Source organism: Triturus cristatus, chromosome 1_1, assembly GCF_964204655.1.
Source record: "Triturus cristatus chromosome 1_1, aTriCri1.1, whole genome shotgun sequence".
Lineage (NCBI taxonomy): Eukaryota > Metazoa > Chordata > Amphibia > Caudata > Salamandridae > Triturus > Triturus cristatus.
The window spans coordinates 1,249,582,841-1,249,727,019 of record NC_140579.1 but is presented as its reverse complement, the minus strand read 5'-3'; positions in this window follow the sequence as shown (position 1 = coordinate 1,249,727,019).

Genomic DNA, 144,179 nt, shown 5'->3' with positions numbered 1-144,179 from the left:
TGGCAACCATCAGCACCAACATCGTGCACCTTGTTCGTGAAATGCGAGCCATGACTGCCGCAGTAACGGCCATGGGCACGGCGGTCAGGGACATGAGCACTGTGGTGGCAGAGGGCAATGCTCACCTCAGGGAAGATATACAAGAGCTCACCAGTGCCATCAGGGAGGGTCATGAGTGCCAGAAGAGGAGGCACCAACAGCAATTGTTGCGTTCCGCTGCCGCTACTAAGGCTATCACGCGCCACAGCAACAGTACCGCAGTGTTGGCACGCCGCACTGTGTCCTTGCAGGTCGACCTTGGGCACATCTGCGGGGATGTGGCAAAGGCACTGGGGCAGTTGACCACTGCTGTGGAACACTTCCAGAGCAGCACATGCAGTGCTGCAGCTTTTGGCGGGATGACGCTAGTGAGGCTGCCTCCAGTGTCAGCAGCGTGTCACTGGCAGAGGCCAGCACCAGGCGCCGCAGTTCGCGGGCATCCACGGGGACAGGCCGTGGTGAGGCATTGGAGACACCTGAGCGGAGGCTTGGGGTACGTGGCAAGCACCACTAGACAGTTGAACATGCATACAGGACCATGTTGGGGCAACCATGGACATCCACTTTCTGAGTATGCACAGGCGTGACTTTAAGGCACATTTGATTTTCCTTTATGCAAGTGGAGCATGATTTACATAGCTAGTTTTGTTGCACAAACCTCAGTGCTACTGTGCATTAAACAGTTGCACCCCAAACAAACTTGTAATGTTTCATTCTCACCTGTTTCAAAAATGATGTTGCATGATGTATGTCCGCCTCCTATGGCCCTCTGCTGTGTTAGGGACGTGTGCCTGTCGGTGTTGGGCGGGTGGTTGGTCATCCCGGTGGTCGTCATTCCTGTCCACCTCTATGGGTATCCCCCTTCTAGTTGCAATGTTGTGCAGCATTGCACATACAGCAATTATCCGGCAGCATGTTTCAGGTTTGTATAGCAAGGCGCCGCCAGTCTTATGTAGGATTCTGAAGCGACTCTTCAGAATCCCAAATGTCCTCTCTATGGCATTCCTAGTGCTTATGTGTGCAGCGTTGTAGCGATGTTCCTGTGGGGTTGCTGGATTGATGTATGGGGTGAGTATGTATTCACGCAGGGCGTAAGCACTGTCACCTAGAAGATAGAAGCAAAGACTTAGCATTGGTGATGTACATACATGTGTGGTGTTGGTGTGGGGAAGCGTAATTTTTACGTACCAAGCAGGAGTCCCTCTCCAAATTCTCCGTTGATTAGATGCCTGTGGATTCCACTGTGGCGGAAGATGTAGGAGTCGTGTGTGCTCCCCGGGAATTGTGCCACTAGGTCCGTTATGATGTGATTGGCATCGCACACAACCTGCACGTTGATTGAGTGGTATGACTTGCGGTTCCAGAATATGTACTCATTTGCTGCGGGTGGACATATGGGGATATGGGTACAGTCGATGCATCCAATTACATGTGGGAATTGTGCCACCTGGTAGAATGCCTGTTTGGTGCGGTCCAACTGCTGTGGGGTTGTGGGGAAGCTGATGTGTGTGTGTAGCATTGTCAGCATGGCATCTAGGAATTTCTTGAAGAAGCATGACAGTGCGCTTTGTGATACGCCTCCGGCCACCGCAATTACCCCCTGGAAACTCCCTGAGGCCAGTAGGTGCAGGCTGCATAGGACCTGAACATGCGCAGGGATTGCATTGGTCCGGTGTGTCTGGTGCTGCAGTAATGGTTCCAGGTCTGCAATCAGGCGCATGATCATTGCGTGATTGAGGCGATACTTCTCGTACACCTCGTCCTCATTCTGCCCGAGCAAGGTTATGCGCAGTCTGAAAACTCGCTCCTGGACCCTTCTCCTGCGCTGTCCTGCTGAATTGATACGCATCCTCCTTGCAAGCACGTAGAGGGCAGCCATTTTGTGGGAGCCAACAGGGTCTCCTGGGCCACATTTAAGGGTTTTGTGATTGCCTCAATCAGTTGCACATGTTGATTTTTTTTGGGGGGGATTCGCATTTTTTTTTTTTTTACTGTACCTCCAGGTTTTGATTCCCCTTATTTAGCTCTGGCAAAATAGCGATTTTTGGGATTTTCGTTATTAGCGACTGTTGTTGCATTGGGGTGCGATTCGTTATTAGCTATTGGCACTTTCCGGGAGCTAATAGTGATTTCGGTATCTGCTAATTCTGTATTTAGCGATTCGGTAATTTTGCATTTTGGTGATTAGCGATTCTGTATTTTGGCGGATTTATTTTTTGCGATTCGTTATTTGCTCACATTTTGGGTTCATGCATTTGAAGTAGGTATTTTTTCATCGCTAACGGGTGATTTTTGCGATTCGGTATTTTACCGACTGGATTTTGGCTTGATGCATGAGGCTGTATGTTCTATATAACACTGCGTACACCTACCATTTTCACGGGCATTACATTTTGCGATGGGGGGTGGAGGGTCAGGGGGTGTATCTGCCAAGTGAGCCCGGAGTCACAGTCACAAACGTCCTCTTCTTCCTGAATAAAAGTGAGATCATGCTGCATACTTGTTCATATTTTAAGTAGTTCTCACAGACACACATTTTAAAAACAATGAAGTTCCTAATACCCACCTTTTCTGAACTGTTAGCCTGCTGCCCCATCCACCTCCTCCCTATCCTCTGTTGTCTGAATCCATGGACTAGCCTCCTCCCTCCTGCCATGCATGGTCTGATGTGCTGCCACTGCCCTCCATTTAGCATGATGTACCAGTCCACTCCTCCTGCCCTCCATTGCCCAATTCTATGGCCCATCATTGACCTCCTGCTTTGCCTCTTTGCTTAGCTTGCTGCCCCTATTCTCCTTCCCCCTGCCCTCCGATGTCTTTGTGCATGCCCCTGCTCCATCCTTTTTGACCACCATGTTCCATGGACCTGCCACTCCTATATTCTCTGAGTGTTCTGTTGAGCTGCCACTCCCCTCCCACCTGCCTAGCATTGTCAGATGACTGTAACCTGTCCCTGCCACCTCCACACTGCCTGTCCACAGGGCATGCCCCTATCCCCTTCCTCCTGTCCTCCATGGTCCATTTTACTGCCACACCCTTCTGCCCTCCCTGGTCTGTTGTGCTGCAACTGCTCCTCCTGCCTGCCCCGCGCGGTCTGTTGTGAGGCCCCTTCCCCTGAACTCTCTTGTCTGTGCCCTGGTCCTGACCCTCCCTTCTATCCTCCATGGTCCTTTGTGCATGCCCCTGCACCCTCCTTCTTGCCCATCATAGCCATTGTGCTGCCACTAACCCTCCCGCTTGCCATGCATGGTTTTCTGTGCTGCCATGGCCCCTCCCACCTTCCCAGTGTGGTCAGCTAGCTGCCCCTGACCCCCTCCCACCTTCCCTCCATGGTCTGTGTGTATGCCATCATCGTCTCAATGTTGCTCTCCATGGTGTGTCTTGTTTCTAGTGCCCATTCTGCCTGACCTCTATGGTCATTTTGCTGCTCCTGCGCTGCCCCCTTGCCCCCAGCCCTCTGTTTCCATGTGCAGACCCCTATTCCCTCCCTCCTGGCTTGTCTGTTCCATTGTAATGCCCCTGATCCGTCCCTCCTGCCCTTTATGGTCTGTTATGCTGCAGCTTTCTCTCCTGTCTGTCCATTATGGTCAGCTAGCTACCATTGCCTCTTTCCCCTCTGTTCTCTGTTGTCCATGTGCATGGTCCTGTCCCCTCCCTATTGCTTTCTATTACATCATAAATCATTTGTTGATGGTACCATACTCATTTTAGGAATTGTGGTGTGTTCTAAGGTGATTTTACCATGTGAAAAAGCCTTCTGCTGAGATAGAATGAATCATGTTTGAGGGAAAACTATTTTCTCATGCTTTTCCCACAGAGGTTTGGAAGGTGATCTATAAGCTAAACTGAGAGCATATTTTCTGTAAATTCACATTTCTCAGTCATGTGAGAATGAAGTCTGACATTCTCAGTAAAACATGTACATCCAACAAGGGCAGAGACTGTCAGTTGATTCCTTTGTGTGCTACCGCAGCTTCCCAAAGTGTTCTAAAGAACAACTAGAGCACTAACAGTCCTACTTATGACAAACGTATTGCACACCTGAAGCCATCTTGATTGGAATAAAGTGGTAACTCTTAAAACATTTAATTTAAAAAGGAACACAATGAGGGGGTTCATTTTGCCATAGAAAGTATGATTAGTGCTGCAGAAAGAAAAATGAGGGCACCTTTTGAGTCACTTCTCAAATCCTCTTCTATTTCATTAAAAATGTTGACATGCAGACTGAAACATGCACTTTCAATACCAGCAGCAGACTTCCCTGGTGAGCAGAAGCTTTACTACAGTGATCTAATAAGCAACTAGAGTGCTAACATTCTGAATTTATGGCAAATGTGTGACACATCTGAATGCCTTCTTGATGGAATCAAAGTAAAAAACTGAAAGCATTTCCTACTGAGGAGACCGCAGTAATTGAGGAAATTAGGAAACTTCATAACAAATAAATCTAGCAAGATGGCCGCCAGAGACAAAAGAGCCCAAATGCAGCACAAATGTCACCCAGATGTAGCCCACATGTAGCCCAATGACAGAAGTGTGCAAAACACTTATTTTTTGTGTATTTGCAATTTTATATAGTGCAGACTTGTCAGGTATTGGAGTGCTTTACATGAGCATTGGTTACATCACACAAGATCAAATTCATTTTGGTTGTAGACATAGGGGGATTAAGTGATTTGAACAAAATCACAGAATGTTGAGCTGAAGCAGACACTCCAACCTGGTTCCCCAGTTGCAATGTCTGCAGCTCTGGAAGTAACACCACATCCTCTCCCCTAAGTGCAACATTTAATCAAGTGGTCAACTGGATAAAAAAACATAAAGATTACAAATAATTTAAAAGTTCTTTGTCGCTATTTGAAGACTCAGAAAATATGTCCTCATTTTAGTTTTTTAGAGCACTAACCATAATTTTGATGCAAATAAGACCCTCTCATATATGTAATTTCTAAAGGTAATGCACTAGGTATTACAGTTTTGATTACATCAAGATGACGTCAGGCGTTCCACACTTTTGTAATAAATATAGAATGTTAGCAATCTAGTTGTACATTGGGATACTGTTGAGAGGCAGAGGCCAGGGGCACGCAGTCTGAAAATTGAGTGCAGAGGCAACAATTTGACCACACTGGGCAGGCAGAAAGGGCAGTGACAGCACGACAGACTATGGAGGGCAGTGGAAAGGGGAGCAGGGGCAACAAACCAACAATACAGGACTGGCAAGAGAGGCTGTGGCAATATAATAGACCATTGTGGGCAGAAGGAAGAGGCAGCGGTAGTACAACCATACATGCCAACAGACCCGTTTCAGCCAGGAAACGTCCAATGATTTTAAGCTCAAATGGGGTTTATTTGATCTGTCTCCTGTCTACAATCTCCTCTTTTTCAATGTAACTCAAAGGGGAAAATCAATACCCCAGTGTTTTTTCAAAATCTCCCTCTTACCAAGTTCAAAATGTTCGCAAGTATGGTACATTGGATCATGGTAGGCAGGAGGAATTGGGGTAGGGACATGGACTCGGATAACAGAGGACAGGAGGGATATGGAGAGGTGCACCAAACTGACCCTACAGGGCAGTCATCAGGGTTTGCAGCAGTACAATACACCACACACGGCATGCGGGACGGGAGTGCAGCACAACAATCCATAGAAAGCAATAGGGAGGGGACAGGACCATGCACATGGACAACAGAGAACAGAGGGTAAAGAGGCAATGGTATCTAGATGACCATAATGGACAGACAGGAGAGAAAGCTGCAGCATAACAGACCATAAAGGAAAGGAGGGACGGATCAGGGGCATTACAATGGAACAGACAAGCCAGGAGGGAGGGAATAGGGGTCTCCACATGAAAACAGAGGGCTGGGGGCAAGGGGGCAGGAGCAGCAAGATGACCATGGAGGTCAGGCAGGATGTGCACTAGAAACAAGACACACCATGGAGAGCAACAGTGAGACTATGATGGCATACACACAGACCATGGAGGGAAGGTGAGAGGGGGTCAGGGGCAGCTAGCTGACCACACAGGGAAGGTGGGAGGGGCATGGCAGCACAGAAGACCATGCATGGCAAGCGGGAGGGTTAGTGGCAGCACAATGGCTATGATGGGCAAGAAGGAGGGTGCAGGAGCATGCACAAAGGACCATGGAGGATAGAAGGGAGGGTCAGGACCTGGGCACAGACAAGAGAGTTCAGGGGAAGGGGCACTCACAACAGACCGCGTGGGGCAGGCAGGAGGAGCAGTTGCAGCACAACAGACCAGGGAGGGCAGAAGGGTGTGACAGTAAAATGGACCATGGAGGACAGGATGAAGGGTATAGGGGCATGGCATATGGACAGGCAGGGAGGCGGTGGCAGGGACAGGTTACAGTCATCTGACAATGCTAGGCAGGTGGGAGGGGAGTGGCAGCTCAACAGAACACTCATAGTAGATAGGAGTGGCAGGTCCATGGAACATGTTGGGCAAAATGGATGGAGCAGGGGCATGCACAAAGACATCGGAGGGCAGGGGGAAGGAGAATAGGGGCAGCAAGATAAGCACAGAGGCTAAGCAGGAGGCCAATGATGGGCCATAGAATTGGGCAATGGAGGGCAGGAGGAGTGGACTGGTACATCCTGCTAAATGGAGGGCAGTGGCAGCACATCAGACCATGCATGGCAGGAGGGAGGAGGCTAGTCCATGGGTTCAGACAACAGAGGATAGGGAGGAAATGGATGGGGCAGCAAGCTAACTGTTCAGAGAAGGTGGGTATTAGGAACTTTATTGTTTTTAAAATGTGTGTGTGCGAATTACTTAAAATATGAACAAGTATGCAGCATAATCTCACTTTTATTCAGGAAGAAGAGGATGTTTTTGACTGTGACTCCGTGCTCACTTGGCAGAAATACCCCTGACCCTCCACCCCCCCATCGCAAAATGTAATGCCCGTGAAAAGGGTAGGTGGACGCAGTGTTATATAGAACATAGTCCTGAGAGCACGATTGAAAATTAAAACTAGATATAGTATATGGTATAAACTATGCACCAAAAAGTGTGATATAAGATGAACCGGGGCATGAAATATAATATGCAATACATTGTGCGCAATGACAGATTCATTGGAGAGCGCGAGATAGCACAGGCACTAGAGCGTGCTATGCGAAATGCTCCTTGGAGTGTAATATGCACAGGGCAGTGTTGTGTAACCTAACTAGTCTCTAAAGTTGTAATATAAAATATGTGCTGGGGAGTATAACATTGCATATGCACTGTGACAAAGATATGGATCCCAGATTGTAATATGTATGGGATAGCGCTGTGCGTTATAACATACACATCGAGGAAGGCACGTTAGATGGGGCAATATAACCCGTGCGAAGGCAAGTGTGGCATGACATATTCACGGGGTGGTGTTACAGTGCACATGGGCTAGAGAGTGTCAAAGCATACGCACTAGTTGGTGGAATACAACACAGAGGTGTGAGGTAATCGGCAGGCACTGGTGGGTGTAACACAGCATTGGGCTCAGCCAGGAGCACGCTGTGACTCTCAAGTGAGGTTCGTCTCCTTTCCACAGAGTAAAATAAAAAGTATTACACATTCGGCGGTGGATGTGTGTTTTATTAACCGTGAGGGGGGTTTCTTGCATAGTTGGGTCGAATTTAATACACACGCACACCCCTTTGAATGGCTTGGTGTGCATGTGTATTAAATGTGCCCGTCAATAGCTACCCATATTTGTATAAATAAACGACAAGGGTGTCTACTTGGAGAGTACCCACCGGCGGGGGCACCGGGATTAGGCACGTTAGGACGTCAGACACGTCAGAGCTTCTCTAGCTGTGTAAATACATTCCACGCGGATTCATTGTATGCATAGTCGCCTTTTAATGAATTTCATGCAAATCGTCATGGTGATAGGTACATACGGGTTGTCCAGCATGTCCTAGGTTTTTCTATAAATATATATATTTTTTAAATAATAAAAAACAAAGGCCGCCCCCGGGGGATGGGTTCCCCGGGGCCATAAGTGGCCTGAGGAGGGGGGCAGCGGCAAAAAAACGGCAAAATGCACGCATGGTGTGCGCATCCTATCGCGTTGGATGCACGGATCCTCTCGCAGTGGGTTCGCGGATCCAAGGGAAAAAAAATGAAATTGTTGGGAGATAAAGATTAAGCTTAAGTGTTTTGTTCTTGAGTGGCTCTAAAAAGAGCCATTGTGTTCATTGAGAGTTTTTGGTACTGATAAGTTAGTACCTATACAGAGTCTAACGCTGTTGAGGAAGACTCTGTTTCCTTCATCAGTAAAGTGTACTCCATCTCTCCTATACATCTCTTTCGTATGAAAGCGCAGATTGTTATTGTAACTGGACCCCATTCTTTAGTCTTGGAGAAAAGCAGAAACAGATTTATTCACATGTTTCCTAGCTTTCTCAATCTGTGGACAAAAATGATCGGACCAGTTCCATTTCTGCCTTTGGCATATGTTAGAATACACAAAGGCAGTTTTAGGGAAAAGTGAAATCAGTTCTGCAAAGGTGTCCTTCATAAGCAATTCCAGACCTACCCCAGTCAAAGTGCCTAGGTCATTGCCACCACAGTGCACTATTATGAGGTCAGGGTGTTGGATTTGCATGAAGGATTTCACCAATGGCATCAATTGGTGCCACTTTAACCCTCTCTGTCCAATAAATGTAATGTCTATATTTGGCAAACCTAGGTCTTTGTGAATGCCTTTGTTTTCTGCAAACCTTTGGCTCCAGAAAATGTAGCTGTGTCCCACAATCCACACTGTAAGCATCTTGTAAGGAGGTCTGGATGAACTCAGATGGACTCTGTAAATGAAATGGCAGTTTGGAAAGTAAGATGTTTCTAAAATGGTGGCTAAGATGCAATTTTGAAAAAAGACAAGAAATCATTGGTTGTTTAACAACCTTCTACACTGAAATGTAGGGTGCATTTTTCTGTTTTTTAAATGCATGAGTCTTATTGTTTAACAAAAACTGATTGTAAGGAACACTATATATGATAAGCTGATATATTGAGAAGTGAAGCACACTTGCTGTTTTGATTAGCAACATTGTGTGTGCTGAACTTGTGACCTGTGTGCTCAGTACAGTGTTCCATGGCCTGTTTCTATGGTAACTGGCAGGAGGCAGATTGGGGGAAGGGTTGAAGTTTATGTCATTTGGAAAGGGTTGAAATGTTTAACCAATAGAAATGTGTGTTTGCTTTTGAATTTATGTGGGAAGGAATGTGATTTGATGTTTACCTGTATATGTGTGGAAAATGAGAGGGAAACTTTGCCATTCTTTGGTTCTGCTGACAGGTGCACAGTGCAGAGATTCCGTATAAGAAAATCTGGTGTGTGACTGATATCTGGTGTGTGACTGATATACTTCTTAATCTACAAAACATCTTGAAAGGTGAGTTATTTAATTGTGAGGGGATGTATGTAGACTATTTTTATTTTAATCAGAGTAATGTATTTCTTCTGCTAAAGTGTAGGGAGTACTTTTTTTTCTCTACAATCTTATTGACAGTGTGTGAGCATGTAGAAACCATTTTGTGATAAGGATTTGTTTTTTTCATGTGTTTGTAGAGAGATAACTATGCAGTTTTTATATTTTGGTAGAATTAGAAATCAGTCATTGTTTATGAATTTGTGAAATGAGTTATGTTTCTGCAGTAAAATGTAGTACTCCTTGTAGATGAAGAAATGTGTTTTGGTATAGTTCAAGGGATAGTGTTGTTTGTCTAGAATCATACAGAGAGCCTGTGTGCATTTGGGAACCATTGTGAGAGAAGCATTTAGTAATATCTTGTATTTGCTGACAGATAACTCTTTTAAAACCTGTCATGTTGTCAAGTTTTAGTAGCATTAGAAGCCAGTCTTTGCTTATGCGTTGATTAAATGAGCCGGCTTTGATACAAAAGTGCACTTTTGAAATATGCACATTGTGTGCAGTTCCCTTACCACTTCCATAGTAGTAAATAAGGTTTGGTAAACTCGTAGGGATAGTGTTGTCTAGAATCACACTGTGCATTTGGGAACCAATGTGAGAGAAGCATATGGTAACATTGTGTATTTGCTGACAGATAACTATTTTAAATCCTGTCATGTTGTCAAGTTTTAGTAGCATTAGAATCCAGTCATTGCTTATGCGTTGATTAAATGAGTCAGGCATTGACACTAAAGTGCAGTCGTGAAATATGTAGATTGTGAGCAGTTCCCTTACCTCTTCCACTGTAGTGAATGAGTTTTGGTAAACTCCTAAGGATAGTGGTGCTGGTCTAGAATCACACTGAGTCTGTGTACATTTGGGAACCACTGTGAGAGAAGCGTTTGGTAACATCGTCTATTTGCTGACAGATACGTGTTTTAAAACATGTCATGTTGTGAAGTTTTAGTAGCATTAGAAGACAGTTATGGCTTATGCTTCCATTAAATGAGTTAGGTATTGACAGTAAAGTGTAGTCGTGAAATATGTAGATTGTGTGCAGTTCCCTTTCCACTTCCAGTGTAGTGAATGAGTTTTGGTAAACTCCTAGGGAGAGTGGTGCTTGTCTAGAATCACACTGTGAGTCTGTGTGCATTTGGGAACCACTGTGAGAGAAGCGTTTGGTAACATTGTGTATTTGCTGACAGATAACTGTTATAGAACCTGTCATGTTGTCAAGTTTTAGTAGCATTAGAAGCCAGTGTTTGCTTATGTGTTGATTAAATGAGTCAGGCATTGACACTAAAGTGCAGTCGTGAAATATGTAGATTGTGTGCAGTTCCCTTACCTCTTCCACTATAGTGAATGAGTTTTGGTAAACTCCTAGGGATAGTGGTGCTTGTCTAGAATCACAGTGTGAGTCTGTGTACATTTGGGAACCACTCTGAGAGAAGCATTTGGTAACATCGTGTATTTGCTGGCAGATAACTGTTTTAAAACAGGTCATGATGTCAAGTTTTAGTAGCATTAGAAGACAGTTATGGCTTATGCTTTCATTAAATGAGTCAAGCATTGACAGTAAAGTGCAGTTGTGAAATATGTAGATTGTGTGCAGTTCCCTTACCACTTCCACTGTAGTGAATGAGTTTTGGTGAACTCCTAGGGATAGTGGTGCTTGTCTAGAATCACATGGTGAGTCTGTGTGCATTTGGGAACCACTGTGAGAGAAGCGTTTGGTAACATTGTGTATTTGCTGACAGATAACTGTTTTAAAACATGTCATGTTGTCAAGTTTTAGTAGCATTAGAAGACAGTTATGGCTTATGCTTCCATTAAAGGAGTTAGGTATTGACAGTAAAGTGTAGTCGTGAAATATGTAGATTGTGTGCAGTTCCCTTACCACTTCCAGTGTAGTGAATGAGTTTTGGTAAACTCCTAGGGATAGTGGTGCTGGTCTAGAATCACACTGTGAGTCTGTGTGCTTTTGGGAACCACTGTGAGAGAAGCATTTGGTAACATCTTGTATTTGCTGACAGATAACTGTTTTAAAACATGTCATGTTGTCAAGTTTTAGTAGCATTAGAAGACAGTTATGGCTTATGCTTTCATTAAATGAGTCAGGCATTGACAGTAAAGTGCAGTTGTGAAATATGTAGATTGTGTGCAGTTCCCTTACCACTTCCACTGTAGTGAATGAGTTTTGGTGAACTCCTAGGGATAGTGGTGCTTGTCTAGAATCACACGGTGAGTCTGTGTGCATTTGGGAACCACTGTGAGAGAAGCGTTTGGTAACATCGTGTATTTGCTGACAGATAACTGTTTTAAAACATGTCATGTTCTCACGTTTTAGTAGCTTTAGAAGACAGTTATGGCTTATGCTTCCATTAAATGAGTCAGGTATCGACAGTAAAGTGTAGTCGTGAAATATGTAGATTGTGTGCAGTTCCCTTACCACTTCCACTGTAGTGAATGAGTTTTGGTAAACTCCTAGGGATAGTGGTGCTGGTCTAGAATCACACTGTGAGTCTGTGTGCTTTTGGGAACCACTGTGAGAGAAGCATTTGGTAACATCTTGTATTTGCTGACAGATAACTGTTTTAAAACATGTCATGTTGTCAAATTTTAGTAGCATTAGAAGACAGTTATGGCTTATGCTTCCATTAAATGAGTTAGGTATTGACAGTAAAGTATAGTCGTGAAATATGTAGATTGTGTGCAGTTCCCTTTCCACTTCCAGTGTAGTGAATGAGTTTTGGTAAACTCCTAGGGATAGTGGTGCTTGTCTAGAATCACACTGAGTCTGTGTGCATTTGGGAACCACTGTGAGAGAAGCGTTTGGTAACATTGTGTATTTGCTGACAGATAACTGTTATAGAACCTGTCATGTTGTCAAGTTTTAGTAGCATTAGAAGCCAGTGTTTGCTTATGTGTTGATTAAATGAGTCAGGCATTGACACTAAAGTGCAGTCGTGAAATATGTAGATTGTGTGCAGTTCCCTTACCTCTTCCACTATAGTGAATGAGTTTTGGTAAACTCCTAGGGATAGTGGTGCTTGTCTAGAATCACAGTGTGAGTCTGTGTACATTTGGGAACCACTGTGAGAGAAGCATTTGGTAACATCGTGTATTTGCTGACAGATAACTGTTTTAAAACAGGTCATGATGTCAAGTTTTAGTAGCATTAGAAGACAGTTATGGCTTATGCTTTCATTAAATGAGTCAAGCATTGACAGTAAAGTGCAGTTGTGAAATATGTAGATTGTGTGCAGTTCCCTTACCACTTCCACTGTAGTGAATGAGTTTTGGTGAACTCCTAGGGATAGTGGTGCTTGTCTAGAATCACATGGTGAGTCTGTGTGTATTTGGGAACCACTGTGAGAGAAGCGTTTGGTAACATTGTGTATTTGCTGACAGATAACTGTTTTAAAACATGTCATGTTGTCAAGTTTTAGTAGCATTAGAAGACAGTTATGGCTTATGCTTCCATTAAATGAGTTAGGTATTGACAGTAAAGTGTAGTCGCGAAATATGTAGATTGTGTGCAGTTCCCTTACCACTTCCAGTGTAGTGAATGAGTTTTGGTAAACTCCTAGGGATAGTGGTGCTGGTCTAGAATCACACTGTGAGTCTGTGTGCTTTTGGGAACCACTGTGAGAGAAGCATTTGGTAACATCTTGTATTTGCTGACAGATAACTGTTTTAAAACATGTCATGTTGTCAAGTTTTAGTAGCATTAGAAGACAGTTATGGCTTATGCTTTCATTAAATGAGTCAAGCATTGACAGTAAAGTGCAGTTGTGAAATATGTAGATTGTGTGCAGTTCCCTTACCACTTCCACTGTAGTGAATGAGTTTTGGTGAACTCCTAGGGATAGTGGTGCTTGTCTAGAATCACATGGTGAGTCTGTGTGCATTTGGGAACCACTGTGAGAGAAGCGTTTGGTAACATTGTGTATTTGCTGACAGATAACTGTTTTAAAACATGTCATGTTGTCAAGTTTTAGTAGCATTAGAAGACAGTTATGGCTTATGCTTCCATTAAAGGAGTTAGGTATTGACAGTAAAGTGTAGTCGTGAAATATGTAGATTGTGTGCAGTTCCCTTACCACTTCCAGTGTAGTGAATGAGTTTTGGTAAACTCCTAGGGATAGTGGTGCTGGTCTAGAATCACACTGTGAGTCTGTGTGCTTTTGGGAACCACTGTGAGAGAAGCATTTGGTAACATCTTGTATTTGCTGACAGATAACTGTTTTAAAACATGTCATGTTGTCAAGTTTTAGTAGCATTAGAAGACAGTTATGGCTTATGCTTTCATTAAATGAGTCAGGCATTGACAGTAAAGTGCAGTTGTGAAATATGTAGATTGTGTGCAGTTCCCTTACCACTTCCACTGTAGTGAATGAGTTTTGGTGAACTCCTAGGGATAGTGGTGCTTGTCTAGAATCACATGGTGAGTCTGTGTGCATTTGGGAACCACTGTGAGAGAAGCGTTTGGTAACATTGTGTATTTGCTGACAGATAACTGTTTTAAAACATGTCATGTTGTCAAGTTTTAGTAGCATTAGAAGACAGTTATGGCTTATGCTTCCATTAAATGAGTTAGGTATTGACAGTAAAGTGTAGTCGCGAAATATGTAGATTGTGTGCAGTTCCCTTACCACTTCCAGTGTAGTGAATGAGTTTTGGTAAACTCCTAGGGATAGTGGTGCTGGTCTAGAATCACACTGTGAGTCTGTGTGCTTTTGGGAACCACTGTGAGAGAAGCATTTGGTAACATCTTGTATTTGCTGACAGATAACTGTTTTAAAACATGTCATGTTGTCAAGTTTTAGTAGCATTAGAAGACAGTTATGGCTTATGCTTTCATTAAATGAGTCAGGCATTGACAGTAAAGTGCAGTTGTGAAATATGTAGATTGTGTGCAGTTCCCTTACCACTTCCACTGTAGTGAATGAGTTTTGGTGAACTCCTAGGGATAGTGGTGCTTGTCTAGAATCACACGGTGAGTCTGTGTGCATTTGGGAACCACTGTGAGAGTAGCGTTTGGTAACATTGTGTATTTGCTGACAGATAACTGTTTTAAAACATGTCATGTTCTCACGTTTTAGTAGCATTAGAAGACAGTTATGGCTTATGCTTTCATTAAATGAGTCAGGTATCGACAGTAAAGTGTAGTCGTGAAATATGTAGATTGTGTGCAGTTCCCTTACCACTCCCACTGTAGTGAATGAGTTTTGGTAAACTCCTAGGGATAGTGGTGCTTGTCTATAATCACACTGTGAGTCTGTGTACATTTGGGAACCACTGTGAGAGAAGCGTTTGGTAACATCGTGTATTTGCTGACAGATAACTGTTTTAAAACATGTCATGTTGTGAAGTTTTAGTAGCATTAGAAGACAGTTATGGCTTATGCTTCCATTAAATGAGTTAGGTATTGACAGTAAAGTGTAGTCGTGAAATATGTAGATTGTGTGCAGTTCCCTTTCCACTTCCAGTGTAGTGAATGAGTTTTGGTAAACTCCTAGGGATAGTGGTGCTGGTCTAGAATCACACTGTGAGTCTGTGTGCATTTGGGAACCACTGTGAGAGAAGCGTTTGGTAACATTGTGTATTTGCTGACAGATAACTGTTATAGAACCTGTCATGTTGTCAAGTTTTAGTAGCATTAGAAGCCAGTGTTTGCTTATGTGTTGATTAAATGAGTCAGGCATTGACACTAAAGTGCAGTCGTGAAATATGTAGATTGTGTGCAGTTCCCTTACCTCTTCCACTATAGTGAATGAGTTTTGGTAAACTCCTAGGGATAGTGGTGCTTGTCTAGAATCACAGTGTGAGTCTGTGTACATTTGGGAACCACTGTGAGAGAAGCATTTGGTAACATCGTGTATTTGCTGACAGATAACTGTTTTAAAACAGGTCATGATGTCAAGTTTTAGTAGCATTAGAAGACAGTTATGGCTTATGCTTTCATTAAATGAGTCAAGCATTGACAGTAAAGTGCAGTTGTGAAATATGTAGATTGTGTGCAGTTCCCTTACCACTTCCACTGTAGTGAATGAGTTTTGGTGAACTCCTAGGGATAGTGGTGCTTGTCTAGAATCACATGGCGAGTCTGTGTGCATTTGGGAACCACTGTGAGAGAAGCGTTTGGTAACATTGTGTATTTGCTGACAGATAACTGTTATAAAACCTGTCATGTTGTCAAGTTTTAGTAGCATTAGAAGCCAGTGTTTGCTTATGTGTTGATTAAATGAGTCAGGCATTGACACTAAAGTGCAGTCGTGAAATATGTAGATTGTGTGCAGTTCCCTTACCACTTCCAGTGTAGTGAATGAGTTTTCGTAAACTCCTAGGGATAGTGGTGCTTGTCTAGAATCACACTGAGTCTGTGTGCATTTGGGAACCACTGTGAGAGAAGCGTTTGGTAACATTGTGTATTTGCTGACAGATAACTGTTTTAAAACATGTCATGTTGTCAAGTTTTAGTAGCATTAGAAGACAGTTATGGCTTATGCTTCCATTAAATGAGTTAGGTATTGACAGTAAAGTGTAGTCGTGAAATATGTAGATTGTGTGCAGTTCCCTTACCACTTCCAGTGTAGTGAATGAGTTTTGGTAAACTCCTAGGGATAGTGGTGCTGGTCTAGAATCACACTGTGAGTCTGTGTGCTTTTGGGAACCACTGTGAGAGAAGCATTTGGTAACATCTTGTATTTGCTGACAGATAACTGTTTTAAAACATGTCATGTTGTCAAGTTTTAGTAGCATTAGAAGACAGTTATGGCTTATGCTTTCATTAAATGAGTCAGGCATTGACAGTAAAGTGCAGTTGTGAAATATGTAGATTGTGTGCAGTTCCCTTACCACTTCCACTGTAGTGAATGAGTTTTGGTGAACTCCTAGGGATAGTGGTGCTTGTCTAGAATCACACGGTGAGTCTGTGTGCATTTGGGAACCACTGTGAGAGTAGCGTATGGTAACATTGTGTATTTGCTGACAGATAACTGTTTTAAAACATGTCATGTTCTCACGTTTTAGTAGCATTAGAAGACAGTTATGGCTTATGCTTTCATTAAATGAGTCAGGTATCGACAGTAAAGTGTAGTCGTGAAATATGTAGATTGTGTGCAGTTCCCTTACCACTCCCACTGTAGTGAATGAGTTTTGGTAAACTACTAGGGATAGTGGTGCTTGTCTAGAGTCACACTGTGAGTCTGTGTGCATTTGGGAGCCACTGTGAGAGATGCGTTTGGTAACATTGTGTATTTGCTGTCAGATAGCTGTTTTAAAACCTGTCATGTTGTCAAGTTTTAGTAGCATTAGAAGCCAGTGTTTGCTTATGTGTTGATTAAATGAGTCATGCATTGACACTAAAGTGCAGTCGTGAAATATGTAGATTGTGTGCAGTTCCCTTACCTCTTCCACTGTAGTGAATGAGTTTTGGTAAACTCCTAGGGATAGTGGTGCTTGTCTATAATCACACTGTGAGTCTGTGTACATTTGGGAACAACTGTGAGAGAAGCGTTTGGTAACATCGTGTATTTGCTGACAGATAACTGTTTTAAAACATGTCATGTTGTCAAATTTTAGTAGCATTAGAAGACAGTTATGGCTTATGCTTCCATTAAATGAGTTAGGTATTGACAGTAAAGTATAGTCGTGAAATATGTAGATTGTGTGCAGTTCCCTTTCCACTTCCAGTGTAGTGAATGAGTTTTGGTAAACTCCTAGGGATAGTGGTGCTTGTCTAGAATCACACTGTGAGTCTGTGTGCATTTGGGAACCACTGTGAGAGAAGCGTTTGGTAACATTGTGTATTTGCTGACAGATAACTGTTATAGAACCTGTCATGTTGTCAAGTTTTAGTAGCATTAGAAGCCAGTGTTTGCTTATGTGTTGATTAAATGAGTCAGGCATTGACACTAAAGTGCAGTCGTGAAATATGTAGATTGTGTGCAGTTCCCTTACCTCTTCCACTATAGTGAATGAGTTTTGGTAAACTCCTAGGGATAGTGGTGCTTGTCTAGAATCACAGTGTGAGTCTGTGTACATTTGGGAACCACTGTGAGAGAAGCATTTGGTAACATCGTGTATTTGCTGACAGATAACTGTTTTAAAACAGGTCATGATGTCAAGTTTTAGTAGCATTAGAAGACAGTTATGGCTTATGCTTTCATTAAATGAGTCAAGCATTGACAGTAAAGTGCAGTTGTGAAATATGTAGATTGTGTGCAGTTCCCTTACCACTTCCACTGTAGTGAATGAGTTTTGGTGAACTCCTAGGGATAGTGGTGCTTGTCTAGAATCACATGGTGAGTCTGTGTGCATTTGGGAACCACTGTGAGAGAAGCGTTTGGTAACATTGTGTATTTGCTGACAGATAACTGTTTTAAAACATGTCATGTTGTCAAGTTTTAGTAGCATTAGAAGACAGTTATGGCTTATGCTTCCATTAAATGAGTTAGGTATTGACAGTAAAGTGTAGTCGCGAAATATGTAGATTGTGTGCAGTTCCCTTACCACTTCCAGTGTAGTGAATGAGTTTTGGTAAACTCCTAGGGATAGTGGTGCTGGTCTAGAATCACACTGTGAGTCTGTGTGCTTTTGGGAACCACTGTGAGAGAAGCATTTGGTAACATCTTGTATTTGCTGACAGATAACTGTTTTAAAACATGTCATGTTGTCAAGTTTTAGTAGCATTAGAAGACAGTTATGGCTTATGCTTTCATTAAATGAGTCAGGCATTGACAGTAAAGTGCAGTTGTGAAATATGTAGATTGTGTGCAGTTCCCTTACCACTTCCACTGTAGTGAATGAGTTTTGGTGAACTCCTAGGGATAGTGGTGCTTGTCTAGAATCACACGGTGAGTCTGTGTGCATTTGGGAACCACTGTGAGAGTAGCGTTTGGTAACATTGTGTATTTGCTGACAGATAACTGTTTTAAAACATGTCATGTTCTCACGTTTTAGTAGCATTAGAAGACAGTTATGGCTTATGCTTTCATTAAATGAGTCAGGTATCGACAGTAAAGTGTAGTCGTGAAATATGTAGATTGTGTGCAGTTCCCTTACCACTCCCACTGTAGTGAATGAGTTTTGGTAAACTCCTAGGGATAGTGGTGCTTGTCTATAATCACACTGTGAGTCTGTGTACATTTGGGAACCACTGTGAGAGAAGCGTTTGGTAACATCGTGTATTTGCTGACAGATAACTGTTTTAAAACATGTCATGTTGTGAAGTTTTAGTAGCATTAGAAGACAGTTATGGCTTATGCTTCCATTAAATGAGTTAGGTATTGACAGTAAAGTGTAGTCGTGAAATATGTAGATTGTGTGCAGTTCCCTTTCCACTTCCAGTGTAGTGAATGAGTTTTGGTAAACTCCTAGGGATAGTGGTGCTGGTCTAGAATCACACTGTGAGTCTGTGTGCATTTGGGAACCACTGTGAGAGAAGCGTTTGGTAACATTGTGTATTTGCTGACAGATAACTGTTATATAACCTGTCATGTTGTCAAGTTTTAGTAGCATTAGAAGCCAGTGTTTGCTTATGTGTTGATTAAATGAGTCAGGCATTGACACTAAAGTGCAGTCGTGAAATATGTAGATTGTGTGCAGTTCCCTTACCTCTTCCACTATAGTGAATGAGTTTTGGTAAACTCCTAGGGATAGTGGTGCTTGTCTAGAATCACAGTGTGAGTCTGTGTACATTTGGGAACCACTGTGAGAGAAGCATTTGGTAACATCGTGTATTTGCTGACAGATAACTGTTTTAAAACAGGTCATGATGTCAAGTTTTAGTAGCATTAGAAGACAGTTATGGCTTATGCTTTCATTAAATGAGTCAAGCATTGACAGTAAAGTGCAGTTGTGAAATATGTAGATTGTGTGCAGTTCCCTTACCACTTCCACTGTAGTGAATGAGTTTTGGTGAACTCCTAGGGATAGTGGTGCTTGTCTAGAATCACATGGCGAGTCTGTGTGCATTTGGGAACCACTGTGAGAGAAGCGTTTGGTAACATTGTGTATTTGCTGACAGATAACTGTTATAAAACCTGTCATGTTGTCAAGTTTTAGTAGCATTAGAAGCCAGTGTTTGCTTATGTGTTGATTAAATGAGTCAGGCATTGACACTAAAGTGCAGTCGTGAAATATGTAGATTGTGTGCAGTTCCCTTACCACTTCCAGTGTAGTGAATGAGTTTTCGTAAACTCCTAGGGATAGTGGTGCTTGTCTAGAATCACACTGAGTCTGTGTGCATTTGGGAACCACTGTGAGAGAAGCGTTTGGTAACATTGTGTATTTGCTGACAGATAACTGTTTTAAAACATGTCATGTTGTCAAGTTTTAGTAGCATTAGAAGACAGTTATGGCTTATGCTTCCATTAAATGAGTTAGGTATTGACAGTAAAGTGTAGTCGTGAAATATGTAGATTGTGTGCAGTTCCCTTACCACTTCCAGTGTAGTGAATGAGTTTTGGTAAACTCCTAGGGATAGTGGTGCTGGTCTAGAATCACACTGTGAGTCTGTGTGCTTTTGGGAACCACTGTGAGAGAAGCATTTGGTAACATCTTGTATTTGCTGACAGATAACTGTTTTAAAACATGTCATGTTGTCAAGTTTTAGTAGCATTAGAAGACAGTTATGGCTTATGCTTTCATTAAATGAGTCAGGCATTGACAGTAAAGTGCAGTTGTGAAATATGTAGATTGTGTGCAGTTCCCTTACCACTTCCACTGTAGTGAATGAGTTTTGGTGAACTCCTAGGGATAGTGGTGCTTGTCTAGAATCACACGGTGAGTCTGTGTGCATTTGGGAACCACTGTGAGAGTAGCGTATGGTAACATTGTGTATTTGCTGACAGATAACTGTTTTAAAACATGTCATGTTCTCACGTTTTAGTAGCATTAGAAGACAGTTATGGCTTATGCTTTCATTAAATGAGTCAGGTATCGACAGTAAAGTGTAGTCGTGAAATATGTAGATTGTGTGCAGTTCCCTTACCACTCCCACTGTAGTGAATGAGTTTTGGTAAACTACTAGGGATAGTGGTGCTTGTCTAGAGTCACACTGTGAGTCTGTGTGCATTTGGGAGCCACTGTGAGAGATGCGTTTGGTAACATTGTGTATTTGCTGTCAGATAGCTGTTTTAAAACCTGTCATGTTGTCAAGTTTTAGTAGCATTAGAAGCCAGTGTTTGCTTATGTGTTGATTAAATGAGTCATGCATTGACACTAAAGTGCAGTCGTGAAATATGTAGATTGTGTGCAGTTCCCTTACCTCTTCCACTGTAGTGAATGAGTTTTGGTAAACTCCTAGGGATAGTGGTGCTTGTCTATAATCACACTGCGAGTCTGTGTACATTTGGGAACAACTGTGAGAGAAGCGTTTGGTAACATCGTGTATTTGCTGACAGATAACTGTTTTAAAACATGTCATGTTGTCAAGTTTTAGTAGCATTAGAAGACAGTTATGGCTTATGCTTCCATTAAATGAGTTAGGTATTGACAGTAAAGTGTAGTCGTGAAATATGTAGATTGTGTGCAGTTCCCTTACCACTTCCAGTGTAGTGAATGAGTTTTCGTAAACTCCTAGGGATAGTGGTGCTTGTCTAGAATCACACTGAGTCTGTGTGCATTTGGGAACCACTGTGAGAGAAGCGTTTGGTAACATTGTGTATTTGCTGACAGATAACTGTTATAGAACCTGTCATGTTGTCAAGTTTTAGTAGCATTAGAAGCCAGTGTTTGCTTATGTGTTGATTAAATGAGTCAGGCATTGACACTAAAGTGCAAACGTGAAATATGTAGATTGTGAGCAGTTCCCTTACCTCTTCCACTGTAGTGAATGAGTTTTGGTAAACTCCTAGGGATAGTGGTGCTTGTCTAGAATCACAGTGTGAGTCTGTGTACATTTGGGATCCACTGTGAGAGAAGCGTTTGGTAACATCGTGTATTTGCTGACAGATAACTGTTTTAAAACATGTCATGTTGTGATGTTTTAGTAGCATTAGAAGACAGTTATGGCTTATGCTTCCATTAAATGAGTTAGGTATTGACAGTAAAGTGTAGTCGTGAAATATGTAGATTGTGTGCAGTTCCCTTACCACTTCCAGTGTAGTGAATGAGTTTTGGTAAACTCCTAGGGATAGTGGTGCTTGTCTAGAATCACACTGTGAGTCTGTGTGCATTTGGGAACCACTGTGAGAGAAGCGTTTGGTAACAACGTGTATTTGCTGACAGATAACTGTTATAAAACCTGTTATGTTGTCAAGTTTTAGTAGCATTAGAAGCCAGTGTTTGCTTATGCGTTGATTAAATGAGTCATGCTTTGACACTAAAGTGCAGTACCATGTAGTATTGTCTTCACTGCACCAGAATTTAAAATTTAAAATTTTTACCCAGGCACTGTCCTAGAAGTGGTCTGATAATTTAGTCAGTTACTAAGTACTTATGTTGTGAACCATTCATTACCAAATAGACTGCTTCAAATGTCTATGCGGTATGCTTGTAGTTCTCTAACCACCTACACAGTTGTTTTTCACACCTTCAATTCCCTAGTCAATATCCATACACTTTCGGGAAACACCCTGTCACTCCCTTTGCAGTCTTCTAGTGACTCATTCAGCACCATGTAGTAATCCATTCAGTGTGCCAAAACCCAAACACGTATAAATTCACCAAGACACTCTCTTTCCAGTACTCTAATGATTCAGTCACTGTCTAAGTATTCATGCACTGAGCTAGGCCTTAGCACATGGACTGCTTCAAACCCCTGTGCACTATGCATGCAGTCTTCTAACCACCTAGACACTTGTCTTTTACCCTTTCAATTCCCTAGTCAGTATCCATATAGTCCAGCAAACATCCTGTCACTTCCTTTGCACTCTTCTGGTGACCCATTCAGTACCAAGTACTAATCCATTCCCTGTGAGAAAAGCCTACCACTTATAAATTCATCCAGGCAGTCTCCTTGCTGTAGTCTAATCATTCAGTCAGTACCCAAGTACTCATGCAGTGAGCCGGGCCTTAGCACATGGACTGCTTTAAATGCCTATCCAGTATGCATTCAGTTCTCTAATCAGCTACACAGTTGTCTTTCGCACCTTCAATTCCCCAGTTAGTATTCATACACTTCTAGCAAACACCCTGTTACTCACCCAGTGTGTCTCCTTTTAGTACTGTAATCATTCAGTCAGTTAGCATGTAGTCTTTTAGTGAGGTAGGCTTTAGGGCATGAACTGCTTCAAAGTAGTATGCACTATGTATGTAGTGTTTTAATCATTATCACACTTGTGGTTCAGGGCTACAGTTTCTTAGTCTGTTTTTATATAAAATGTGTTTGTACAATAATGGAATACTGTAAATTTGAAAGTTATTAATATACATTTATTTGTGATTCTTTTCTGCAGATACTGTTTTTCAACGTTAAAATCGAGAATTTATGCCAGAAAAAAAAAAGAAAAAGAAAAGAACAGAGACAGGAGGATTATTTGAAGAAACATCAAACAGAAGTATTGAATGAACAAGATAATGTGGATAAAAGGAAAAAATCTTCTGGTAAGATCACGAAGCAATATATTAAAAATGTTTATAGGAGCAGAATGTAGAGAATGCTGCAACTTCAGAGAATTTTTTAAGTAAGAAAAAAAAATCAAAATAAGAGGAAAAGTAAAAAAGCAAATGTTCAGTCAAAGGAGATAAAGTATGGTAAAAGAAGACAAAATCAGTACAAGGAATTACGCAAAAAAATATTTTACAAGAGAGTAGTGCATAATTTGCTGAAAGATGTGAAGAGATATAAAAAGAGCGCTTTATTTTATAAAAAGAAGAAGCATATTGAAAGCATTGTGGAAAAGGCTTTTGAAGTAAAAAGGAAACTGTTTATTTTACTGTTAAACAGAATTCGATCACTAGATAAGGCCAAAAGTAGGAGGAAAAGAGTTATTAATAAAAAAATATGTTGTGATGGTTTTTTGGGAGAATGGAAACACAGTTCTAGTTCAGAGCCTTTTTTTAATGAAGAGAGTTATTCACTAAGTGAAAAAGTATTGTATGCAGTTGACACCAGTGGTAGAGGTTATGTGGTTAGTGATGGTTGTCCAATGTAGAAAGAGAAAATGGTTGAAAGAAATGCAGAAGAAGTGATAGCTGATGAAGTTTTAGGGAGACATGCTAAAAACCCTGTGTACACTTGGGATTGCAGTAGTGTTTGTAGTGTACAACAGGAATCTATTGAAAAATTATGTTGTTTTTTACGAGTCTATACTAAAAAAAGTGTAAAACAAAAGATTAAGCTATTGCAATTACTAGACCCTTGCAGAGTGAGAAAACATACTGGTTTGCAAGGTCATTCTCTGGCTTGTCTTTCTAGGAAAGTTTGTGAAAGTGTTTTTCACCATTTCAGAATGCTGGCAGTACATCATACTCAAATGCGGAAGTTAGTGAGAAGGTTGTATTATGCAAAAAGTCCAGCACTAAAGTTAAGTGAGTTGAACAGTGCTCTTTTCAGATGTGAAGCGTCAGTTTCAGATGTGAAGCAGGTCTGTGAGGATATTGAGTTTTGTTACTTGGGGCCTCAGCAAGAGAGTGAAGAAACTGACACATTAGTAGAACAAAATGTTGAAGACAATGTAGAACCTGTAATTACAGAAAAAATTGAGGATGGAATCCCAAAGTTTAAGGTAATTTCAGGTGAAAGACCAATTGTTTCTTTCATTTGTTGTCGGCGAAGTCAAATCAGACTAGGGGTGTCAATCTGTATTTAAACAGTGAAATAGAAGATAATGATAAGTGGAAGGAATTTGCAACTTATTTGTTGGTAGAGGATTATTTTGATTTGGGATGTGAGCACTGTGTTTGCAAATATTGTTATAATAAATTAGATGAGAATAAAATGCCTGCTAGAGCTGTTCATAATAATCTAGAGTTGGTTGCTATTCCTCCAGAGCTGATAGATTTAAATACTTATGAGTCTATTCTGATACAATGTGTTCACCCATTTCAGGCTATTGTTCGTATGGAGCCCAAAACAAGTAAATTACCTCCATCAGAGTTGCAAAGAGGATTGAAAGGAAGAGTTGTGTATTTACCATTAGATTTAAGGAAAAATGTTGAAACTATTGGTGTAGATCATGCAGAAAATGAGCCACGACTCATTCTAGTTAATGGTGTTCCTACTAAGAATAAGAAAATCTGGCAAAAGTTAGTGGATGTTAGAAAAGTGCAAAAGGCATCATTGTATCTGTTAAAAAATAATGAGTACTATAGAAATGTTTTTGTTGGAGAAGAAGAAATAGATTTAGCAGAAGATAGTGAAACATTAAGTGAACAAATTGAAAAAGTGGACATGTCCAGATATGAAGAGATCTATGAACATTACAGTGTACATCCACTTCATTCCAAAGAGGTGATGGGGAATACAATTGAGTTGTTTCAAATGAAAAAAGCAACAGGAAGTCCCATGAGTGTATGGGAAGAGAGCTTGGAAGCTCGTTGCTTCCCGCAGTTGTTTCCAACAGGAAAAGGTGGACGATATGATGAACGTCCTGTGCAGATTCCTGCATCTGAATATCGGACAACAAGATTATATGCAGAAGATCCAAGATTTCGACAATGTATCCCTTATATGTTTCATCTTCTGTTTGAAAGTGACTTGTCTGGACTTTCATATGCAGTAAATCACATTTTAAAAACTGGAATGCATCTTCAAAATGTAACTGCAAAGGATTTTATGGATAAAGTGCATCAGAGAGATGATCATTTAGAATCTCAGTTGATTAATCTGATGGCATGTCAGCGTGAGACTAATGAATATTGGTACCGTCGACATGGAGAACTAAAATGCATGCTACGGAACTTGGGAACTCCTACATGGTTTGTTACACTAAGCTGTGCTGAGTATGCTTGGGATGATTTACTTGAATTTCTTCGAGAGGCAAATTCCAATATAAAAAATATTGAATACAAGACACATGGAGAATTGTGCTCTTTGGATCCTGTCAATGTATGCAGATATTTCAATCATATATTTGAAGCTATGATGTCTTTCATCTGCAATAAAAAGAATCCTCCTCTTGGAGAAGTTGTGGATTTCTTTTGGAGAAAGGAGTATCAAGCAAGAGGTGCTCCTCACATACATATGTTGTTATGGGTCAAGGACGCCCCCAAATTTGAAACAGATTCAGATGAAACTGTTTTGTCTTTCATTGAAGATTATGCTACATGTGCTCTTCCAAATAGCAGAGAAGAGAAAAACTTATAACAACAAGTCTTACGATTTCAAAGCCATAGGTGTGGAAAATACTGTCGACGAAAGTACAAGTCAAAGGATAAGTTCTAAACCAAATGTCGTTTTGGATTTCCACGTCCTGTATTAGCCAAAGGAAGAGTGAACAGTTTTATGTCAGCTGTACGACATACCATCACAAGAAAGTCTACGAAAAACACCTACAACTTAAGAAGAAGCGAAGAATCAAAATATATAAATGACTACAATCCAGTTATTTTATCCATGTGGAACGCTAACATGGATATTCAGTATGTTGCGGACAATTCCATTGCTGTTGCTCGATATGTAACGTCTTACATTACTAAATCAGAAAAGACTGAATTGAAAGAAATACTCCATTAAATGAGTTAGGTATTGACAGTAAAGTGTAGTCGTGAAATATGTAGATTGTGTGCAGTTCCCTTACCACTTCCAGTGTAGTGAATGAGTTTTGGTAAACTCCTAGGGATAGTGGTGCTGGTCTAGAATCACACTGTGAGTCTGTGTGCTTTTGGGAACCACTGTGAGAGAAGCATTTGGTAACATCTTGTATTTGCTGACAGATAACTGTTTTAAAACATGTCATGTTGTCAAGTTTTAGTAGCATTAGAAGACAGTTATGGCTTATGCTTTCATTAAATGAGTCAGGCATTGACAGTAAAGTGCAGTTGTGAAATATGTAGATTGTGTGCAGTTCCCTTACCATTTCCACTGTAGTGAATGAGTTTTGGTGAACTCCTAGGGATAGTGGTGCTTGTCTAGAATCACACGGTGAGTCTGTGTGCATTTGGGAACCACTGTGAGAGTAGCGTATGGTAACATTGTGTATTTGCTGACAGATAACTGTTTTAAAACATGTCATGTTCTCACGTTTTAGTAGCATTAGAAGACAGTTATGGCTTATGCTTTCATTAAATGAGTCAGGTATCGACAGTAAAGTGTAGTTGTGAAATATGTAGATTGTGTGCAGTTCCCTTACCACTCCCACTGTAGTGAATGAGTTTTGGTAAACTACTAGGGATAGTGGTGCTTGTCTAGAGTCACACTGTGAGTCTGTGTGCATTTGGGAGCCACTGTGAGAGATGCGTTTGGTAACATTGTGTATTTGCTGTCAGATAGCTGTTTTAAAACCTGTCATGTTGTCAAGTTTTAGTAGCATTAGAAGCCAGTGTTTGCTTATGTGTTGATTAAATGAGTCATGCATTGACACTAAAGTGCAGTCGTGAAATATGTAGATTGTGTGCAGTTCCCTTACCTCTTCCACTGTAGTGAATGAGTTTTGGTAAACTCCTAGGGATAGTGGTGCTTGTCTATAATCACACTGTGAGTCTGTGTACATTTGGGAACCACTGTGAGAGAAGCGTTTGGTAACATTGTGTATTTGCTGACAGATAACTGTTTTAAAACATGTCATGTTGTCAAGTTTTAGTAGCATTAGAAGACAGTTATGGCTTATGCTTCCATTAAATGAGTTAGGTATTGACAGTAAAGTGTAGTCGTGAAATATGTAGATTGTGTGCAGTTCCCTTACCACTTCCAGTGTAGTGAATGAGTTTTCGTAAACTCCTAGGGATAGTGGTGCTTGTCTAGAATCACACTGAGTCTGTGTGCATTTGGGAACCACTGTGAGAGAAGCGTTTGGTAACATTGTGTATTTGCTGACAGATAACTGTTATAGAACCTGTCATGTTGTCAAGTTTTAGTAGCATTAGAAGCCAGTGTTTGCTTATGTGTTGATTAAATGAGTCAGGCATTGACACTAAAGTGCAAACGTGAAATATGTAGATTGTGAGCAGTTCCCTTACCTCTTCCACTGTAGTGAATGAGTTTTGGTAAACTCCTAGGGATAGTGGTGCTTGTCTAGAATCACAGTGTGAGTCTGTGTACATTTGGGATCCACTGTGAGAGAAGCGTTTGGTAACATCGTGTATTTGCTGACAGATAACTGTTTTAAAACATGTCATGTTGTGATGTTTTAGTAGCATTAGAAGACAGTTATGGCTTATGCTTCCATTAAATGAGTTAGGTATTGACAGTAAAGTGTAGTCGTGAAATATGTAGATTGTGTGCAGTTCCCTTACCACTTCCAGTGTAGTGAATGAGTTTTGGTAAACTCCTAGGGATAGTGGTGCTTGTCTAGAATCACACTGAGTCTGTGTGCATTTGGGAACCACTGTGAGAGAAGCGTTTGGTAACAACGTGTATTTGCTGACAGATAACTGTTATAAAACCTGTTATGTTGTCAAGTTTTAGTAGCATTAGAAGCCAGTGTTTGCTTATGCGTTGATTAAATGAGTCATGCTTTGACACTAAAGTGCAGTACCATGTAGTATTGTCTTCACTGCACCAGAATTTAAAATTTAAAATTTTTACCCAGGCACTGTCCTAGAAGTGGTCTGATAATTTAGTCAGTTACTAAGTACTTATGTTGTGAACCATTCATTACCAAATAGACTGCTTCAAATGTCTATGCGGTATGCTTGTAGTTCTCTAACCACCTACACAGTTGTTTTTCACACCTTCAATTCCCTAGTCAGTATCCATACACTTTCGGGAAACACCCTGTCACTCCCTTTGCAGTCTTCTAGTGACTCATTCAGCACCATGTAGTAATCCATTCAGTGTGCCAAAACCCAAACACGTATAAATTCACCAAGACACTCTCTTTCCAGTACTCTAATGATTCAGTCACTGTCTAAGTATTCATGCACTGAGCTAGGCCTTAGCACATGGACTGCTTCAAACCCCTGTGCACTATGCATGCAGTCTTCTAACCACCTAGACACTTGTCTTTTACCCTTTCAATTCCCTAGTCAGTATCCATATAGTCCAGCAAACATCCTGTCACTTCCTTTGCACTCTTCTGGTGACCCATTCAGTACCAAGTACTAATCCATTCCCTGTGAGAAAAGCCTACCACTTATAAATTCATCCAGGCAGTCTCCTTGCTGTAGTCTAATCATTCAGTCAGTACCCAAGTACTCATGCAGTGAGCCGGGCCTTAGCACATGGACTGCTTTAAATGCCTATCCAGTATGCATTCAGTTCTCTAATCAGCTACACAGTTGTCTTTCGCACCTTCAATTCCCCAGTTAGTATTCATACACTTCTAGCAAACACCCTGTTACTCACCCAGTGTGTCTCCTTTTAGTACTGTAATCATTCAGTCAGTTAGCATGTAGTCTTTTAGTGAGGTAGGCTTTAGGGCATGAACTGCTTCAAAGTAGTATGCACTATGTATGTAGTGTTTTAATCATTATCACACTTGTGGTTCAGGGCTACAGTTTCTTAGTCTGTTTTTATATAAAATGTGTTTGTACAATAATGGAATACTGTAAATTTGAAAGTTATTAATATACATTTATTTGTGATTCTTTTCTGCAGATACTGTTTTTCAACGTTAAAATAGAGAATTTATGCCAGAAAAAAAAAGAAAAAGAAAAGAACAGAGACAGGAGGATTATTTGAAGAAACATCAAACAGAAGTATTGAATGAACAAGATAATGTGGATAAAAGGAAAAAAATCTTCTGGTAAGATCACGAAGCAATGTATTAAAAATGTTTATAGGAGCAGAATGTAGAGAATGCTGCAACTTTAGAGAATTTTTTAAGTTTGAAAAAAAAATCAAAATAAGAGGAAAAGTAAAAAAGCAAATGTTCAGTCAAAGGAGATTAAGTATGGTAAAAGAAGACAAAATCAGTACAAGGAATTACGCAAAAAAATATTTTACAAGAGAGTAGTGCATAATTTGCTGAAAGATGTGAAGAAATATAAAAAGAGCGCTTTATTTTATAAAAAGAAGAAGCATATTGAAAGCATTGTGGAAAAGGCTTTTGAAGTAAAAAGGAAACTGTTTATTTTACTGTTAAACAGAATTCGATCACTAGATAAGGCCAAAAGTAGGAGGAAAAGAGTTATTAATAAAAAAATATGTTGTGATGTTTTTTTGGGAGAATGGAAACACAGTTCTAGTTCAGAGCCTTTTTTTAATGAAGAGAGTTATTCACTAAGTGAAAAAGTATTGTATGCAGTTGACACCAGTGGTAGAGGTTATGTGGTTAGTGATGGTTGTCCAATGTAGAAAGAGAAAATGGTTGAAAGAAATGCAGAAGAAGTGATAGCTGATGAAGTTTTAGGGAGACATGCTAAAAACCCTGTGTACACTTGGGATTGCAGTAGTGTTTGTAGTGTACGACAGGAATCTATTGAAAAATTATGTCGTTTTTTACGAGTCTATACTAAAAAAAGTGTAAAACAAAAGATTAAGCTATTGCAAGGACTAGACCCTTGCAGAGTGAGAAAACATACTGGTTTGCAAGGTCATTCTCTGGCTTGTCTTTCTAGGAAAGTTTGTGAAAGTGTTTTTCACCATTTCAGAATGCTGGCAGTACATCATACTCAAATGCGGAAGTTAGTGAGAAGGTTGTATTATGCAAAAAGTCCAGCACTAAAGTTAAGTGAGTTGAACAGTGCTCTTTTCAGATGTGAAGCGTCAGTTTCAGATGTGAAGCAGGTCTGTGAGGATATTGAGTTTTGTTACTTGGGGCCTCAGCAAGAGAGTGAAGAAACTGACACATTAGTAGAACAAAATGTTGAAGACAATGTAGAACCTGTAATTACAGAAAAAATTGAGGATGGAATCCCAAAGTTTAAGGTAATTTCAGGTGAAAGACCAATTGTTTCTTTCATTTGTTGTCGGCGAAGTCAAATCAGACTAGGGGTGTCAATCTGTATTTAAACAGTGAAATAGAAGATAATGATAAGTGGAAGGAATTTGCAACTTATTTGTTGGTAGAGGATTATTTTGATTTGGGATGTGAGCACTGTGTTTGCAAATATTGTTATAATAAATTAGATGAGAATAAAATGCCTGCTAGAGCTGTTCATAATAATCTAGAGTTGGTTGCTATTCCTCCAGAGCTGATAGATTTAAATACGTATGAGTCTATTCTGATACAATGTGTTCACCCATTTCAGGCTATTGTTCGTATGGAGCCCAAAACAAGTAAATTACCTCCATCAGAGTTGCAAAGAGGATTGAAAGGAAGAGTTGTGTATTTACCATTAGATTTAAGGAAAAATGTTGAAACTATTGGTGTAGATCATGCAGAAAATGAGCCACTAGTCATTCTAGTTAATGGTGTTCCTACTAAGAATAAGAAAATCTGGCAAAAGTTAGTGGATGTTAGAAAAGTGCAAAAGGCATCATTGTATCTGTTAAAAAATAATGAGTACTATAGAAATGTTTTTGTTGGAGAAGAAGAAATAGATTTAGCAGAAGATAGTGAAACATTAAGTGAACAAATTTAAAAAGTGGACATGTCCAGATATGAAGAGATCTATGAACATTACAGTGTACATCCACTTCATTCCAAAGAGGTGATGGGGAATACAATTGAGTTGTTTCAAATGAAAAAAGCAACAGGAAGTCCCATGAGTGTATGGGAAGAGAGCTTGGAAGCTCGTTGCTTCCCGCAGTTGTTTCCAACAGGAAAAGGTGGACGATATGATGAACGTCCTGTGCAGATTCCTGCATCTGAATATCGGACAACAAGATTATATGCAGAAGATCCAAGATTTCGACAATGTATCCCTTATATGTTTCATCTTCTGTTTGAAAGTGACTTGTCTGGACTTTCATATGCAGTAAATCACATTTTAAAAACTGGAATGCATCTTCAAAATGTAACTGCAAAGGATTTTATGGATAAAGTGCATCAGAGAGATGATCATTTAGAATCTCAGTTGATTAATCTGATGGCATGTCAGCGTGAGACTAATGAATATTGGTACCGTCGACATGGAGAACTAAAATGCATGCTACGGAACTTGGGAACTCCTACATGGTTTGTTACACTAAGCTGTGCTGAGTATGCTTGGGATGATTTACTTGAATTTCTTCGAGAGGCAAATTCCAATATAAAAAATATTGAATACAAGACACATGGAGAATTGTGCTCTTTGGATCCTGTCAATGTATGCAGATATTTCAATCATATATTTGAAGCTATGATGTCTTTCATCTGCAATAAAAAGAATCCTCCTCTTGGAGAAGTTGTGGATTTCTTTTGGAGAAAGGAGTATCAAGCAAGAGGTGCTCCTCACATACATATTTTGTTATGGGTCAAGGACGCCCCCAAATTTGGAACAGATTCAGATGAAACTGTTTTGTCTTTCATTGAAGATTATGCTACATGTGCTCTTCCAAATAGCAGAGAAGAGAAAAACTTATAACAACAAGTCTTACGATTTCAAAGCCATAGGTGTGGAAAATACTGTCGACGAAAGTACAAGTCAAAGGATAAGTTCTAAACCAAATGTCGTTTTGGATTTCCACGTCCTGTATTAGCCAAAGGAAGAGTGAACAGTTTTATGTCAGCTGTACGACATACCATCACAAGAAAGTCTACGAAAAACACCTACAACTTAAGAAGAAGCGAAGAATCAAAATATATAAATGACTACAATCCAGTTATTTTATCCATGTGGAACGCTAACATGGATATTCAGTATGTTGCGGACAATTCCATTGCTGTTGCTCGATATGTAATGTCTTACATTACTAAATCAGAAAAGACTGAATTGAAAGAAATGTGGGAAGAGATTTCTCACTAGAAGACTCTAAGTAAGAAATGATACAGTTTCAGTTTGAAGATGTTATCGCATCGTGAAATTGGAGCATATGAATGTTCAGATCGGTTATCATCTGCAAGTCTATATTCCAAAAGTAGAAGAATCATTTGGGTGAGTCTAGGTCTTGCAGGAATGCGAAATCGGGTACTGAAATCTGTTGAAGAAATTGAATATTTAGCAGAAAATGACCCTGAAAGTACAGATATTTTGAAAACCAATATGTTGGACACATACTATCCAAAGAGAAGTCATCATCTTGAGAACATGTGTCTCTATGAAGTGCTGCAAAACTACACTTTTAAACGGAAAATTACAGAGAACATCAACAATGGAAAATATGGAGTGATTGGTTCTGAAGGATGTCTGGTGAAACAAAGGAAAGGAAATTTAATTAATCACAGAAAACTGAGTTGCAACACTGCTGACAAAAGGGAATTTTACTATTTAGCCCTTTTGCAAATGTTCAAACCATGGCATTCTGAACTGGAATTACTTGGGGATTTTCCCAGCTATGAAGATTCATTTAATGCGTGTAAAGATAGCATACAATGCAGTGCTTTCGCAAATTATGTGAAAATGTTGAATGATTAAATTGATCAAGAAGCTATAATTGCAGCTGAGATTGCTAGAGACAGTTCTCAAGATAGTCAAAGTTCTGCTGCACTGAGTCAAGATCCACTAGGACAACCAATTGTTGAAAATGAAGCAGCGATTGCAATGAATGAGGTGGAAACAGCAATGTATCAAGCACAAGAAGATGCAATACAGTTAGGAAACTGGGAAGAGCAACTAAATGTTGAACAGAAACAAATATATCAGCAAGTGAAAGAGCAGATTGACCATGGATTACTTCATGAAAAGAGAGTGTGCTCATGTACATCATTTCAACCTCTCCGAATGTATGTGAGTGGTCAAGCTGGAACAGGAAAGAGTTTCTTAATTAAAGTAATTACAAGTTATCTGCAAAAAACAACTGAGTCACATTTGTCTTGTGTTGTCACTGCTCCAACTGGGTTGGCAGCACATAACATTAAAGGGATTACTTTACATCATTTACTAATGCTGCCAGTAGAGCATGAGAACAAATTGGAATACCACAAGCTATCTGGAGAAGCTTGTTGTGAAGTTTCAAGAGTGCTGAAGAAAATGAAACTTCTCATTATTGATGAGGTGAGCATGGTTTCAAACTTGATGCTTGCCTTTGTGCATTTAAGAATGCAGCAAATTCTTAAAACAGAGTATGACGTGTTATTTGGAGGAAAACACGTCATAGTTTTTGGAGATCTACTGCAACTGACACCGGTAAAAGGACCACCGGTATTTAAAACACTTGCCCATGAAGATACCAGAAAGTCTCTTGGCAGTGTTGGTAATGTGAACATTTGGAGTAATTTTGAATACAAAGAACTGACAACAAATATGCCACAGGCAAATGATGCTGAATATGAAAGTATTCTTCAAGATCTAAGAATTGGAATTCTTTCAAATAAAGGGAAAGAAGCTTTGGAGAGTCGATTACTTTGCAATGTCTTTCCAAATGAAAATGCAGTTGCTGCAAAAGTGTACGTGGAAATTGCTAAAAATAAGTCAGTGATTTGCTTAATGCCGACACTGCATGAGTGTTCAATATTCAACGAAGAATTATTAAAATTGGAAAATGAAGAATTGTAAAAATGGAAGCCATCGATAAAATACTACATGAAGGAATCACTATTATTTTGACGGGGAAGTTGAGATCAAAACTAGATTGTCTAGAAAAAACAATATCTAAAACTGTTGGTTTGGAAAAGACACTGTATGTGTGTGTAAACTGTCGGGTAATTTTAAGGCGTAATTTGGATGTAGAGAAAGGTTTAGTTAATCATGCAATGGGCAAAGTGGTGGATTTTGTGAATTATCAGAAAAAAGAAGGAATTGAATTTTTAAAAATTACATTTGATCAGATTGATGAAGTTAAAGAAATTGTTCTTTGTTCAGTTCGTTTTTTGCTTGTTAAAGATTTATATGTCCGTAGAAAACAATTTCCATTTTCTTTGGCATATGCAGTGACTAGTCATAAATCTCAAGGATTAAGTGTAGACAGTGCATTGGTGAACATTGGATCTACTGTATTTAAAGAGGGTATGGCATATGTTGCTTTGTCGCGAGTCAGAACATTATCTGGTTTGTTTTTGATTGATTTTGATGAGACAAAGGTTACTGCTGATGCAAACTGTGTAAAAGAGTATAATAGGTTAAGAAGGGTGTATGCTCCCAATTTAGGTCAATATCCTGTATTTGAAAAGTGTGTGGTTGGTCGAAAAAGAAGGTTAGAGAATATCTGTACTGAAGATGTCAAGAAGGGAAAAGAACAAGATAATATTGTGATTGCAGGTAAAAAGAAATCGGACTCTGTTGAAGAGATTGTTGGTTATCAGTTTGAAAATAGTTCTGGTGTCAACTGCTATGCTAATGTAGTGGTCAATGTTTTTTATCTGGAAGGTTTGCAAGCACAAATTATGCAGAATCGGGAAAAAAGAATTTGTTCTCTGTTGCATTCTGTTTATGAAAAATTGACAACAGATAGAAGTAAAATACAATCTGTTTCAGATGTTTGTAATCTTTTGGATGTGTGTTCTGGTTCTACACAATTTGCACAAAATATCCAACAAGATGCTCAGGAATTTTTAATGTATATGCTTACAATTTTTGAAAATGAAGGTGTAGAAATAGAAAATATTTTTGGCCTTTCATACAAATGGGAACATTATTGTGAAAATTGTAGGCCTGGGCGAAAATTTCGTTCCGTTCGCGGAAATTGCGATAATTTGACATGTTCGTGTTCCGCGGAGAGCGCGAAAATGTTAAAATTTCCGGTTTCCGCAGCTTGGCGATAATTTGTTTCTTGCTCACGCTGTAAAATAATACATTCTCGCGCGCTCGCGATCGCCTTACCTGATTCCCTGCGTTCGCCGACAAGTTTTCTTGATCCGGTCGCGTTCTCCATGAGATGTTGTATTGTTTTTAGCCATTTGCGTTGTCTCGCGACAGTTCGCGCCCGCAGTGATGTCATGCACCGCGCGATCACATCTTTCTTTTCGCGATCATGCACCGCGAGACAACTCAAAACAAGATGGCCGCGCCCGCAAGCAACCACATGGGTAAGTTGGCGACCCGCAACCATGCAGAAAATCTCGCGAACATGCGGGAAAACAACTTCTGCATCTTCGCGATATTTCCGCTTGTTTGCGATAATTTGCGAAAGTTAATTTAGCAAATTCCGCCCAACCCTAGAAAATTGCATGTATACATGTAGCACCAATGTAGACACTGAGAGATTTCTGTATTACCAGACTGTAAATCAGTGTCTTTCAATAAATTAGTGAAAGGTGCAATTCAAAACATGGAGTGTAGCCAATGTAAATCAGAAATGTTATCCACATTATTATTAACAAAATATGGAAAATACATAATTTTAATGATGGAATGTTGTACAGCTGACGGAAGAAAATTGGATACTTTAATAAAACAATTTGTAGCAGCACAACTATCAATATCAGGAAGGACTTTTGTAGCAATTGCAATAATTTTCCATGATGGTCCTTCCACCACATCTGGGCATTACACTGCCTATCTAAAATGTGACAAAGGCTGGACACTTTGTAATGATGCCCAGTTGGTTTTCAAACAGTGTTTGCCTAGGGAATTACAAAATTCCTACCTAATATTTTTAAAGCCAAAGTTTTAGGAAGATAATTCACTCTCTGGGGAATTTATTATTATAATCTAATAGGACTACCATTGGACCATTTACATAAAGAAGAAGTGCAAAAATACCATTTGGCCTCAAGGAAAGGTATATTTTTGAATTATGGACTTTTTGGTGGTCATTTATTCAGTGATTATTTTAATGCGACAACATTTACAGTTTTTATAAATTTAAGTTATAAAATTTTGTAATCTGTAAGCATTTCATATTTGTATTTGTATTTTCTGGTATTTTACTGAGAATAGTATGTTGGTTTTTTTTTATCAATCTTTCTGATTGTTTTTTTTTTGCCCGCTGTTAAGTGATGAGTACCATTGAAATCACTATTTCGAGTGAAATTCAATATATTCTGAGAACAGCAAAAAAGGCAAACAAATTACTTTGTGGAAATTATGTTGTGTTGTAAAAAATGTATTATTATATGTTATAATTTTTTTTTTCTTTTCTTTCACAGATCCAAATTTTAAAATAAGCAATTTTTAGGAATGACAAACAGCAAAAAATGAATACCATTTTTTATTCCTATTACTGTGAAGGTAAGTTTAACTAAGTCTCAATATGCAGAATGAAGGGGCCTGCAAGAAGCTACAAAGTTAAAACACGTTTCTAAAAACACTCTGTTTATGTAGTTTTGAAATCTGACCATAATCAGATATCATGTGACTTGCAAAAAAAGAGATTTGAGGGGTTCATAATATTTCACTTTTTAGCTGTTGAAGGACCGCAATCATTTCAATCATTCTTCTTTGAACATCTTTGCAGACAAAACTCTGTGCTTTCCTTCTATCATTCGCAACAAAATTTAAAAACAGAAATATGTCACTTGATGTCATTTGAGATGTCATCAGTGATGTCATCAGTGATGTCACTGACCTTGTCATGAGTGATGTAATATGTGACGTCAACAGCAGTGCATTGCGGGGGCGCGTGTTATAGTTAGCTGAACTAACTATAACAGGGCAATTTCTAGGGTTTTGTACGAGGGAAATGTCCAGCTAACTATAACGCCCCTGAAACCTATGGTTTTTTCAGTGAATTTCTAAGGTTTTTTAAATGCCAATTCCTAACTATAAAGTGCAGGAAACCTATGGTTTTTTCAGTGAATATATATATATTCACTAAAAAAAACATAGGTTTCAGGGACGTTATAGTTAGTTGGACATTTGACTCATATAAAACCAGAGAAATTCGCCTGTCATACTTAGTTCAGCCAACTATTACTCGCGCCCCCTCAATGCACTGCTGATGATGTCATACATTACATCATTCATGACATGGTCAGTGACATCACTGATGACATCACTGATGACATCTCAAATGACATCCCTGATGACATCATCCACGTGATAATCTGATGCACCGCCTCATACCCTAATATAACCTTTGATACACCCACTCTAAAAACAAACTACCATTTTTGAAACCATAGACACACCAATACCAGTTAGTACATACCCACTCACTTAATTCCTAAGTCTATACACACATCTACTAATTCACCCATACAGTCACTCATACATGCGGTCAATCATCAATTCAGCACTATCATATGCACTCACTTATCTATACAGACACTCACACACTGCCACTCATCCATAGAGTTAATCACACACCTAGTCAGTCATGCAAAGAATCAATCACACTCCCATTTACTCACCTATACAGTTATACACACATCACCTCACTTATTCAAACATATTCTAACCCATACTTACTCTCTTATACAATAACTAATACAAGCACACACTCATCCATACAGCCACTCTCACAATCACTCACTCTCACATATAGTCATTTATGTACTCCAACACTCACATATACTGCCTTTCACATATGTAGTTACTCACACATGTACCACTGAGACATCCATTCACTCACCAACACACCCATACACACACTCACCCACCCATATAACCCTTCACAGATGCACTCTTCAACTCATACACGCAGTGAATCACCCACTCACACATCTATGCACAGAGTCACACCCCCTCACCCACCCACACAGACACTCAGGCACCCATACAGATACTTAGATCACCAATCAATGACCCATATAGACCTTCATTTAGCTACTCACCAACCCATGCAACCGCTTACACACCAACTGACAAACTAAACTATGTGAATGTCTGTATCAGTCACTAACCCATGCATTCTGTAAAACACATTTAATCACTCACTTATACAGTAAGTCACGCACCTACTAAATCATCCATTCAGACACTTATACACCTACTCATTCTTCAATACACCTTGGCCTATATATATATATAAAACATATTTAAACTAACTTTACAGAAACACACAGTCACTGGATGATGTCATCAGTAATGTCACTGACCATGTCATGAATGATGTAATATGTGACGTCATCAGCAGTGCATTGCGGGGGTGCGAGTTATCGTTAGCTGAACTAACTATAACTGCCGAATTTCTCTGGTTTTGTATGAGTAAAATGTCCAACTAACTATAACGTCCCTGAAACCTATGTTTTTTTCAGTGAATTTCAAAGGTTTTTTAAATGTTAATTTCTAACTAAAACATAGCAGTCGTGTTTGCAGAGTGGTGGAGAAAGCAATCCCACTGTGTGGGATATACTGGAGATAATAGGAGGGGTAGTTAGACCCCAACGTCAACCTTGGGGGCAGACTACCCCTCCTATTACATCCAGTAAGTACCACACACCAGGATTGCTAACTTCTCATACTAGGCCACGCCCCCTTTCTCCACCACTCTGCAAATGCGCCCCCTGGTGTGTTGTAAGTTGGAGAATTAATTCCTCTTGTATACTCAGGGTCCTCGGGGGCTAAGTTGCCCCCAGGTATCTCCAGTATGCACCACAGAGCTACATTGCAGAGAGGTGGACACAGGCCACCTTTCTCCACCACTCTGCAAACATGCCCCCTGGCACGTTCTCAGTTGGGGGATTAATTCCCCTTGAATACTGAGGGTCCCCGGGGGACAACTTGCCCAATAGGTACCTCCAGTAAGCGCCACAGAGCTCAATTGCAGAGAGGTGGACACAGGCCACACCCCCTTTCTCACCACTCTGCAAACCCACCCCCTGGCACGTTCTAAGTTGGGGGATTAAGTTCCCTTGAAAACTAAGGGTCCCTGGGGGCCAACTAGCCCACCAGGTACCTCCAGTTTGCACCACATAGCTGGATTGTAGAGAGGTGGTACGAGGCCACGCCCCCTTTTTAAACCACTGTGCAAACGCACCTCTTGGCGCACTGCTGCTCAGGGGATGAAGTCCACTTGTGTCCTGAGGTCTTCAGGACACATGAGGACCTCATCGCCCCACCACCAGTGGGACCCCCTAAGCAGGCCTAGGGGGTCAGAGTGTTTCTACCTTGCCCCCTTTTCTTGTTTTCGACCTATTTTTCTGTTTTCTTGTGACTCGGTTACCGAGTCTCAAGATGGCTGCCAACACATTCTGGTTTGGAGTGTTGGCAGCCTATCAGAGTGCAGCTTGTGTCAGGGAGGAGTCGCAACTCCTCCTCGGTGCTCAGATATCGATATTTTTTCTTTTTCTAATTTTTCAGGAACTACTGAATGGATTAACACCATTAACAACAAGTATTGGCGTAGCCAATAGGTCTCGCCTTTGGGACCTTATAAGTATTTAGTTATGTAGCACAATATGCTTGGTGCAACAACATTAACTGTTGCATGGCTAAACACTTATAAGATCCTAATTGCAAGACCTATTGGCTATGCCAATGCTTGATTAATTAGGCTTTTGCCCCAAAAAATGATGTTTGTAACTGTTTACCTCCAGATGGCAGTTTGCATAAAACAGACGCATTATTCAGCCGAGGTGATATTTGCTCGTTTTGTAACAGGTGCAGTGGTAGAAACCAGTGCAAAAACGGCTTGTGCACAATTCCACCAGAGTTGTGGAGGGTTTTGATTCCTTCTTGATGTAATATCCACAATGAACTGAAGGGTCTCCTCTTACAGGGGTTTTCTTCAGTTCTCTTTTGCATATTCGGAGTATACAGCCTTCATTTGGCAGCTGGCTTATCACACTTCAGGCTTCTGATGACCCCGTAAATGTGGATTCTGAAGTTCACAGTTGTTTGTTTACCTGCACTGTTTCTGCCAAGTAAAATGATGCAAATATTGTGCCTAATAAACCAGGCACTGCCCGAATCTGCAACTCTGGGAACTGGGGAGAACAAACTATCTTACTGCGTCATCCCGTGTCCTGGCTCGCTCTGGGAACGGTGCGGTATTAATGGTAATAGCCTGGCCTGTGAATACAGCACTAAGCAGAATCAGGATTTATCGGGTGCACAGTTACCACCCATGAATGTGCGGGGCCCAGAATGAGCAAAGTGACTAACAATCAGTAAGTGGAAAGCCAACAAACACTGCAGTGCATCTCTTCAACTCTCAGCTCCACCTGCACTATAAGTGCGCCTGGGAGCGGCGTGGTGCCTAGTTTGTATATTACCTCACTGCCTGTAAATAAAACAAGACAAGAGGGCTTGGCAGGCAGCCCCAGATCCTTGGCAGTGTCTGCAGCCCACGCAGTCCCTGGCCCGCCCGCTCCCCAACTGCACAGGAGCCACACTGTGCACTCCCAGTATCACCAGCGTCGGGATTCCGTGCCAGCTCATGTGCTGAGGAGATGCTGCCAAGGTCAGCGAGTTCATCTGAGAGTGCGGAAGGGGCACGGGGGACGGGTGAATTCATCTGAACCCCGCAGCAAGAATGCACGAGGATGTGTGCAGCATGAAACACTATCTGAACAACAGCTAATGGGTTAAACGTGCAGGCGAGAGCAGACTTGAAAAATGCAGCGCAACCAGGGCTTTAAGTGGGTCGGGTCCCTCGGGCCAGAAGTAATTAAAAGGAGACAGTAAATGGGTCCCTATCTTGCCCTATGTTCACGTACTTAACTTTCCAGGCAATACACGGCCCGGTTTCTGAACACAGAGTGGAAATACGGTTAAGGCATTCCACGTCTGCGATGTAATTCTTGTTGACTTTTTAATCAATGCTGCATTACTTAGGAGTGTTTGCTTGTTCAGGAAATTCAGTGTCCCTGTTTTTTTTTATTCGTGCATCATATTACTCTTATGTAGTGCGCCTACCTGCCAACTTACAAATGAATGCCACTATGTAAGTAGGGGGCGGGGCCTCGTGCGGAGAGCTACTACGAGGCACTCTGTCATTCACCACACACCGCCCCCGCATCTCACAGAAAAATAAAAACAAAGGGCTGAAAACCCTGGTTTTTCCTCCCACCCTGCGATTTTGGCTCCTCACCGCGTGACCGTGTTAAGGGAGCTGAAATCATGTGACACAGGGTGGGACCGTGTGAGTTGGAAGGTATGAGTGTATACCTCGAACTCAGTCGCCTACAGGTGTCCTGGTCAGCTCAGGTTGCAGGTGGATGTTTAGGACGGGCCCTGATGGAGTCTAAAGTTGAGGCAGAAGACAAAGTTTCTCAGCGCCTGCTGTCTTAAAAATGTTCTGAGTACATGCTCACCCAGTCCTTGGCCTCTCTGCTGAATACATATAGTAATGGGCACATATGTACCATCTGTACCTGTCGGAAGGTGTATTAAGGAGGTACACAGGTGGCAAAATACTGAGAGGGAGAAAGGTAAAGGAAAATGCAGTGCTTACTTGCGAGTGGGTGTCAGGCGCACAAAACCCATTGGCCTCAAAGGACTTCGTAATGTAGAGAGACTGCAAAGGAAACTGGTGTGAATGGAAACAAGCGTTGGCCGCGCGTGAGCGGCCGCGAGACGTGATATGGGGAGGGAGAGAAGCGGGAGTTGTGTGCGCACGTGCGTCATCGCGATCGCTCTGAAAGCGAAAGTGATCGCGATGACACACGAGTTTTCAAAGTGCTGCTGAAGGCTAGCGGTTCACGTGTGCACGGTCGCGCAAGCTTCACTGTGATTGGCTGCTAGCACTCCAAACCAGGAAGTGTTCGCAGCCATCTTGTGGCTCGGTAGAAGCGAGTCACCCGAAAACGGAGAAACAAAGGTATAAAACTAGAGAAGGGGGCAGAGTAGAAAAACCCTGACCCACTAGGTCTGCTCAGGGGGTCCCTAACAATAATAACAAATTGGCAAACATTTGCGCTGGGATCATGGGTTCTCGCGTTTTATTTTAATGAGGCCCTTGGGTGGGCTAGGTTGCGGGGGTATTTCTTAAAAAATAATAGCAGGGGCTCGCTGGGGTTGTGGGGGTCCACTGGGGTCCGTGCAGCCCCAGGGCTTCACTTATGTTGGGAGGGGGGTTGTGCGGCCCCCCTCCTGGGGTCTTCGATGTGCTTGTAACTTTGGCGTCATTTGAGGAATCTTTATGAAATTATCCAAAAAGTTTCTCTTTTTTGATTAGCTCCTATATTGAAAGTTTGAGGGTGAATGATGTAGGAGGGGCTGAAAAAAAAGAGGTCCTAAAACGTGTTTTCTCCATGGAATTTCCATATGAAACTTTATAGAAGACTACAGGGGAAACTGCTGAACAGATTTACGCCAAATTTGGCAGGGAGAAAGGTGATGGTCCAGAAAGCACGCTTTTGTTTAAATGGTGTAAATCCGTTCAGTCGTTTTTGAGAAATATCTAATTTTACAGATATCGTAATTTGAAAATTCTGACATGTGATTGGCTGAGGGGTTACAAGCACCAGCTTGCGGCTTATTGGCTGTGAATGGTTGAAACCAGGAAGTGTTGGCAGCCTTTTTGTGATTTACTCCGTCAGCTCGCATCTCTCCGTATATAAGCCATCGGGTCCGCAGTTTTACCTGTGCGAGGCAACACCGGCATCTGTGTATGTGAGATATGCCTTTCACGCTGCCTCTCCTCATATCACCAGGTTGCGGGTATGCCTTTAGAAGCCCGTCCGTCGGCTCGGAGCTCTGTGAGTCAGTCTGTCGGCACGACCCTCTACACTAACCAAAGACTACCCAAACACCACTGCACTGTCATAAACTCTAAAACACTAACACAGCATGATCCCCTACACTACCCAAACACCAGTGCATTACCCTAAACCCTAAATCTACCCCCAGCATGACCCCCTACCCAAACACCACTGCACTACCCTAAACCCTAAAATACTACCCCCAGCACAACCCCCTACACTACCCAAACACCACTGTACTGTAAAGCATAAAACAGTAGCAGTCCGTTGGCTTGCAGCTGTGCGTCTGCGAGCCATCGTGTCCCTAGCTGCACATGTTCGAGTCAGTCTTTTAGGTGATAGGTGTGTCTCTGCTAGCAGGGCCATTGGCCCGTTTGTGTCCCTTTGTGAGATAGACCAGAGCTCTCCCTCTGCGAGCCAGCACGCTGGTGTGCGTTTGTGAGCCGACTGCCCGTAGCTCACACTGTGTGAGCCAAGCCAATGGCCCGCAGCTCTCCCTGTGCGAGCTGAGCCCAAGGTCCGCAGGTGTCCCTCTGCGAGGCTGCTCGACACCCTGCAGGTCTCCCTGTGCTAGCTGAATCGCAACTGTCACTCTGTGAACCAATATTGTGAATATAAGGCGGCTCTAAAAAGAGCCCTTGTGTTTATTAGTTGGAGCTACATATAAGTGCGGATGCACAGCTTCAGGTTATTCAGAAAAACTCGATTTCCCTGATCTGTGAAGTGTACTCCATCACCTCTGCAGAAATCAGCCATATGAAAACGTATGTTGTTGTATATTGACCCCATTCTATGGTCTCTGAGGTATGCAGATAGAGCTTTGTTGACATTCTTCCTAGATTATTCAATCTGAGGACAAAATTGGTTTGACCATTCCACTTCTGTCTTTGGCAAATATTGGAATATACAAAGACAGTTTGAGGCAAAAGCAACATCAATTGTCGAAAGGTGTCCTTCATTAGCATTTCCAAACCTACCCCAGTCAATGTGCCTAGGTCGTTTCCACCACAGTGCACAATCATGAGGTCAGGGTTTTGGAGATGCAAATAGGTTTTAACCAAAGGCAACAATTGGTGCCACTTCAATCCTCTCTGTCCAAACCATTTAATGTCCATATTTTGTAAACCTAGGTCTAAGTCAATATGTCTCTGTTCTGCATACCTCTTGCACCAGAAAACATAGCTATGTCCTACAATCCACACTAGCATTTTGAAGGTATGGCTGGGAGAATAGATGTCTGTAGCTCATGCTGCCCGTTTGTAGAATAAGAGATATGTTTAAAGATGGGGAGCTACTTTTTTTTGCCATACAAAACGATACCTGATTGGGAGATGAAAAGCATTGTTTTTTAAAAGTAGGGTGCACATTCGCTTGGTGGAAAAGCATCTTTGTGATTGGGTCAGAAAAAGCAGTTTAAAAGTGGAGTACATATCATAGGATAAAATTTGCTCAACTCAACCACGCCTGCTACTTGCATTTGGAAGGCACTGCTCGAAATTAAAACAATCGTGAACTTTTAACCTGTTAAATGTTCGAGAAAATGTTGCAAAAAAATATTGTTAGGTTTAAAAGAATTGATGAACTTTGCACGTGTTGTAGAATGCCCTAGAACGTGTGTTGCACTTCTGACTTCTATGTGTCCTTGAATATTAAAAAAATTGTTTATATGGAAAAAAAAACAATAGAGAGTAGTTTTGAAACCTAAAAGAATCAAGGAACTATTCCAATTTGTTCATTACATGTATTTATGTGTGGAGCAACAAAATTACAAACACAACAGCACCAGGAAGAGGAAGAAGTAGGGAGTGGGGGGGCGGATGGAGATGGGCACAATGGCACACATGCACAATTAAGAACTGCACAACTATGGACAAACCATGGCTAAAATGAAACACACCAACAAGGACCACAAGTCACACAACCCGCCAACATCACACCACTGAACAAGCATAGAAGTGAAAACCACACTGCCTGAAAGGGAGAAGGGTGAACAAAAGTTCACATCAAGGGACATCTCACACACAATGCAGCACACACATAGAAAACAGAGTACACCAACATCCAACACAATGTTGTCCAAACACAAACATTTGCACACTCAAACACAGGACACAAATGCACTCGCCTGTGGCGGATAAGCGTCAAAACCGTCAGTACGAATCAGGCACATGAGAACGCATAAGTACGAACCCACAGTCCATATCGTGCAGGAGGAAGCTTTGTTGTTGTACTCATCCGTCGATTGTGACCAGCATATCACGGTCCAGCTACAATTGCTCAAATACATTTATATATTGGTCTTTTAAACCGAACGTACAGAGATTCCTTACACATTTGATTCGGTGAAGATATCCTCATATAGAATTATGACGTAGAGAATATTATTTCTCTTACATCTACTGTCAATTACGAAGCCATCTCTGACCTTGTTATACATTGCCCTGAAGAAGTCCTGTATCAGGACGAAACGCATCGGCTGTGTTGTGTTACAATGTCCAATTTTACATGAATATGGAATCAAGGAACTTCCATCCATCTATTAATTGGAGTTGGACTGTATAACTGTTCCAATTGATTTGTTTTGCTCCAGTGTGGTGCACCTGTGCTTTTGTTTTACTTCAGGATGGGGTAGCAATTCACGTATGGCAGGCAGCCAGAGAGTGAGTGACACACACATTGGCATACAAATGAAGACACAACACATTTGGAGACAAGTGAAAATGTGGAAACTTTATTTAAAAATTGCATGCCAGTACGGCCAAGAGTAGTGCCACAATATGCAGAGAAATGCAGCAGCATGCCTTTAATAAGGAATGTAGGAAAACGTCCATGTTCACCACAGAGTAGTCCATCACCAACACACGTCAGTGTCAAGCAGTGTTGGTTGTCCGCGCCTTGGACATGATTCGACGTCAATGCAACCATGTCCACTGTTATTTTGGGACATGTGACCAGATGTACAATGTGCAATGATTTGGGGGGACACGTGCAATGTGGCACATCGAGTCATGGTTGCAGGTACCTTGTCACTCGTGCATGAACGCGAGTGCAGCTGTGTTAGCCACTATCTCTAATGAGTGATGGTTGGCCACAATATTTGACATGTCGTCGACATAATCCATCAGCTGACCGGGACAGATGTGCTGACTGTACCCAATGTGCACCAAAGCAGAATCGGGAAGTGGGTCAATTTGTTCACTGCATACTACGACACGTGCAATCTCCCAGGCCCAGTTCCCAACATGTATGCCAAACATCCATGCATGCCATAAACGGGCATCACCATGACACTCCTGGTCGTGGGCCAACAGGGGGCGCACACACCTGTCGTAATCCATGTCAGCTACCCACTCGTTGGAGAGGCACACGTCCATGCACCACTCGGATAGGCACGTGCGACATTGCAATACAGGTTGAACTCAGGTGATGTCCGCAATGTGGAAGCTCAGCCGGTAATTGATCTGCAGTACTGCTAAAGGCAGTGTACCCAGGACATGCAGCAGACGTGCAAAGTATAGGTGGACGTGAATGGAGTCGAACATGTGTTCGGGATGCTCTGCCATTGCATCAGTGGCTCTGCTTATAACTGCACTGGGTTGCCGTGTGCCAGTCTTGTGGATGAAATGGCACAGCTTGGTGCAATGAGCCGGGTCTGTGTGCAATGGGTGCAGGGCAGGGGTGTGGTGGGAGTACATGTGAAGGCCATTTCATGCGTGCTAACTATGACGAAGGTCTTTTGAGTGGGATGTGTACTCGTTGTGCTAAATCGGGCAGTGCATAGTGTGGGAGACAGATGCAAATATTATCGTATCTGTCAGGAGTGGATGGCCACTTGCAAGTTCCTTCTTGGAGCAGCAGATGTGCTAGTGCAAGATAGCTCAGACAAATAACTTTTCATCCCTACAGTAACTTCTCCAGCTGCATTCATACAGGATGTGTACAAAGGCCGGTCGTGGGTGTTGTGGGATGTCTGCGACCCTCGTCATCATGGATGAGATGCCCAGCACGTGGCACATGGGAGGGTTCACTGTGTGTTACGTTGCCAAACAGCTGCTCCTCCCTCCCACGAGCCCTCACACTTTTGTACGGTGCACTGTTGTATCCTGTACACTCCTACGGCACACCATTGTAATGCCTATTCACGCATGTCCTGCGTCATTCCAACCACACCGTGATGCTGCAGTTTGGAGGTGGTGCATGCCACTTTACAACATCGACTGGTGCGGCCCTTGTGGCGGCCACACCAGAACACAAACACACACTTACCACACTTGCTGAATACGGAGACACCCCGTTCTCCTTGCGGGATAGGCAGACCCCTGCGCTGTGTACGCCGGACCAGCGCACGCCGCTTGTGCATGCAGGAGGATGTGTGCATAGCTACATGTCCAGGCTCACTGCCAACGCTGAGGTGACATGGTAACGTCCGCTGACACTGTGATGTTGCAGGGCCCATGCCTATCATGCTAACACAATGACCACATGGACACATTTGCTCAGATGCAGGTTCTGGGGGCATTGGTGATCCTGGGGTTGTTGCGATGAGTGTTGTGGACCTCATGGGTATCCGTGTATCATGCTTATTGACTCTATGGCACCTGTGGGTGTTTCGGTGTGGCTCTTGGCTGTGTTCCCTCTCATGTTGCAGGTAGTCGTCCTTCTTAACACCAGCAGAAAGCAGGTGTAAAATCCCTGGTGCCAACGCGGCTTATCGCCGGAATTTGTTTCGTATCGCAGTTGTTCTGATAGTTGTGATGTGGTTTTGTCGTGTACAGAAAAATAAACGAACTGGGCAGTGTATCCCGTCAAGATCCAGCACCTGATCCACTATTCCCAATCAATATAAATACAATGATATTTCTTCATTGATTTTGTGTCTAAGCTGTAAGTGCACCCACTACCACAGTGCATTTAAATACAGGATTTTAGTATTTAGAATAAATTGCAAAGGTGCACCTCGTGTCTTTTTGCACGGGAACGCCTACTCTGCATTTCATTATCAGCACTTTAATGCAAGTAAAGTTTAGATAAATCTAACACACTATTCAGAAGCTGGTGCAAACTGCAGACATCACCAGTATTCCCGCGATAACTGCCACAAAATTTAACACCATGGTGAAGATCATGAAATAACAGTAATAAGAACGAGAAAGAGTCACACAGCACTTAACAACCAAAAACGTTATTGAAATTATTATTTTTTTTCCAAACTTTATTTTTTCATAAACGTATATCTAAAGGATAAACTAAATTTAACAAACTGAACACAAAACAACAAGGCGGAAGACTCCTGTCGGGACCATGAATGTCGAAGACACAGCCTGGAAAATAAAGCACAAAATAAGGACGTGTGTAATGCGCATATCAAAGGAGTGAGATACAGAGAAGGAAAAAAAAGCCAGAGAGAAAAAGAGAGGGAAGGAAAAGATGGGAGGGAGAAAGGGAGAAGGGAGATAGAGAAAGAGATGGAAAGGAAGGAAGAGAGTGAGAGAGAGAGTGAAGAGAGGGAAGTGAGAGAGAGAGAGATACTGTCGCCCCTGCGCATCCATGACCAAATAATTACCTGCTGCCACCGGAGTGTCAACCAGTGGGCACTCCACGTGCCCGTCAAAGCTCCACGGCCCGACAGATCTCACAGATGTTCCTGAGTCCTGAGTCATGAAAGGTGAGACCACATCAGCTTCTCCGCCGCTCGGCAGATCTGACACATGTCGCTGAGTCCTGAGTCATCAATCGCGGAGACCACATCAGCTTTTGGTGCCGCTAACCCTGTGCAATGCAAGTCAGCGCCACGTGGTGGTAGGCCACTGACGGCCATACAACTTAGGGTGCGACTAACCCTGTGCAACTAAAGTCCACACCACGTGGTGGTAGGCCCCTGACGGCCACATCAGCTTCGGGTGGCACTAACCCTGTGCAACTCAAGTCCACGCCACGTGGTGGGAGGCCCCTGACGTCCACATTAGCTTCGTGTGGCACTAACCCTGTGCAACTCAAGTCTGCGCCATGTGGTGGTAGGCCCCTGATGGCTACATCAGCTTCGGGTGGCACTGACCCTGTGGAACTCAAGTCTGCGCCACGTGGTAGTAGGCCCCTGACAGCCATATAGCTCATGGACTCTTTATGATTGAGACCCGTGGAGCATCCACCATCCAGTCACCACCGGTAATAAGGGATGTGACGTTGTCGATCCATTATATTTGTGTGGTCACATGGCCTGTGACGCATGTGCCGTATGGGTGTGGTGTGTGTGCAAACCTGCAGTCAGGGAGTGGCCATGACATGTTGACAACTAGACCACTGAACTGCACACCAACAGCGAGAACGCCTGCGACAGGTAGCTATGTGGGGGTGTGAAAATGTGTTTTCTCAATGGACTTTCCATAGGAAACTTTAGACAAGGCTACAGGTCAAACTGCTGAACGGAATTATGACAAATTTGGCAGGGAGAAAGGTTTTGGTCCAGAAAGCGCGCTTAATTGCATCGAGTGAAAATATAAAAGAAGGGTCTCATGGGCTATTTAATATACCGGAGCTCTGTTTCTGCGAGATAACTCTTTCACGCTCCCCCTGACCAACATCACCACTTTGCAGCTATGCCGTTAGAAGCCAGTCCGTCGGCTCACAGCTCTCTACCTTTGCGAGTTAGTACGCTGCTGTGCCTGTACCTCAGCGAGCTACTACGCTGCGATTCCTTTGGGAGAAGATGGCTCATAGTACTGCGTCTGTGAGTCGAGAGGGCAGGCCACAGTTGTCCCTCTGAAAGCCTGGGTGTGAACTGTTCATAACTTACACTACATAAGCATTGAAAAGCCATTTTGGGATTCAGTCCGTCAGCTGGCATCTGTCCGAGGCATTTCTGAAAACATATCAGAGTTCTTTCTGTGAGAGATACCCCTTTCACGCTGCCTCTACCCACTGGAATAAAGCTATCCTGGCTGAAGAGGGGTGAAACCCTGAATCCGGTCCTAGGATGCTTGATTCTGGTCCAGGGAAGACATGGCTTGGCAGTTCGGGCTGGACTGTTCCCATGAGGCACAGGGTCAAGACTGATTTGCATATGGCCATGTCTGAACTGGGGTGGCGTGGTAAGCAAAATAACGATGGATTAAACCCAGATCTGTGACTGGGGGTGGATGTTTTTCCAATGTGCAACATTCCGTCCATCATCTTGTGTGTTTTGCTGTTCGCCCTATGTGGGAAGGGTATGCCCAGACGTGGGCCCCGTGCTCACTACGCCACTGGAGTCAAGCTATCCTGGCTGAAGAGGGGTGAAACCCTGAAACCGGTCCTAGGATGCTTGATTCCGGTCCAGGGAAGTCATGGCTTGGCAGTTCGGGCTGGACTGTTCCCATGAGGCACAGGGTCAAGACTGATTTGCATATGGCCATGTCTGAACCGGGGTGGCGTGGTGAACAAAATAACAATGGATTAAACCCAGATCTGTGACTGGGGGTGGATTTTTTGCCAATGTGCAGCATTCCGTCCATCATCTTGTGTGTTTTGCTGTTCGCCCTATGTGGGAAGGGTATGCCCAGACGTGGGTCCTGTGCTCACTACGCCACTGGAGTCAAGCTATCCTGGCTGAAGAGGAGTGAAACCATGAAACCGGTCCTAGGATGCTTGATTCCGGTCCATCTTGTGTGTTTTGCTGTTCTCCCCACATCAGCAGCTAACACACCCTGGTACTATGGTCACTGTCATTCAGGACTCAGGACACAGTTCCACATGTGTGATTGGCTTGTATTGAACAGGGTTAGTGGCACCACGTGTCACGCCTTGTGTTGAACAGGGTTAGTGGCACCACGTGTCGCAGCTTGTGTTGAACAGGGTTAGTGGCACCACATGTCGCAGCTTGTGTTGAACAGGGTTAGTGGCACCACGTGTCGCCGGCTTCTGTTGAACAGGGTTAGTGGCACCATATGTTGGGGCTTGCGTTGAATTCTGCCTCAATAAGGCCACGTGGCGATGACTTGTGGTGCAGTGAGTTAGAAGTATTTTTGGCGCTGAGCATGTACGTACCCTGAGATGATGCGTGGTCTGGGGGGGGCAGCACTCGGACCAATGTCTTTTGTCTATTGAATTCTGCCTCAATTCGATTTTCGAGTGATAGTATGCCTCACGGCTGACATAAAACTGCTCACTCTTCCTTGCAATGACTTATGGTGCACTGAGTTAGTGGTACCTTTGGCGCTCAGCGCGCACGCAGCCTGCGATCATGCGTGGTCCAGGCGGGCCGCAGTGGCAGCAATGTGTCTTGCCTACTGGACTGTGTCATCTGCAATCACCAGTGCATCTGAATTGTGAGCCCTGCTGTCCGCAGTGTAGATCGAAGGCAGTAGTCAGTACAGAGATAAGTCTGCAGTGCTGTGCGGCTGGGTTCGCAGGGGGCCTTTGTCGAGGAGGCCCGCGGTCAAGGCACCAGCCATGTGGTAGGGTGAGGGCCGCCACTCTGGCAGACGCTTTGGCCTTTCCACAAGTGAACCACGCCCAGAGCCCCAGCCTATTTATTCATACTCCTACGCTGGAGTGCCGTACTTTAGACCAGCCCACTCCACTTACACTTCCGGGGGGGACAACACAGCTACATGACCAAGATCTTCCCCATTGCCTGAGGTAACATGGTTGCGTCCACTGTGCACAAAACTACAAGTATCAGTAGTATATGTGCACATAGAGAGGTTTGTGCTTTGCATAGTGAGGTCTGTCCAGCACATCACCGCTACACTTGGTATTTTGTGCATTATTATTGATGGGTGACTTGCCTCCTTCTCACATACTTGTTACCCACATCTCCCAACATTCAGCTATTGTGCACCTGGGGGGCCATGGCATTTTGGGAAGGTCCGTTGTCCTGTTTTGCGCTGCCTCAGTGGTAGTAGGGGGGATGGTCTGGAGGGGAGGTCCTGGTGGTGGTGGTGGTGGGTGTTGTGACCTGCATGATCAGTAGCTGTATCACGTGTTGTTCTTTAGATATGGCTGTGAGTTGGGTCCAATTCCCGCTGTAGATAGTCGACTTCCTTACACCAGTTAAAGGCTGATGTTAATTTCTTACTGCTAACTCGGCTTATTGCCTGCTTTTTGGATCGCATTGCAAATTTGGCTGGTCATTGAAAATATGGGGAAGTGGTGTTTTAGGTTTTTTTCCACTGGAACACCTACTTTGCATATCATTAGTGTTAGTTGTGGCGATTTTTTGGGTGGAAGATTTCAATGGAAAAGTGGTGAGATTTGCAGTTTTGACCAGGTTGAGAATGAGATGATAATTTAAAAACACAGAAAAAAAAGATAGGTTTAATGAACATTATAATTAGAAATTAGCATTTAAAAAAACCTTTGAAATTCACTGAAAAAAACACAGGTTTCAGGCCCGTTATACTTAGTTGGACATTTCACTCATACAAAACCATAGAAATTCCCGTTATAGTTAGTTGAACTAACTAGAACTCGCGCCCCCCCCCCATGCGCTGCTGATGGTGTCACATATTACATCTTTCATGACATGGTCAGTGACATCACTGATGACATCACTGATGACATCTCAAATGACATCACTGATGACATCACTGATGACATCATCCAGTGAATGTGTGTTTCTGTAAAGTTTAAATATGTACTATATATATGCCAAGGTGTATTGAAGAATGAGTGCGTGTATAAGTGTCTGGATGGAGGATTTAGTAGGTATGTGACTGACTGTTTAAGTGAGTGATTAAATGTGTCTTACTGAATGCATGGGTTAGTGACTGATACAGACATTCACACATTTTAGTTTGACAGTTGGTCTGTAAGTGGTTGCATGGGTTAGTGAGTAGCTAAATGAGGACATATATGGGTTATTGATCGGTTGTGTGAGTATCTGTATGGGTGACTGGGTGTGTGTGAGTGTGTGGGAGGTGTGTGAGTCTGTGCATAGATGTTTGAGTGGTTGATTGACTGTGTGTACGGGTTCAAGAGTGCATTTGGAAACAGCTGTATGAGCGTGCATATGTGTATGGATGTGTTAGTGAGTAAATGGATGATTCAATGTTACATGTCCAAGTAACTACATATATAAAAGGCTGTGTATGTAAAAGTTGAAGTGTATAAATGACTATACATGAGAGTTAGTGATTGTGAGAGTGGCTGCATGGATGAGTGTGTACTTATATCAGTGATTGTAGAAAAGAGTAAGTATGGATTTATTTTTGTTTGAATAACTGATGTGGTGTGTGTATAACTGTATAGGTCAGTAAATGGAAGTGTGAATGATTGTTTGCATGACTAAGTGTGTGAGTAAGTTTGCCTGAGTGATGGTGTTTGAGTGGCTGTATATATGTGGAAAGCAATTCTGCTTTGCTTCATTGAAGCGAGAGAAGGTTTCCCTGCTCTCACTTCAATGAAGCAAACCAGTTTGCAATGACAGGACGGGATCCGTGTGGCTCCCGCCCTGTCATTGCAAACAGCAGTGTCCTGGGGTGGGCACCCCGAGACACTGCAGGAGCCGGCCCATAGGGGTGACGGTCCCCAGGGCCATCAAGGGCTCTTGGAGGGGGCTGCGCGGCCCCTCTCCCAACATTGGCAAAGCCCCGGGGAGGTGGTGGTCCCCGGGGCTCATGGGTCCATTTTGGACCCCCGCATTTAAATACTTAGTGCCCCGGGGAGGTGGCAGTCCCCGAGCCATGTGGGGGGCTTGTGCCCCCTCACACAGGTTATTTTTATTTTAAATAAAACAAGCCCCAGGGGTGACGGTCACCCGGGATGCAGGGGCCTCCCTGGGCCCCCGCAATTACAATATTACATGCCCCCAGGACTTGGCCCACCCGGGGGCTAAATAATAACAAAGCACGGGAGCCCGCGCTTCGCTTTTTAAAATTTTTGGTCGAAATTTGCGCTGGTTGCGAGAATCTCCCCGTTTAAAAAGAATATGCTTTTTTTGGCCCTGGGGGTCCTTGTGGGACCCCCTGAGCAGGCCTAGGGAGTCAGGGATGTTTCTACACTGCCCCCTTTCCTTCTTTCTCACCATTGTTTTTTCTGACTCGGGTCTACCGAGTCACAAGATGGCTGCCAACACTTCCTGGTTTGGAGTGTTGACAGCCAATTAGAATAAAGCTCGTGGTCGGGAGGGTGCGTGGATCCACCGCTCGGGTCCACGGATCCTCCGTGCCTCTAAATATCGAAACTTTTATTTTTTGATTTTCTCAGCAACTACTGAACGGATTTACACCATTTAAAAAAATGGCTCTTTCTGAACCAAGGTCTACCTTTTTGCCAAATTTGGTGTAATTCCGTTCAGTAGTTTGGGCTGTAGCTGTTTCTAAAGTTTCCTATAGACTATAACACGTTTTGGGACCCCCCTTTTTTCACGGCCTCCGCTTTATAAATCACCTCGAAACTTTCAGGATAGGAGCTGACTGGAGCAGGCCACAAAGAAAAAACGCTTTTCCTATGGAAACTAGGTCCCAACTATAACTATCTACTGGCGACCGCCAGTAGATAATATTTACATACATATACATATATATATATTCACTGAAAAAAACATAGGTTTCAGGGGCGTGATAATTAGCTGGACATTTCAATCGACAGAATCATAGAAATTCCACAGTTATAGTTAGTTCAGCTAACTATAACTCGCGCCCCCGCAATGCACTGCTCATGACGTCACATATTACATCATTCATGGCATGGTCAGTGACATCACTGATGACATCTCAAATGACATCACTGATGACATCATCCAGTGACTGTGTGTTTCTGTAATTTTTAAATATGGTTTATATATATTCCTAGGTGTATTGAAGAATGAGTGGGTGTATAAGTGTCTGGATGGGGGATTTAGCAGGTGTGTGACTAATTGTATAAGTGAGTGATTAAACATGTCTGACTGAATGCATGGGTTAGTGACTAAACTGTGTGAATGTCTGTATCAGTCTGTCTGTTGTTGTGTAAGCTGCTACATGGGTTGGTCAGTAGCTACATGAGTGTCTATATGGGTTATTGATTGTTTGCCTGGTTATTTGTCTGGGAGACTGAGTGTGTGTGGGTGGGTTGGAGGTGTGTGACTCTGTGCATAGATGTGTGAGTGGCTGATCCACTGGCTGTATGGGTTCAAGAGTGTATGTGGAAACAGCTGTATGGGTGGGTGAGTGTGTGTATGGGTGTGTTGGTGAGTGAATGGATGTCTCAGTGTTACATGTGTGAGTAACTACATATGTAAAAGGCAGTATATGTGAGTGATGGTATAAATAGATAACTATATGTGAGAGTAAGTGATTGTGAGAGTGGCTATATGGATGAGTGTGTACTTGTATCAGTGATTTTATAAGAGTGTAAGTATGCGTTACTATCTGAATGAATTAGTGAGGTGGTGTGTGTATAACTGTATAGGTAAGTAAATGGGAGTGTGATTGATTCTTTGCATGACTGACTAGGTGTGTGAGTAACTCCATGGATGAGTGGTGGTGTGTGAGTGTCTGAATAGGTGTATGAGTGCATATGATAGTGTTATATTAATGAGTGACTGCATGTATAAGTGATTGTATGGGTGAATGTGTGTGTAGACCTAGGAATCAGTGAGTGCGTATGTAGTAACTGGTATTGGTGTCTCAATGGTTTCGAAAATGGTAGTCTGTATTTTACAGTGGGTGTATCAAAGGTTATATTAGACTGTGAGGAGGTGCATCAGATTTTCACGTGGATGATATCATCAGTGATGTCATTTGAGAGGTCATCAGTGATATCATCAGTGAATCAGTGATGTCACTGACCATGCCATGAATGATGCAATATGTGACATCATGAGCAGTGCATTGCGAGGGCGCAAGTTATGGTTAGCTGAACTAACTATAACGGTGGAATTTCTATGGTTTTAAACAATTGAAATGTCCAGCTAACTATAACGCCCCTGAAACCTATGTTTTTTTCAGTGAATTTCAAAGGTTTTTTAAATGCTAATTTCTAACTAGAATGTCTGTAAAACCTATGTTTTTTTCAGCGAATTTCAAAGGTTTTTTAAATACTAATTTCTAACTATAACGTCTGTAAAACCTATGGTTTTTTCAGTGAAGATATATATATATATATATATATATTCACTGAAAAAACCATAGGTTGCATGCATGTTATAATTAGGAATTGGCATTTAAAAAACCTTTGAAATTCACTGAAAAAAACAAAGGTTTCAGGGGCGTTATAGTTAGGAATTGGCATTTAAAAAACCTTAGAAATTCACTAAAAAAACATAGGTTTAGGGGCGTTATAGACATTTCCCTCATACAAAACCCTAGAAATTCCCCTGTTATAGTTAATTCAGCTAACTATAACTCACGCCCCCGCAATGCACTGCTGATGACGTCACATATTACATCACTCATGACATGGTCAGTGACATCACTGATGACATCACTGATGACATCTCAAATGACATCACTGATGACACCACTGATGACATCATCCAATGAATGTGTGTTGTTCTGAAAAGTTTAAATAGGTTTTATATATTTATAGTGAAAGGCCTATGGAAGAATGAGTGGGTGTATAAGTGTGTGAATGGGTGATTTTCTAGGTGCGTAACTGACTCAATAAGTGAGTCATTAAATGTATCTTACTGCAGACTATTTACTAAACTGTGTGAATGTCTGTATGTGTCTGTGTGTTGGTGTATAAGTGACTGCATGGTTTTGTGAATAGCTACATGGTCTATATGGTTTATTGATTGGGTGTCTGAGTATCTGTATGGGTGCCTGAGTGTTTGTGTGGGTAGGGTGTGTGTGACTCTGTGTATAGATGTGTGAGTGGGTGAGTCAGTGGGTGCATGGTTTTAAGAGTGCATCTGTGATGGACTGTATGGTTGCGTGACTGTATGTAAGGGTGTGTTAGTGATTGAATGTATATCTCAGTTGTACATGTTTTAGTAACTACATATGTGAAACGCAGTTATATGTGTGTAAGAGTATATAGCTATTTATATGTGAGAGTGTGTGATTTTGGGAGTGGCTGTATGGATGAGTGTGTGCTTGTATCAGTAATTGTATAAGAACGTCAGAATTTGTTAGTATTTTTATGAGTAAGTGAACTTGAGTGTGTTTAACTGTATAGGTGAGTAAATTGGACTGTAATTAATTATTTGCGTGACTGACTAGGTCTGCCAGTACCTCAATGGATGATTGGCGGTGTGTGAGTGTCTATATAGGTGTATAAATGCATATGATTGTCCTGTACTGAGTGACTGTAACTATGAGTGACTGTACAGGTGAGTGAGTGGAGGTGTATGTAGACCTAAGAGTTAATGAGTGGGTATGTACTTATTGGTATTGGAGTATCTATGGTTTTCAAAATGGCCGTCTGAAATTTTGAGTCGGTGTATCAAAGGTTATATTAGGGGGTGAGAAGATGCACTAATTTATCACATGGATGACATCATCAGTGATGTCATTTGAGATGTCATCAGTGATGTCATCAGTGATGTCACTGACCATGTCATGAGTGATGTAATATGTGACGTCATCAGCAGTGCATTGCGGGGGCGCGAGTTATAGTTAGCTGAACTAACTATAACAGGGGATTCTTTTAAAAACGTATAAAATATTATTTGTTTTTATTGGGTTTTTCAAACATATTTTAAAAAATATTTCTTTAACTATATGTTCAAAACTTTATTTTATATATTTTTTTCCAGGTTTTTGGATCCGCGCACCCTATGCGCACCATTCTCGATCCCTACGCATTAGCATCCGCGCATGGTATGCGTTGGGTACGTGTTTAGTGCGCCATCGCAATGTGACTGGTACGTGACTCCCAGCCTATACGCGACACGTTCGATGTACGTAACGGGACGTTTACGCGCTTCCGCGATGCGTCATCTGATTCTATGACGCGGTAGGTGTGCGGATCCCGCAAAGTATTTAACATTTAAAAAAACATATTTATGTATTTCATGTGAATATTAATTGAAGACAAACTCTAAACTAGTCTTAAAACTAAAATATTTTTACATCTAATCCTATAATTTTTTTTTATTCAATTTCGCGGATGCGCGCTGGGTGCGTGCTGCGTAAGCGCAGGGTGCGCGGATCCCATGTGACCTGCAAAAAAAGACATTTGATTGGTTCATTACACTTCCTCTTCTAACTATTGAAAGATCCCACCCATTTCAATCATTCTTCTTTGACCTTCTTTAGAGCACCATCTCTTTGGAGAGAAGAAGATTTTTTAGACTAAGTTTACACTTAGCTCTAACTTTTTTCAACCAAAAATGGCTTCAGGGCAGCAGGCATCACCTGCATCACCTGATACTTCTGAGGATGAATTTTTGGCGGAGGCACCACCCAAAAAACGTTTTTCTTCAGTGGTGTGAAAAATGTTTACTTTTCCCGAGGCGCAGAATAAGACCAATGCCACCTTGGCCACGTGCAAGATTTGCAAAAGAGTCCTGTTGCGAGGGGATCCTAACAAGAAATACTCTTGCGGCACGGCAAGTATGATGAAGCACATGAGGACCCTTCATCCGAACAATCTTGCACGAGAAGAGTGCCGACGGATGAGAAACACTCCTGCTCCTGCGCCATCCACCTCATTGCAGCCGAGCACATCAAGAGTGCATCCATCAGCCCAAACTTTGGACATCCGTCCTCAATTTCAATTTTTAAAAGTGCTCTGCACTAAGTGCAATGTAACTGTGCTATGGTGAGCAGTCGATCGATCTGATCTGCCGCCGCCAAGAAAGTCACATTTGCTATTTTTTATTTTTATTGTTCCCTGAAGTTCATTGTTTGGTTTCTCCTGTTTTGTTTTTTGTTTTTGTTTCTTGCAGAAAAACCCCCCAAAAATTAAAAATTGTTCAGAAAACCCCAAAAAAATTATAAAAGAAGAAAGAAGAAAAAAAAAAGTTCTTGTAAGAACTAACTTTCCAGGTAAAAAGAGCTACATTTCTTTGTTAGTGTTAGTTTAGATCACGGGTACTCATAGTACGGCCCGCGGGCCGCCAGCGGCCCGGCAAGCCTTCCTTGGCAGCCCGCGGACCTTGCAGACATCCTACCTCTGTTTTCTAAAAAAAATCAATAGTGTTAGCAAACACTGCCGGTTGCAGCAGCCGGGCCTCTGAGACTCTGCTCTGTGGGGGCCGGGGATTCCAGTGATTGTCAAAGTGGAGATGCAGGGGGCTAAGAGGTGAAATACAACAAAGCTGTATTAACATGTAAATGGCTTTTAAAGACCTGTGAAGTACTCGGGTGCGGCTGTGTGTGCGCGCGCTGGGAAGCAACCAAACTAAAAGCCATTCTCTCAATTATAATAACAAATATTTCCTCATTTTTTAAAAATCATGTTAAGGGTACTTTTGAGTGCTCTTGTGAAACGAGACACTTCAGACTGGCACAAGATCACGGCTGGCAGGATTGCTGGCATTGTTAGTGACAATAAAGCGCTCTTATCTATAAACCGCACACTGCTCCACTTTAAACTTCCGGATATTTGATAGCACTAACTTTAGTTCTTGCGGAAAGATACAGTGACGATGATTCTTTGTCCTCGGTCAATGATAAGTCTTCCAGCCCCTGAATGACTTTATAGCTCTGGTGACTTGACTGATGTTAACGTTTAGGGCGGGTCTGTCGCCCGGAGGGGCAGGTAAATGATACCCATGGGCAGGGCTCAAGACGGGCGGGTTCACAGGGCCTCTTGTTCTGTCCGCGAGGTTGAGATCATCTGTCCTTGACACACCCTGAGACTACCATGTTTAAGATGGGGCTTGCCTAGAGACGAGGAACGGCCATGGACCGCTTGATTTGCGCGCAGGCGGTGGAAGCCAAGAGTGAAGGCGTGGCTCCAATACCGTGGGGTTCGAAGGGCATCAGAGATTGCAGCGACGCTACTTTAAGTTCAAGTAGTAATGCACTTATTTCCTTTTTATTCATTGTTTTCTACTTTTTGAACGTGGGCCTTGCTTAACGGCATAAACAATGTTAATAACAACAATGTGAATCGCACGTTTGTCAGCCTTCAGAGTACAATCACATAAAGATGAATGTGGTACGGTAAGGCACCAAAGGCTAGATCACAACACAGTTTTGACTGGTACAAGTTTATGTCCGTGGTATTAAAGGCAAGGCTTGTTACAAACACCTTCTACCACCTTATTATGAAAGCACATTTGCGGAGGTGGCGATGTGTGACAAGAATATTTGTGCATATGTGTTGGGGTGCTTTTTTTTTGGTGTTGAAAATGAGTTTTTTTGGTGTCATTTTGTTTTTATGTTGTATTTAGATTGTTGTGTTGCCTTCGGTTGTGGCTGTTTATTGTGTTGCGCCTTATTATGTTTTGTTACGTTGCTATTTTGCTTTCTGTTATTTTCTTTCGTTGTGTTGTGCTCTGTAGTTACTCTAGCGATGTCAACAGATGCTGCTATATTTCTAGTATAAAGCAGCACAGTCTGCTAAAGATTCAGTGAGAAAAAACTATTTCACACAGTCTACGGCAGCAGCGTACTGTTGCTCCAGCTTTACAACTATTGAAGTTTTTTTACACAAGGGAAACTCAGTAACCGCCAGGGACATGGGGCAATTGGTGCGGCTGTGTGTGTGCGCTGGGAAGCTGTCTCAGCCGGGCTGAGGGCTGACACACACACAGGGTGGGGTGACAGAGGGAGGGAGAGAGGTAGTCTAGGGGAGACAGAGGGAGGGAGACAGAGAGGGAGGGAGACAGAGGTTGAAAGAGGGTGACAGAGAGAGGGAGACAGAGAGAGGCAGTCTGGGTGAGACAGGGATGGAGACAGAGGGAGATGGAGGGTGACAGAGGGAGGGTGGGAGACAGAGGGTGAGAGAGGGAGGGAGGGAGGCAGAGGGAGGGAGAGGAAGGGAGACAGAGAGAGACAGAGGGAGGGAGAGGGAGGGAGGAAGATGGAGGGAGGGAGATGGAGGGAGACAGAGAGAGGGAGACAGAGAGAGGGAGACAGAGAGAGGGAGACAGAGAGAGGGAGACAGAGAGAGGGAGACAGAGAGAGGGAGACAGAGAGAGGGAGACAGAGAGAGGGAGACAGAGAGAGGGAGACAGAGAGAGGGAGACCGAGGGAGACGGAGGGAGACAGAGAGGGAGACAGAGGGAGAGGGAGGGAGACAGAGGAAGGGAGAGGGAGAGGGAGGGAGACGGAGGGAGGGAGACATAGAGGGAGGCAGAGAGGAAGACGGAGGGAGGGAGACGGAGGGAGGGAGACGGAGGGAGAGGGAGGGAGAGGGATTGAGACAGAGGAAGGGAGAGAGACAGGGAGAGGGAGGGAGACGGAGGGAGGGAGATGGAGGGAGACAGACACAGGGAGGGAGAGAGAGACAGAGGGAGGGAGAGAGAGGGAGACGGAGAGAGGAGGGGACAGAGGGAGGAGGGCGATAGAGAGAGGAGGGTGACAGAGGGAGGAGGGCGACAGAGGGAGGAGGGCGACAGAGGGAGGAGGGCGACAGAGGGAGGAGGGAGACAGAGGGAGGAGGGAGACAGAGGGAGGAGGGAGACAGAGGGAGGAGGGCGACAGAGGGAGGAGGGCGACAGAGGGAGAAGGGCGACAGAGGGAGAAGGGCGACAGAGGGAGGAGGGCGACAGAGGGAGGAGGGCGACAGAGGGAGGAGGGCGACAGAGGGAGGAGGGCGACAGAGGGAGGAGGGCGACAGAGGGAGGGAGACAGACGGAGGGAGACAGACGGAGGGAGACAGATGGAGGGAGACAAGACGGAGAGAGACAGACGGAGGGAGACAGATGGAGAGAGACAGACGGGGAGAGAGAGAGAGATATGTGTATGCCGGGTCTGGTGGCTCAGTGGACGAAGGCATCTGCTGCAGGGACCTGTGTTCAACCTCATGGTCACAATTTTTTTTCCCTTTAGCCCCGCCCCTCCCCCTCTGACCCCGCCCCCACCGGTGCGGCCCTCGGCCACAAACCACACTGTAAATTTGGCCCCCGAGAGAAAGTTTGTGAGTACCCATGGTTTAGATGAATATATGTGTAGTACGTAATTGACTGAATGAATGAATGCATTAGTAGCGTATGGTGAATGTATAAGTGCAGAAGTATGAGGAAGTGCTGCAGCATCACACAGTAACCTCTTTAACTGCAGTGTGCTGTAGTACTTCCGAAGCACAGGGATGCAATATATGTACATAAATATGTTGCAAATCTATGCTTCTGTCTGCACGGCTGCTTAAACTGCAGCCATGTGGTGACACAGGCACCCTTGCACCATAGTGCAAGGAAATCTTTGTCATGTGCTGTTTGTTTTTCTGCAGGAAGACACCTTCCTGCACAAAAACAATGAGAAAATGCATTTTTCTCCTTCAGTGTATGCTGAACATTTCAGCATGCATTGAAGATATAAAAATGTGGAGAAATGAACACAATTCTCCTTGTTGTGCTTTCCTACACCAATTTTAGAATGGTGCACCATTCACACACATATCGATATTTATGATTTCTGATAAATCTAGGCATGTGTCTTGTTCTATGAGTATTCAGTGCAATCATGCACAACAACACTTATAGAACACCCTATCAACGCAAAGTGGTCTGCATGATGAGGTTGTATTTACATGGAGTATAAAAAGTGCACAGAGTGCCTTTTCTTCTCTTTGTAAATATGAAAGAGTATCTTACACAATAACTATGTTACAAAAAGTGACATATTTCCGTTTTTAAAATTCCTTGCGAATGATAAAAGGTAAGCACAGAGTTTTGTCTGCAAAGATGTTCAAAGAAGAATGATTGAAATAATTGCGGTCCTTCAATAGCTAAAATAGGAAATATTATGAACCCCTCAAATCTCTTTTTTTGCAGGTCACATGATATCTGATTATGGTCAGATTTCAAAACTACATAGGTATAGACAGAGTGTTTTTAGAAACATGTTTCCACTTTGTAGCTTCTTGCAGACCTCCTCATTCTGCATATTGAGACTTAGTTAAACTTACCTTCACAGTAATAGGAATAAAACATGGTACACATAATTCACATTTTCATTCCAATCTAAATTCTTAAAAATTGCTTATTTTAAAATGTGGATCTGTGAAAGAAAAGAAAAAAAAAATTATAACATGTGATAATACATTTTTTATAACACAGCATAATTTCCACAAAGTAATTTGTTTGCCTTTTTCGCTGTTCTCAGAATATATTGAATTTCACTAGAAATAGTGATTTCAATCGTACTCATCACTTAACAGCGGGCAAAAAAAAAACAATCAGAAAGATTGTTAAAAAAAAACCAACATACTATTCTCAGTAAAATACCAGAAAATACAAATCATACATATATGAAATGCTTACAGATTACAAAATTTTATAAATTTAACGTATAAAAACTGTAAATGTTGCTGCATTAAAATAATCACCGAATAAATGACCACCAAAAAGTCCATAATTCAAAAATATACCTTTCCTTGAGGCCAAATGGTATTTTTGCACTTCTTCGTTATGTAAATTGTCCAATGGTAGTCCTATTAAATTCTAATAATAAATTCCTCAGAGAGTGAATTATCTTCCTAAAACTTTGGCTTTAAAAATATTAGGTAGGAATTTGGTAATTCACTAGGCAAACGTTGTTTGAAAACCAACTGGGCATCATTACAAAGTGTCCAGCCTTTGTCACATTTTAGATAGGCAGTGTAATGTCCAGATGTGGTGGAAGGTCCATCATGGAAAATTATTGCAATTGCTACAAAAGTCCTTCCTGATATTGATAGTTGTGCTGCTACAGATTGCTTTATTAAAGTATCCAATTTTCTTCCGTCAGCTCTACAACGTTGCATCATTAACCCCTTCAGTGCCCATGAAGAGATAGTCTCGTCATGGAGCGCGGTTGCGCTGTGCCCATGACAAGACTATCTCGTCATGAACCCCGCCCGCTAATTCAACGCCCGGCACAGGGCGGGGAAAGGGCGGGGCACTGAAGAGGTTAAAATTATGTATTTTCCATATTTTGTTAAGAATAATGTGGATACATTTTCTGATATACATTGGCTACACTCCATGTTTTGAATTGCACCTTTCACTAATTTTTTGAAAGACACTGATTTACAGTCTGGTACTGTTAAATACAGAAATCTCTCAGTGTCTACATTGGTGCTACATGTATACATGCAATTTTCACAATAATGTTCCCATTTGTAAGAAAGTCAAAAATATTTTCTATTTCTACACCTTCATTTTCAAAAATGGTAAGCATATACATTAAAAATTCCTGAGCATCTTGTTGGATGTTTTGTGTAAATTGTGTAGAACCAGAGCACACATCCAAAAGACTACGAACATCTGAAACAGACTGTATTTTACTTCTACCTGTTGTCAATTTGTCATAAACAGAATGCAACAGAGAACAAAATATTTTTTGCCGATTCTCCATAATTTGTTCTTGCAAACCTTCAAGATAAAAAACAACATTGACCACTACATTAGCATAGCATTTAACACCAGGAACTATTTTCAAACTGATAACCAACAATCTCTCCAACAGTGTCCAATTTCTTTTTACCTGCAGTCACAACATTATCTTGTTCTTTTCTTTTTTTGACACCTTCAGAACAGATATTCTCTATCCTTCTTTTTCGACCAACCACACGCTTTTCAAATACAGGATATTGACCTAAATTTGGAGCATACACCCTTCTTAACCTATTATACTCTTTTACACAGTTTGCATCTGCAGTAACCTTTGTTTCATCAAAATCAATCAAAAACAAACCAGATAATGTTCTGACTCGCGACAAAGCAACATATGCCATACCCTCTTTAAATACGGTAGATCCAATGTTCACCAATGCACTGTCTACACTTAATCCTTGACATTTATGAATAGTCACTGCATATGCCAGAGAAAATTGATATTGTTTCGTACTGACATATAAATCTTTAACAAGCAAAAAACGAAATGAACGACCAATTTCTTTAACTTCATCAATCTGATCAAATTTAATTTTAAAAAATTCAATTCCTTTTTTTTCTGATAATTCACAAAATCCACCACTTGCCCATTGCACCATTAACCAAACCTTTCTCTACATCCAAATTACGCCTTAAAATTACCCGACAGTTTACACACGCATACAGTTTCCTTTCCAAACCAGCAGTTTTAGATATATTTTTTTCTAAAAAATCCAGTTTTGATCTCAACTTACCCGTCAAAATAATAGTGATTCCTTCATGCAGTATTTTATCGATGGCTTCCATTTTTAATAATTCTTCGTTGAATATTGAACACTCACGCAGTGTTGGCATTAAGCAAATCACTGACTTATTTTTAGCAATTTCCACGTACACTTTTGCAGGAACTGCATTTTCATTTGGAAAGATATTGCAAAGTAATCGACTCTCCAAAGCTTCTTTCCGTTGTTTTGAAAGAATTCCAATTCTTATATCTTGAAGAATACTTCCATATTCAGCATCATTTGCCTGTCGCATATTTGTTGTCAGTTCTTTGTATTCAAAATTACTCCAAATGTTCACATTACGAACACTGCCAAGAGACTTTCTGGTATCTTCATGGGCAAGTGTTTTAAATACCGGTTGTCCTTTTACCGGTGTCAGTTGCAGTAGATCTCCAAAAACTATGACATATTTTCCTCCAAATAACACATCATACTCTGTTTTAAGAATTTGCTGCATTCTTAAATGCACACAGGCAAGCATCAAGTTTGAAACCATGCTCACCTCATCAATAATGAGAAGTTTCATTTTCTTCAGCACTCTTGAAACTTCACAGCAAGCTTCTCCAGCTAGCTTGTGGTATTCCAATTTGTTCTCATGCTCTACTACTGGCAGCATTAGTAAATAATGTAAAGTAATTCCTTTAATGTTATGCGCTGCCAACCCAGTTGGAGCAGTGACAACACAAGACAAATGCGACTCAGTTGTTTTTTGCAGATAACTTGTAATTACATTAATTAAGAAACTTTTTCCTGTTCCAGCTTGACCACTCACATACATTCGGATAGGTTGAAATGATGTACATGAGCACCCTCTCTTTTCATGAAGTAATCCATGGTCAATCTGCTCTTTCACTCGCTGATAAATTTGTTTCTGTTCAACATTTAGTTGCTCTTCCAAGTTTCCTAACTGTATTGCATCTTCTTGTGCTTGATACATTGCTGTTTCCACCTCATTCATTGCAATCGCTGCTTCATTTTCAACAATTGGTTGCCCTAGTGGATCTTGACTCAGTGCAGCAGAACTTTGACTGTCTTGAGAACTGTTTCTAGCAATCTCAGCTGCAATTATAGCTTCTTGATCAATTTCATCATTCAACATTTTGACATAATTTGCGAAAGCACTGCATTGTATACTATCTTTACAAGCATTAAATGAATCTTCATAGCTGGGAAAATCTCCAAGTAATTCCAGTTCAGAATGCCATGGTTTGAACATTTGCAAAAGGGCTAAATAGTAAAATTCCCTTTTGTCAGCAGTGTCGCACCTCAGTTTTCTGTGATTAATTAAATTTCCTTTCCTTTGTTTCACCAGACATCCTTCAGAACCAATCACTCCATATTTTCCATCATTGATGTTCTCTGTAATATTCCGTTTAAAAGTGTAGTTTTGCAGCACTTCATAGAGACACATGTTCTCCAGATGATGACTTCTATTTGGATAGTATGGTGCTGATTACGATCCGGTAAATAAATTCCCCGTACGACTCGTATCCGATCTTTTTACCGTACGAATCGTACAAGTGCCGTACAAACAGCCAATTACGGTTCGCATGGGAAAAAGTCCATACGAATCGCATTGAGAATTATTCCCCACACGTCCTCGGGTCGGAAAATGTGTCCGACACGTCCTCGGACGATTTACCGTACAAGTGTGAAAAGTGAAGTCCGACCGCGGAATTACGATCCATCCCGTGCGTCCGATGTTACAACCGTATGGAAAAAGCACCGTCCGCACCGAACTCCCATAGCAACCATGGAGACATGTGCCCGCATACGTGCCCAACACTCCCCCCAGACCTCCTATGTACGAGTCGAATCCCCCCTCCCGGCCCCCGTACATTTGAGTTGACCCCCCCCAGCCCCCGTACGTTTGAGTCATCCCCCCCAGCCCCCATACATTCGAGTCGACCCCCCCAGCCCCCGTACGTTCGAGTCGTCCCCCCAGCCCCCGTACGTTCGAGTCGTCCCCCCCAGCCACCGTACGTTCGAGTCGTCCCCCCGTGTATGTACACCCGTGTACGTGTCGAACCCCCCCCGTGTATGTACACCCATGTACGTTCGAGTCGTACCCCCACCCGTGTATGTACACCCGTGTACGTGTCGAACCCCCCCATGTATGTACACCCGTGTACGTGTCGAACCCCCCTGGGGACGACACGTACACGGGTGTACATACACAGGGGGATGACACGTACACGGGTGTACATACACAGGGGGGTTCGACACGTACACGGGTGTACATACACAGGGGGGTTCGACACATACACGGGTGTACATACACGGGGGGATGACACGTACACGGGTGTACATACACGGGGGACGACACATACACGGGTGTACATACACGGGGGGGTTCGACACGTACACGGGTGTACATATACGGGGGGGACGACACGTACACGGGTGTACATACACGGGGGGATGACACACACACGGGTGTACACACACGGGTGGGGGTACGACTCGAACGTACACGGGTGTACATACACGGGGGGATGACTCAAACGTACGGGGGCTGGGGGGACGACTCGAACGTACGGGGGCTGGGGGGGTACAGCGCGTACCGGGCCCCCTAATCTGGTCGTTTCGCGGCGTACTTCGCTTTTCCGGCACTTTTTGGGTGCCGTGAAAATATTGCCGTCCGGACTGCTGTCGGTTCGAATCGTAATTCCTGGGTCATGAAACGCTGCCTGACAGCGTCCCGACGTCACGTCGCAGCATTCCCGTATCACATTCGTGTGTATATTTTCGTCGGTCGGTGTTTTTTACGATTCGTACGGAAATGGTGTTTCCGTGCGAATCGTAATTCCATGTTTGTAATGTTTTACTACCGGGTACGAGTCGGACGGAGAAAACGCTCCGACCGACGGTTCGTACCCGGTTTTTACCGGATCGTAATCGGCACCTATGTGTCCAACATATTGGTTTTCAAAATATCTGTACTTTCAGGGTCATTTTCTGCTAAATATTCAATTTCTTGAACAGATTTCAGTACCCGATTTCTCATTCCTGCAAGACCTACACTCACCCAAATGATTCTTCTACTTTTGGAATATAGACTTGCAGATGATAGCCGATCTGAACATTCATATGCTCCACGATGCGATAACATCTTCAAACTGAAACTGTATAATTTCTTACTTAGAATCTTCTCATGAGAAATCTCTTCTTTCAATTCAGTCTTTTCTGATTTAGTAATGTAAGACGTTACATATCGAGCAACAGCAATGGAATTGTCCGCAACATACTGAATATCCATGTAAGCGTTCCACATGGATAAAATAACTGGATTGTAGTCATTTATGTATTTTGTTTTTTCGCTTCCTCTTAAGTTGTAGGTGTTTTTCGGAGACTTTCTTGTGATGGTATGTCGTACAGCTGACATAAAACTGTTCACTCTTCCTTTGGATAATACAGGATGTGGAAATCCAAAATGACATTTGGTATAGAACTTATCCTTTGACTTGTACTTTCGTCGACAGTATTTTCCACACCTGTGGCTTTCAAATCGTAAGACTTGTTGTTTTAAGTTTATCTCTTCTCTGCTATTTGGAAGAGCACATTTAGCATAATCTTCAATGAAAGACAAAACAGTTTCATCTGAATCTGTTCCAAATTTGGGGGCATCCTTGACTCATAACAACATATGTATGTGAGGAGCACCTCTTGCTTGATACTGCTTTCTCCAAAAGAAATCCACAACTTCTCCAAGAGGAGGATTCTTTTTATTGCAGATGAAAGACATCACAGCTTCAAATCTATGATTGAAATATCTGCATACACTGACAGGATCCAAAGAGCACAATTCTCCAGGTGTCTTGTATTCAATATTTTTTATATTGAAATTTGCCTCTCGAAGAAATTCAAGTAAATCATCCCAAGCATACTCAGCACAGCTTAGTGTAACAAACCATGTAGGAGTTCCCAAGTTCCGTAGCATACATTTCAGTTCTCCATGTCGATGGTACCAATATTCATTAGTCCCACGCTGACATGTCATCAGATTAATCAACTGAGATTCTAAATGATCATCTCTCTGATGCACTTTATCCATAAAATCCTTTGCAGTTACATTTTGAAGATGCATTCCAGTTTTTAAAATGTGATTTACTGCATATGAAAGTCCAGACAAGTCACTTTCAAACAGAAGAGGAAACATATAAGGGATACATTGTCGAAATCTTGGATCTCCTGCATATAATCTTGTTGTCCAATATTCAGATGCAGGAATCTGCACAGGACGTTCATCATATCGTCCACCTTTTCCTGTTGGAAACAACTGCGGGAAACAATGAGCTTCCAAGCTCTCTTCCCATACACTCATGGGACTTCCTGTTGCTTTTTTCATTTGAAACAACTCAATTGTATTCCCCATCACCTCTTTGGAATGAAGTGGATGTACACTGTAATGTTCATAGATCTCTTCACATCTGGACATGTCCACTTTTTCAATTTGTCCACTTAGGTGCCGATTCCGATCCTGGAAAAACCGGGTACGAACCGTCGGTCGGAGCGTTTTCTCCGTCCGACTCGTACCCGGGAAAAAAACATTACAAACATGCAAGTACGATTCGCACGGAAACACCATTTCCATACGAATCGTAAAAAACACCGACCGACGAAAATATACATACAAATGTGATCCGGGAAAGTGCCGACGTGACGCATTTAGGCTGCGTTTCACGAACCAGGAAGTACGATTCGAACCGACAGCAGTCCAGACGGCAATATTTTGCCGGAAAAGCGAAGTACGCCGCGATGCGAGCGGAATTGGGGCCCCGGTACGCGCCATACCCCCCCCAGGCCCCCGTATGTATGCGCCTCCCCCCCCAGCCCCCCGTATATAAGTGCCCCCCCCAGCCCCCCGTATGTACGCGCTGTCCCCCCTGCCCCCCCGCGGATGGACGTGCCGTCCCCAGAGCCCCCCATGGATGGACGCGCCGTATCCTCACCCCACCCCTGAATGTACGGAGCGTACCCCCACCCCCGTATGTACGGCGTGGACCCCCACCCCGTATGTACGGTGCGGACCCCCACCCCACCCCCGAATGTACGGAGCGTACCCCCACCCCCGTATGTACGGCGCGGACCCCCACCCCACCCCCGAATGTACGGAGCGTACCCCCACCCCCGTATGCACGGCACGGACCCGTGCATACGGGGGTGGGGGTCCGCGCCGTACATACGGGGGTGGAGGTACGCTCCGTACATTCGGGGGTTGGGTGGGGGTCCGCTCCGTACATTCGTGGGGGTGGGGTGGGGGTCTGCTCCGTACATTCGGGGGTGGGGTGGGGGTCCGCTCTGTACATTCGGGGTGGGGTGGGGGTCCGCGCCGTACATACTGGGGTGGGGGTCCGCTCCGTACATTCGGGGGTGGGGTGGGGGTCCGCATCGTACATACGGGGGGTCCGCTCCGTACATTCGGGGGTGGGGTGGGGGTCCGCGCCGTACATACGGGGGTGGGGTGGGGGTCCGCTCCATACATTCGGGGGTGGGGTGGGGGTATGTCGCGTCCATCCGCGGGGTGGGCTTGGGGGACGGCACGTCCATCCGCGGGGGGGCTGGGGGAACGGCACGTCCATCCGTGGGGGAACTGGGGGGACGGCGCGTACATACAGGGGCTGGGGGGGACGGCGCGTATGCGGGCACATGTCCCCATGGTTGCTATTGAGGTTCGCTCCGTGCGGTGTTTTTTCCATACGGTTGTACAATCGGACGGACGGGATGGATCGTACTTGCGCGCTCGGACTTCATTTTTCCGATTCGTACGTAAAATCGTCCGGGGACGTGTCAGACACTTTTTCCGTCCCGAGGACGTGTGGGGGAATTTTCCCAATGCGATTCGTATGTATTTTTTCCCATGCGAATCGTACTTGCCAGTTTGTACGGTACTTGTACGATTCGGACGAAAAAAAATCCGGATACGATTTGTACGGAGAAAATTTTTCCAGGATCGGAATCGCCCCCTAAGTGTTTCACTATCTTCTGCTACATCTATTTCTTCTTCTCCAACAAACACATTTCTATAGTACTCATTATTTTTTAACAGATACAATGATGCCTTTTGCACTTTTCTAACATCCACTAACTCTTGCCAGATTTTCTTATTCTTAGTAGGAACACCATTAACTAGAATGACTAGTGGCTCATTTTCTGCATGATCTACACCAATAGTTTCAACATTTTTCCTTAAATCTAATGGTAAATACACAACTCTTCCTTTCAATCCTCTTTGCAACTCTGATGGAGGTAATTTACTTGTTTTGGGCTCCATACGAACAATAGCCTGAAACGGGTGAACACATTGTATGAGAATAGACTCATACGTATTTAAATCTATCAGCTCTGGAGGAATAGCAACCAACTCTAGATTATTATGAACAGCTCTAGCAGGCATTTTATTCTCATCTAATTTGTTATAACAATATTTGCAAATACGCTGCTCACATCCCAAATCAAAACAATCCTCTACCAACAAATAAGTTGCAAATTCCATCCACTTATCATTATCTTCTATTTCACTTTTTAAATACAGATTGACACTCTTAGTCTGATTTTTATAGTGACTTCGCCAACAACAAATGCAAGAAACATTTGGTCTTTCACCTTAAATTACCTTAAACTTTGGGATTTCATCCTCAAATTTTTCTATAATTACGGGTTCTACATTATCTTCAACATTTTGTTCTACTAATGTGTCAGTTTCTTCACTCTCTTGCTGAGGCCCAAAGTAGCAAAACTCAATATCCTCACAGACCTGCTTCACATCTGAAACTGACCCACGTAAAAGAGCACTGTTCAACTCACTTAACTTTAGTGCTGGACTTTTTGCATAATACAACCTTCTCACTAACTTCCGCATTTGAGTATGATGTACTGCCAGCATTCTGAAATGGTGAAAAACAGTTTCACAAAATTTCCTAGAAAGATAAGCCAGAGAATGACCTTGCAAACCAGTATGTTTTCTCACTCTGCAAGGGTTTAGTCCTTGCAACAGCTTAATCTTTTGTTTTACACTTTTTTTAGTATAGGCTCGTAAAAAAACTACATAATTTTTCAATAGAATCCTGTGGTACACAGCAAACACTATTGCAATCCCAAGTGTACACAGGGTTTTAGCACGTCTCCCTAAAACTTCATCAGCTATCACTTCTTCTGCATTTCTTTCAACCATTTTCTCTTTCTCCATTGGACAACCATCACTAACTTCATAACCTCTACCACTGGTGCCAACTGCATACAATAATTTTTCACTCAGTGAATAACTCTCTTCATTAAAAAAAGGCTCTGAACTAGAACTGTGTTTCCATTCTCCCCAAAAAAATCACAAACATTTTTTTTATTAATAACTCTTTTCCTCCTACTTTTGGCCTTCATTACATATATTGGTTTATCTAGAGATCGAATTCTGTTTAACACTAAAATAAACAGTTTCCTTTTTACTTCAAAAGCCTTTTCCACAATGCTTTCAATATGCTTCTTCTTTTAATAAAATAAAGCTCTCTTTTTATATTTCTTTACATCTTTCAGCAAATTATGCACTACTCTCTTGTAAAATATTTTTTTGCGTAATTCCTTATACTGATTTTGTCTTCTTTTACCATACTTTATCTCCTTGGACTGAACATTTGCTTTTTTACTTTTCCTCTTATTTTGAATTTTTTTCTTACTTGAAAAATTCTCAGAAGGTGCAGCATTATCTACATTCTGTTTGCTCCTACAAACATTTTTAATAAATTGCTTTGTGATCTTGCCAGAAGATTTTTTCCTTTTAGCCACATTATCTTGTTCATTCAATACTTGTGGTTGATGTTTCTTCAAATAATCCTCCTTTCTCTGTTCTTTTCTTTTTCAACGTTGAAAAACAGTATCTGTAAAAAAGAATCACAAATAAATGTATATTAATAGCGTTCAAATTTACACTGTTCCATTACTGTACAAACATATTTTATATAAAAACTGACTAAGAAACTATAGCCCTGAACCACAAGTGTGACAATGGTTAAAACACTACATGCATAGTGCATACTACTTTGAAGCAGTTCATGCCCTAAAGCCTACCTCACTAAAAGACTACATGCTAACTGACTGAATGATTACAGTACTATAAGGAGACACACTGGGTGAGTAACAGGGTGCTTGCTAGAAGTGTATGAATACTAACTGGGGAATTGAAGGTGTGAAAGACAACTGGGTAGCTGATTAGAGGACTGAATGCCAACTGGATAGGCAATTAAAGCAGTCCATGTGCTAAGGCCTGGCTCACTGCATGAGTACTTGGGTACTGACTGAATGATAAGACTACAGCAAGGAGAGTGCCTGGGTGAATTTATAAGTGGTAGGAATTTGGCGCAGGGAATGGATTAGTACTTGGTAGTGAATGGGTCACTAGAGGAGTGCAAAGGGAGTCACAGGATGTTTGCTGGACTGTATGGATACTGACTAGGGAATTGAACGTGTGAAAGACAAGTGTCTAGGTGGTTAGAAGAGTGCATGCATAGTGGATAGGGGTTTGAAACAGTCCATGTGCTAAGGCCTGGCTCAGTGCATGAATACTTAGGCACTGACTGAATGATTAGAGTACTGCAAAGAGAGTGTCTTGGTGAATTTATAAGTGTTTGGGTTTTGGTGCAGTGAATGGAATAGTACATGGTGCTGAATGGGTCACTAGAGGACTGCAAAGGGAGTGACAGGGTGTTTCCTGGAAGTGTGTGGATACTGACTAGGGAATTGAAGGTGTAAAAGACAAGTGATAGTATGTTAGAACACTACATGCATACTGCATAGACATTTGAAGCAGTCTATTTCGTAATGAATGGTTCACAACATAAGTACTTAGAAACTGACTAAATCATCAGACTACTTCTAGGACAGTGCCTGGGTAAAACTTTTACATTTTCAGTCCCGCCACAGTGAAGAAAATCGTACATGGTACTGCACCTTAGTGTCAAACCCTGACTCATTTTATCAATGCATAAGCATAGACTAGCTTCTAATGCTACTAAAACTTGACAACATGACCGGTTTTAAAAGAGTTATCTTTCAGAAAATACACGACGTTACCCAATCCTTCTCTCACAGTGGTTCCCAAATGCACCCACACTCACAGTGTGATTCTAGACAAGCACCACTATCCCTAGGAGTTTGCCAAAACTGATTCACTACTATGGAAGTGTTAACGAAACTGCACACAATGTACATATTTCAAGACTGCACTTTTGTGTCAAAGCCTGACTCATTTAATCAACGCATAAGCAAAGATTGGCTTCTAATGCTACTAAAACTTGACAACATGACCGGTTTTAAAAGACTTATCTGTCTGAAAATACACAATGTTACCCAATCCTTCTCTCACAGTGATTCCCGAATGCACACACACTCACAGTGTGATTCTAGACAAGCACCACTATCCCTAGGAGTTTGCCAAAACTCATTCACTACAGTGGAAGTGGTAAGGGAACTGCACACAATCTACATATTTCACGACTACACTTTAGTGACAATGCCTGACTCATTTAATGAAAGCATAAGCCATAACTGTCTTCTAATGCTCCTAAAACTTGACAACATGACATGTTTTAAAACAGTTATCTGTCAGCAAATACACGATGTTAATAAATGCTTCTCTCACAGTGGTTCCCAAATGCACACAGACTCACAGTGTGATTCTAGACAAACAACACTATCCCTTGCACTATACCAAAACACATTTCTTCATCTACAAGGAGTACTACATTTTAGTGCAGAAACGTAACTCATTTCACAAATTCATAAACAATGACTGGTTTCTAATTCTACCAAAATATAAAAACTGCATAGTTATCTGTCTACAAACACATGAAAAAAACAAATGCTTATCACAAAATGGTTTCTACATGCACACACACTGTCAATAAGATTGTAGAGAAAAAAAAGTACTCCCTACACTTTAGCAGAAGAAATACATTAGTCTGATGAAAATTAAAATAGTCTACATACATCGCCTCACAATTAAATAACTCACCTTTCAAGATGTTTTGTAGGTTAAGAAGTATATCAGTCACACATCAGATATCAGTCACACACCAGATTTTCTTATACAGAATCTCTGCACTGTGCACCTGTCAGCAGAACCAAAGAATGGCAAAGTTTCCCTCTCATTTTCCACACATATACATGTAAACATCAAATCACATTCCTTCCCACATAAATTCAAAAGCAAACACACATTTCTATTGGTTAAACATTTCAACCCTTTCCAAATGACATAAACTTCAACCCTTCCCCCAATCTGCCTTCTGCCCGTCACCATAGAAACATGTCATGGAACACTGTACTGAGCACACAGGTCACAAGTTCAGCACACAAACGTCCCTCAAAACCTACACAATATCCTTTTAGTATCCTTGCTTCAAGAACTTGTTTTATATCAGTTATAGCTTTAGTACAATAACCAAATTCATCTTGCAAGTCCAAACGAACACTGAATGGCACTCTACACTGCAGACAGCACAGCTCACAATTTGAACTATAACTTCCCTGAAACCTACATGTTTCAACAATGTATTCCATAGGTGTTTCATCTCTTGTTCGAGTCGCGATTGCAGATGACGCAGTCAAGTACGCAAAAGACATTGCTCCCAGTGCGGCCAGCCCAGACCACATATCATCGCTGGCTCCGCACACGCTCATTGCCTCTGATGCCCCTACCTCAGTGCACCACAACTCATGGACCCTTTATGATAAAATGTTCTGTGTATGATTTCAGATCTGCCATCCCTACCTCAGTGCACCACAAGTCATGGACTCTTTACGATACAATCTTTTGTGTGTTATTTCACATGTAGTGCCCCTACCTTACTGCAGCACAAGTCATAGACCCTTTATGATTGAATCTCTCTGTATGATCTAATAATTACTTTTCTACTTGTTACCACCACCAACCATTCCCAGAACACTGGCTTACACTAACCCCACATGCACCCAGCACACACGTCACTGGACATGTGACCATGGTAAAAAAAGGAGTCGAGCGCACGTGCCCGTACCCAGTTCAACTATCTATCTGTGTCCGTGTGTTCATTATGTATGCATACCACATTACATTGTGCTGTAGACAGCGTATGCAATGATGTTATCTCTAGCAGTGGGGAAAACTTAGCTTATGTAACTTTGTCTCGCTCATTGTACAAGTACGTACGTAGAGACTGGATCATTAGAGTACTGCAAGGAGAGTGTATAGTCAATTTATAAGTGCGTGGGGATTGGCAGAGTTTTTTTCTTTTTTTGTTGCATATTTATATAGCGTGAACTCCACCCGATGATATTGGAGCGCTTTACATGAGCACCATATTTACATTACACATTGAAGCACGCAGAGAATAAGTGATTTGCCTATAATCACAGGATGTGTATGCGACCCTGAGGCTCGAACGCTGGTTTCCACCACCAAGGTTGGCAGTCTAGCCGACGGACCACATAAGTACATATGTTGGCGCAGCCTACATCCCAACATGAGCTTCGCTGTAATTGGCTGCCCTCCATGTCCTAAAAACTGCAACCTGAAATTTCCATGGCCCTTGTATTGCTACAGCTACAACACTGCAGTGAATGTGCAATAAACATTCATATCCACAGAAATGCGTCATGTCCACCATCTTTCATGTGTGGAACTATGGATGAATGTAGGGTCAGTGATTCCCCGTACCCTCCATGTTGGCCATGTTGTGAGACTTCACTCACAGAATGACACATTTGCGCTTACGACCCAGGTGACAGCTGCACTACAACACGGACACCTGCATCAGTTAATTCCTCATATACCTCACAATTGAGCCACGCCCATAGCTCCGCAGCCATTCTTCACAGTCTCATGCAGCACTGGCATACGCCACGCCAGCCCACTCCACTTACGCTTACAAAAAAGGACAACAATACTACATGGCCCACATTTTCATTATAGTGATCTGCTGGTCACAGGTCTAGTTCTCAGCACGCCACAGCCACTCCCTCATGGCTGCTATACACCCACACCACACTCATCCAACACAGGCGTCACAGGACACGTGACCCTGCCAATAAAAAAGCCCGGGCGCACGTGCTAGACGCCATTTTAGAGTTGCTCGCAGTGGATGCACTGGGGCCGGCAAAGCACACAACCACGAAACGGTGAATTTCGGTCCACTGAGGTAAGGGCGTTGTAAGTGCTGAGCGGGTGTGGAGCCTGCAGTGATGGCCCGTCCTAGTGGTCTGTACACCTCATCTATTGTGTGCCCTGCTCGACCACAGTGTAGGCCTGAGTCATGCACCAGGGGGGCGTACCGCCACATGCGTGCCCTAACTAGTCACTGAGTTAGTGGCACCGCAAGCGCTGAGCGGGTGAGCAACCTGCGATGATGATGGGTGCACGAGTATGTCCTCTGCCATGGCAATATCAAGACTCAGCACCAATTGGGAGACTTCTGGCTTGCAGAGCGGGGCTGCATGATGTGGAGGGTGCCATGTCTGTGAATAGGTGAGCAGTGATGCCTGGGTGCGCAGCGGCAGGCAGATACCTCTGGGCAGCAGGAGTGGATGGGGTGCAGCAGCTTGGATACAAAAATGCATCACAGCGATTTAGGCGTACACAGTCATATATATACCCTGGCTTTACCCTGTCTTATTGCATTTTGGTAAAACAAATTCAATAGCAGGAGAGATTATAGAGTCGGTCAACCATCCGTCGCTCCCACATCTGTAGCAAACTAGTTGACTATATAATTTTTCATACTTTGTACCCTTAAATTTACCATCAAATTTTGACAACCTTTCCTTTCTCTCTTTTTTTATAAAGAGGTAAGGTGTGTTATGAGCATCGAAGCATGCAGACACGAGGGTGACATTCCTCTCACAGCTCGTGGCTGCCTCGCGTCACTTTGGGAATGTTATGTTTTAAATGTAAGAAGGTTCACTCATTCTTCCTTTATACTTGCTGCTTAAAAGACGTGTTCTGTCTTTTCATTTCTGCATACTGGACTTTCCTACATTTACTAATTCTCCATTATCTTTCAGATGTGGACCTTAAGGGTGCACTATGTCCCTGCACGTGCCTGGAGACACACCGGTGACAAAAAGGTGAGCTGTGAAGATTTTCTCCAGTGTCACTCTCACTCTCTCTTCCTCTATCCTTTGATGGACGCATGACGCATAATCTTATCTTCCTTTTTATCTAACAGGCTGTGTTTCACAAATTGGTGCCCCCCCTCAACCCCACCAGAGCTGAACGCCTGTTGAACCTGCGATGATGCGTGGCCATCCACAACGCCTGAGAAGGTTGCTTTGGCATGTGGTGGACCCTCTTACGCACACGTCAGTGGTGGAAGGTGAGCAGAGAGGTTTTTTCCACAGCAGAGAGCAGTCACTTCTAGGTGCTGGGAGTGGATAGTGTGCAACTGTCTGGCTGCACAAGAGTGGGCAAACACCTCTGGGCAGTGGGAGTGGATGGGGTGCAACAGTCTGGGTGCGCAGGAATGGGACGTCACCTCTGGGCAGTCGGAGTGGATGGGGTACAGCACCCTGAGCGCAAAAGAGTGCACAGACACCTTCTTGAAGTAAGAGTGAATGGGGTGCAGCAGCCTGCGTGCGCACACGCGACACAGAGAATTACGCGTGTGCAGTTGTATGTACTCTACAATTACTAAATCTATACTATCTTTCAGATCACTAAACTTGAGGGTACACTATGACTCGGCACCTCGCTGGACTCACACCGATGGCACAAAGGTGAGCTGCGAAGATCTTCTCCAGTGTCAACACTCACTCTCCATCTCTTCCTTTCTCTCTGTCACACTTTCTCTCTCTCTCTGGGGCATATTATCAAGCACCTTATCGCCGCCTTATCGGCACTTTTCTGCCGATAACGCGGCAATATGTGCATCGCTCTATTATCACGTTAATTGCCTTAGCGCTGCCTTGGTAATAGGGCCCCTTTCATGATAAACCTATCCTGAAAGGGGCGTGCAGTGGATGTTGCGGCGTACACCGCAACATCCATTCACTTCGACGCTGCCACCTATTATCAAGCTTGGCGATAATAGATGGCAGCGCCGGACTTAAGACCAGAAAAATCCTGGTCTTAAGGTGGCAAAACGAGGAGAAATGCTTCATTTCTCCTTGTTTTTGCTTTTCCACATGTGCTGCCTTATGCAGCACACATGGAAAAAGCAAAAGCCCAAGGTGTCTTTATGTAAGGGAAAGTGTCCCTTCCTATACATAAACAAACCTCTTTTTAAAAATGCCAATTTGTAACTTACATTTGTATTGCATGAAGCAGTACACATATAAGTTACAAAATGGCATTTAAGGTTTGTTTATGTGCAGAAAGAAACTCCTTCTACATAAACAAACCTTCCCTCCTCGCAGACACCTGCGCTGGCGGTAACTTGTAAAACTTATCGCCATCACAAGGGGAAACGCTAGCCTGCACCATATCCTTGGTAATATGGTGCAGCCTAGCGTTTACGAAGTGGCGAAGAGAGGCATTAAGCCAAGACGGCTAACGCCTCTCTTCGCCACTTTCTTGATAATATGCCCCTTTGTCTCTTCCTCTCTCTCTCCTTCTTTCTTTCTCTCACACGGTTTCTCTATCTTTTCCTCTCTCACACTGTTTCTCTCTTTCTCTCTTCCTTGTATCTCACTCTTTCTTTCTTTCACTTTCTCTTTCTCTCCCTTCCTCTCTCTCACTTTTTCTCTCTCTCTCTTCTCTCTCACACTCTCTCTCTTCCTTGTATCTCTCTTCCTTGTATCTCTCTCACTCTTTCTCTGTCTTACTCTTTCTTTCTCTATCTTCCTCTCCCACACTGTTTTTCTCTTTCTATCTTCCTTGTATCTCACTCTTCCTCTCTTTCCCTCTTTTTCTCTCTCCTTTGCTGGACGCATGGCGCACCATCTTATCTTTCTTTTTGTCTTGCAGGCTGTGATTCACAAATTGTCAAGGGATGACACGCCATCACGGTACATAGTTTTATTTGTTGTTGTTTTGTTTTAATAAAATATTTTATATGTAAATCCATACATGACTAAGATTCTTATTTGTTCAACCTCACAAGTATCTTTTTTAACAAACTACAACACCAGCCGATTTGTTAGGCTCAAGATTTAAAAACGTTCCTGTCACATTTGTTTGTGGGGGATGGACAAGGAGCTGCTTCGCAGAGGGAGACTTGCTGGCCCAAGAAGGTTGTTGAGGGTATGCTGGTGGTGTGGGAAGAGAGTGCGTTACCTGCTGATGTGGGGAGAAGCAGCGTGAAAGGAATATCTCTCACAGACAGACCTACGGTATGTTCTCAGAATTGCCTCGGACAGATTCGAGCTGACGGATTCAATCACAAAATGACTCAATCACAGTGTGACTTATGAACAGTTCGCACCCAGGCTCGCAGAGGAACAGCTGCGGCCCCTGGGCTCGACTCGCAGAGGGAGAACTGCGGGATGACCGCTCCCAATGGAAAAGCAGCATAGTGGCCCGAAGAGGCACAGCAGTGGCCTAGCTCGCAAAGGTAGAGAGCTGCGAGCCGACGCAGTGGCTTCTAAAAGCATAGCTGCGATGTGGCCATGTTGGGCAGAGGGAGCGTGAAGGGGGTATCTCACAGAGAGAGACCTGCAGTATATTTCCAGTCTTGGCTTCACAGATACAACTGCAGCCCTGAGAGGTCCCACCGGAACAGCTGCAAGCCCACCAATGGTTCCCAAAGGGAGACCTGCGGGCCCAATAAGGCTGTTGGGGGTATGCTGGTGATATAGGAACAGGGTGCGTTACCTGCTGATGTGGAAAGTAGCCGAGTGAAAGTGGTATCTCGCACAGACAGACCTCCGATTTGTTTTCAGAGTTGCCTCAGACAGATGCGAGCTGACGGACTCAATCACAAAATGGCTTTTCAATGCTCATATAGTGTGACTTATCAACAGTTCGCACCCAGTCTCGCAAAGAGACATCTGCGCCCCACAGCAGCGTACTAGCTTGCAAACGTAGAGAGGTGGGAGCCGACGAACAGGCTTCTAAAGCCATAGCCGCGACCTAGTGATATAAGGAGAGGCAGCGTGAAATGCATATCTCACACAGATGCCAGTGTTGCCTCGCAGAGGTAAAACTGCGGACCCGATGGCATCTACATGGAGACATGCGAGCTGACGGAGTAAATCACACAATGGCTGCCAACACTTCCTGGTTTCAACAGTTCACAGCCAATGAGCCGCACGCTCGTGCATGTAAGCCCTCAGACAATCATATGTCAGAATTCTCAAATATCGATATCTGTAAAATTAGATATTTCTCAAAAACTGCTGAACAGATTTACACGATTTGAACAAAAGCGTACTTTCTGGACTATCACCTTTCTCACCGCCAAAAATGCCGTAATTCCGTTCAGCAGTTTTACCTATAGTCTTCTGTAAAGTTTCCTATCGAAACTACATGGAGAAAACACGTTTTGGGACCCCCTTTTTTCTCAGCCCCTCCTTCACCCTCAAACTTTCAATATAAGAGCTAATCAAAAAAAGAGAGATCATTTCCTAAAGATTCGTCAAACTACACCAAAGTTACAAGCACATAGAAGGCTCCAGAAGGGGGGCCGCGCAACCCCCCTCCCAACATGAGTGAAGCCCCGGGGCTGCGCTGACCCCAGCACACCCCCGCAACCCCTGTGAGCCTCTATTATTTTTTAAGAAATACCCCTGGAACCTAGCCCAACCAAGGGCCTCATTAAAATGAAACACGAGAACCCGCGACCCCAGGGTGAAACTTTGGCCGATTTTTTATTTTTAAAAATATATATTTTTTGTGCCCTGTGGGTCCTTCTGGGACCCCCTGAGCGGGCCTAGGGGTCAGGGTTTTCCTACCCTGCCCCCTTCTATTGTTTTATACCTTTATTTCTCTATTTTTGGGTGACTCGCTTCTACCGAGCCACAAGACGTCTGCCAACACTTCCTGGTTTGGACTACTAGCAGCCAATCACAGTGAAGCTCGCTCAGATATCGAAACTTATTTTTTCAATTTCTCAAAAACTACTGAACGGATTTACACCATTTAAAAAAAAAAAAAAAAAAAAAATCGCTTTCTGAACCAAGCTCTACCTTTTTGCCAAATTTGGGGTTATTCCGTTCAGCAGTTTGGGCTGTAGCTCGTCACGTAATTTCCTATGGAAATTAACATGGAGAAAACGAGTTTTGAGACCCCCCCTTTCTACTCAGCCCCCGCTTGACGAATCACCCCCACACTTTCAGGATAGGACTAGGAGCTGACCTGGAAAGACTTTTTTTGGGGAGAATTTCAGGAAGATTCATCAAAACGACGACAAAGTTATTAGCAAGTCAACAAAAAGCTTTTCCTATGGAAAATAGGTTGTAACTATAACTACCAAACTGGCGACTGCCAGTAGGAAGGATAGATAGATAGATAGATAGATAGATAGATAGATAGATAGATAGATAGATAGATAGATAGATAGATAGATAGATAGATAGGAAGCAAAAAAGAAGCAGAGAACTCTTGGTAGCTCTCAAATTTGGGTGGAAAGCAGCTCCTGTATAGAGCACCCTCAACACCAGCGACACTCTAGATCTGCTCACCTCAAATGTCTGCTGTTCTATCAAAGTCTTTAAGCATAGTATTAGCACAGTGCCATCCACGCCAAGATAGAAAGGGACAAATGGCAAAAGACTTTGTCCCCTTCTATCTCAGCGTGGATGGCACTGTGCTAATCCTATGCTTAAAGACTTTGATAGAAAAGCAGACATTTGAGGTGAGCAGATCTAGAGTGTCGCTGGTGTTGAGGGGGCTCTTTTGCATAAATATATTTATATATATATATATATATATATATATATATATATATTTATATATATTATCTACTGGCGGTTGCCAGTAGATAGTTATAGTTAGGATCTGAAAATTCTATTTTGAATAACTTTGGTGCCGGTTGACGAATCCTCGCGAAATTTTCAAAACTAATGGGGCGCTCCGCTCAGCTCCTACCCTGGAAGTGTCGGGGTGATTCGTCAAGCGGGGGCTGAGAAAAAAGGGGGGTCCCAAAACGCGTTTTCCCCATGCATTTTCCCATAGGACCTTTAGTCGAAGGTACAGCCCTAACGGCTGAACAGAATTACTTGAAATTTGGCAAAGAGGTAGTCCTCAGGTTAGGGATGTGCCTTTTGCATATATAGTGTCAATCTGTTCAGTAGTTCCTGAGAAAATTGTATTTAAAAGCACATAAATATCAATAGCCGCGTACCGTGCGCGGACCGTGCGCGCACCCCCCTGCTGCCATTTTGAGTTTTAGAGGCAGAAGAGAGTTAAAAACACAAGTGGAGAACGTTAAAAGGGGGCAGGGTAGAGAGTTCCTGACCCCCTAGGCCTTCTCAGGGGGACCATGAAAGACCCCTTAGGTCCCAAAAAAAAAAATATTAAAAATATCGCAGGGTGCGCGCACGGTGGCAAAAAAAACATAAAAAAAATAGAATTAAAAATCAAGTTTAAGTGTTTAAATGTTGGTTGGCTCTAAAAAGAGCCGTTGTGTTCATTGAGTGCTTTTTTGTACCTACAAGTAAGTACCGATGCAGAGTCTAAAGTTCAAGAGGAAGACTCTGTTGCCTTCATCTGTGAAATGTACACCGTCTCCTCTATAAATGCCTTGCATGTTGTAACGCAAGTTGTTGTGGTATATAGAACCATAGTCTCGGAGGAAAGCAGGAACAGACTTATTGACATGCTTTCTTGCTTTGTCAATCTGCGGACAATATTGGTTGGATCAGTTCCACTTTTGCCTTTGGCTTATATTAGAATATACAAAGGTAGTTTGTGGAAAAAGAGACATCAATTGCACAAAGGTGTCCTTAACAAGCATTTCCAGACCTACCCCAGTTAAAGTGCCTAGGTCATTTCCACCACAGTGCACAATTATAAGGTCAGGCTGTGGGAGATGTAGAAAGGATTTCACCAAAGGCATTAATTGGTATAACTTTAACCCTCTCTGACCAATCCATTTAATGTCTACATTTGGCAAAGCAAGGTCTTTCACAATACCTCTTTTTTCTGCATACTTTTCACTCCAGAAGACATAGCTATGACCTACAATCCACACTGTGAACATCTTTCAAGGAGATCTGGATGCACTCAGAAGGTGTCTTTCAGTAGAATGGCAATATGAAAAGAAACATAGTTGTAAAATGGAGGCTTACATACTTTTTTTTAAATAAAAAGAACTATTTGGCTGTTTCAGACCATTCAACACTAAAAACTAGGCTGTATGTTTAAATTTTTAAAAGCATGTTTTGTATTGGTTCAGAAAAATGTGTTCCCACAGAACATTGCTTTGGATTTGCTGTTAGGTTTGAAAAGTCAAGCACTCTTGCTCTTTGGATTAGAAACATTGTGTGCTGAACTTCTGACCTCTCTGCTCACACCAGTGTTCCATGACCTGTTGCTATGGTAGTAGGCAGAAGTCATGTTGGGGGTAGGGATCATTTGGAAAGGGTTGAAATTTGCAACCAATAGAAATGTGTGTTTCCATTTGAAAAAATGTGGGAAGCACTGTGATTTGAAGTTAACATGTATATGTGTGAAAAAAGAGAGGGAAAGATTGCCATTTACTGGTTCTGCTGAGAGGTGTACAGCTCAGAGATTCTGGCTCTGATAATCTGCTGTGTGAGTGCCACATTTCTTTCTCAACTAACTACTTTTAAAGGTGAGTTATGAATTTGAGAGGGGATGTATGTGGTGCATTTTGATATAAAAAATAGAAATGTGATTCTTGTTTTAAAGTTGTGTTTTACATTTTATGTTTTGGAAGATATTTAACTGCCTTGAACTTGTAAGATATTATGGAGTATGTCTTCACCATAAGTTAAGGTGTACTGGTATCACCCAGGAATACTGTTTTCTGCCTAGAATCACACCATGAGTCTGTGTGCACGAAGGAATTGTTGTCAGAGATTTAATTTGTGGCGGTCTGGTTCTGTAAGACTTGCATTCGTAGGAAAGGGGCAGCTTGTTTTCTTAAAGTGTGATGGCTAGCATTCAGCACAAATCAATATCTCACAAACGAGAGGCAAATGCTAACACATTTGAAATCAACATGGTAGATTTTCCTTTCACTCCTGCAATGGGTGAGGTAGTTCCTACATGTTCAAAACTCCAATTAACCCTTACCCCACATGTACTCTTACATACATCTCTGCAGTCTTCATGCAGTTGTGCAAGCGTCCATGCAGATCTCTCTTGCACCTGACAATACACAGTCTCAAGAAGCACGCTCTTAGCATACAGGCAGCTGCTTCTCCTGCACTCCCATACTAAGTATTCAGCACTGTGTGGTATTTTAGATAGTAGTGTGTAACGCTACCACATTCAACATCACCAAGGCTCATTTCCTTTGCTCTAGTCTAATCACTCACCCAGGTTCCACATGTTCATGGTCTCAAGTAGCTGTTAGGACATGTGCTCTTTTCTGCCTCTCTAAACTATAAGGAAAATGTGTCAGGCTGGAACAGTAATTATCACTTGCAAAACCACAGTAGTAAATGTGCTTTGAAATTGCCAATCAAATATCGTTTTCTGCCTAGAATCACACCATGAGTCTGTGTGCACAAAGGAATTGTTGTCAGAGATTTAATTCGTGGTGGTCTGGTTCTGTAAGACTTGCATTCGTAGGAAAGGTGCAGCTTGTTTTCTTGAACTGTGATGGCTAGCATTCAGCACAAATCAATATCTCACAAATGAGAGGCAAATGCTAACACATTTGAAATCAACATGGTAGATTTTCCTTACACTCCTGCAATGGGTGAGGTAGATCCTACATGTTCAAAACTCCAATCAACCCTTATCCCACATGGACTCTTACATACATCTCTACAGTCTTCATGCAGTTGTGCAAGCGTCCATGCAGATCTCTCTTGCACCTGACAATACACAGTCTCCAGAAGCACACTCTTAGCACACAGGCAGCTGCTTCTCCTGCACTCCCATGCTAAGTATTCAGCACTGTGTGGTATTTTAGATAGTAGTGTGTAACGCTACCCCATTCAACATCGCCATGGCTCATTTCCTTTGCTCTAGTCTAATCACTCACCCAGGTTCCACATGCTCATGCTCTCAAGTAGCTGTTAGGACATGTGCTCTTTTCTGCCTCTCTAAACTATAAGGAAAATGTGTCAGGCTGGAACAGTAATTATCACTTGCAAAACCACAGTAGTAAATGTGCTTTGAAATTGCCAATCAAATATCGTTTTCTGCCTAGAATCACACCATGAGTCTGTGTGCACACAGGAACTGTTGTCAGAGATTTAATTTGTGTTGCTCTTGTTCTGTAAGACTTGCATTCGTAGGAAAGGGGCAGCTTGTTTTCTTGAACTGTGATGGCTAGCATTCAGCACAAATCAATATCTCACAAATGAGAGGCAAATGCTAACACATTTTAAATCAACAGGGTAGATTTTCCTTCCACTCCTGCCATGGGTGAGGTAGTTCCTACATGTTCAAAACTCCAATTAACCCTTACCACACATGTACTCTTTCATACATCTCTGCAGTCTTCATGAAGTTGTGCAAGCGTCCATGCAGATCTCTCTTGCATCTTACAATACACAGTCTCCAGAAGCACGATCTTAGCACACATGCAGCTGCTTCTCCTGCACTCCCATGCTAAGTATTCAGCACTGTGTATTATTTCAGATAGCAGTGTGTAACGCTACCACATTCAACATCACCAAGGCTCATTTCCTTTGCTCTAGTCTAATCACTCACCCAGGTTCCACATGCTCATGGTCTCAAGTAGCTGTTCGGACATGTACTCTTTTCTGCCTCTCTAAACTATAAGGAAAATGTGTCAGGCTGTTACAGTAATTAGCACTTGCTCTACCACAGTAGTAAATGTGCTTTGAAATTGCCAATCAAATATTGTTTTCTGCCTAGAATCACACCATGAGTCTGTGTGCACACAGGAATTGTTGTCAGAGATTTAATTTATGTAGCTTTTATTGTGTAACACTTGCAGTCGTAGGAAAGGGACAGCTCATATGATAGGATTTGAAAAGCTCATAAAAAATATAGTAATATATTTAAATTACATAAAGGTATTTTTTTTTAGTTTGTTTCAGGTATTGCTGAACAACACTGAAATAAATTAAAGATGCCTATAAAATCAAGAAAGAGAAAAGAACAGCAACAACATCTATATTTGAAGACAACTGGACAACAAAAATTAGTTGAAGAACCTCATGTTGGGAAAAAGTCTTCTGGTAAGCAGACTAAGGATTTTATAAAAAATATCCTCAAGCAAAGAAAAAATGTAAAAAATATATCCACTGCAAATAGTGTTTCAAGTAGAAAACAACAAGACAATCGATATATATACTAAATGCTAATGTACAATCAGAAGTAAGAAAGAATGACTTAAAAAGAAAAATAGATTTTAAAAACATTCGTAGAAAAATTTTTCAGAGAAGAGCGATGTTCAATTTGCTAAAGGATGTGAAAAAATATAGGAAGAAAGCCAAATTTTATAAGAAAAAGAAACATATTGAATCAATTGTTGCAAAGGCTTTGGAATGAAAAAGAAAACTATTCATTTTAATTTTGAACAGGATCCGTACATTAGATAAATTAGTGAATGTAATGAAGTCAAAAAGAAAAAGAAAAAGAGAAGTGAAAAAAAAAAACTTTTGTAAAGTGTTCTTAGGAGAATGGAAGCATAGTTCAAGTACTGAACCATTTTTTAATGAAGAGAGTTATCTTCAAAGTAATAGTTTGCTGCATGCAGTTGACACCAGTGGTCGAGCATATGAAGTTAAGGATGGTTGTGTAATGGAAAAGGAGAAAGTGGTTCCAAGAAATGAGGAAGAAGTGTTAGCTGATGAGGTTATGGGGAGACGTCCTAAAGCCCCAGTGTACACTTGGAATTGTAGTAGTATTTGTACTGTACGACAGGAATCTATTGATAGATTACGTGACTTTCTAAGAGAATATAGTAAAAAAAGTTTTAAACAGAAGATTAAGGTGCTTCAAAGACTAGATCCATGCAGAGTGAGAGAGAATACTGGTTTGCAAGGACATTCTCCGGCTTGTCTTTTTAGGAAAGTTTGTCAAAGTGTTTTTCACCATTTTAGGATGCTGGCAGTTCATCATACTGAAATGAGAAAATTTGTGAGAAGATTGTATTTTGCTAAAAGTCCAGCACTAAAGTTAAATGAGTTGAATAGTGCTCTGTTCCGTGGATCTGTATCAGATGTGAAGAAGGTTTGTGAGGATATTGAGTTTTGTTACTTTGGTCCAGAGCAAGAAAGTGCAGAAAATGACACAGTTATTGAAGAAAATGTGGAAGAGAATGTAGAACTCACTGTTAGTAAAAATTTTGAAGATCAAATGACAAAATTTACTATCATCTCTAATGAAAGACCAAATATTACTTGTATTTGTTGCCGGAGAAGCCATTATAAAACTCAAACAAGGAATGTTGATCTCTATAAAAAAAGTGAAAAAGATAATTCTAAGTGGAAGGATTTTGATACATATTTGTTTCTGGAAAATTGTTTTGATTTGGGTGAAGATCAGCGTATTTGAAAATACTGTTATAACAAGTTAGAAGAAAATAAAATGCCAGCTAGAGCTGTACATAATAATTTAGAATTGGTTGATATTCCTGCAGAACTTAGTGATTTCAATACGTATGAGTCTATACTCATTCAATGTGTCCATCCGTTTCATACTATAGTTCGTATGGAGCCCAAAACAGGCAAATTACCTCCTTCAGATTTACAAAGAGGTTTAAAAGGAAGAGTTGTCTATTTGCCATTAGATTTGAAAAAAAATATTGAAACAATTGATGCAGATCGTTTGGAAACTGAACCATTAGTTATTCTGGTTAATGGTGTACCTACAAAGAATAAGAAAATTTGGCAGGAGCTGGTAGATGTACGAAAAGTACAAAGAGCAAATTTATATTTGAAAAGAAATAATAAATGGTATGAATCAATTTATATGGATGAAGATGAAGAAGTTTTACTAGCAGACACAGGAATACCAACTGGGCAAATTGAAAAAGTGGATAAGTCAAAAGAAGAAGAAATTTATGAACATTTCAGCATACACCCTCTTCATTCTAAAGAAGTTGTGGGAAACACTATTGACCTGTTTCAGATGAAAAAAGCAAAAGGAACTCCCGTGAGTGTATGGGAGGAGAGCTTGGAAGCTCGTTGTTTTCCCCAGCTGTTTCCTACAGGAAAAGGTGGACGATATGATGAACGTCCAGTACAGATTCCTGCTTCTGAGTATCGAACTACAAGATTATATGCAGAAGATCCAAGATTTTGTCAAATTATTCCTTATTTGTTCCATCTTTTATTTGAAAGTGACTTGTCTGCACTATCTTATGCAGTAAATCACATTTTAAAAACTGGAGTACATCTACATAATGTGTCTGCAAAGGATTTTCTGAACAAAGTGCAACAGCGAGATGATCATTTGGAATCTCAATTGATTAATCTGATGGCTTGTCAGCGTGGGACTAATGAATATTGGTGCCGACGCCATGGAGAATTGAAATGTATGTTATGGAATTTAGGAACTCCTACATGGTTCCTTACCCTAAGCTGTGCTGAGTATGCTTGGAATGATTTACTGGATTTTCTTCGAGAGGCAAATTCAAATTTTGAAAACATCCAATACAAGACAGCAGGAGAATTGTGCTCATTGGATCCGGTTAATGTTTGCAGATATTTCAATCATAGATTTGAGGCTATGATGTCCTTCATCTGCAATAAAAAAAATCCACCTCTTGGAGAAGTTGTGGATTTCTTTTGGAGAAAAGAGTACCAAGCAAGAGGTGCTCCTCATATTCATATGCTGTTGTGGATCAAGGATGCCCCAAAATTTGGAACAGATTCTGATGATGCAGTTTTATCTTTCAGTGAAGGATATGCAACATGAGCTATACCTAAAAGCACAGAAGAAAAAAACTTAAAAGAGCAAGTTTTACGTTTTCAAAGTCATCGGTGTGGAAAATACTGTCGATGAAAGAGTAAAGATAAATTCTACACAAAATGTTGATTTGGATTTCCACGACCTGTTCTTTCAAAAGGAAGAGTAAACAGTTTTATGTCAGCTGTGCGACATACTATTACAAGAAAATCGCCTAAAAATACCTACAACCTAAGAAGAAAAGAAGAGTCAAAATATATAAATGACTACAACCCAGTCATTTTATCCATGTGGAATGCTAACATGGATATTCAGTATGTAGCTGACAATTCTATTGCTGTTGCTCGGTATGTCACATCTTACATCACTAAATCTGAGAAAACGGAATTGAAAGAAATGTGGGAAGAGATTTCTCACGAGAAGACTGTCAGTAAAAAGCTATACAGTTTCAGTTTAAAGATGTTATCGCATCGAGAAATTGGGTCATACGAATGCTCAGATAGGTTATCATCTGCAAGTCTGTACTCCAAATCCAGAAGAATAATTTGGGTAAGTTTAGGCCTTGCAGGAATGCGAAATCGGGTATTGAAATCTATTCGAGAAATTGAATATTTAGCAGAGTACAAACCAGAAAGTACAGACATTTTAAGAACAAACATGTTGGACACATATTACCCAAAGAAAAGTCATCATCTTGAGAACATGTGTCTCTATGAAGTGCTGCAGAACTACATTTTTAAACGGAATACCACAGAAGGCATCAACAATGGAAAATATAAAGTCATTGGTGAGGAAGGATGTTTGGTAAAACAAACAAAAGGAAGTTTGATTAATCACAGAAAGCTGAGTTGCGACACTACTGACAAAAAGGAATTTTACTACTTAGCACTTTTACAGTTGTTTAAACCATGGCGTTCAGAGGATGAATTACTTGGACATTTTCAAAGCTATGAAGATTCCTTTAATGCATGCAAAGATACCATAGAATGCAGTACTTTCACAACTTATGTACAAATGTTAAATGAAGAAATTGAACAAGAAGCAACAATTGCAGCTGAAGTAGCTAGAGATAGTTCTCAAGACAGTCAAAGTTCTGGGACGCTCAGTCAAGATCCTCTAGGACAACCAATCGTAGAAAATGAAGCTGCAATAGCCATGACTGAAGTGGAAACAGCTATGAATCAAGCTCAGGAAGATTTCATAAACTTACCAAATTTGGAACAACAACTGAATGATGAACAACAACAAATTTATGAGGAAGTCACAAAACAAATTGATCATGGATTACTACATGAAAATAAAGAGTGCTCATGCACATCATTTGAACCAATCAGAATGTATGTGAGTGGACAAGCTGGAACTGGAAAAAGTTTCTTAATTAAAGTAATTAGAAGCTACCTATAGAAAAAAACTGATTCAACTTTGTCTTGTGTTGTTACTGCTCCAACTGGGTTAGCAGCATATAACATAAAAGGAATTACCCTCCATCGTTTGCTAATGTTACCAGTAGAGCACGACATGAGGGCCTCATATTGTTGGGTCTGCTTGCTGTATTTGCGTTTCTTGTTTTGCGTTTCTTTGTGCAATTTTTTTATTTGGGCTGTGGCATTCTCGCGAAACACATCTAGAGAGTCCCGGGGCATTATAGGATTGAAAGTGGATGGGGGTTTGTATGGTGTTACGGGAGCCCCCTGACTTGAACCTGTCGAACTTTCTCCAAAGCCGCTAAATGGTCCAATAGGAGTCTCATACCCTGCTCTCTCAGTTTCCCATAGTTCTTGCATTCCCATCAGGATGGGGGCGTCAGTTGTGTCAATGCCCCTAATTCCCCACTGCTCCTCGAGCTCAAGTGTTTTTCATTTAATGTATGGAACTTCCTTAGTTTCAATTTTCTTACTGCCTTGTACATATCTAATCTCGTGGAGGCATAGTCGAAGTCAGTTTGAGGTGCAAATGATATACCCAATTTTAAGATATTTTCTTCGTCATCTGATAGTTCAATTTGTGTCAGGTTTATAATGGTCTTATTTGTCCCCTTCTCAGGTTTTACTTCTTTGTCCACTGACCCCTTCCCCTCTTCTTGCTTTGATTTTTACTGCCTCTTCCTTGCCCTACTCCTCTGCCGCCGCTTGAAGTTGGCTTCCTTTTATTGTAATTCCTTTGCGGTCTCGGGCGGAGGGTTTGTCTTCTCTCGCAGCATAAAAAATGAATCTCCTCACCGGCGATGGTTTAGGTATTTGGCCATTCGCATTGATGCTGCGAAAATCAGAGTCGCTGCCCCCCATTGAACTCAAATCAGATTGTGATGTTTCTACCGTATTTTTACTGTTATGGGAAATTTGGGGGTTGGCAGTTTCTCTACATGCGCGGACTCGTAGGGCATTGTATTTTTTGGCAAACGTAAACATTTGTCCCAACTCATAATCGTTGTGATCTCTTTGAAACTTGAAAGTTTTCCTCTCCATGATTTTAGTTTCCTCTTTTTTTAGCCTGAGTGTCATATCATAAGCAAGCTTTGTTTTTTCCTCAGTTTGTGCAACTTTGTCCAATTCATCATTGATTTCTGAAGTTTCTGTCAGTAATTGTGCCCTTTCTATGTCAGCATATTTATTAAGTATTAATACTAATCTCCATGACAACTCCAAATTACTCTCTGCCCTTTCCCGCATGAGATCGGGGTTTGGGTTCTCATAGCTAGGGGCTGTTAAAATTCTCAGACCTCTTTGAAGATGGTTGACATCTATGTAACTTTGGATGGATTTTGACTCCCATCATTTACTCTGTTCGCTGCATAGCTTTTTTTCTAAAATTTTATATTTTTTTTTAAGGGAACTGTCACTCGTGTTACTGTCCGTATTGTCCTTATTGCGAATGTTAGGTGGAATCGGGATGCTGTCAGAAAACATGGCCATGGCTGCAGCCTCCCTGTCTTGTACATTGTCGGCTGACAAACTGCAAATAGGATAACACTATTGTTTGGGCAGACTACGCAATATTCAAATGTTTTCTAATCGCTGCTGCCGCCGCACAAAACTCTCCACCCCTGAATACCTGTGTACTCTTGCCAGGACTCGTCTCTGTATCCACCGCGTCCTCCGACCCGGGTACCGCAGATCCTCCTCCGCATACGGCATGCTCGGTACAGGTTCAGGGGGGTCAAACGCCTCTTTTCCTTCCGGAAACAGTCACTCCCAGGTTGCACCTGGAATCAGTTTCACTTTCAGCGCTGTCCAAACAATGGAGAGGGTCCCGTGTTGTGGCCGCTTGAAACCAATGACCAAATATATCTTCTCCTCCGCGTCAGGGCAACAGGATACCTCCTATACCACTCGATCAACGGACACGGACCAGTAAGTTGTACAGTTTTAATTTATTCCTAGTATATCGCCATAGCGTTTCGGCTCGTCTGAGCCTTGTTCACATGACAATGTAATGCTTGTGAGCTCCCAAGTTAAAGTGACAGTGCAAAATTAAAATGATCACATGAGAGGCATTTAGAATATATATATATATATTTATGTATATTTATGTATATATATATACACACACACACACACACACACTCTGAAAAAAGCAAAGGTTGCATGGGTGTTATAGTTAGGCTTAGATTTCACTCGTACAAAACCAGTGATATTCAGCAGGAGTGTAAGTGGGTGTTTGTGTAGCTGTGTGGGTGAATGAGTGCTGTGTGAGTGACTGTATTGGTAAGTGAGTGGGTGTGTCAGTGGCTGTATGGTTGGATGAGTGTGTGTGTAAGTGACTTGATGGGTGAGTGAGTGGGTGTCTAAATGGTTGTATGAGTGAGCGACTGACTGTGTACTTGGCTGTATGGGTGGGTGAGTGGCTGTTTGAGTTCTTATGTTATGTTAAAATAGTTTTATAATGCACACAGCTACCCAAAAAGGGTTTCCCAGCACAGGACTGAAGGACCAAGGAAGTGAAAAATGAAAATTTATTGATTAAATAACCAGGTTTTTAGTAGTTTACGAAAATTTGTGTATAGTGTTTCTCTGCGAATCATTATGGGGAGAGAATTCCATAAGAGTGGGCCAAGGTAGGAAAAAGAACGACCACCCATTCTTGTAAGCTTGATCCTAGGAACCACAAATTTTTCCTGAGTGGTGGACGGCAACAAGCGGGAAGGTTGATAAAAACGGACTAACTTTTGCAGGTAATGAGGGGCAGTGCCTGTCTTGATCTTGAACTTATAGTTCAGAGCTTTAAATTTAGTCCGATTTTCCACTCTGAGCCAATGTAGTTCTCTCAAGGCAGTAGTGGTGGAAGTCATTCTTGGGAGTTTGCAGAGCAATCTTTCGGCGGAGTTCTGAACCACCTGAAGCTTGTGTAGTTCATCCTTATTTGCACCCAAAAAAAGAATGTTTCCGTAATCCAGACTAGATGTTACAAGTACCTGGACAACGTTCTTTTGGGTAGCACTAGGGAGCATCCAAATTATTTTCTTCAACCACTTTAATATGGTGAAGCAGGTGGCCGCCGTTTTTACCGCATGTTGTTTCATAGAAAGATTACTATCCATGATAAATCCCAAGTTGCGTAATTGAAAGGAGGGCACAGGTTGAGGACCCATTATAATGGGCCAGTGTTGGAGGCCCCAAAGGTCTTTGTTTTTCCCTAAAATAAGAACATCGGTTTTTTCACCATTAAGCTTGAGTAAATTGCTTTGCATCCAAGATGCAATCTTACTCAAGCCAGTTTGAAGAGTAGAGAGGCCTGACAGCTTTTCTGCTGAGAGGGAAAAAATTATTTGGGTGTCGTCAGCGTACGAAAAGAGAGACAGCCAAGCCTCTTCTGCAATTGCTGCCAAAGGTTGCACATATATATTAAACAGAAGAGGACTAAGGATTGACCCCTGAGGCACCCCATAAGGAGAAGAATAGGTTTTTGACGTGGCCCTAGAGGAGAAAACTTGAACGCCTAGATAGAAAAGAAGACAGCCAGCCAAGTGCTATACCAGTGACACCAAGAGACTGCAAAGATTTTATTAACACGGTATGAGAAACCATGTCAAATTCAGCACTCAAGTCTAACAGTACAAGGGCTGCTGTGTTACCTGTATCTAAGTGTTGCCGCAACATTTCAGTGACACCAAGAAGAGTCGTTGCCGTTGAGAAACCTGCACGGAAGCCAGACCGGGATGAATGTAAAAAGTTAGAAGATTCGACAAACTCAGTAAGCTGTAAATTAACATGTTTCTCTAAAATCTTGGAAAAAAGTGGGAGCAAAAATATGGGCCTAAAACTAGATGGCTGAGCAGGGTCAGCATTAGCCTTTTTCAAGAGTGGGAGGACCATGGCATGTTTCCATTCAGGCAGAACCATGGCCTCTTGGAGCGACGCGTTAAGTAGCCCCATAATGATTTCCAAAGATGACAACTCAAGTTGTTGAAGTACAAAAGCAGGAAGGAGATTACAAGGAGACCCTGACTTAAGACTGTTTAAAACATTTTTTAGAGAATCAATATTGAGTGGAGACCACGTTTCCAGTTGACAGTTTGTCAGAAGAAATATGCTCAGACGAGGGAGCTAACTGGACCAGTGGTCTAGTTTTATCTAATGTTAAATATATTTGCTGTACTTTATTTTTAAAAAAATTAGCAAGGCTATTACATTGTGACTCATCTAAAGTAGGCGGGGTGGGCTGTGTATCGGAGCCAGCTAACTTTTTAACCATGGAAAACAATGTACGTGGACAATTCTTTGCATTGGAAATAGTGGAGGAAACATATTCCGCTCTAGCCAGTTTACATAAAGCCTGGTATTTTTTTAAAGCGGTTTTATATATGATTTTAGATTCTGAGGAGTAATTTTTTCTCCAACATCTTTCCAGTGCTTTACATTTACTTTTTTCAATTTTTAATTGTTCTGTGAACCGCGGAGCAGAAGGACCATGATTATATAATTTTTTAACAGAAGTAGGAAGGCAGTCATCAGTTGCATTAGAGATCCAACTGTAAATGGTTTCTAAAGAAGACATGGATATCGAATCCATGGAGGGAGCACTGTTGAACAGGGTTCGATTAAATGTGTCAATGTCCATTTCCCCCCAGTTACTGGGTTGAGATTGTGATCCAGATACTGATGTTAATAACTTCCCTGGGACTGTGAAATAGAACTTGACAGCAAAATGATCTGACCAACACAGGGGGAAGGCTGGCGGACATTGAATGTCAAGTAAATTAGAAAAAATGGGATCCAATAGGTGGCCTGCCACATTCGTCGGACCGCTATTGCAGAGTGGAAGGTTCATAGCAGCCAGATCCGAAATCAATGTGCCACTGGTTGCACACTCAGTATTATCAAGGTGGAGGTTTAAATCACCCAAAATGGTGAAATTAGCCATTTTAAGTAGATAAGGGGCAATCAGGTCTGGGAATGATGACACCCAAGGACCAGCTGGTCCCGGGGGCCAATAAACCAACATTCCGGAGAAAGTAAACTGAGAGGTCAAAGTAAGTTTAAATAAAGCTACTTCACAACCGGAGAAAGGCAAGTCCTCAAATTTGCAAGAGTAGCACTTTTTAAAGATTATTGCAACATCTCCTCCTACCCTTAGATTTATATCTTTTCTAACAAGGGCGTAATTGGCTGGTAAAGCCATGGCCACATCTGGTCCTGAACTAATGTGTAACCATGTTTCAGTGAGAAAGACAGCATCTGGTTGTTCACTTCTCAGTAAATTAAAAATGTCTTCCTTATGTTTAGGAAGGGAACGACAGTTAACATTCCAGAAATTGAACACCTTGTTGGAGGAGGGACAAAGATATAGTTGAGCAGGAGCGCTGCCTATATTTGTATCATTTGTCTCATTGGAAAGTATTGTGCAAAAAGTAAAATCACACAGTGAGCAGATAGTAACATCATCTATGGGGTGAAATAAACTGCAGTCAGGATGAGGCTTACCACGTAATTTCAGCAGTCCATCAAAAGAGTATTTGGTAGGCTGTTTCGGGTACACCAGATTTTGAGCAGAGTCTCTGGCCCCTGGTCCCGGCCGGGCGCAGACGGGCTTGCCTTAGGCGCGCCTTAGGCGCGTGTCCGCTGCGCGCGTCCACTGCGTGGTCGCGTTAGCATACGTTTTTATATTGTGACCCAACCACTAGCCTGCTAACCTCCCAGAGGCCACCACTCACCACCCCTCACCCCAGCGACAATGCCGGACTGCGTCGGGCGGCTTCAGCGTCAGACAAGTGGGAGTGGGAACAGTGCCGATCAATGAGGGAAGTGTTAACGTAAATTAAATGTTTAAAAATGATTAGCAGCAAGGAACAGCAGCAATAATAGAAATGCAGTGTGGAAAAAAGCAAGGTTAAAAATAACAGAGATAAAAAGGATTTAAAAACAAAGTTTCACCTTCAACTCCCTCTGCCTCAATCTCGCGCTCCTGGAGGGTATTGAACACAACCCTTCCCAGGCTCACTAATTTGCGCGGTCACGTTAGCATACGTTTTTATATTGTGGCCCAACCACTACCTCGCTAACCTCCCAGAGGCCGTCACTCACCACCCCTCGCCCCAGCAACAATGCCGGACGGAGTCGGGCGGCTTCAGCGTCGGATAAGGGTGAGCTGGAACAGTGCCGATCAATGAGGTAGGTGTTACGAAAATTAAATGTTTAAAAATGATTAGCAGCAAGGAACAGCAGCAATAAAAGAAATGCAGTGCGGAAAAAAGCAAGGTTAAAAATAACGGAGATATAAACGATTGAAAAACAAAGTTTCACCTTCAACTCCCTCTGCCTCAATCTCGCGCTCCTGGAGGGTATTGAACACAACCCTTCCCAGGCTCACTAAGATGCGCAGTCGTGTTAGCATACGTTTTTATATTGTGACCCAACCACTAGCCCGTTAACCTCCCAGAGGCCGCCACTCACCACCCCTCGCCCCAGCGACAATGCTGGATGGCGTCGGGCGGCTTCAGCGTCGGACTAGTGGAAGCGGGAACAGTGCCGATCAATGAGGTAGGTGTTAGCGAAAATTAAATGTTTAAAAATGATTAGCAGCAAGGAACAGCTGCAATAATAGAAATGCAGTGTGGAAAAAAGCAAGGTTAAAAATAATGGAGATAAAAAGGATTTAAAAACAAAGTTTCACCTTCAACTCCTGCCTCAATCTCGTGCTCCTGGAGTATTGACCACAACCTTTCCCAGGCTCACTACGATGCGCGGTCGCGTTAGCATACATTTTTATATTGTGACCCAACCACTAGCCCGCTAACCTCCCAGAGGCCGCCACTCACCACCCCTCGCCCCAGCGACAATGCCGGACGGCGTCGGGCGGCTTCAGCATCGGACAAGTGGGAGCGGGAACAGTGCCGATCAATGAGGTAGGTTTTAGCGAAAATTAAACGTTTGAAAATGATTAGCAGCAAGGAACAGCAGCAATAATAGAAATGCAGTGTGGAAAAATGCAAGGTTAAAAATAACGGAGATAAAAAGGATTTTAAAACAAAGTTTCACCTTCAACTCCCTCTGCCTCAATCTCGCGCTCCTGGATGGTATTGAACACAACCCTTCCCAGGCTCACTAAGTTGGTGCTTGGTTACGTGAGTTGGTGTGTGAGTGGCTGTATTCTTGAGTAAGTGTCTGTGTGAATGGATGTATGGATGAGCAAGTGGATGTGCAAGTGCGTGTATGAATGTGTCAATGGGTATGTAAGTGGTTGTGTGGGTGTCAGTGAATGTGTGAGTGCTTGTATGGGTAAGTGTGTGGCTGTGTTGAGAGGCTGTATGGGGGCATTGATCATATTGGACCCATTAATGCCCTGCCATTTGGCATACGTTACACTATTGTTATAATTGACTTTTACAGAAGCATGGGTGGAAGTTCAGTTTTGTCGCAATGCAAAATCTTAGAGATTCTTTACTTTCCTAAAAAAAACTTCTGTTGTGAAAGCTTTCCTCTCTAGTTGGTTAATGATAATGGAGTCCATATCACCACACTCACAAAATGTTACATTTACTCACTGTCAATGACAAAGGCTGTAAGGTCCTCATTACATCATCCACAAAGTAATGGTCAGGTAGAAAAGCCAATCGGCTCACCAAAGAAAGCCTTGAAATGGCGATAGAATCTCAGGTCCATGTAAAAGCAGCACTCAGGACAATGTACGGTCATACTGTACAACTCCCCATAGTACAGCAACAAAAGCACCTTTTGAGTTACTTTAGGCCAAATGGGCTATTATAAGGCTACTGGTGTATTGGTAAAGTATGGAAAAGGTGAGGGAATAGTTCTTATTCTAGGAACAAGGTCCAGTTCTACAAAGTGGTTCCTGAAAAATAATACATGATTAGGTGCAACTATGACAAGAGGAATAAAATCAGGGACTCACCCACCCAGGCAGGTTATCAGGTTAGGATCATGTATGCTGGAAGAAAATCAACTGTTGTTGAAATAATGCACCTCCCACACTACTGTATGAACCTTTTTGAAAAGACTTTTGGTGGCCAGATGTGGGCAAATTTAAAAGGCATAAGATGTTGGTGTGGCAGGCATTACAGAACTCAGATGCATTTTAGCAATTATAGTGAGTTCTCATTTGATTTCACACTGTGAAAAATGCTGGGCCTGTGCCTGAATTTGATAAACCATGCTTGAGACAAAATTGTTTTCTCTCATGATTTTCAAAAAGAGGTCATGGAAGGTGCTCCAGAAGCCAAAAGGAGAGCTCATTTTCTATAGGATCACACTAACTTCCTCAGTCAAGTATGAATGAGTCTGGCATTTTGAGTACATCGAAGGTTTGCTGCCCGCAAAGTGTTGTGTGCGGGGCTTGGCTCTTGGTCCCTCTCCTCCCCACTATGAGCCGGACGCCTTCGAGAACTGCCTTGTCATGTGTAGGACACCCACGACCTCTATTCTAATGGTGAAAACCGTCAGCCGGACCTCCCGCGACGCAACGTCCTCTGTTTTGCTTTTGTTCTGCTATGCTTGTTGATCTCTGAGCCTCTCAGCCCCCTGTCATGCACCGGCCGCCTCCGAGAGGGTCCTCGTAGCACACGAGCAGCGGCTCAGGAGCTATTATTCCCCCGGACGCTCCCATCTCCGATTGCTGAGGGAGTTTATGTAAACACGCACCCTCGAAGCAACGAGTTGCCTGGTCTCGCTCTCCTCAGGCTTGCTAAACAGATGGCTACAAATATCGAATTGCCACTCCACGCGGAGGAAGGGGTAAGTGCCCGCTCCTTGATCCACATCATTGTAATATCACAGCCGATTTCATGACCCCGATACCTCACAATCCTGAACTTTCTAAAATGGCCGCTCCCTGCTCTTCATTGTAATAACAGGGCCGATTCCCTGACCCCGATACCGCATAAGCCTGAACATTGTAAAAACAGGGCTGATTTCATGACCCCGATACCGCACAATCCAGAACTTTCTAATATGGCCGCTCCCTGATCAATTATCCATCCGCAGGCCCTAAGACCTCCCTCTCCTGCGGAGCTCCCGCTGAGCCCCAAAATTGTGATAACATGACTACATGACCCCGTATTATATCATAAACTTGAATTACCTAAAATGGCCGCTCCCTGAACAACGATGCATCCACGACCTTCCTCTAATTGAACAAACTATGGAAACCATCTCCTCCAACATGGGCCGACACGGCCCCCAGATCTTCCTTGGTGACTTCAAGCTCCATTGGAATGACCCACATGATTAGGCGGTTAACACTCTCAAAAACTTCCTAACTGACCTCTCCCTGACTCAATTCTGTGACAGTCCCATGCACATCTTAGGCTAGACCATAGATCTAATCATCTCCAATCCCAACTCCATTCATCTCGAATCTATTCTCCCCTGTGACTGGTCGGACCATCACTATATCAACTTCCGTATCCTTGAATGTTGGAACTCCAAAAGATCACAACCACTAAAACAAAAACAGTGGAAAAGATCGCTCCATAATACAAACGTTAATGAGCTCATATCTCGCTGCAATATCTCCCTACCGCCGCCTGCAACCATGGCCGGCGTTCACGACCTCACTGAGCACTATAACAATGCCATGTTGTCTGCCCTGAATGCCACTGCCTCCCTTCAACTAAAAAGAATACCCATCAAAGACTCCAAACCATGGTTCAATGACAGCCTAAATGCTGACAGACATAGCCTGAGATTATTAGAACGCGCCTGGAGATCCACTCTGTCCACTGGTCTTCTAAAAACTCTAAGACTAAAAAGAAGTAGATACAACAAACTCATTAGAACGGCGAAAGCAACAGTCTTCAAATCCCAACTTGACAAAGACAAAAATCTCACGAAACGGCAATTTGAGCTGATCACGTTACTATTCAATAACACTTCTATCCAATCTCGGCACCTCGGTGATGCTGTTGCTGACTTCTTCCTCAAAAAGGCGAGTAAGACCAAATCAGATCCAAAGTCTGCTCTAATCGAACTCTCACCCTCTCCTGACTCCTCATTACCCACGCCCCCGCCCTCGCCTCCCTGTCTCTTCCCCCAGAAACAATGCCTTTTGGAGTCAATTCACACCCCTCAATGACACTGCCATCCTCAACATATTCACGACCCTGAAACCTTCAAATCATTTCAATTACCTCTTTGCCCCCAACTTCTTTAAAGAAATGATAGGATCACTAGTCCCACTCTGGTCCAAGATCATCAATGCCTCTCTTCTTCAAGGTGAGGTCCCAGACTGCCTGAAGGCTGGCCTAGTGCTCCCTATTCTCAAAAAACCCACGGCGGGCCCTGAAGACCTGAAGAACTACTGACCAATCACTAACATCCCTACCCTTGAAAAACTCCTTGAGAAATGTCTACATGAACAACTGCGCAAACACATTGAGTAATTCCAACTTCTTGACCAATTCCAATCGGGATTCCGCGCTGGCCACAGCACTGAAACGGCCATCACTCATAAAGTGGACGATGCTCTCACTTTTCTCAACAACACATCGCAAAGAGTCAAATCCAATCAGGCTCTATCCAACTCCAGTCCCTGTATTCTGGGTGTCCCCCAAGGGTCCTCACTCTCCCCCATGATCTTTAACCTTTTCATTAAACCTCTGACTGTAATCCTCAAAGCATCCAACACCCAGTATCACATGTATGTGGATGACACTCAACTTTACATGAAAATATCCTCCCCCGAAGATATCAAGTCACTCAACGGAACCCTGCTCAAAACCCTAAATTGGCTAACCTCCAACCACCTCAAACTAAACGCCCTTAAAATGGAATTCCTCCTCATCTCACCCACTAGGCAAACCCCCACTGTTGTGAAATATCTAAGTAACCTCAATGCTCTCAACTGCACACCACAGATTCCACGAAATCACTGGGAGTTGTGCTAGATAAGAACGTAAACAGGCAAGATCACATCAGAGCATCTACCAAAGGATCAAACTTCCAACTGAGCATCCTAAGAAAACTCAAACCCTACCTTCCCAAGATGACTTAAAATCAGCGGCGCAAGCACTAGTCATCTCTAGACTAGAATACGGCAGTGCTACTCTATGTGGACTGCCGAAACTTAGTTTAGCCCCCATCAGAGCATCTCTAAATGCTGCGACTAGACTCATCACTGGTTCCAAGAAAACCAACCACATCTCGCCGGACCTGAAATCGCTCAACTGGCTTCCATTTGAGGCAAGGATCCAGTTAAAAATTGCATGTATGACCCAGAGAGCACTACACTTCAATGCCCCACTCTACCTGACAAATAAGCTTGAACTCTCTGGTGGCACGCGGCCCTCAAGGAGCACCAGCACACTGCTGCTTAAGCTGGGAGAAATTTTCAAAAAACTGAAAACCTACAATCGTACATTTTCTGGCTTTGCCCCGAGAATCTGGAACTCCCTACCAATGGAAACAAGACTGATTCCCTCAACATTTGCCTTCAAAAGGAAAGTTAAAGCTCCACTAATGAACACTGCTCTGAACTAGAAGCTTTTCTCCTTTTCCCTCCGATCTTGTTTAGCTGTTTTAGCTACTACCTGACTTTTGCTACGGCCCAGTGTTGCCCTCCGTTATGTCATTTTTGTTCCTGATGTATATTAATTTACTTTTCTCCCGCAGCTATCTTCCTATGTCTTCCACAAACCGTATGTAAAGTGCTCTGATACCCGCTTGGGTCATGTTCGCACTATACAAATCTTTAAATAAATCAATAAAAAATGATACTCTCACATGATATGAGTATTCACTAAAGTAAAGTAGGGCAACACATGAAGATTCAGACAGAGGATATGGTAGAGTAAAACAAGTGGGGCACATAATGGGAGCAACACCAGATGGGTTTCTGTCAGTTAATTAATCTGACCACCTGTATTTGTCATCTTTTGAGAACAGGAAAGAGAGAACAAGAGTAAACATACAACTTTATTTACAATTTGGCAGATGGGCTACTCACAATTGTGAAGGACATCTTGTCTGACTTACTACAAGTGTCTCATACCCTGTATCCATACTCCAAACCCTAACTCAATCTCTAAATCAGGCCCTTAGTATTTTAGTCCTAACTAGCCTGCATTGTTGCTACTCTTCACCTTGACACTGTCTCCTGGCAGTCACAGTCGGACCAAGATTAATATTTGCATTGTTTACATTTTTATTCAACATAGAATATTTGCAAAAGGCATGACCCACTTACCTACCCTGATAAGGTGAATATCATGCACTAGTGTGTTGCATGTGCATGTTGCAGAATGCCCGCAATCCTACATGAGTAATTAAAGTAGAGAAGTTGCCCACTTAATGAATGTGGATACATTAAATATTTCCATTCAACACAGTAATCAATCCATCCTCATGAAAATAACAGAGAGAATTACTCTGAAGGGCACAGTCCTAATTTCTCATCATTCATAGATTAGCCAACACATTCTCCAACTCTGCTAGACTATAACAAGGTTCTCCAAGCTGAAACTCTCTCACATGCTCATTGTCTCTCATTGATTCACCTACTCTTTTCAGGCTACTCAAGAAACCTCTTGAATTTATTATATGCCATTCTGTCATCTTGTTCCAGTACTGTGCTAATGACCCTCAGTTCTATTTGAAAAGTTCCTCCCTCACAGATTTAAAGTTCAATATTCATGTTCTCAGTTGTATCCATGCATGGATAATGCAACACCATTTTAAGCTGGACACTTTGAAAACAGGTTTCCTCTTGACCTTACCATCAAAGTGCTGTATCCCACTTCAAACTTGTCTCAACACTTTCACAGTGCTAAACCACTGTACTATGAACTAAATCTCTTGTCTTGTTCTTGGGGAAGAAACATAAGCAAACTGGAACAATTTGAACTCAAATTCCTAAAACGAATCAAACCTCTCTCCATCTCTGGAATTCAATCAAGTAGTTCAGGTCCTCGTACTCTTGGGGTTGGGCTCAAGTAATGCTCTACTCACTGAAATTCTCAAACTGTCTCTTATCACTGTGAAAGCACCCTACAAATAGTGACCAGGCTGACCACAAGCTCTAAAACGTTCGCCATTATCTACCTAATTCTGATCTCACAAAAATGCCTTCTTATAGAGGCAAGGAGTATCTTTAAACTAACATGCACCAAGTGTAAAGCAGGCCATTTTGGTACTTCAAGTTATCTTTCACAGAAAGTATCGCCTCAGTAATTCAACACTTTGGTCAGAGCTGTGATACCCTCCTTTTCAAACATTGTCTATAGGCAGAGTCTTCATTAGGTTTGCCACAGTTGATATTTCTTAAAGTCATGTTTGTACATAAGGGTCAAAGGGCCAGTCATGTTTTTTTTAAAGTGCTCTGTCACCTAATGGACTTGTAATACTTACTTTACTGGGCTGTTTGCAAACCTAAATATTCATGAATATTGCAGTACGGCAATAAACCTAACCTCAAACACAACAACAACAACAATAGTGGCATGAGTGTATGCCAGCAAAGGTAGCTATGTCTCAAAGTTTGTATTAATACATGGGGGTAGGGTGGAGGTACCTCGTCCTTGGAGGTGCCAACTAGCACACAGGGACAACTGCCCAAGATCTGCAACAGGGAAGGGCAACAACATCCGAACTGTGCTTATCTGCCGTGAATGCAAAAACTGGAAAAAAAATCTGACTTAAGTCTATGAGCTTTACCACATTTGAATAGTGAATGCACACCTTGATGAACAGAAACCCAGAATATGTTACAGTGGCTCTCAATTTAATTTTGTTGCAAGTCTGCAAAACAGGAAACATGTGTCTATCTTTATGTAATATTATTTAAGTTAAAGAGTACAGACTTTATCTGGGGTCTGAGAAATATTTTGTTTACTTCTTCTTAGTTGTATCACATGATCGATACCAATGTTCAAAGAATGATTGTCAAGATGATTGGCTTCTTCTGAATTTGATCACACAATTAATATAGATGTTTCAATAACCATTGGTTAGAGAGGATTTAGCCAAAACGTGTTTTGTTCACCATATGGACTTTTCAAGGCTTTGAAAGTATAATGACCCCAAACGTAATTCAATAGAAAACTGCAAAGCAAATGATTCCTTAAGTTGAAAGATTCCAATTGTATTCAAAATAGGATGACCTGATGCTCTTATGTTATTCTGAGTGAGACGAGTAAGAGTATAATTGTGTAATGTCCTTAAAGTTCTCGTAGAACAATATCCAAGAGAGAGGGCTAAAACCTCCCTTTTAACTACAAAAGCCCAATGTTCATAAGTGAGTATCCCTAATGAGTGCAGGTTCCATCCCACCACAATTAAAAATGATCACGTCCCAAAGGTTTATTTCATTTGTAGGTCTCGCCTAGCGTTACAGCGCGAATGCGCTGCCATTGTTTTGTGATGAATAACTGTTGATCAAAACTGGCTAGTATTAAAGATGTCAACGTTTTACCCATTTTCCCAATCGGACAGAGACGCTGCATATGGCTGCCCTTCTATACGGACTGAGACATTTTACCAAAATAGCGATTGCAAAGGCACAGAGACATTTTGGCAGGATTACTGGGAGTTTCACAGAACCGGATTGATTCACGAGGCCAAGCAAATTCTTCTCCAAGGTCTTTCTTCGTTTCACAACCAAGTTTTCTTGCTCACACCATAATTTGGAGCCCACGAGCCCACAACACTCCTCTTACGTCCAGTGGAGGGATCCTTTATGGGACCAGCCCCTTTTTTTACCCCCCGGCTCCGTCCTGATGAAGACCCCGCCGTAAGGGATATACTCACCTACCTGTCTTGGGGGTCGAAACGTCAACATCTTTAATACTAGCCAGTTTTGATCAACAGTTATTTATCACTGTGACATCATCATAAATCATGGCTTATTATTGTTTTGTTACATTGCAAATGTGTTTGGCTTAAGTTATGAGCCTATGTGTTTTTGTAAATAATATATCTCTGTGATTCGCACTTCCTATTCACTCTTTTATCCTCACTCGAATTTCCAACACTTCACCTCCCCCTTTTTTTCCTCTTTGCTCTAGGGGCACTTCTGAAATGATTAACAAGAGTGTTAATCAATATATGCCCAGTGTGATTAAATAACACTGTGTGCTAACTACAATATGTGTTTTTTTGATAATTATTTGTGATTGTGTTCACATATCTTCTACTGAAACCACTGTTCTTATGTACTGCCATATACCCAGGTCCCAGTAATGCTTTTGGGTTTACCCTTCTAGGTAACCATGTGAAAACACTGCATCTGCTTCTATTATTTGTAAGGAGTTTTCCCTCATTCGGTTACTTTCCTCAATCCAAAATGAAAACACATTTTCAATGTTTAAAATTCATTCTTTATTATGTGGATAAGTCAAGATCAATGCACAATTATTTTTTTAAATGACAGAGCTTCAAGACTATAGCGCAGCCAAAACTGACCTACATTAGTCTCACATGTCATTTATTAAACTTGAAATGGCTGTCTGAACTCCTGTGACACTCACTTTATATTGGTATTTTATTAGTTTATCCACCTTGGCATATCCATCTTCACATCCTTCCTCAAGAAACTAACACCCTTGCGCATTCTATAACTTATAGACCTTTCCTGTAGTACCTACTAGTCCCTTCTCATCTACATCAACTGACCGCACATCTTGCACCTCCCCTTCCAGATAACCTCCTGACCCAGTGGTCCCCCCTGCCCACTGATCCTTACAATTTACTCACCTGCCCCCACATCCCAGAACCCCTCCGCTAATGTACCCGGACCCATCGTGCAACCCCTCCTTGTCTTTCACTGCAACCTCCCCCTACCCAAGAACACACCTGCCACCTCAATATAATACAGTATTTATTTTACAGATTATTTATTTCTGGTGCTTGCTATACAAGTTATTTCCAAGTTGTCAGATGGTGTCTTCCAGAACAGCAATGCAACAGCACATGCCTCACACAAGATCCAGCCCAAGCCAGCATGCCACAAACTCAATAAAAGACATTGGGGCATATCAACAACAACAACCGGCGATAATTATCGCTCAGCGCTCTTAGCGTGAGGATAATTATCGCCGGCTAGCGTGAATTTTTATCGCTGAGATAGCGTGCTATTAGCAACGCTTATCTCAATAGCGATAAAAATCTACACGCTAACAGGCTAACGTGAGATTATCGCTGGAAACCCAGCGATAATCACACGTTACCTTGTTTTTTTAAAAAAAAATTTCTTTTTTTTTGCGAAAACCTTTATTGTACATAAAAATCAATACAAACATGGGCCTACAACCACCAGGGCCGGCCGCTAATATGTACATGATCAACAACATCAGGGCAGCAACAGGCCCCCTGGGGCCCAGCCGAATTAACGAGTTACTGAGTACACCACAGAGATTATCAGGATACATAGATTTTAAAAATACAAACAAAGAAAAAGAAAATAACACCAAAAAACAAGGCGGAAACCATCGAAAAAGGGGGCGTCTAACCACATCCGGGGAACTGCACAATACAAACTCCACCCGCAGGTGGACAATGAGGATGAGCAAGAGGGAGGTGGGGGCGACGGGAGAACCATAACCGTCTACAGGTAAAATGTAATAGTCCGGGAACCTCAGGATCAGGGGGACAAGGCAGCATCAGATGTGTCCACGAGGGGGGGCGTGCAGATGTTCCCTCGGTACGCGTTCCACTGACCCCAGATTCTACCCCACGCCCCCGGCTTACCCCGAGACACATACACAGTCTTCTCTCTGCACATGCACCAATCCATGCTCTCCTTCCATATCGACACGGTGGGAGGCCGTCGGGAACCCCAACGCTGTGCGATGTCCCTCTTAGCAATCATGTTCCCAAGGGCCGCCCACCGAGCCTGAGCCGCATTATAGTCATTAGGCTCCCACACGTTCAACAAACATCGGCGAGCCTCGGGCAAAAAGCGACCCCAGTGACGCATTCCATGACAGCATGCACCCGGCGCCAATACTCCGCTACCTCACAGCACTCCCAGAGAACATGGAGAAAAGTGGCGCTGAGCCCACAGCCGCGCCTACAGAGCCCGTCTTCAGAAAAACCCATCAAAACTAAACGAGGGCCCGTCACATAGACACGGTGGAGAATTTTAAGCTGGACAAGACGGAGACGCGCGGGTATGGCCACTTCCTTAGGGGAGGACAGCGCAGACTGCCAGTCCTCATCGTCCAGTTCCACACCATCCCCGGTCCACGCCTCCCGAAGGCGCACGAGGAGATCCGCCCGCACGTTTATTAGTTTTTTATAGATAAGGGAAATAGTACTGTCGAGCAAGTGACCGTCAAGTATGCGGTCCTCGAGTGGCGAAGACACAGGGACTGCAGTCCCAGCCCCGAAGGCCGAGAGCAAGGCGTGCCGAACCTGGACGTACCGAAAGAACCCCTGCTCACTCAATTCGTACTCACTCTGCAACGCAGCAAAGGATTTAACCGCACCCTTCACCCAAAGGTCACCTACTCTACTGATGTCAATCGTGTCCCAACGCTCGAAGCCCTTCGTCGTCCAGAGGCTTCCCAATCTTTCAGACGCAAACAGAGGGGTTGCACCCGTCAAACGCTCATTCCAGCCCATGGCCACATTCGCAGCCCTCCACACGCGCACCGCAACCTTAGTGGGACCGGTTAAGTTCCTCCCAGCCGATCGAGAGTAAAGCGCTCTGTTAAAGTTGCCGCCAGGCAACAAAAATCTATCCATTTTGAAAGCCGGATTCGGACCAGGTGCGTACGTTGCATGGTTAATAGCAGATAGCTGGGAGGCCCAATAGTACCTCCTGATGTCCGGGAGCGCAATGCCCCCGTCATACCAGGGGAGAGTCAGTTTTGCAAGAGCAATACGTGCACGACCATCCCAAACAAGCCTCCTCTGTAAGCTCTCCACCTCCCGGAAGTAGGCCGCCGGAATAATATCAAAGGAGTTCTGAAGTGCGTAAAGGAATCGGGGAAGAGACATCATTTTAAAAAGCGCCGCACGACCGAGGGGAGACAAGGGAAGCTTACACCAACGGGCCACGTCTAATCTCAATCTCCGAAGTGGAGAGAGGAGATTATGCTCGTAGCGGATCGCCGGGTCTAATGAGACGTACACCCCCAGGTACGTAAAGCCGGAGTGGGACGCCTTAATAGGAAAACGAGAAGCCAAGAGAGGAAAGTCACCGGATATAGCATAGACACAAGATTTGGACCAGTTAATAATCAAACCAGAGTTCTTGCCGAAGGAAGTAAGCATGTCAAAGAGCACATTGAGTGACTGACGTGGTGTGGTGAGGTACAAAAGAATGTCATCCGCGTACAACGAAACTCGATCCTCGAAGCCAGGGGCCCACCGGATCCCTCTTATCGACGGTTCCCAACGAAGCCAAGCAGCGAGCGGCTCCAAAGCCAGAGCGAAGAGCAGGGGAGACAACGGACACCCCTGCCTAGTGCCTCTCCCAAGAATGAAGGGCCGGGAAACCCTTCCATTAACGACAACCTGAGCCAACGGAGCAGCATATAAGAGTTTAACCCAACTAATAAATCCCGCCCCGAGACCAAACTTTGCCAGGGCGGCCCAAAGATACGGCCATTCTATCGTATCAAAGGCCATCGTGGCGTCCAAGGAAACCAAGATGGCCGGCTCTGAGAGATATTCCGCCCTTGCAAGTATGCCATGTAGGCGCCGCAAGTTAAGGGCCGTATTCCGGTGCGGGATAAAACCGGATTGGTCCGGATGCACCAGGTCACAGATAACAGTAAGCAGGCGATTAGCAAGAACCTTGGCAAGGATTTTCGGCTCAGCGTTCAACAGAGAAATAGGCCTGTACGAGGTGCAACGGTCCCGAGGCTTACCGTCCTTGGGAATCATGACTATAGTGGCCAAGCGCTGGTCAGCAGGGAGAGAACCAAGTTCAAGTGACTCCGAAAACATACGACGGAGAAATGGCGCAATTTTATCCGGTTGCAGTTTATAAAGTTCAATAGGGAGACCGTTGGGGCCCATAGCCTTGCCTGAGCGAAGGGAACGAATCGTGGTAGCAATCTCGTCGACCGACAACGGGGCATCTAACTGCTCACGCTCATCCACCGCAGGCAGGGCAAAGCAATATCCTTCAACAAGTGACGGGAGTCAGCCTCATCCCTATCAGACACCGGGGAGTACACAGCACGGAAGTAATCAGCGAAACACTCCACAATCTCACCAGGGTCAGTCACACTCACTCCCTCCGACGTCTGAAGCACGGGGACCACTCGATTCACTCTCTCCTTCTTATCAAGCCAAGCAATCAATTTACCCGCCTTATCCCCAGCATCATACAGTCTACCCTGCTGTTCCCTATACATTGTTCGAGCAGCCTCCGTAACAAGGGATTTATATTCGAATTGCTTCAGGCTAAAAGCGTGGAGCCCGTCCTGAGTGACAGCCGTCTCCAAGGCAGCCTCCAACCCCGATATCTCGGCCTCCAACGCAACCACCTCCCCGTTCTTAGCTTTCTTGGCCTCCACGATCAGGGATAGGGTGTGTCCTCGGAGAACCGTTTTGAAAGCCTCCCACAAGGACACAGAGGACAAGACGGACCCCTCATTCTCAAGAAAATACTGGTCAAGCGACTTAATGAGACCCTTGCGGATCTTGGGGTCACGCAGGTACCAGGGGTTAATGGGGGCGACCCGCCCGGCGGATCGCATCCCAGTATCGAAGAGGAGCCACAATGGGGAATGATCGGAAATGCCCCGGGCCAGGTGCTTAACCTCCCGGACCCGGGTGGTCTGGGCCGCTGGCATAAGAAAGTAATCTAGTCTGGAGAGACTCCCGTGGGCCCCGGAGTGAAATGTGTACTGACTCTGTGTCGGATGTATCAACCTCCAGCAGTCCACTAGGCCAAAAGTGCCCAAGAACCCGCCGAGCCACGCCTGGGCGGCAGAGAGGGCTCTGGGAGGGTAACGATCCAACTCACCAGAAATCACGGAATTAAAATCCCCACCCACAAGCAAGAGACTATCAGGAAGTTCAAGTAACATACGACCCACATCAGAGAAAGTGGAGGTCTGGAGGCCCGGGGGAACATAGACCAAGACCAATGCAAGAGTCTGACCCTCCCACCGTCCAGTCAAGGACGCATAGCGCCCTCTATCATCAAGAGTAACTTTGTCAATCTCAAGCGGGAGGGAAGATCGCAGTAAGATGCCCACCCCTCTGGATCCAGTGGTGAAGCCAGAATGCGCAACCAATTGGTAGCCACCCCTGTTCATGGCATGACATACATTACCCACCAAGTGCGTCTCTTGAAGGAATACCACATCAGGGGCCAATCGGCGCAAAAATTGCAACACCACCCCACGTTTGATACGGTCCCCCAATCCGTTGACGTTCCAAGACATGAGTTTCAACCCGTCCCCCCCCATCCCAACACAAGAAGCTGGAGTCCCCGGGCACGCAGCCAGACACCTAAAACTGAAAGGAAACAAACACACCACCTTGAAAAGAAAAAACACACAACCCAACAACCCCTGTCCCCCTCCCACCCCCACGCCATTACAACTCCCCCCACCCTGCACCCCTGCGGACTATACAGCCCCCCCAACTTGCAGTGTGCCTGTCGCCCTAACAATCCCATGCTACAAAAAGACCCTAGAGGAGGGAAGGGACCCGTCCCTGCCCGCATCCAAACAGCACATTAATAGACAAAATATACAATTGAAGTAGAACCTGGCTGGGCGCAGAAGGAAGTGTCAAAGTAGAGAACCAAGAATCATTCCTGCGGAGGCCCTCCGCCCTCAGCACCGCCAGTACGCCCAGATCGTTCGCCCCGGTCCGGCAGGGAGTCTAACCAGTCACTCACAATATCAGGGCGTTCAAAAAAGATAGTCCGATCTTCATATTCCACACGAAGCCTGGCAGGGAAAAGCATAGAATATTTAAGTTCCAAATCTCGAAGACGGCGCTTCACCCCCTGAAAGCCCATTTTCTGTTTCTGAACGAGTTGGGTGAAGTCCGGAAAGAAGTTAACGGAGGCATTCTCATAGTTAACTGGGCCGTGTACCCTCGAGGCCTGCAGGATCGCATCCCGGTCTCTGTAGTGAAAAAGTTTTGCAATAATAGGCCTCGGGGGAGCTTCTGGTCGAGGCCTACCGCCCGGGACACGATGAGCACGCTCCATGGCAAAGAACTTGCTCAGGCCTGAAGGAGCAAGATGATTGAGGACTAGATCTTCGACCATGAGGTCCACCGGACGATTGTCGAGAGTCTCCGGCACACCTATGACGCGGATATTATTGCGTCGTGCCCGACCCTCGAAATCCTCCAGCCGGCGGGACATCGTGTCGTTCGCCGACTTTAGATCGCCAAGAGTTGCCTGGAGGTCTGATACATCCGTGACAAGAGTGGATGTCCTCAAGTCCAGCGATTGAACCCTCTCGTTAGTCTTAGAGAGATCCGCCCGAATTAGCGTGACATCAATGGCAACCGTGTCAATTTTACGGGCCAGAGCCTCGTACTGCAGGGTGATGGTCTCCCTTATGCCGTTGATGGCACCCATAACGTCTTGCAGCGACAACTCCGTGGGCACGGACGGGCCACCACCAGAGTCCTCCACGGCGGCACTTGCTGGCCCGGGGGATCCTTTACTCTGGGTATAACTATCCATGATGTTACTCTGGACTGGTCCCCCACGGTGGGATGTCTTGGTCCTCCATTTCTCGGGATCCCCCTTGCCCGCCATGTTAAGCGATGCTCACCGGAGGGGTCCGCCAGGACCGATAGCAAAGGGGTGCCAGCAGATCAGACTCCGACTGTCCGAGAGCCCGCTCGGAAAAGTGGAGAAAAAGGGCACAAATCAGTCCAGTACAAACGCCGGAGGACGCCCCAGTCGCGCGAAGCAGCTCCTCAAGCAGGCCATGCAGAAGTGCAAAAGCGAAACCGAAACTGAAAGTGGGGGCGCGGTCATTGGCAAGGCTCCGATGCCGTTGTTGTTCAACTACTCCCCGGCCCCACAGTTCACCAAAGCACTGGGCACAGCTTCCAGGTGGGCCTCCAAAATGCCAGACGCTATATTTCAGGTCTCCCTGGTCCGATTTTCGTTCTGAAAAGAGTTATGGATTCAGCCAAGGTTCATCTTCCAGAATCCGTTCACAAATCCAGGATAATGTCAGGATAAGTTGCGAGGAGTGGCAAGGGTCCGGGGAGCCCTGTGCCTACGCGTCCATCTTGGTTGCGCGCTAGGCTCCTCCCCACACGTTACCTTGTTGATAGGGACAGGCAAACTTAGCCATGATATCCTCCTTCCATAGGATATCATGGCTAAGTCTGAAAATTAGCAGACGTAAAAAAAACAGCGTTAACCGCGGTTAGCGCTGCTTTTTTTGTCTCTAACAGGGTTAGCGACATTCTTGATAATAGGAGAAATTTCGCTTAGCGACATTTCTCCTATTATTTTACTCTGGAACGCCCCCTTTGCATCTCATTAGAGATGCAAGGGGAAGCGTAGAGTAAAAGGGTGCTAACATGCAAATTTGCGTGTTAGCACCCTGTTGTTGATAGGGTGCTAGTTTAATCTCTGCTTTTTTGGCTTTTAAATCCAAAAAAGCAGAGATAAAGCCCTTGTTGATATGCCCCATCGTCATTTACAATGCTAGTAGCTCAAACTCAAGCAAATGCGAGACCAATTTGCATTGCAATTGCAAATGCTTGTTTTAAGCTGTTTGAATGTTCCACAGTTCCACAGCATGACCTTGATAAGTCACAAAGTGTACCGTGGATGTCTTCAGCATGCTGCAGCCCCTTCGTGTTACCCTGCAGAACTCAAAACGTGTTGGAACGCAGGACGCTGTGTGCATTTGCTCGTATGACCTGAGATGGGGACTCCAAAGCCCCAGGTTGCACTGCTGACTGTAGGAAGAGCGAGGATTGCCACTTCCCGCCACTGAGTCGCAGTGCTATGAAGCGCTTGAAGGGATCCACTGGGATCCTGTGTTGCATATGCCTATATGATTTGAGTTGGGGACTCCAAGCCCCAGGTTGCACCACTGACTGTAGGAGGAGCTAGGATTGCCACTTCCTGCCACCAAGCCGCAGTGCTATAAAAGCACCTGAAAGTCTCCTGCGGCACAGGACGCTGTGTGAATTTGCCTATAGGACCTGAGTTGGGGACTCTAAACCCCAGATGTCACCAATGACTGTAGGAAGAGCCAGGATTGCCGCTTCCCTCCACTGAGCCGTAGCGCTAAAAAGCGCTACAAAGATACCTACACGTGTACGTACATCCAATGCAAATTCAGTTCAAACTAAAATAAGCTGTGGACTTTTTAAGGACATCCGCTTTGTAACACAATATATGCAGAGTATTTCTGTTCATTAAAGTGGAAGCTTGCTAGAAACCCATTGCTGAAAAGTGTAGACTGTGGATGTGAATAATAAATTGTCATTCGCTCCTAAATAATATACAATCTCAGGTAATATCCCAGCTCCCCTCTGGACCATGCTCTATAACAAAGCCATTATCTGGGGATGCGAGATTAATGTATTTCAAGGTCGCATATTACTCATTGTCCAGACTTTAATCTAAACATGTAAACTGATCATGACCATTGTAAATTGGCACATCTGGATTTAGGGAAACACGGCCAGTGTGTAATTTATTTTATGCTGCCTTTGATGGAAATTGTCCCAGGAGTGTGGGGTATGCCTAAATGATATTTACTTTATTAATGCATTAAATAACACTGAGAACATGGGGTGTATGGTGCTGCATACATTATTATCTTTTCAATTGACCACGGAACACGGGAAAAGTGTCCTTTCGAAAAAATACCATTTGAAGTATACATGGTATGGAATACATTTAAAGTAAAGAACAGATAAGGGAACAAAGAAGGGAGAAGCAAATTGTTTATGCAAATGTGAGCAAGAAGGCTGTCATGCATTTGTAGGGGAATTAAATACAATGAGGATGTTAGGGCCTCCAAACAGCACAGAGAATTCATATTTATATAGCTCCTCTCACGTAGTCGAAGGATGCAGAATTGTATGTTTTAATGGAAAGACGTACTGTCTTTGCCAGTGGTTCTTGAGGATTCGGATTTATTTTTATTACCAATCTTTGACCAGGAGTGAGTAAGAGACAGAGATAGAGAAAGGAGAGACAGAGAGCGAGAGAGGAAAGAGGAAAGAGACAGAGAGAGAGAGAGAGAGAGAGAGAGGAGAGAGAGAGGGAGGGAGAAAGAGAGAGATGGAGAGAGAGAGCATTAGAAAAGGTTGAAAGAAAGAGGAAGAGAAGAATAGAATAATAGACACAAAGGGAGAAAGCAGGAAAGAAAAGAAACTGCGAGAGTGAATTAAAAAAGACATGGATTGAAATGTAGAGGAAAAAATAAGAATGAGGTGGCACGAGGCAGGATAAAGACAGGGAAGCCTTAGATTTCGGCAACCGTGACACTGGGCTACACCAGAAACTGACTCCTAAGAAGACAATTAGACCCTTGCGTTTGTATTCCTTTTTCTTATAAAATAAAATAAAAATTAAGCACTGCTTGTAGGATTAGATACAGGTAGCAGCAGGTTCAAGTTCCAATTCTCAAAACAAGTGAAAATCACAATTTATACATGTAACCTATTCAAACTAGTAATTCAGACGTGCGTAATAATTTCCAAAATATTCTGCAGTATGTATGCACTATATACTGAGACATGTCAGAGTTTCCATGAGCCAGAGAAAATCATGCAAATAACGTAAATTATGCTTTTTTTTCAACGCTACCTGTGCACGGTAAAAACAGTGGGCAGCACGTTCATCTCTATGAGTAGAAACTCATAACCATTCAGTTTTTTTTTAATTACTGAGATTTGTTTTGTTTCATTTAAAATCAATCTAACATGTCTTTTCTTGCCACGCACTCCAACAGGATGCTGGGGTAATTGACGCGCTTTTCCACGCTCTCTCTCAGCAGCACTCAGTTCATGATCAGTGAGGCCTAACATAGATGTGCGGAGAACTGAGGGAAATGAGTTGACAAATGTCATTGAATCTCCGCCGTTCACTATATCGGTGTAGGTTTCTCGCTTTTTCACAGACAGGCCCCGGGCGTGCTGATGGGCGTAAATTAAGCGTTAAGCTTTACAAGTCCATATGCACCAGGAGTGCACATCTTGGGGCCGATTCCAATCCTGGAAAAAGGTTGTACGAATCGTTGTACGGAGCGTTTTCTCCGTACGACCCGTACCCGGTAAACTTTCCGTACAACCTAGGAAGTACGATTCGTACAGAAAGCCTGTTTCCGTACGTTTCATACAAAAGACAGTACGGGTCAAAAAAACCAATGATTCTGATCCGGAACAGCTTGTACGCGACATCCGGACGTTTTCAAGCAGCGGTTTCCGGCCCAGCAAGTACGATCCGTCCCTATGTCACTCCGTACGGCTCTTTTTTTACGGGAGCCAAACACAGCTGGAAAAGCAGAGTCCTACGCGAACCGCTACGCAATGGAGCCCAGGTACGCGACGTACACGCCATGAACCCCATCGTACGTGTCATCCCGGTCGTCCTATCCTACGACCTGGTGCAGCGGACCCGACGCACACGCCGCAGAAGGTGAGAACAACACCCAGGGGCCGGGGTGGGAGTGAGGGGCAGGAAACATACCCCATACCCAAATCCAAACCTATAATATGGAGCCCATACATTACCACCAGGGTCTGGTCACTTGGGCGGCGTGGCCAGCAACTCCTGCATACCGCAACAACGGAAGTGGACATGTGCGTTGCACACATACCCCTACGGCACCAGTACAATAGTTATACGGACCGTACACACGCAATGAATGCGTGGGTACGGTGCGTTTCACACGTACCCCTACGGCACCAGTACAATAGTGATACGGACCGTACACACGCAATGAATGCGTGGGTATGGTGCGTTTCACACGTACCCTTACGGCACCAGTACAATAGTGATACGGACCGTACACACGCAATGAATGCGTGGGTACGGTGCGTTTCACACGTACCCCTACGGCACCAGTACAATAGTGATACGGACCGTACACACGCAATGAATGCGTGGGTACGGTGCGTTTCACACGTACCCCTACGGCACCAGTAGAACAGTGATACGGACTGTACACATGCAATGAAAGCGTGTGTATGGTGCGTTGCACACGTACCCCTACGGCACCAGTACAATAGTGATACGATGCGTACACGCGCAATTAATGCGGGGGTTCGGTGTGTTTCACCCGTACCCCTACGGCACCAGTACATTTGGGATACGAGGCATACACACTGTGGGGTTACGGTCTGGCCCTGCATGTTACCTTCATATTGGTGTGTGTGTAGGTCCAGGCCAGCAGTGTACTGCTCCAAGGGGGTGGGTGGGTGGGTGCAGAGGATTCCCAGCAGTGGCCAGCCTTATGGGGGTGGCTGCATATCAATACCAGCAGTGTCCAGACATGTAGGGGTGGCTGTAGAGGACTCCCAGCAGTGGTCAGCCATATAGGGGTGGCTGTAGATGAATGCCTGCAGTGTCCAGCCATATGGGGGTGGCTGCAGATGAATACCAGCAGTGGACAAACAGATAGGGGTGGGTGCATATGACTACCAGCAGTGGCCTGCAATATGAGGGGTGGGTACAGAGGACTCCCAGCAGTGGACAGAGACATGGGGGTGGGTGCAGAGGACTCCCAGCAGTGGACAGAGACATGGGGGTGGGTGCATATGACTACCAGCAGTGGCCTGCAATTTGAGGGGTGGGTGCAGAGGACTCCCAGCAGTGGACAGAGACATGGGGGTGGGTGCAGAGGACTCCCAGCAGTGGACAGAGACATGGGGTGGGTGCAGAGGACTCCCAGCAGTGGACAGAGACATGGGGGTGGGTGCATATGACTACCAGCAGTGGCCTGCAATATGAGGGGTGGGTGCAGAGGACTCCCAGCAGTGGACAGAGACATGGGAGTGGGTGCAGAAGACTCCCAGCAGTGGACAGAGACATGGGGGTGGGTGCATATGACTCCCAGCAGTGGCCTGCAATATGAGGGGTGGGTGCAGAGGACTCCCAGCAGTGTACAGAGACATGGGGGGTGCAGAGGACTCCCAGCAGTGGACAGAGACATGGGGGTGGGTGCAGAGGACTCCCAGCAGTGGACAGAGACATGGGGTGGGTCTATATGACTACCAGCAGTGGCCTGCAATATGAGGTGTGGGTGCAGAGGACTCCCAGCAGTGGAAAGAGACATGGGGGTGGGTGCAGAGGACTCCCAGCAGTGGACAGAGACATGGGGGAGGGTGCATATGACAACCAACAGTGGCCTGCAATATGAGGGGTGGGTGCAGAGGACTCCCAGCAGTGGACAGAGACATGGGGGTGGGTGTATGTGACTCCCAGCAGTGGCCTGCAATATGAGGGGTGGGTGCAGAGGACTCCCAGCAGTGGACATAGATATGGGGGGGTGTATATCATTATCAGATGACCACACTTACATGGTGGTATGTACGCATCCCTAACTTTGGACTATGATGACAGTGCTATAACAACACATCACTGACAGCAGTGTCCCACTCCCAGGAGGATGGATGTCTTTCACCCACTGCATGACACACCACATGTGCGTGTGAGGACAAATAACACATGCATACCCACCCATGGTGGATGCAGCACAATACACACCCTGATATCATGCCACAAGACTGTATAGTCATGTAACTGCCTACAAAACTAAGACAGCCAAAGGGAACACACACTGTCACGCCCATCCCAGGACTGATAGGAATGTCCAGGTGCTGGTCCAGCCACCAAGATGTTGTCTCTCATGGAAGGAATAGGGTGGAAGTACCCTAGATACAATGCCCACAATTGTGAGTCAGGTGCCCAAATACCCTGCATAACAAGTACCATTTGTGTGGTAGGCTGTGATTACACACATGCATAGTGCTGAAAAGGGTGAATGTGTCCCTGAAGGCATTTCGACATACTCAAAACACAAGTACAGTGACTAGCAAGGATGGCACAGACGATTCAGCAGGAGACATCGGTGAGCAGGGATGGCCATTGTTGAAGGGATCCGTCACCAACAAAGGAAATGTAGACACAGGTCAGCACAACAATAGTGCAACTGTTTGCAGGGAAGATGTCGGGTGCCACAGAGGAAGGAACACTCCTTGGGACACTAGCCATTGAGTCTAATCCTTTGGGTCGTCGTCTTGTACTACTTCTAGTCTTATTGATCTTGAGTCTTTGTTAATCTTGAGGCTTTGAAAAATCACAGCAACAAAAGCCAAACAGATTTATTACTATTTTGATATGATAGCCTATAGGACATACTACTACTGTTGTAGGGATCTTGCACATACACAGACCTTTGCACAAGAAAATAGGATGTTGGTGATGGTAGGTTGGACCTTCCTCACACACCTCAATCAGAAATTCAGCACCCACCACAATTCCACTGCTCGACTATAGTACTGTCTTGTCATAACTATTAGGTCTCCGAACCCTCCCCCCAAGATACCCAACAAGTAGACAACGCAGAACATAACACACCCAACCTCTCAGTCGTGGAAGCAATGCACGTGCACACCCTTACTTTAATTTGCTCACTCGTGTAAGTTAGTCCACACCAAATACCACCAAGTCTATGTAAGTTCAAAATGTTTATTTTGAATTGAGAAGCTCTGTACATTGTTTTATTATAAAATGCAGCACCAACCGGAAAATCAATCACATTAAAACAATAAACATTGTTACACTTATACAGTTGGGAATTAAATCATGATAACTGAACAGTGGTGGAAGGCAGCACCACCATCCCCTAGGAATTTAGTTTATATAAATTTATAAGTGAAGATGTGAGTGAAGGGACCCCTCACCTTAGGAGAACCTAGTACTGGTAGTTGTTGCATCATTCAGAAGCTCTGCAAAGCTCTGGTTCGTAGAAGGGAATCTTCCGTTTGTAATGCGAAAAATGAAATGGTGTGCGTTAGTATATTGCAACATACAAGCATTTCTCAGCCGTGCCAAAAAGTGTAGCATTTATGGATGAGCAATATGGACTAGTAACAGTACACCAGTACTTCCTAAAAAAGTGGCTTGTTAATGTTTTTGTTGACCGCTTGTACGCAGCGCGTAGACTAGACAGTAGCAGTGTGAGGCAGGTCATGTGGGCTCAAAGGTGTCTTATACAAGAAGCTGCAAGGTAACGTCACATGTGCAAAAATAAAAGACACAAAGGTAAAATGGTAGTATGGCTCGGGCTAATTAAGCAAAGGCTACAATAATGACCATATATAACTTTTAGTGTCTACTCTACTACTACCTGATTTGTACTAGTGGTGTATGCTAGTATTAACTCATTTTTCAACCTTGCTACTGATCAATACGGGGGAGGTGTATATGACGCCTGATAAATGTGTAATGTTTTCTAGGCGCACTACCGACCACCATTGCCGGGGCCAGCGAAGGCGACGCGGAGGGCGAGGATGCGGCAGTTGCTGCAGATAGCAACGGAGTGGTAGGGGGAGTGGCAGCACCAGTGGCGGGCGGTGGTAGGTTAGATTCATAATCCTTAACTATTGTTGAACTTGACAGTACACTCACTGCAAGGGTGTACTGTATGTATATGTATACTGTACTGTTGAGACTTAGGGCCCCATTAGGATGGCGGGCGTATTGCCCCTGCCGGGCTGGCGGTATTCACCGCCGACACCACAGGGGCAAACCTCCTGCCATCCCTGTAGAAAAGAGTCAGACCCCTCCCATATGTCGACCAGGCGGAAAATGGTTCAATATGGCGGTGGTGTCTCTCTGAACATACCGCCAGCCATATAATCTGCATTTTGGAATGCCTTTGCGTGGCGGCATTGCCGTCTGCCACGGAAAGGCATGCAGACATTGCAGAGTATGCTTGGGGGCCCCCATGGAGGGTACCTACCTATGCTATGGTACCCCCCCTGCCTTTCAAAGCAAAACGTGACAGGCTCTGTGCGGGACCCATCATGTTATACTTGGAAAAGCAGCACAACATGTATCTTTAGCATTGCTTTCGGCACCGCCAACCAGAATGTAAAAAAAACAGGATGTGCCCGCCACTGTGCCGGGCGCATCATCCTAATTAATTGTCCCAACGGGACCTCCACCCTTTTTAGCATGGCGGGCAGTCAAAGTCCGGCTGCCATCCGATGTCGTAAGTAAGTATGAGTTGTTGGGGACGTTTGAAGAGTGAACTAGAAGACTAGAATCCCTTTAATTTGCATAGGAGCGGGAGTATTGAGTAACCAATGGCCTCATCTATCTGATTTCAACTCCGCTTTGAAAGTTTTATGGAGAAGAGCACCTGGTGCACTGTTCAACTAAAAAGTGAAAGACGGGTGGAAGTAAGAAGGATGGGCGAGATTTAAAATGTTATGTACTACTGTGCTTTATAGTGCTACTCTACCATGCCACTATGTGTATAAATAATTAACTTGTCTTACTGTTTTTCTAAGAGTATATTTTACAATTGTCTTGTTTTTTTCTTTTTGATACACAGCTACTCCTAAACTAAACCGCAAGGAGTTGGCCGCCAAGGCACGACGCCAGAAGCTGGAGGCAATCCAGCGGCAATACTGGCAGCTGGTGGTCTTAGACGAGGAGGAGGAGGAGACTGCAGCAGCAATTCAAGCCTCCTTCAGTGCCCCGGGCCCCAGCCACCGCCCTCTAGCGGTATGGCGCCACCATCTGGCGGCTGCCCGCCGCCACCGTAGTGCCTTCTCCGGTGCCCCCCCACACTGTGGCTGCAACTGCCGCGCCTTAAGACGCCGCCTCGCCCGTCTAGAGCACCAAATGCGTGTCCTCCTTGAGTCCCGCCCGACACCTTAGTCCCTGTCATTAAGTTCTGCCCCTTTTTTAATTCTTGTTTGGGTGGGTGGGAACTTGTTTGGGCGTTGGGTTTGGGATTTTTTCTTTACAGACTTTTTCTCATATGGACAATTGGACATTGGTTGGGGTTAGGGAGGGGGTGGGTCAGCTTTTGTGGGTTTAGTTTATTTTTGTTAGGGAAAACTAAATATATTTTTCTATGTTACATGCAATGTTGTTAATGTTTTGTAGGTGGGGTAACTGTTTTACATCACACTGTTTCCTTGCTGGTGCATGGCCGCCCATAGCCTGTGTTTGATTTAAATAATTGGCTGACTGTGTAAGACACAAACAGATAGATTTGACACACCTCACTGATTGACTTGTCCTTCTAGTACTTCCAGTCTGTCCTCTAGTCTATGCATTCTTTATCTGGACTGGTGTGTGAAAATGAAATCTTTGACAACATGTCCATTATTAATTCTGCCTCCCCCAAACTTCTCTCTTACCTGTGCTTGATGTTTATGTCCAACTGTGGCACAGCAATGGCTGCATGGTGAAGATGGTTTCCTTTTTCTATCATGCCATGATTGGGGGGGTGGTGGTGGTGGTAGTATAGTAGTAGTAGTAGTAGACACTGGCAGGGCGGCAGCATTTGCAAAAAAGGAAATGAGACAGCCAATCGCCTTTGAGAGACTTTTAGAGGAGTAGTAGAATGAAGTACAGTACAGAACTTACCGAGCAACAATAATATGCTCAAATATTAGACAACAAAACACAATGTTGGTTGGGATAGCCTACTAGACAGAGTTACAAACTATAGTTGTGTCGAGTCACTTGACTAGGCCTACAGCCTAACAGTTAGTGCTGTATATGAGAATGACAACAAACAAATCCAATCAATGCCGGCAATTCATGCTGAGGTATATGTTCCTTTGTTAAATAAAATAACCTAAAATATCCTATTCATGGGTAGGAAAGCAGAAGAAGATCATCGCTATGCCTTGAAATTGAAGTACTGTTGCTTTCGCCACATCCGCCCCAGCAAGTGTGTGATTAAGTATTGGTGTACATTTCATTTAGTCACACCTCGACAATAAGTCACACAGCCCGGGGGAAGAGGGTTAGGGTTTGTTGAATGGATGGGAAGGGGTTTTTTGGGAAAGGTTTGACATAGAAAAACAGTATGCATGGACAAACAAACGACAATCATTGAAGACTACCATATCCATATGTTAAGGGAGAAAAAGGAAATGCATGCATGGTGATGAGAGACCCGGATTACATACACTCCTATTTCTTGTTCTGTTGTTCCGGCCTTAATACTTTGACAGATAGCAAATAGAAATTTTAAATATTGGTAGGGAAGAATCGTAAACAGAGAGCAAACCTAATGATGATAATAACAACTCCAAGAACACACTGTTGTAAAGATTGTATACAAAATATTAATCAAATGATTTAAAAGAAGATAAAAGTGGATACTGTTACTGTGTTATCCTGGTAAAAAATGTGGACTGGATTTGCATCTCAGCATTCCTCTTGGTCCTCCTCTCGTCCATCAATCTTTGGTGTGTCGCCTCGCCACTTGCCACTGCCCGGCTGGAAACAAAAATGTCGATTTATTGGTAAGGTAAGTGTGCATTGTAATGTTTTCCAAAGTATAGGGCAAGGCCCGGCCTGTAATTGTAGATGGAAAACCAAAGGGGATATTGAGAAACAAAGTTGAAACAAATGCACAAGTTATGGTGTAGTGCAACAAGAACACTTTCCGAGGTGGTATGTATGCATCATCTCTACTCTAGTCTGTTTCCAGCATTGACCTTCAACAATAACAGGAAAGAGCAGGCCCACAGTGCTTAGCAGTAGCACATCCTACGTTAAGACTTTAGAGTACTTTTTTTTTTTTAAAGAGTTGGACAAAGGCAAAGCACATTATCCATTCCAAACATAGCATTTTACAGTTTAAGTTGGTAAATCAATGCACCGCAGTCATCCCACCGCTACACTCTATTCCACTTCTACAGACATTTGGGTCTGCTGTGGTTGTTGTTGACGTGTTTACCTTTAGGCTTTTAAGTTCATGCCACTCATGAAACGTCCTCCTGACTTCATCATCATCTCCGATACTTTTACTGACTGACTGTGAAGATCGGCCTGCAGTAGAAGTAAAATTGTTATTACACAACAAGAGTAGAAATATTATTGACTTGAGTCAGTCTTTAGTGTGTACAGAAAGATAGATTACTAGTACACTTTGACTTCACTTTGTGCACAACAAACAAACAACGAAAACACAAAGACCAATCGCTCAGAGTCAGGTGTCCAATGCATGATATTAATTGTCATTACCTGTTCCTTCTCATCTTAAGTTAACGAGCCATCTATTTTGCCATCATCATGATGGGCGGTGCTGTTGTGTCATCATACTCATTGCGCAGATATAGTGAGTCCCCTTCCTGTATTGAATTAAAAGCAATTTCTCATTTGCAAGAAGGGGAAAATTGAATTCACCTTGAGTTAAGTTTAGTGTGTTCTGTAGAAAGTTGATTAGTGGCAGTGCACAATTACATAAATTCATGCACAACAAACACAACAAAATCATTCAGTCTGCGACTCTGCGTCCAATGCGTGGCATCAATCATTACCTGTTCCATCTTATTTTCAGTTAATGGCCAGTCTCTCTCGGCTCTTAAAAGGAGGATAGCTATAGTAGTCATCTGATTCATGCTCCACTTCTTTTGGCAGGACTAGGAAAGTTTGATTTTTTTCTTGTAGTATTTTACCATCATCCAATCATCATTCATGAGGGCAATGGATTTGGGTGGGAGATTCAGTATGATGGAGCAGAGGAGCTGGATTCGGAGGACTGTACTGTCAAATTGCAGACACCTGAAACTTGTATATTAAATAAGAAGAGTAGAAGACGGTGGTAATGGATTTGTTGTGATTCACAAGTTTGTAACCGGAACGACAGACACACAAATAACGGTGGGAAAAAAGGGAGGAAAACAGTAAGTGCAAGCCTAATTGTCAGGGAAGTATAGCTCGTCCTCAAACTCTGGGGGGTCAGCCAGTAGTAGGTAATCATCATGTGACACACTTCTTCCGTCACCTGTCCTCATCTTCCTCCATTGCTTCATGTACTGTGTAATTCGGTGGCATGAAGTGCTGATTCATTTTGATCATTGTTAACCTCTCCACGTTTTTGGGCGAGAGACTGGTCCTTCTCAATGTTACAATCGAACCAGCAGCACTGAAAACATGTTCGGAAGAGACACTTGCGACAGGGCAAGCCAGATAGCTTATCGCCAGCCTGCTGAGCTGTGGCCATTCAGACCTTTTCCTATACCAATACTGCAATGGGTTTTGATCAATGTACACCTCTGTTGGGTCGTCCAGATGGGCCTTGACCACCCGCTCAATGTTCAGGGTTGCTGCTGGTAAGCTTTCATGCTGTTTTTTCTGTGCATCAGCACTGTGCTTATTAATGCCAAACTTTACATACCAATTGTGTAATGATTGTACTCGGCCTAATGATCCAGTTATTGTTTCTGTGGTCGATAGTGATGGTGAGTGTTGTGATCCAAATGTACTGCCCTCAGCCGACGAAGTTGTACTTGATCCTGCATGGCCTGCTTCAGTACTTCTTGTGGTTTGATATTGCGGGCTTTTAATTAGCAGCCGTTCGTTTTCCAACTTACTGGCTGCTTCAGCTATACAACTTTTGTAGCGGGCAACATCAATCTCGGAAAAAGCAAAGAATGTCTTCAGTCCAAATTTTGCACGTGGATCCAGAATTGTGGCACAAATGTAATGTTCTTGTGACAAAATTTTATTTTGCATCCTTACATTTTCAGCTAAGCGCCGGGATAAGCTCTCCACCAAGTCATGGGCTTGCCTTTTGTCCTCTACACCTTTGTATGATTCAGACACATTATTCAGCTGATGCTCTAGCATTTGCAATAATGGGATAGCTTGGCCCATTGTAAAGTCCTCCTTGCTGACTTCACATGTGAAGACCTCAAAAGGACACAGCATCTCAGTCAGGCATTTAATTAGGCTCCATTGATCCATCTCAAGGTTCATGCCTTTAACAGTAGCATGCCCGCTTCTGTTCCAGACATATTCATGGAGTGACCTGTACTGCTCATACAGACGATCAAGCATGTAATACGTTGAGTTCCAACGTGTTGCCACCTCCTGGATGAGTGCCTTGACTGGCATCCTATGTTCACGTTGGATGATCCCCAGATGCCTCCGAGCTTTAAAAGAATGGCTGAAATGAGTGCATATTCTTCAGCAGATGGCCAGTAAATTGCTGACTATGGGTTCTTTTTTCAGAAAGTCTTGAACTATAATATTTATGCAGTGCGCCAAACACGGACCCTGAAATAGGAACCAAGTTCCATGGCCTTAAGTACATTACTGCCATTGTCTGTGGCAACAAAACCAATACCAAGCCCTCTTGGCCGCAGCCATTCCAAAACCTTGCTGCGAAACTTGTGTAAAATGTTTTCAGCCATATGAGATTTCTCCATGGCGAACATGGCTACAGTTGCATGTTTCCGAGTACCTTCAAAAATCGCAGCTGTGTCAACAGCACCTCGTGCAGATAGCTTATCTCTAACCCCCACAAAAGAGATCCAGTGTGCAGTGATGCACATGTAATCTGTGGCTTGGCAACTGGTCCACATGTCTGTTGTCAGGTGGATATTGTGCACAGCACTCCGCTGCAAAGCTTGTCCAACCAATTCCAGCACATCATGATGTAGTGCCGGAACAGCAATTCTTGCAAAATAGGACCGGCTGGGAACCTTCCATTTAGGGCAGATGGCAGACAAAAATTCATGGAAACCCACCCCTTCCACAAATGAAAAAGGAAGAAGGTCCAGCGCTAACATTTTAGCCAGCTTTGCATTGTACAATCGTGCCGTTGGGTGGTTGCGTTGGAACTGCCCCTCCAACCTAAACATGCTCTCAATGGTAGGCTGGATTACTTTCCTTTGTGGTGCTGTTTTCATTAACCCACTAAGGCTCAACGACACAGATTGTCTCATTGCGGTACTCGGTCGCCTTGGTGTCTCACTCTCAGCCTGACTCAGAGTATGGCTCTTACTGCGGTGCCACTCTGATGTTACTGAGGAGGATGTGGGCATTCCCACTGCACTACTGGGGACAGGGCTAGAAATGCCTCCCTCTTCTTCACCTGCCACCGCAATAATATTGCTCCCTGATTCATCCTGACCAACTTCAATGGGTTGAGTTTTTTTACTTTCTTTTAACTTAAGTAAGTGATCCTCCCACATGATAGTATGGTGAATCCTGAGATGACTTGCTTGTCCTCCGGTACCATAGTTTGTACCAAGCTTACCACGCCGAACACCTTGCCGACACATTGAGCATATAGCAATGTTCTCCTCCTTGGCGCTAACAGAAAAGAAGTCCCAAACTGGGGAGGAGTACTTTCTGGCACTGCTGGATGTGCCACTTTCAATACCAGATGAACTGGAGAGTGTGCTTGAAATGTGACCCTGTGCACCTAGACTGTGACTTTTACTACCACAACCTACTATGATGGTTGAGCTGGGTGTAGGTCCCTGCCGGGCCTTGGAAAATATGGCAGCTGGAGGTAGTGGTGGTGTAACCTGTGTTGGTGATATCCGTGCTACATCCCGCTCAGTAGCAGCCTTTCTGGATAGGGTGAGAATGTTGGTCTCCAATCCCTTTGGGGCGGGAGTAATGTACGTGATGACTGGTTCGTCTTCATCAACATCATCATCACCCCCCTCTTCTACATCTACCTCCATAACTCTAAGTTTTTCTGGGACCTTCCTTTTCAGAAGCATTGTCGTGTGGCGTATATCACTCTCAGACTGAGCTGGTGGGAGCCAAGTGGCATCACGATCATCAGAAGCGGGGCTTGAAGAAGACGATGATGGACTAAGCCTCCTTTTCCTTGCTGGTGGTCTGGAAGACAATAGATCTTCTGAAACAGTGGTTTGACTTTGCTCCACTTTGTCTGCAGGAAGCTCAATTTCCTGAAATGCCCCTACGTCAGGAGCAACAACTACTATGGTGGCTGATGCGGCCGCTGCTGTGCTTGTTGCGGCCGCTGCTGTTCTTGTTGCGGCTGCTGGTGTTCTTGTTGCGGCTGCTGCTGTTCTTGTTGCGGCTGCTGCTGTTCTTGATGCGGCTGCTGCTGTTCTAGTTGCAGCTGCACACTGATCTGCTGAGTTTGCGCCTGCGTTGAACTTGATTGTGTACTACTTTGCAGTAATGACATTTCTTCAACATCGCTGCTCGTTAGTAGACTGGCTACCTCTGCGACACTAAAGCCCTTGGGCCTAGGTTGGTGGGGTTGGACCGCTGTGCTGTTCCCAGCTTGGTTCCAGGACAACGGTGCTGCAGGCGTAACTTTTTTGGTGCCAAAAAAAACATTGGCCGGCACACCACCAGTCGTGGTTAATAGCACTTCCTTTTTCTGTTCCGTCTTCTCACCGGCAACTTTCTTGGTACTGGACCTGGTACCTTTCTTTGGGGCCATCTTCTTCAGATGTCAGGCAGGAAGCAGATGCACAACAAGTTCTGGTCACACGTGGACGTGATGCGCAGCAGGACTTCTGTCTGGCTGGCAGTACAACGGGTAGCCGGGTGATGCTGATGACACCTCCTCCTCTGTCTTTTGTGCACCTAAAAGCAAATAAGCCAGGAGAAGAACATCAGTGAAATGTTGCATTTGTTGTTGTGGTTCAGTTACTTAGTACTGTACTAGTGCAAACAAAAGATAGTCTAGCCATTTAGGACTTTTTTTTTAACTAGGGCTATGTTATACTACTGTGTACAGTCACACACTACACTCTTAGGAAGGATATGAAAGTTAATAATAACCACCAAAATAAAAATGTAATGGAAGTGGGGTGGACCCTATTTGCCATTAAATTATTTGAGCATCTCAGCATCCATGGAGCTGCTGCTGGCAAAGGGGTGGATGGATGGAAGCAGTAAGCCAAATAGCCAATAGGAAAACCATGCAGGCCTACGGCAAAAGCAGGACACTAATAACTCCCAGTCCAAACACAAAAAAAGGCCACCACCCACATGGACACTCACAAATCACAAACAAGCCGGGGGCCTGGGAAACACCAGGAGCAGACAAAAGGCCTATAAAAGCCAGGTAAAGGATGCATGCTAAAGCACACTGCTCTGCCTTTTTAATGCAACAAAATGGAAATCCGAAAATTCACAGGCCCCAAAAAGGTCTGCAGGGTGCATGCATTGCACACCAACACACCAGACACATACAACAAAAGCATGTCTTTAACACAACCAACATCAGAAAGGCCACCCCAAAAAAACACACTTCCCCAACTCAATCCAATGCCATCCATGCCCTAAATGATGTCTAAAAATTCAACAGACCACACAGAAAACACTTGATTAATAAAGCTGTGGCTGCCTGCTCTGATCCTAGTAGATGAAAAAGCAGGCCTGTTGGCAGACAAGGCCAGGCAAGCTTGCAGGCCTAGGCTTCAAAATGGCCACCAGCCACATGGCAAGGCCCAACAACATCAGAAAGGCCAACCCAAAAAAACACACTTCCCCAACTCAATCCAATGCCATCCATGCCCTAAATGATGTCTAAATTCAACAGACCACACAGAAAACACTTGATTAATAAAGCTGTGGCTATCTTCTCTGATCCTAGTGGATAAAAAGCAGGCCTGTTGGCAGACAAGGCCAGGCAAGCTTGCAGGCCTAGGCTTCAAACTGGCCACCAGCCACATGGCCAGGCCCAACAACATCAGAAAGGCCACCCCAAAAAAACACACTTCCCCAACTCAATCCAATGCCATCCATGCCCTAAATGATGTCTAAATTCAACAGACCACACAGAAAACACTTGATCAATAAAGCTGTGGATAACCAGCTACCTGCTCTGATCCTAGTGGATGAAAGCAGGCCTGTTGGCAGACAAGGCCAGGCAAGCTTGCAGGCCTAGGCTTCAAAATGGCCACCAGCCACATGGCCAGGCCCAACAACATCCGAAAGCCCACCCCAAAAAAACACACTTCCCCAACTCAATCCAAGGCCATCCATGCCCTAAATGATGCTTGAAACTGAAATACATTAAAAAAATACCAAAGGAACAGTTGCTTCATCATGCACACACCCATGAGGCCATGCCCAAGACTAGCTCGGGCCTACTACTGACTACTACTACCCACAACATTTTAAAAAAAAGGAATGATGATAGTTAGCAAAAATAAATTGTAGTTACAACAACTGCAATGCCCACAATCAAACAGACACAACAACCACTTACTTGTAAAATATCCTATTAAAAAATCCTCAAATCCAATTGCAATGATGCAGCAGACAAAAATAGTGATCTTTCCAGCTCAAAATCCAAAGGCAGAATGAGCAGGAGATGGACAAAGCACTGGGAGGAGCCTGCTGGACAGGAACAGGAAGTTGGAGATTCTGTGTCACTTCCTCCCTCTCCCCACCTTTTTAAAAAAGGACTCCTTGCACAAAAAAGGACAGCCAAATGTCAATCTGAGGAGTTGTTTGCATCCAAAATCATCATTTGCAGAAGGTTTCATGCTGCTAGAGCTGATATTCTTCTCCAAATTGAAAATTTTACATGTTCGAGTTCTCGAGCTTCACATTACTTCCGCCGGATGTCGATGGCGTGTCGAAAATGACATGATCGCGTTCTCTCGCTCCCTATCGCGTTGGATATGACGCGTTCGGGGTCTCTTTCTCCTTTTCGCGTTCGATTAGACGTGCCCGCGTCCTCACGCTCTCGCTCGCGGTGTAGAATGACGTGTTCGAGATCTCAATCTTCTCATAATCGTGCGGTGCATGATCGCGAGAAGAATGACGTGATCGCGCGTCAAATGACGTGATCGCGCGACAATGCGAGCGCAAACTGTTGCGAGACAGCGCAAAATGGCTACCAACAATCCAATATCTCGTGGAGAACGCGACCGGGTCGGGAAAACTTGTCAGCGAACGCGGGGATTCAGGTAAGTGATCGCGCGCATGCGAGAATGTATTTTTTTACAGCGCTAGCAAGAAACTAATTATCGCTAAGCTGCGGAATGCGTAAATTTTGACATTTTCGCGCTTTCGGCGGAACGCGAAAATGCCAAATTATCGCAATTTCCGCAAACGGAACGGAACGGAATTTTGGCCCAGGCCTAACAACAATGCACACGGGCAGACCAGGCGAGTGATTGAGAGGACGTTTGGCCTCCTGAAGAGCTGATTCCGGTGCCTTGACAAGACAGGCGGGTCCCTCCCATATGCACCGGAGAAGGTGTGCAAAATCTTCATTGTGTGCTGCATGCTGCACAACATGACCGTTGAGAAGGCAGTGCCACTCATCCTTGATCCTAATGAGCAGCAACATCCACCCGTGGAGGATCGAGGGCTTGGTCACGAGGCAAGTGATGAGGAGGAGGAGGATGATATCCGGAGTCAGCTCATACGCAACTTCTTCTCATAATGGTGAGTCACTAGGTATGAGTGTGCAAGCTTGTAGCATTGAGTGGCATGTGTTGCAATGTGTGTGTCCAACTGACTGAATGCAAAGTGACTTTGATGTGTGTACTGATGTGTCACTCGAGTGATGATGTCATGCCACACAGTTTTGCGGAGAGACTTTCTTTGAAATTTGCATGTGTCCAACATTGTTCATGTTTCGTAACTGACCATGTTTGCGGCGAGATTTGTTTTAGGTGACTTCTTATGTGTCTGTCATTCCCAGGTTTTTTCGCCTGTTGTCTGCTCGTGTCATCTTTGTCCTCCTGCTATTCCTCATGAGGGTTGCAACGTGTGCTGAATCAGCGTTCCATGCACGGACATGTGGAAATGTCAGTTTGGGTAAGGATTGCAGCAAGGCTTTTTGTTGGTGGTACGGGTTGGGAATGTGTGGGGACTGCTTCTGTGCATGTTGTGGTACCATGCATACATGTCTTCTCACCATGGAGCATATAACATGTAGCATCACTCCCATGACATGACAGTCACCCTTCTTGACAGTCATCTGTAGTGGAGTGTGGAGTCTGATGAAGGCATCAATGTGCGGAAACCTTGCCTCTGAAACATTGCGGATGCTACGGGTGGACATAGTGTGGGACATCCCCACAACAGGCTCAATGGTGAATTGCAGCCTCTCCGTGTGCCGCAGGATGTGTTTGGCTCATCACCTTAACTTGTGTGCCAGTTCATTGGGATTTACAACATCCGTGTTGTGAAGGGGGGGTCCAGCGTTTGTCCCACATGTCCTGTGAGTCTGTTCGTATGGATGCATTTCCCTTTGTGTGAGTTTGTGCAATAAAGGTGTTCAGCACAATCCAAAGTGCCTCATCTCTGTCACTGCAGATCTCTTGCCAGTTTGCATGCGTCATCTATGGCATAATTGTCAAAGATTGAGCATATGAGTGTGTGTGTACTTCGGCAACATGCATGCAGTTCTTCATGGCTAATAATCTCTATTGTGCGTGAAGTACCTGGTTGTGTATGTATTTGTGCAGGTTGCTCCCCACAACGGGACATCAACGCCTGCTGATGGTGTGTCTCCTGTGCGCAGCTCCACATTTTGTTGCCTGATCCTGTGGCCGTCATTTTTGTTGATTCTTCATACATTTTCTCGGAGTGACCCATGAGTAACCTGACACTCCTTTCTCTACATACACCTGTTGCACTGTGCCTTTCTGACCTCCTTGTCTTTGTGTGCTACTTTTTGCCTAGTTTCTCACCCCTTCCGCCTCCTGCAGCCTCACCTGTGGCACCGCCCCACCGAGTGCCCTGATTCTGCAACCCACACGCCTACAAAATGCTCCTCCCTTCCCCCCTCTACCCATTCTTAATACAACCAGCAGCTCGTCTGTGCCACTGTTGCGCCAACGCCGTGCCAAAGGCAGGACCGTCTGCGCCTGCAACATGCACAGTGCACGACCCTCTGGTCCTTGCATGACCCACGTCACACAACAGGCTCATGCTGCAGCCACCCTCCAAGCAATGTCCACCAGACAAGCAACCACCTGCTATCAGGCAACCCCTAAGCGCACACACGACACCTTTGCATGCTGAGTGTGCAACTCCGGCGGATGACTTGCAATTTACTCACAAGTACACCCTCAGAGTCACAAATCCGGTTTCGCACCAACCCCCTGGCAACCCTCAGAGTAACTCTCATCTACAGATCTCCAGGCCTAGATCCACAAATCCGCCAAGCCATCAACACATACATCTGCACGCACGCACTCACCTCCACAGCCTACATGTGGCTGGGGGCCAGTAACTTCTTGCTGGAGGAGAACCACACCACCATCTATCATTGGTCCATCAACATTTGCATCCACGTCTCCGACAAGCAACACACTGCCCCACACCCCGCTACCGATCCCCCAAAGATGCTTGATGTAAGTCAACACAGACAAGCTGTGTGGGACACTCGAACCAACACCCCCGCCACACCCTGCAGCCTCACACACTGGATAAGCAACTGATCCATCAATCTTGCCACATTGACAGACTTTCCTGTGAAGCACAACAAAAGTTAAGCCACCTGGGACAAGGCAGACCTACTGGACTCATAAAGATCTAGCCCGACTCTTGTGCAAACCTTGCAACACAAAGAACCATCAGTTACCTTACAGCCCTGGAAAACGCCACACACAGCCATCACCATATCATCAGCAAGGACAAGTGGAGATCCTTCAGATAGGGCCAAGGCACCAACACACACGACATAAAGGAGCTCATCAGCATTGTGAGTGAACTGACAGCAGCTCTCCATCCAAAAGACACCCCACCCTTGCAAGGCAGATCAAATCCCTTGCAACTTTCTACCACTGCAAGCTCATGGACATACACGACAGCCTTGGCACAAAGAGGCAGACAGCACTATTATCCACGGGACAAACCCCCCTCAGGTTCTGGACTCCTGTCAGCAGCAAATACACCACCTGGCTCAGGTGCACCATCCACTCTGGCTCTCCATCAGGCCCCTTCCCACACAACATCTCAACCACATCATTCCCCATCCTTGAAGCCCACGTCCAGCACGTCATGAATGTCTCCTTTGAGTTTGCCATATTCCATGGGAGCTGGAGGCATGCAGAGACCCAGGCCCTTCTTAAACAACGGACGGCAGTACTGCAGGAACTCCTGGAACATCACCCTGCTTCCCTACCCAGCAAATGTCATCAGGAAGACACTCAACGAGCAACTGACAAACTTCCTCCACGCAAACAGCTCCAGGCAACCGGCACCAGACCATCTTCCACAGTAATCACACCACTGCAACCGTCATAATAGCCACCACCAACGACAACTTTGCCCTGCTCAACAATGGTGAGACTACTCCCCTTGACCTCTCAACAGCATTCTACACTATGTGCTACCACACTGTCAGCTCACACATCTCAAACACTGGTATCCAGAGGAGGGCCCAGGATTAAATCAACAAGTAGCTCACCAGCAAGGCCCAGGGAGTCAGCCTTCACCCTTCCGCATGTGGTACACTGGGGTCATCTGGCCCATGCCCAAGGGCTCATCTCTCAGCGTGACGATCTTCAATGTCTCCATGACCCCCCTCTCCACCATCACATGCGCACACGTCCTCATCGTCATCTCGTATGCCATTGACACCCAGCTGCTCCTCACCCTCACCAAAGACCCAGCCATTGCCAGATCCAACCTTCAAGAAGGCATGAGATCTGTTGACGAATGGCTGAACATCAGTCACCTGAGGCTGGACTTGGACATGACTGAGGTCATCATCTGAGGATTGTCCCCCTACGGCTGGGTCAACTCCTTGTGTCCCACCGGCCTGGGCACCGCACCAGCACCCAGTGGCCATGCACGCAAGCTGGTGTTCATCATGGACTCATCGCTCACAATTACCATGCAACTCAATACCATCTGTACCTCATGCTGCAACACCCTCCGCATGCTGCAACTGAGCCACTGATAGATCCACTCCAAGGCAAGACAGACCGTCCCTCAGGTCCACGACACCAGCCGGGTCAACTACAGCAACGCCCTGTACGGAGGGACAACAGCAAAACTGCAGGAGGACTTGTCCACATCCAGGGTGCATCTGCACACCTCATCTTCAACATCCCCTGCCCCAGCCACATCACCGTCCACCTGAGATAGCTACAATGGCTCACTGTCTGCTGCAGGATCACCTTCAGACTCCTCACCCATACTCAGGAGGCAGTCCACAACCCCAGACCCAAAACCGACCTTGGACATCTGTCATCCAACACCCCGTTGGCCCAACTCCGTGCAGACAACCTTGCCCTGGCCACCATTCATCACATCCACAGAACAACTGCATGCAGGAGATAGTTCTCCCACCTCACCAAACAGACCTAGGACTCCCTCCCCGGGCACCTCCACATGACCCATGACCTCTACGCCTTCATGATACTCTTCCAAATTGGTCTGTCTGAGCAGTATTGCAAGCCCCCCTCATCAGCTTGAGGCCATCACAGGTGAGTATTGGGCTCCATGTCTGTATTTGATGATACATTGTGACCAATGTGTGTCCTCGACCGGACTCAGTTCCCAGTGTATGGATGGCTGGAGTTAGTTCCACACTCAGGCATACTTTGACATATCCCCACACTTATGTTGTGGACTCATGCGAAATGACTGCAACATCAAATTTATATGTTTTTTTTATTATAGGTCTGGGGCATGATTTGTGCAAGAAAAAGGTGCAATACAGGGACCATAGAATCCAAAGTTCCCAGGGGGAGGTGGGATCCTTGGCATTTGAAAGCAGCAGAGTCCAGACCACAGTGTTTGGCATCATTGGTCAGACTGTGACCAGCAAGTCCTTGTGGCAGAGAATGTCAGTCAATGAGGTGATGCTGTTGCACATGAATGCCAGGTGCCAGGCCAGGTGACCTAGGAGATGTGGATGGGCCGCTGCCTCTCATGGTCTTTTCCGGGGACGACCCACCTTCCTCAGGGGACCCTCAGATGCAGGCCTTGACGATGCTTGTGATGCTCCGTCGGACAAATCCTCCTCCTCCTCCCTCCCTGTGGCTGGTGGTGGTCTTCGCCTGGTGGCACAGGGAGGGTTGCCCATGATGTCTGCGATCCAACAGAGTGAATGGCTTATGTCCCTTTGCACCGCCAGGAGCTCAGCCAGTCTTGCCTCCATCCATCCTTGGTGTTCTTGTTGACTTGCATGTTGCTCGGCCTGCTGGTTCTTCATCTCTGTTATGGTCCCCTTTATCTCTGTGAGTGTCCCAACTACCTGGCTGATCTCCCTGGTGTCACGCCTGTATGCCTCCATGATGTTGTGTACGTGTGACATACCGGTCCATTCAGCTGGCTGGTCAGGTTCTCGCCTCCGCCTGCCTCCACTCCCACCACCCCTGCCCACACATGCCTGGCCTGCCGTTGTGGGCACATCGGGTCTACGGAACCCCTGAGGGATGGCAGTGGTGGTGTTGTCTGCCTCCTCCTGGTTGCCCGGTGAACCTTGTCCCTCCTGGTCAGACTGGCTCAGTTGTTCACTGCGAGCAGGGCTCCTCGGTGTCTCCTGGGATGTGGCAGGAATGGGGGTGGTGGTTAGCACAGATGTTCCTGAACCAGGTGCTGCAGGGGCTTGGACAGCAGAGGGTCCAGGTTGGTCAGGGTCATCTGCAGAGTGTTGAGAGGCATCGCTGCCGGTGGGATCAGGTTCCTCTCGAACCTGGGACTGTGATTCTTCACCCCCATTGTTGGGGGGAGATTCCTCACGTTGCCTTGTGTGTGAGAGACAGAATATGTTAATGCTGTTTCATGCAACATCCATGTTTAATACACACTCAAGTTGGCACTGTCCCTCCAGGTAGTTGTATGTGCCTAGCATTCTCCTCAATGTTCACTTGTGGATGGGTATGTTGCGGGGGACAGATTGATATGTGTGCCTGAGTCTTTGACTTGTTGATTTTTGGCTTGGATGCTTCTTCGGCTATGTATTGGTCTTGTTGTGTTACATGTCCATTGTGACAGTGGGTAAATCCATTGCCTGTCCCGGGGGTCTCTGCTTGTGTAAGCGGTGTGTGTGACAGGGCCTGCTGGTGGCTGTAGTGTGATTTGGCACTGGGGCTCCCAGGTGATGTAGCTGTCCCCCCATGGAGCATGCTGCCATGACAGTGAGTGTGAGCTCCTGTCCTAGATATCTGACCTTGTTGTCTTGGTGTTTGTATTTGCACTGGTCACAGGAGGGCCTTGTGCTGCCTACACCAGGGCCCAGTGTCAGCTATCTTGTCAGTACTTTCACAGTCCCTGTGCATTGAGCATGGTGCATGGGTATGTACCTGGGCCATATGGGATGAGGGCAATTGTGTCTGATTTGGAGTTCAACAATGCGTTTTGTGACACCCACCCTCCCAGCATACCGGACATCCATTCTTGGGTTAGTGCTTCGTGTAGCATGGGACATAGCATGGCCTTGCTTTCTCAATGGGGCATACACATGTTAGTGGCATTAGCATTGTTTTTGACTATGGTTCTGGCCAGTGAGTGTTTGGAGGTAGTTGCGTGCATTTTGTGTAGTTGGGGTGTGGATGCCATTACACCCATGTTACATAAGTTGTTAGTGTACACACCAGGCTCTGGAACTCCTTGAAGTCCATGTACTCCCACCAGCGGAAGCAGGGCCATCACCTTCTCCTCCCAGGGATGGAAATGTACTGGTCTGCAGGGCCCACCACCTCCAGTGATGTTGCTCTGGGCGTAGTCATCATTCATTTTTTGCTTAACTGCCCTCCGCAGATCGTACCACCTGGCTTGGCATTCAGTCCTGGTCCTTCTGATGGGTGCAACAGCATTCACCCGATCGATGATCCTTTGCCAGAGGCGTGATTTTTCGGCTATGCTGGTCTGTCTGACCAATGGTCCAAACAGCTGTGGCTCGACTCTGATGACTTCATTGACAAGGATCTCCAGCTCCTCCTTTGTGAACTTTGGATTCTTGTCAGTGGGCATGGTGTGGGGTGAGGGTGTGGATGGTTGTGGGTGTGTGGGTCTGAATGTGAAGTTGTGGGTCTGAATGTGAAGAGGGGGTATGTGTGAAGGAGGTTATGTGAAGGTGTATATGTTAAGGTGGATGGGTGCAGTTGTTGGTGTGTGCTCTCTAGCTGCAGTAAGTCTGTTGCAAAGGCTCATGGTTTGTGTGTGTGGGCCCTTTTTATTGGTCCATTTGTGGGTGGGCCTCTGATTGAATTTTTGGTGGGTGTGTTATAAGGGGTGGTTGTGAGTTTGGGCCGCTGTTTGCCTGTTTGGATGCCAGGTCAGTCATTTCCATGTCTTGTGCACTGTAGACGTGTTTTGTGGTGTTGTGCGAGTCAAATAGACCCTCCTTGTGCTGTTTTACATTGCCTATGTACGGTGCGTACATACGCGATGTTGGGGTACGCACCGTACATACGCTATGATGTTGTTGTAAGGTGTGTACATACGCGATGTTGTTGTGAGGTGCGTACATACGCGATGTTCGGGTAGGCACCATACATACGCGATGATGTTGTTGTAAGGTGTGTACATACGTGATGTTGTTGTGAGGTGCGTACATACGCGAAGTTGGGGTACGCACCATACATATGCGATGATGTTGTTGTAAGGTGTGTACATACGCGATGTTGTTGCGAGGTGCGTACATACGCGATGTTGGGGTACGCACCGTACATACGCGATGATGTTGTTGTAAGGTGTGTACATACGCGATGTTGTTGTGAGGTGTGTACATACGCGATGTTGGGGTACGCACCGTACATACGCGATGATGTTGTTGTAAGGTGTGTACATACACGATGTTGTTGTGAGGTGCGTACATACGCGATGTTGGGGTATGCACCGTACATACGCGATGATGTTGTTGTGAGGTGCGTACATACGCGATGTTGGGATACGCACCGCACCGTACATACGCGATGATGTTGTTGTAAGGTGTGTACATACGTGATGTTGTTGTGAGGTGCGTACATACGCGATGTTGGGGTACGCACCGTGCATACGCGATGATGTTGTTGTGAGGTGCGTACATATGCGATGTTGGGGTACGCACCGCACCGTACATACGCGATGATGTTGTTGTAAGGTGTGTACATACGCGATGTTGTTGCGAGGTGCGTACATACGCGATGTTGGGGTACGCACCGTACATACGCGATGATGTTGTTGTAAGGCGTGTACATACGTGATGTTGTTGTGAGGTGTGTACATACGCGATATTGGGGTACGCACCATACATACGCGATGATGTTGTTGTAAGGTGTGTACATACACGATGTTGTTGTGAGGTGCGTACATACGCGATGTTGGGGTACGCACCGTACATACGCGATGATGTTGTTGTGAGGTGCGTACATATGCGATGTTGGGGTACGCACCGCACCGTACATACGCGATGATGTTGTTGTAAGGTGTGTACATACGTGATGTTGTTGTGAGGTGCGTACATACGCGATGTTGGGGTACGGACTGTATATACGCGATGATGTTGTTGTAAGGTGCGTACATACGCGATGCTGGGGTACGCACCGTACATAGGCAATGTTGTTGTAAGGTGCATACATATGCATGGGGGGCCTGTACGACTCGTACCCCTGTACGACTCGCACCCCGGGAACTACTTTTCCCGGGATACGAGTCGTACAAAGTTTGCTTTGTAGCGGGTAAAGTCATTCCCCGTGTACGGGACGTTTTCCGTATGAATCCTAAATCGGAATGCCGGTCCGGATCGTACTTGTACGGTCGGACTGTATTTTTAGAATTCGTACGGAAAAGTGTCCGGGTCCGTCTCGTACAACTTTTCCCGATCGAATTCGTATGGATCGGGCCGATCTGTATGTATTTTTCCCATATAAATCGTACTTCACGGGTGGGACGGGGCTTGTACGATTCGTACGGGAAAAATTACGGATACAATTTGTACAGAAAAAAAATTACAGGATCGGAATCGACCCCCTTATGTGCTTCTGCAGTATGCGCCTGTTTCAGTTGAAACTTGAGGTGGCCCCTGCGCTCCAGACTTAAGGAGTTTTCAGCCATTGCATAGTGCTGGAGGGGTCCCTCTGGAGCTCGCCCCCTCTGCCCTAGCACCACGGGGCTATTGTTACGCCACTGGCATAATTATTGCTAACGCCTGCGTGGCTGCGGAGAGAGTGACAGGAGATATGAGAAGATGGGATGGATTTATCAACATCTTCATCCTGTAGCTCTGCTAGTCTTCCGGGTAGATTTTGAGGTTCAACTGTACAATGCCCCAGAGGAATGACGATCTTCAGAGTTTGTCTGAAGGATTACAGTCAGCAGCATTGGAACGTGAAAACGGGCCAGATGTGGAGGCTCCAATGTGGCAAATTATCCACCCCCAACCTCTGTACTGGGATAGATTGTATCATTCTATTTTGGACCCTCATACAAATGGTTCTCTTATAGTATGAATGACGTCAAGAGGCAACTACAATAGTAATCAGAAGTGTTTACAGTAGGTTGGATCTCGCCTAGTATCAAGATGGGATCTTTTTCAGTGCTATTAATCAGTACCACTTCATTTGATCTGGAACTGGTCTTGCTAAGCAATAGTGTGCGGCTATTTTTGTCAATATTTCTCTTTCGTCCTAGCAGGTCCAGCCCTGGTGTGGTACAGCAGCCTGTCAGGAGCTCTGCTTCCTCATGCTACTGAAAGCCCGGGAGCTGCACCTGAGACTAGGGGTCACTGGTTATCTTTGATGACAGGGACTGCATGGATGAGGCTGTGTGGAGGGCCACTCTACAAGAACCTGAGAAGGAGGAAGTGCTCCAGGTGCCTGAGGGGAAGGAAGGGCTTTACGGACCTAGGAATATGTGATGTTACATTGCCTGCCCTGCAACGCATGCGATTACAACGCAGTTGTTACAACGACCACGTTGTTAAGATGCAAACCATTACATCGCAAGTCGTTTCTACGATTAGCTGTAGGGTGCACGGTGGATGTAGGAATAGTATAATTTACTATTCTAACTCCAGCCTTGCAAAAGTAGGGAAGGTGTTGGAATAGTAAATTATACTATTCCTTAGTTTAGCGCACCCCCTGCAGCAATTCGTAGAAATTACTTGCGATGTAATGGCTTGCGTTGTAACAACGCGGTCATTGTACCAATCGCGTTGTAATCACATGCGTTGTAGCGCCTGCGATGTAAATGCTGTTTCTCGGGACCGAGAGGCAAGGCTATAATCGCAGGACGAAGCCTAGTGCTATAGAAACCAAAAGGACGATGCACTGCAATAGAAGGAGGGAGTGACGGAAGCACTGCAAGAACATAAAGAGAGGGCACTTATAGGTGCCACCATGTTATTTAGTTTTAGAATGACTCATCCTGGAAGTAAATTGTACTGTTAGGGATATTACTTCTTTTATCTGGTGCAATTACTCTGCTCGTTACAACATGATGTTGTTGTAGAGGGTGGGGTGGACCTAAGGTGTACTATTGTTGGGAGCAAATACCCTGCTGGATAAAAATATGGATGTTTGTGATGCTACTACCAGTGGAATAGAAAAGATGATATGAGCCTTGATGCAAGCAAGGAAAGCCCTGGGTCCGGTGCCACTGTACATGCTGCAACATTTATAGCTAGGCTCAAAGCTGCCATTCGTAAAATATGGAACTGTCACACATAAGCACACAGAAAAGATGGAACTGTCACTCAAAAGCAACTGTAGAACTTACTAACCATGTTATAAAGACTTTCCTTCCATTAATTACCCAGATGTCCCAGTCTCAATGACTCCCTATTGCATCTGCCGTCTGTCCCCCTGGCTCACCCAGAATCTGTTGCTGCCTTCTCCCTCTGCCTGGATCCCCTCCTTTGTGCCGATGGGGTGATCCTCAGGAATTGTGCCTCTGTTCCTAAGCCTCTGCAGAGCAGGTCATGAAGAATCATATTGAAATGTAGGGATTAGACACCCTCAACATAGTGGGTCCTGGAGCAGCCTCTGGCAAAGAAGGTTCCCTGATGAGTTGCTGGCTGGGCATAGGGTAAAGTGGATGTCCTTATGAGCAAGTGTATGAGCGGGCTGGAGCAGAGGACTTTGACAAAAGATTGTATCTCACGTCTGGAAGTAAACCTCAGACAATGTGGTTATGACATGTTAGTGGGTGAAGTGCATACATCTGAGCCATTGCCACGAGCAGGAGGATGCCACCTTGAATCACCTCACCAACAACCGCTCAAGACTTTCATAGTCATCTCAGTCCACAGTGGCACAGATGGTGGGGAGATCCGTTTTCATTCAGCAGGTCCAGCCTAAGGATTACCTTTTGTTCTTGCAGTGCAGGCAGAGTTTTTTTCCAAGCACCAAAAGAGGGATTCCATCAAAACTAAACTTGTTGACAAAATAAAAAATACCAAACCCTCTCGTTCTCTATTTTTTAAACTCAAAAAATTATCCCCCAACAAATATGTATAAACCATTTTAGTTGAAAATTATCTAGATCTAGTTTTTCAACACATCTTTAATAAATTCATCAACCCTACCTCCTCTCATTCACACTCTCATTCACACTAGTTAAAAACAACAGCGTCTGAAGAAAGATTTACTTCTCATTGACCAGAGTACACTTAGGGGCCGATTCTGATCTTGTGAGCAAGGCCTCCAAGCGGGATTCGTAAAGAGCAAATCCGATTCGGAGCCTATCTTCCCATCCAAATCGTCCCCCATTACAACTGACCAAGTACGATGCGAAGACTGCGTCCGCATTAACTGAATCGTTTACGAACCTGAATCTATCCGTCTGACTCGTACAGAGCTAAATCAGGCCACGCAATGCAGCCAGATTCTGAACGGGCAAGTACGATGCACGATTCGGACAGCGGTATCAACTCGGTCTCACTGAGTGCAAGCAGCTGTTGGAATCAGACTTGGGGGGCCAGAGCAGGTCCCCCTTCACCCGGCGAACTCTGAATTGGTCACGGTGGTGGGGGTGCTCATGGGTCCCCCGATCTTAGCATGCACAGTGTGGTGGCAAAATGTGGTGCCCGCCACGGTGTTTAAGTTTTTCCCCACCCACCCCTTTTTTGCCATGGCAGCCTGTGTATGCGTCCACACACAAGCTCCCGTTGAGTGCTATTAGAGTCTGGACGAACAGAGTCCGTAACCATGCAGTTGCATCGTACTCGCTCGGCTGGGCACGTCTCACTTGGAAAGCCCTCCAGGTCTGATTTGTACGGAGGGCTTACCAAGCGAGATCAGAACCAGCCCCTTAGTATACTCCTTACAGTCAACATTAGTGTGTCCATTAGACCTAAAAACAAGATTGATACACCTTTTGGTGTTCGTAGAGAGTACCTCTGCCTGGCCTTTGTTTACTCTGTTGTTTTAAAACTGCTTTTACTGAAGACTGCTTTTACTTAAATTATATTCCTGCGCTGATTGTAAATTAATTCTTGCCGATGTGTGTTGTCTTAGAAACGTGTATATCTGTCCTAATATTGGGGAATTAGCTCAGCATTTTGTACATTTTGCACATTGCCTATTTTGCACACGAGCATTCTTACCGGGAAGGCGCTTCTTGTACGATTCTCCCCGCTAATTTCCGACACTCGACCCAAGCGGACCCGGCTGTAGGCGGGCCCGCATTGCACCTGGGATTGACGTGTCTGTCAGGGGCGGGATTCCGGGCACGATAAAAATGGCGCTGGGACGGTCGCGCAGCGGTTCGTAGAGAGTACCTCTGCCTGGCCTTTGTTTACTCTGTTGTTTTAAAACTGCTTTTACTGAAGACTGCTTTTACTTAAATTATATTCCTGCGCTGATTGTAAATTAATTCTTGCCGATGTGTGTTGTCTTAGAAACGT